Source organism: Oncorhynchus keta, chromosome 21 (assembly GCF_023373465.1).
Source record: "Oncorhynchus keta strain PuntledgeMale-10-30-2019 chromosome 21, Oket_V2, whole genome shotgun sequence".
NCBI classification, from domain to species: domain Eukaryota; kingdom Metazoa; phylum Chordata; class Actinopteri; order Salmoniformes; family Salmonidae; genus Oncorhynchus; species Oncorhynchus keta.
In genome coordinates, this window is record NC_068441.1 from 52,912,264 (window position 1) to 53,056,442 (window position 144,179).

The 144,179-nt window shown below is 45.3% G+C and overlaps 3 protein-coding genes across 15 annotated transcripts in view; 2 read left to right on the forward strand and 1 right to left on the reverse strand.

The window, feature by feature from the left end:
* Positions 1 to 3,457: 3,457 nt before the first annotated feature.
* On the reverse strand, positions 3,458 to 86,454 carry LOC118374421 (inositol hexakisphosphate kinase 1-like). 9 transcript variants are annotated; one of them, XR_008074833.1, is made up of 7 exons: positions 85,750 to 86,454; positions 42,642 to 43,102; positions 27,028 to 27,232; positions 23,674 to 23,855; positions 16,880 to 17,055; positions 4,943 to 14,628; positions 3,458 to 4,848 (listed from the first exon to the last, which is right to left on the reverse strand). XR_008074833.1 is itself a non-coding variant. In XM_052474217.1 (7 exons), the coding sequence occupies exons 2-7, from the start codon at positions 42,898 to 42,900 to the stop codon at positions 13,156 to 13,158; spliced, it is 2,172 nt and encodes a 723-aa protein (XP_052330177.1). In that variant the 5' UTR covers positions 42,901 to 43,102; positions 85,750 to 86,454; the 3' UTR covers positions 3,458 to 13,155. The 9 variants fall into 9 exon arrangements, 8 of the variants coding, with proteins under 8 accessions (XP_052330177.1, XP_052330176.1, XP_052330178.1 ...); XM_052474217.1 differs by having other exon boundaries at positions 3,458 to 14,039; positions 14,163 to 14,628; XM_052474216.1 differs by having other exon boundaries at positions 3,458 to 13,967; positions 14,040 to 14,628.
* Positions 86,455 to 109,895: 23,441 nt separating this feature from the next.
* On the forward strand, positions 109,896 to 114,546 carry LOC127910424 (RING finger protein 223-like). 2 transcript variants are annotated; one of them, XM_052474220.1, is made up of 3 exons: positions 109,896 to 110,279; positions 113,212 to 113,748; positions 114,092 to 114,546. In XM_052474220.1, exons 2-3 carry the CDS (start codon positions 113,330 to 113,332, stop codon positions 114,216 to 114,218), a joined length of 546 nt encoding a protein of 181 aa, XP_052330180.1. In that variant the 5' UTR covers positions 109,896 to 110,279; positions 113,212 to 113,329; the 3' UTR covers positions 114,219 to 114,546. The 2 variants fall into 2 exon arrangements, with proteins under 2 accessions (XP_052330180.1, XP_052330179.1); XM_052474219.1 differs by lacking the exon at positions 109,896 to 110,279 and adding an exon at positions 112,261 to 112,989.
* A 21,555-nt stretch (positions 114,547 to 136,101) lies between these two features.
* The window catches only part of LOC118380051 (homeodomain-interacting protein kinase 1-like), an 85,483-nt gene continuing 77,405 nt past the window's right edge, over positions 136,102 to 144,179 (forward strand). For all 4 annotated transcript variants that reach the window (XM_052474222.1, XM_052474221.1, XM_052474223.1 and 1 more), the window contains exon 1: positions 136,102 to 136,455. The gene's annotated coding sequence lies outside the window, so the exon portion shown is untranslated. The remainder of the gene's footprint in view (positions 136,456 to 144,179) is intronic.

Below are 144,179 nucleotides of genomic sequence, written 5' to 3' on the forward strand. Positions count from 1 at the left end.
CCATTCGTTTGTATATCCACTGCTAGCTAACATGAATACAACGTTGGTCACGTTTGGGTGGGTCAAACAAAAACAACCTAATAATTGGTTGACAATAGAACCTCCCACAATCCAGGCGATGGCTTCAGGATGAAGTTGGTGAAGAGCCACTGCAGAAACGTGCAGTCGACTTTTGTAAAATTCATGCAATCTACAATTTTTATCCTCATAAAGCAAAACACTTTGAAATCAAATAACATTTTATTTTTCACATATGCCGAATACAAAATGTTTAGACCTTACCGTGAAATGCTTACTTACAAGCCCTTAACCAACAATGCAGTTAAGAAAAATAAGTTTAAAAAATATTTACATTAAAAAAAAATCAAGTTTAAAAGGTAACACAAAATAATGAGGATATATATACAGGGGAAAGTAATCCGCTTGAACGTGATTTCCAAGTTGCCAGATGTTTTGAACTAGGTGGTGAGCCGTAGTAAGCAATCTGGTTTTGTTTTCGAGATGATCGATCTCTGTCGAGGGAGGAGCTGGTTTTTACAGTGTGAATGTATTTATTTTGAACACATTTCCATTTGTTGGCTATGTCAATTTTTCTCAAAATACTTACTTTTATGTTTTCTAGCTGGACAGGCTTAGCTCTAGCTCTGCTGATCACGTCTGCCAAATCACGCTATCCGTATCAAAGGTAGTAGACAGCTGTAGCAGACAGCTGGTGATACCCGACAAAGTCATGTTAGGATATACAAGTTACTTTTAGAGCTTTTGTGCCGAACCCGCTGCAGGGTTTCAGGTGCCACGTTTATGGTCATGTCACAGCAGTGTCGAGGAGGGAGATTCCGAGATGTGGGAAGAGTGCATGGGACAAAGGGATGTGTAGTTTCGGTGGAAAAAGTTATCCGTGTCAACTGTAGGGGTGCCTATGTTGCTGGGGATCAGAGGTGTCCGGTGCGAGAGAGGCAGGTTGAGGTGGCCAGGCTCAGAATAGCACAGAATGTGTCGTATGCTGAGACGCTGAAGAAAGCAGAGGATGGATCCCTGTGAGTAGTTGATCTGTGCCAGTGCAGTAGGATAGGCCAACCAGTGTCATAAAGACTCTACAAAACATGATAAACACCTGCTCTTATGATCCCTCACAAGTTAAATCCACTTCAATCAGTGTATATGAAGGGGAGGAGACAGGCTACAGAATGATTTTTAAGCCTTGAGACAATTCAGATATGCATTGTGTATGTGGTGCCATTCAGAGGGTGAATGGGCAAGGCAAAATAATGAAGTTCCTTTGAACAGGGTATGGTAGTAGGTGCCAGGCATACCGGTTTGCGATATAACAAAGTATTGAGATAAACTTTTGTTATTGACCAAATACTTATTTTCCACCATAATTTGCAAATATATTCATTAAAAATCCTACAATGTGATTCTCTGGATTTTTTCCCCTCATTTTATCTGTCATAGTTGAAGTGTACCTATGATGAAAATTACAGGCCTCTCTCATCTTTTTAAGTGGGAGAACTTGCACAAATTGGTGGCTGACTAAATACTTTTTTTTGCCCCACTGTATCTGATGTTAGCAAGTTATTGATTTCATGAACCTTATTTCTAAGGCTGCATATATTTAAATGAGCTATTTGCAACCCTCTCCTGGGTTATCAGAGATAGACATAAGATGGGAAAGAGCAGACAAAGCAAGAAAAAAAAAAAAGAAAAAAAACACATTCAGCAGTCCATTAATCAATTGGTGTGTGTGTAACTCTTGTCTTGCTGCAAAACATTTTTTTTTCAGGCCTTGTTTACAAAAGGCCACCAGTGAACCCAAGTGATTTTTACAGTCTCACTAGTGAACCACTTCCTGGGCTAATTGTACTGAGAGCAATTTATTGATCTGGACACGATTGCCATGTCTTTTACTGGCTTCTAGGGGGAGTAACTTTATATCCGATTGATCTTAAAATTGGTCAGTAATATTGAACACAATATAATGGGATAATGTATTCAATTATCCAGCTTTACATGACAGTAATCAACATGTATTGTTTTGTAGTGCAGAGAAGTGAGCTATCTAGCTACATGTTTTCACTTCAAAAGCTACATGTTTTGGAAAATAAATATTTTTATTATTATAAACAATGTAATATATATATATTTTTTTATTTTTTTAGAACAATACATAGTGTTGTATGAACTGAACATACACCAATAATTTCTCAATAAACATTTAAAATATAAAAACATATATATTTTTTTATAGAGTTTTATACAGTCCTCACTACAACAAATAAATACGTAAAATGTATTTTTGTTCTTGAAACATTACTTTGAAACACTGTAGATTCCCATTCATTCCTATGGAGGCTGTTCCTTATGAGTATCATAACGGCGGACGGAGGACTTCAGAACAGCGCCCGGTCAGTCATCTAGTGAATACACGTATATAATTCGTTGGGGAGTAGTGAAATAGCTGTAGGTAGATCAACTAGTAATTTAATTAGATTTTGCCGTAGCTTGGTGGTACTTGAACTAAATTCAAACGTTGGTAGTGTTTTAAGTAGTTCATTATTATTTTTATTTTTTTAACCTTGTAGTGGTGTAGCTAACTATCGGAACTACAACAAAACGGGTGAAAGTATGCAAACATTTCCTTTCTTGAACGGTAATCAGACCTGCCTGATTCTCACTTTGCGTTTAATAGGCTAAAATCACACACTGTTTACATCGGACTCCAGAGTGATCTGCAATTTGAAGTCCATGACTTTTCAGATTTAGGTATAATTTTTTCACGAAGTAGATTTGAAAAAAAAATAAAAGTTGTTAATTACATCCAAAGTAACTTTAGTTATTTTAACTGTGTTTCTTAACTTCTTTCAGTGTGAACTATATTTTCTTCCCCAACACTGGACACAGCCACACACACAAAAAAAGGGTAGGAGTCATTTTTCATAATACCAAATGTTGCATAAATGCATTCCTACAAAACTAAAACTAACAATAATACCCATGTAATGTTGACACTTTCAAATCACTTGATTAGGGTGGTTGAGTAAAATAGGGACAAGTACTAGTTATGAATGTCTCGAAGCCAGCAACTTTTGTCTGGTTCCTCTGAACGTTTCTTCAAGAAAGGAAATGTTTTTTTGTTTGTTGTAGTTCTGATAGTTAGCTACACCACTACAAGGTAAAAAAAAAAAAACGAATGAACTACTTAAAACACTACCAACGTTTGAATTTAGTTCAAGTCCAATGATCTAACCACTAGGCTACCCTGCCGCCCCTTGTCAGCTCGGGGATTCAATCCAGCAACCTTTCGGTTACTGGCCCAACACTCTAACCACTAGGCTATCTGGCAGCCAGGTTGCCTCCCACATGAACAATGTTCTAGCACACACACTAGTGCAGTTACCCTAGGTCTGCAATTTTCCCTGATACTAGATAATACAAATAAAATACAAATAAGCAAAAACAGACAACACAGAAACATTTATTTCTTAAATAAATGGTTTTATAGCTCACATTCAAAGTTGTCATAAAGATGTCATATTATAATTCGTAAAAAAATATCCATCCATGCAACAACAACAAAGGGAAAAAGAAACCTTTGGGGGTAATATATATATATATATATATATTTTCTTCTACAAGTCATTTTTCAGATCTATGTAAAGACAAATAACATCCACCACAGAGGAGGACACTTCTCATTCACAGATCCCTTTGTATAGACTCCTATGGATTCTTCTTCCCCTCTTGTATTACTTTGACATTATTATTCCTTTATTATCTTTGGGTGAGTTCAAAATGGCACCCTATATTCCCTTCATAGTGCCATACTTTTAACCCGAAGACCCATAGGGTTCAGGTTAAAAGTAGTGCACTACTATATAGCGGGAATAGGGTGGCATTTCGATTGGATATATTTGTCTCTGACACAGCACACGTTTTGCGGTTTGTATCGCTGCGATGTAGACTTATTAATTTAACACAAATGCCCACTTTTAAAAACAGGTTCTCAAACAAACTATTTCCCGTTTTTTGGAAGATAGTAAGCTGCTTTGAAAAAATATTTATTTTGGCATCTTGAAATAGTTTTTTCCCCCCTCCCATCTAAAAACTACTTTGTCCCTCCAAAGCATTTTTTTTTCTGGGTTAATCAACCTGAAAAATGTATTTTTGGACAATAACACATTACAAAGCCCTGCCAAGTAGACTGATAAAGAGGCCACCCTTCCCCACAGGTGGAAATTCCATTATCATATTTTTCCATATAAATTAGTTTGAAGAAAAGGTCTTTAATAAATAAGAATGAATTTGGAACTCTGGGGGTAAGAAAACAACCATTTTTAACAGTTGTGACGAGAAGTGTGACTTTTGCGGGAGACTACATTTTCTCCATAATGCCAAATAGAAACACACATTGAATTGGTTCTAGAATCAGAATGCATGTAGTAGATAGATAGAACTCTAAACCAATAGAAAACCTGTAATTCTACAGTGTCTGTTTTTCAACATTGGATTGGTTCTAGAATCAGAATGCATGTAGTAGATAGATAGAACTCTAAACCAATAGAAAACCTGTAATTCTACAGTGTCTGTTTTTCAACATTGGATTGGTTCTAGAATCAGAATGCATGTAGTAGATAGATAGAACTCTAAACCAATAGAAAACCTGTAATTCTACAGTGTCTGTTTTTCAACATTGGATTGGTTCTAGAATCAGAATGCATGTAGTAGATAGATAGAACTCTAAACCAATAGAAAACCTGTAATTCTACAGTGTCTGTTTTTCAACATTGGATTGGTTCTAGAATCAGAATGCATGTAGTAGATAGATAGAACTCTAAACCAATAGAAAACCTGTAATTCTACAGTGTCTGTTTTTCAACATTGAATTGGTTCTAGAATCAGAATGCATGTAGTAGATAGATAGAACTCTAAACCAATAGAAAACCTGTAATTCTACAGTGTCTGTTTTTCAACATTGGATTGCATGTGTTGAAATGGAGTTTTTTTACAGTTCTGGCCACATCCAAGTCAGTTCATGTACTTGTGTAGCAGTAGATAATATTAGTTATACGTAAAGATACAATATTATAGCATCCTAGTGCTTTGTAGTCAGAGTAGAGTAGCAAAGTGTTCCTGGTAACTTTCCCCATATCCCCAGAAGTCCTGATAAGCAGGAACCAGCCTATTTCATCCTCTGAGTCTGGGATTCTTCTAACTGGGATGTGGAAAACCTGGGAATTTTGAAACCCTGTCAAAGATATTAAACTAAGACAAGACCTGCAACCGTGCCAGGGCAGAGAAGAAAAAAAAAATCCACATAAAAAAAAATGTATCAAAGTGACTTAAAGCTACAGTGCACCATTGTTCAACCAATCTACAGAGAGAGAGAGAGAGAGAGAGAGAGACATCCTAACCAACTGGGTGACACTAGACTAACAGACTATGGTGAGTGGGCTGGGGAACAGAGGGAAGAGGACACAGGAGAAGAAGAGGGTGAGAGTGGTGAAGGAGGAGTCTCTCTACTATCATTCTGCTACATGTGCTAAGATGGAGGACAAGGGTTCACTGTGTATCGGTGGTGAGAGAGTAGCAGACCTGGGTTCAAATGCTTTTTCTTTAGCCTGCTTGCCTGGAGGGCCAGGTCATAGGCGGGATTTTCAGTTTTGAGACTATTCTATTGGTTACATTTTGCCAGGCAATAGGGTGCAATTTCAGACATACACTGGGTTTTTGTTAATTTTTCAATTACAACCCTGCTAAAAAGTATTTGAAATGATTTGAAACCTATTTGAAGCCAGGTCTCTAGTCTGCCCCTTGACGTGACTTAACCGCCCCCAAAAGAAAACGAGTACTATAAAAATAAGATCAGAATCAGGCTTTCAATACACCTTCTACAGCGCAAATTAAAAAAGATCCTAAAATGAGAGAAAGGCTTAGTTTGTAAAACAGAGAGGGGCATCAATGTGTCTGGACTAAAGGATGTGTGTGATACAGTGTCCCAATGGTATACCTGGACTGGGACGGGCCTAACTACCAGACTCTGGTATAGGGAGGAAAAAATAAACAATAATAATATTATATCCACCTCATTTTCAAACGCTTTTTAAACACGGAAGCCAAACGACAAAACTATGGATAACAACTTCTTCAACATTATCGTAATAAAAAACAATATACAAATATCCCTGCAATTCCATGTTCCTGATAGCTGATACAACCTTTTACTGTTCTGCTAATGTGCCTGGACTTTTCAGACTAAACTGCCGAGAAAAAACCCCCAAATGTTCCAAATGGTTTCCTAATCCGACAGGCCAGATGAGTTTATTTCCAAATCAATATGCATACAAATTTTTTTTTTTTTAAACGGCAAGCTTTTGAATTGTTATTCAAAATGACATAGGCTATTCAGTGCAGGTTCACAGCCAACACTAGTTTTCCCCACTCACTTGAAACTGGCTATTCACTGCAGTATTAAGCCTTACACTGAGTTTGTGTATTATTGGCTAATATGCATACGCTTCTAATTTAGGGTCCAGGCTACATCTGGAGCCTTGTCGGTCTTCATTGTTGTGGCGCAACGACGCGCCTGTCCTCTCCGCTGCCACCGCGATTCCTCGAAAAATCATTCGGAGTCCCGGGTAAAAGCATGACAACAAAAGCTTGTTGCTCACGTATTTCCTTTAGCGTACTACTGATAGCCTACTGGAGGAGAGATTGCACCCTTGCTTGCTGAATGTAAAACAGCATTAACGGGCGGAGTGTAGTGAAAACGTGGAAGATGCATACTTTCCTATAGTAGAATCTCAACACAGGGTTTCATCCAGACAAAATAGGTCTAACACCATACGAGTGGCCTGTTAATGTAACCTTTCTGGACCTTCTCAAATGTGAAGAATAGACCCGGACGGTTACGTAAAAATGACCTCGGCTGTTATTTCGGCAGGAAGCGTGAGCGGTTATTCAAACGAGCCTACATCACTACAGCCTATGGACAAAAAAATAAATAAAATAAAATGGTGTACTCACTAGATAACAATAATAGATTCCTCATTGCACTGTTGTTGTTGTAGCCCAGGGTAGAATAATGTTATTTTCTAACGATGTAGGACTGATCAATAGTGAAGCTTTACGAGTAGGGGACCACAGAGTAGCGCGCACCACCGCTAACTCGCGAGCCATTTCACATCCGTTACAAGAGCACAGCCTGGAGGAACGAACCGATGCATCTACCGTTTCATCATCTGTTAAGTTATTTTTCTTTGCACTTTGGCAGGTTAATATCTAGCTAACATGTTGCTTCTACCTTCAACTACAATTCACTAGCCTCTCTCTTCCAGAAGTACCTGTACGCAACAGGTTATAGGCTACGCAAGCCTCTCCGCAATACGCCATTGTCTCTTTTCGTGAAATGCCAGGAAAAGCTATAGGCTACAAAATTTATTTAAATCTGTTTTTATTCTATTTGGGGAAGGAAATAGCCTTTGATCTTGCTAATTGCTGAATGTAAAAACAGGCCTAGAGCATGTAAAATGATGGTGAGGAAAGTTGAAGAGAGATCGTGGCATTGATGGGATCAGTTTTGGCCACGTGATAATTTTCATGTCCTGATGCATTGCAAATACTTGCACAGGACAAACAGTGATGAGAACAGTGAAATAGAAACCACTTGAGCAATGAGGTAATGACATGCTGTAAAAGATGTGCAGGCTAAACCGCGTTTGTTGTTGAAATGCTACATTTAAATACGAGTTACTACATTGTTTTTTTCCATTTGGCCGACATGTACATTGAAGTCGTCTACTATATGCGGTTCCCACTATGACAAACACACCCTGAAAGCACTGAATGGTCTTGTGTCACCACTTTATTAATAGCGGCTTGCAGTAGGATACGTCGATCAGTTGATTGACAGGTGTAGGACTGTAAAATGATAAATTCCCTCTAGCGTGGATGCTCACCAACGTTGTATAGTTATGTAGCCTATAGGTTATCATTATAGTTATTGGCTTGGTGGATGGCCCGGGCCTTAACTCTACCACAACAGAACTAGCCTACCAGTAGACCCAGCTTGCGTTATCATCACAACAGAACTAGCCTACCGGTAGGTCAAGCTAACGTTATTTTCACAATAGAACTAGCCTACCGGCAGGTCAAGCTCAAGTTATCACAAGAGAACTAGGCTACCGGTAGGTCAAGCTAGCGTTATTATCACAACAGAACTAGCCTACCGGTAGGTCAAGCTAACGTTATTTTCACAACAGAACTAGCCTACCGGCAGGTCAAGCTCACGTTATCACAACAGAACTTGCCTACCGGTAGGTCAAGCTAGCGTTATTATCACAACAGAACTAGCCTACCGGTAGGTCAAGTTAACATATTATCACAGTAAAACTAGTCTACCGGTAGGTCAAGCTGACGTTATTACCACAACAGAACTAGCCTACCGGTAGGTCAAGTTAACGTTATTATCACAACAGAACTAGCCTACCGGTAGATCGAGCTAACGTTATTATCACAACAGAACCATGCTACCGGTAGGTCAAGCTAACGTCATTATCACAACAGAAATAACCCACCGGTAGGTCAAGCTAATGTTATTATCACAACAGAACTCGCCTACCAGTAGGTCGAGCTAACGTCATTATCACAACCGAACTAGCCTACCGGTAGGTAAAGTCAACGTTATTATCACAACAGAACTAGCCTACCGGTAGGTAAAGTCAATGTTATTATCACAACAGAACTAGCCTACCAGTAGGAAAAGTCAACGTTATTATCACAACAGAACTTGTCTACCAGTAGGTCTAGCTAACGTTATTATCACAACAGAACTCGTCTACCAGTAGGCCTAGCTAACGTTATTATCACAACAGAACTAGCCTACCAGTAGGTCTAGCTAACGTTAGAAAACTCAAATTCAATAATATAACATTACACTTGTTTACTTGACTTTTATTCTCTTTGACTCAAATAAATAACTCTGGCAAGTTTGCCACTGGCGCACAGCAGTAGGGAAATAAAGTGGAAGTCGAATGAATCACTTCTGTTGTTTGGCTGTGCCCATTGTAACGTTCGAAAATGAGTTGGATACCTTTAAATGAAACGGTCGGTGGCTCTATTTAGAACAGAATAAGCAAGATACTAACCATGGAAAGCAACATAATAAAACTGTGACCTGTTAATAAATTAGATAACCATTTGGGGAGACACAGAGCTGTGCTGTATTTCAATTGAAGCCTGAAGGCTGGGGCCTAGTCCCTATGTAATGCACTGGCTTTGACCAGGGATACATAACCCATAGGACTCTGGAGCCTTAAAAGTAGTGCACTTCATTAGGGAATAGGGTGCCAATTTCAGAGGTAGCCTGGGTTTTTATTTATTTTTCAACCTCTTTATCAAGGAGGGAAAATAATTTATTAACCCTTGCTTTCTTTACAGTAACGCTTTCATGACAAACATCAGCCTGTAAGCAAAGTTGCTCACCTATTAAACCCCTGATAGGACTACAGCTGTATGGAGACTAGGGGTTACGGCTGTATGGAGACTAGGGACTACAGCTGTATGGAGACTAGGGACTACAGCTGTATGGAGACTAGGGACTACGGCTGTATGGAGACTAGGGACTACAGCTGTATGGAGACTAGGGACTACAGCTGTATGGAGACTAGGGACTACGGCTGTATGGAGACTAGGGACTACAGCTGTATGGAGACTAGGAACTACAGCTGTATGGAGACTAGGGACTACGGCTGTATGGAGACTAGGGACTACGGCTGTATGGAGACTAGGGACTACGGCTGTATGGAGACTAGGGACTACGGCTGTATGGAGACTAGGGACTACGGCTGTATGGAGACTAGGGACTACGGCTGTATGGAGACTAGGGACTACAGCTGTATGGAGACTAGGGACTACAGCTGTATGGAGACTAGGGACTACAGCTGTATGGAGACTAGGGACTACAGCTGTATGGAGACTAGGGACTACAGCTGTATGGAGACTAGGGACTACAGCTGTATGGAGACTAGGGACTACAGCTGTATGGAGACTAGGGACTACAGCTGTATGGAGACTAGGGACTACGGCTGTATGGAGACTAGGGACTACGGCTGTATGGAGACTAGGGACTACGGCTGTATGGAGACTAGGGACTACGGCTGTATGGAGACTAGGGACTACGGCTGTATGGAGACTAGGGACTACGGCTGTATGGAGACTAGGGACTACAGCTGTATGGAGACTAGGGACTACAGCTGTATGGAGACTAGGGACTACGGCTGTATGGAGACTAGGGACTACGGCTGTATGGAGACTAGGGACTACAGCTGTATGGAGACTTCCCTTCCCCAAGACCCCCCCCCCCACAGTCCCTTAACACATATTGACGTATACACACTTCAGTCTCTGTACCAGTCCCACAGCAGAGACAGTCTCTGTACCAGTCCCACAGCAGAGACAGTCTCTGTACCAGTCCCACAGCAGAGACAGGGGCAATGTCCCAAATGGCACCCATCCACTTTGTAGTGCACTACTTTTGACCAGAGCCCTATGGGTTTCCCTGTGGGCCCAGATCAAAAGTAGTGCACGAGAAAATTGGAATAGGATGCCATTTGGGCCCCGAAACAGGACCTGGACTTGCCCTGAGCAGTGGCTTCACGACTTTCAAAACCAAATCCATCTTGTGCCTTTTCTTCAATGCAATACTTCAGTTAGCCACTCAGTGGCGACAAAACCCACAAGGCAGACATTGTCCTTTTTATGTTTCCCTCAGAGGAATGGCAGCCATTTCTGTCCAGGAGGATTGATAGGATACACACACGGCTGTAGACACTCCCTTTAAGTTTGTGTCTCTTATTCTAGGAGCACAACAGTCAGAAAGGAGTGACATTTACAGTCTAAGGTCACGGCCTTTCACCTTTACTGTCAGACAGTAGCATAGACATACCCCAGCCTTCCATCCATTCCATCACTGCTCCATCAGGTCCTCCTTACTACAGATCACTGCTCCATCAGGTCCTCATTACAGATCACTGCTCCATCAGGTCCTCATTACAGATCACTGCTCCATCAGGTCCTCCTTACTACAGATCACTGCTCCATCAGGTCCTCCTTATTACAGATCACTGCGCCATCAGGTCCTCCTTATTACAGATCACTGCGCCATCAGGTCCTCCTTATTACAGATCACTGCGCCATCAGGTCCTCCTTACTACAGATCACTGCTCCATCAGGTCCTCCTTACTACAGATCACTGCTCCATCAGGTCCTCCTTATTACAGATCACTGCTCCATCAGGTCCTCCTTATTACAGATCACTGCTCCATCAGGTCCTCCTTACTACAGATCACTGCTCCATCAGGTCCTCCTACTACAGATCACTGCTCCATCAGGTCCTCATTACAGATCACTGCGCCATCAAGTCCTCCTTATTACAGATCACTGCTCCATCAGGTCCTCCTTACTACAGATCATTGCATCCATCAGGTCCTCATTACAGATCACTGCGCCATCAGGTCCTTCTCATTACAGATCCTTGCTCCATGTCCTCATCTGATCACTGCTCCAACCAGGTCCTTACTACAGATCATTGCTCCATCAGGTCCTTATTACAGATAATTGCTCCACCAGATCCTTCTCATTACAGATCATTGCTCCATCAGATCCTTCTCATTACAGATCATTGCTCCACCAGGTCCTCATTACAGATCATTGCTCCACCAGGTCCTTACTACAGATCATTGTTCCACAGGTCCTTATTACAGATAATTGCTCCATCAGATCCTTATTACAGATCATTGCTCCATCAGGTCCTTATTACAGATCATTGCTTCATCAGATCCTTCATTACAGATAATTGCTCCATCAGGTCCTTATTACAGATCACTGCTCCATCAGGTCCTCATTACAGATCACTGCTCCACCAGGTCCTCATTACAGATAATTTCTCCAAGTCATCCTTAGTACAGATTACTGCTCCATCAGATCCTCATTACAGACCGTTGCTCCATCTTGTCCCCATTACATATCACTGCTCCATGAGGTCCTTATTATTACAGATCATTGCTCCACCAGGTCCTTATTACAGATCATTGCTCCATCAGATCCTTCTCATTACAGATCACTGCTCCATCAGGTCCTCGTTACAGATCACTGCTCCATCAGGTCCTCGTTACAGATTACTGCTCCATCAGATCCTCATTACAGACCGTTGCTCCATCTTGTCCCCATTACATATCACTGCTCCATGAGGTCCTTATTATTACAGATCATTGCTCCACCAGGTCCTTATTACAGATCATTGCTCCATCAGATCCTTCTCATTACAGATCACTGCTCCATCAGGTCCTCGTTACAGATCATTGCTCCATCAGGTCCTCATTACAGATCGCTGCTCCACCGGGTCCTTCTTATTACAGATCATTGCTCCATCAGGTCCTCATTACAGATCGCTGCTCCACTGGGTCCTTATTACAGATCATTGCTCCATCAGGTCCTCATTACAGATCGCTGCTCCATCGGGTCCTTCTTATTACAGATCATTGCTCCATCAGGTCCTCATTACAGATCGCTGCTCCACCGGGTCCTTATTACAGATCATTGCTCCATCAGGTCCTCATTACAGATCGCTGCTCCATCGGGTCCTTCTTATTACAGATCATTGCTCCATCAGGTCCTCATTACAGATCGCTGCTCCACCGGGTCCTTCTTATTACAGATCATTGCTCCATCAGGTCCTCATTACAGATCGCTGCTCCATCAGGTTTCTTATTACAGATAATGTGCTTTTCTTGCTCCAAAACAGAGTCATTGAGGACAGGGTAGCGGGTAGTAGCACTGAGGGAGAGGAGGACATCTGAAGATGTGTCAGTTAGTCTTCTCCTGAACCACCATCATCGGTACATCCCAAATGGCACCCTATTCCCTACATAGTACACTACTTTTGACCAGATCCTTATAGGAGTAAGGCTTCCTTTTTTTGGATGCACCCTGGGTTTTATTAAAAAAAATAAAATAATAATAATAATAATAATTATAATTAAAGAGAAAGAAGACGTGTTAATACCCTATGGGCCCTGTTCAAAAGTAGTGTACTACATAGTGAATAGGGGGTACCATCCATTTGAGACAAGACCAATTCGTCAGTCCCAGGTTAGGCTACTACAGGTTCTCCTCTCGGAGGCCCTCTAGGATCTTGATGAGGCTCTCTAATCCAAACACGTAGCCCCGATCCGGCCCGTCGTGCACCGTCTGGTCGTCGCGGAAACCTTTGAAGGTGCTGTGGGCAAAGTCTATCATGCGGACGTCCACACTGATGCTCGGGCTGGAGGGGAGTGGTAGTGGTGGAGGGGGGGTGTGGGGGTCTGAGGGCTGGGGTGGAAGGGGCTGGAGAGGCTCCTGGTGGAGCTGCTGTGGCTGTGGAGGGGTTGGGACGGGCATGGGGGGGTGGTTTGGTGGAGGTGGTATTGCCTGGGGCAGCTGGAGAGGGGCTTCTGTCAGTCCATGGGCCCCTTGGTGGACTCCGCCTTGGAGCCCCACTCCTATCCCCGGTCCTTGGAGCCCCATTCCTGACCCTGGTCCTTGGACACCTTGGTGGACTCCGCCTTGGAGCCCCACTCCTAACCCCGGTCCTTGAACACCTTGGAGCCCCACTCCTATCCCCGGTCCTTGGAGCCCCATTCCTGACCCTGGTCCTTGGACACCTTGGAGCCCCACTCCTATCCCCGGTCCTTGGAGCCCCATTCCTGACCCTGGTCCTTGGACACCTTGGAGCCCCACTCCTATCCCTGGTCCTTGGACACCTTGGAGCCCCACTCCTATCCCCGGTCCTTGGACATCTTGGAGCCCCACTCCTATCCCCGGTCCTTGGACACCTTGGAGCCCCACTCCTATCCCCGGTCCTTGGAGCCCCACTCCTATCCCCGGTCCTTGGACACCTTGGAGCCCCACTCCTAACCCCGGTCCTTGGACACCTTGGAGCCCCACTCCTATCCCCGGTCCTTGGACACCTTGGAGCCCCACTCCTATCCCTGGTTCTTGGACACCTTGGTGGACTCCACCTTGGAGTCCCACTCCTATCCCCGGTCCTTGGACACCTTGGAGCCCCACTCCTATCCCCGGTCCTTGGACACCTTGGAGCCCCACTCCTAACCCCGGTCCTTGGACACCTTGGTGGACTCCACCTTGGAGTCCCACTCCTATCCCTGGCCCTTGGACACCTTGGATTCCTAGCCCTGGGTTGACTGCCACCCCCTTCTCTGAGGGCAGCTCAGCTGCTGGTTGTGGTGCTGGTGTTTTTTGGTTTTCTAAGGGCTCTGCCGGGGCCTGTGGTGGTGATGCTGCTTTCTGCTGCCAGGTCTCCTGTGGTGCTTTCTGCCAGACGTAGGCCAGCTCAGGCTCCTTCCCCTCATAGATGATTAGCAGGGAGGATGAGTAGAAGCGGTAGGTGGTCTGTCTCTCCAGAATGGCCTTCAGGCTGCGTAACTTACACAGCATGGGCTCAAACAGGTCCTTCCTGAGCGACGCCCCGTTGTGCAGGTATTGGTGGAGGGCGTGGCGGAAGCCCTCGATGGACAGGCTGCGGCCATAGTACTTGTTCCTGCACAGATAGTGGCCCGTATCCATCTGGTACACCTGGACCATAGAACACAGAGATTAGAGGTTACACCTGGACCATAGAGAGAACAGAGGGTACACCTGGACCATAGAGACAACAGAGGTTACACCTGGACCATAGAGAGAACAGAGGTTACACCTGGACCATAGAGAGAACAGAGGGTACACCTGGACCATAGAGACAACAGAGGATTCACCTGGACCATAGAGAGAACAGAGGGTACACCTGGACCATAGAGACAACAGAGGTTACACCTGGACCATGAAGAGAACCAGAGGTTACACCTGGACCATAGAGACAACAGAGGTTAGACTATAGAGACAACAGAGGTTACACCTGGACCATAGAGACAACAGAGGTTACACCTGGACCATGAAGAGAACCAGAGGTTAAACATGGACCATGAAGAGAACCAGAGGTTACACCTGGACCATAGAGAGAACAGAGGTTACACCTGGACCATAGAGACAACAGAGGTTACACCTGGACCATAGAGAGAATAGAGGTTACACCTGGACCATAGAGAGAACCAGAGGTTACACCTGGACCATAGAGAGAACAGAGGTTATACCTGGACCATAGAGAGAACAGAGGTTATACCTGGACCATAGAGAGAACAGCGGTTACACCTGGACCATAGAGAGAATAGAGGTTACACCTGGACCATAGAGAGATTAAAGGTTACTCCTGGACAATAGAACCACAGCGAAAAGAGGCTACACCCAGTACTACACAACACACAGATGCTCCTTCCCAAATTAAAACCTATTCCCTACATCGTGCTCCGGCCAATAGTAGTAGTGCACAATGTAGGGACTAGGATGCCATTGTGATGCAGGCAGAGAGTGCAGAGGTTAGACCTGTAAACATTAAAACAGAACGTGGTGAGTCATTCCGATTTATGTCAGAGGGAGAACCAAACCCACACGTAATGGAGGAGGCCTTGTGAATCTGGACGTTGGGATCAATGCTGGGGCTCTTGTCCCTGCTCGTGTACCAGCGCTACATTGTAAAACAAGACAACCATGCCGTCGATCCCTCCTGTAATTCATGGTGTACCTCTCAACGTGTTGGGATCGACGAAACGGAAGGTGAATTTCAGCTCCAACCGAAACGGACAATAAAGTTACTAGTATTGTCCCAGTTATCTCTTTTACTTGTAACTTGATAAGATATTCAGTATCTCTTCTGTCCTGCTCAGCTCACCGCTGTGGGATCTCTGTGTCAGCACAGGTGTGTTAGTCGGATCAATATGAAGAGATACTGAGTACGGGATCTATGGTGCAGTAGCTAGTGTGTAAAGCCATCTACCTACCTACCTCATCCTCATATTGTTTTTATTTACTTTTCTGCTCTTTTACACACCAGTATCATTACTTACACATCATCATCTGCTCATTTATCACTCCAGTGGTAAATCGCTACACTCGCATTAACATCTGCTAACCATGTGTATGTGACAAATAAAATTTGATTTGGTTAATCTGCTAACCACTGCCGGGGCGGCAGGGTAGCCTAGTGGTTAGAGCGTTGGACTCGTGGCAAGTTCAAACCCCTGAGCTGACAAGGTACAAATCTGTCGTTCTGCCCCTGAACAGGCAGTTAACCCACTGTTCAGAGGCCGTCATTGAAAATAAGAATTTGTTCTTAACTGACTTGCCTGGTTAAATAAAGGTAAAATAAAATTGTAACTATTATTGTGTGTCAAACTGCTTTGCTTTATCTTGGTCCAGGTCGCAGTTGTAAATGAGAACTTGTTCTCAACTAGCCTACCTGGTTTAAATAAAGGTGTTCTCAACTAGCCTACCTGGTTAAATAAAGGTGTTCTCAACTAGCCTACCTGGTTAAATAAAGGTGTTCTCAACTAGCCTACCTGGTTAAATAAAGGTGTTCTCAACTAGCCTACCTGGTTAAATAAAGGTGTTCTCAACTAGCCTACCTGGTTAAATAAAGGTGTTCTCAACTAGCCTACCTGGTTAAATAAAGGTGTTCTCAACTAGCCTACCTGGTTAAATAAAGGTGTTCTCAACTAGCCTACCTGGTTAAATAAAGGTGAAATAAACAAATAAACTGAAACCCAAACGGAACATGTAAATGTAGAAGGAAGTAGTGTATTGGGCATGCATTCTAAGTGGTAGTCTACGCCAATTTATTTTCTGTTGTCTTGGCTAGATCTCCCGTTGCAAAAAAAAAAAAAGAGAGCTTTAAAAACTTTCAGGTGAAATAAAAGTTTGAAAAAAAAACAAAAAAAAAAAACTCTGGGCTCACCTGCATCCCACAGACACGAACCCCCAGGGTGGCGGAGGTGCTCTGCTCGCACTTCTGCATCTGCCTGGCTGCTTTCTCCTCCGAGGCATCGTCCCCGTGCTGCCGCGTGCCCATCTTCAGGTCCAGGATGCACGGGTAGCTGAAGAGGTGAACCACGTTCTCCAGGAGCAGAAACTCTGGGAGAGGTGATAGGTCAAGGAGACAACACTCTATTCCAAGGTTAATTATCTAAACGTTTAAAAAGTCACTCAAGGAATCCTCTCTCTCTCTCTCTCGCTCTCTCTTGGGACTCACACCGCGCCTGTGACTACAAATCAGTGGCATCCTCGGTCCAAGAGGACAATTCCTCTTCAAGGTCAAGACCTTGGATTATTGAGTGGGAGACCAGGGGTCACCAGGGGTCAGATCCAGATCCCAGCTGTTCTGGTCTAGAATTGTTCAGCATTCTTTAAACCCCAGGCACATGTGTCATCATTGTGATCATTCTATAGGTCTAGATTAAACTTCATTGGTGATTGGGCCAGAGGACCACAGCTGGATCATTCTATAGGTCTAAATTAAACTTCATTGGTGATTGGGCCAGAGGACCACAGCTGGATCATTCTATAGGTTGAAATTAAACTTCATTGGTGATTGGGCCAGAGGACCACAGCTGGAACATTCTATAGGTTGAAATTAAACTTCATTGGTGATTGGGCCAGAGGACCACAGCTGGATCATTCTATAGGTCTAAATTAAACTTAATTGGTGATTGGGCCAGAGGACCACAGCTGGATCATTCTATAGGTCTAAATTAAACTTCATTGGTGATTGGGCCAGAGGACCACAGCTGGATCATTCTATAGGTCTAAATTAAACTTCATTGGTGATTGGGCCAGAGGACCACAGCTGGATCATTCTATAGGTCTAAATTAAACTTCATTGGTGATTAGGCCAGAGGACTACAAACTGGATCATTCTATAGGTCTAGATTAAACTTCATTGGTGATTGGGCCAGAGGACCACAGCTGGATCATTCTATAGGTCTAAATTAAACTTCATTGGTGATTGGGCCAGAGGACCACAGCTGGATCATTCTATAGGTCTAAATTAAACTTCATTGGTGATTAGGCCAGAGGACTACAAACTGGATCATTCTATAGGTCTAGATTAAACTTCATTGGTGATTGGGCCAGAGGACTACATCTGGATCATTCTATAAATCTAGATTAAACTTCATTGGTGATTGGGCCAGAGGACCACAGCTGGATCATTCTATAGGTCTAAATTAAACTTCATTGGTGATTGGGCCAGAGGACTACAGCTGGATCATTCTATAGGTCTAAATTAAACTTCATTGGTGATTGGGCCAGAGGACCACAGCTGGATCATTCTATAGGTCTAAATTAAACTTAATTGGTGATTGGGCCAGAGGACTACATCTGGATCATTCTATAGGTCTAAATTAAACTTCATTGGTGATTGGGCCAGAGGACTACAGCTGGATCATTCTATAGGTCTAGTTTAAACTTCATTGGTGATTGGGCCAGAGGACTACATCTGGATCATTCTATAGGTCTAGATTAAACTTCATTGGTGATTGGGCCAGAGGACTACATCTGGATGATTCTATAGGTCTAGTTTAAACTTCATTGGTGATTGGGCCAGAGGACCACATCTGGATCGACAAAACAGATGGCCTGGTAAGACGTGGACATTCAACTAGACTTTCAACCACGTTTGAGGACTGAAAAAATATATATAAAAACAATTCAGACAGTCAATCCCTTTAGGTTTTCTTAACGTTTGAACCCAAATGAAACCGTTTAACGTGCAGGAGTCAAGTCTCAGTAAAATATAATTGTAATCTTTTTCCTCTCAGTGTGCAAAAAAAAACAACTAAAAGGAGCAAGAAGAATGTGTGAGCACAGTGGAAAGTTCAATCCCCCCCCGCCGTCTCTAGTTTCTGCTGCAGCTGAACATATGAGAGAGAGACGCAGGACAGTGTTCTCCTTTAACACGGGGGCTCACGTCAGCTAAGAATTTCAAACAAAAAAGGACCGACAGTCAGGTACACAGTGAACTTGAACAAAACGCCTTAAACAATCAACCGCTCGTTCACTCGCAGGCCATCGTAGATACAGGACAACTTCCAAAAATGGCACCCTATTCCCCTACATAGTGCACTACTTTTGACCAGGGCCCATAGAGCTCTGGTCAAAAGTAGTGCACTATGTAGGGGAATAGGGTGCCATTTTGAGACAAACACACAGTAGACTAAAGTTGAGGAATTCCCCAGATTGTTAAGTACAACATGATATTATCTTCTGATAATATTTGGTTCCTGTGGTGAGGTAGTCAGTGAAGAACCTGACACTACTTTGACAGTTGGGAAAGAAGGGTGCAGCTCTCGAGGAGTGACCTTGGTGTGATTTGTACATTTCGGGAAGCACCTCAAACTCCAGGCTTGTGTCCCAAATGGAAACCTATTTAAAAAAAATAAAAATATAACCTTTATTTAACTAGGCAAGTCAGTGAAGAACAAATTCTTATTTTCAATGATGGCCTAGGTACAGTGGGTTAACTGCCTGTTCAGGGGCAGAACGACAGATTTGTACCTTGTCAGCTCGGGGGTTTGAACTTGCAACCTTCCGGTTACTTGTCCAACGCTCTAACCACTAGGCTACCCTGCCGCCCCTACACTCTAACCACTAGGCTACCCTGCCGCCCCTACACTCTAACCACTAGGCTACCCTGCCGCCCCTACACTCTAACCACTAGGCTACCCTGCCGCCCCTACACTCTAACCACTAGGCTACCCTGCCGCCCCTACACTCTAACCACTAGGCTACCCTGCCGCCCCTACACTCTAACCACTAGGCTACCCTGCCGCCCCTACACTCTAACCACTAGGCTACCCTGCCGCCCCTACACTCTAACCACTAGGCTACCCTGCCGCCCCTACACTCTAACCACTAGGCTACCCTGCCGCCCCTACACTCTAACCACTAGGCTACCCTGCCGCCTCTACACTCTAACCACTAGGCTACCCTGCCGCCTCTACACTCTAACCACTAGGCTACCCTGCCGCCCCCTACACTCTAACCACTAGGCTACCCTGCCGCCCCTACACTCTAACCACTAGGCTACCCTGCCGCCCCCTACACTCTAACCACTAGGCTACCCTGCCGCCCCTACACTCTAACCACTAGGCTACCCTACCGCCCCCTACACTCTAACCACTAGGCCACCCTGCCGCCCCTACACTCTAACCACTAGGCTACCCTGCCGCCCCCTACACTCTAACCACTAGGCTACCCTGCCGCCCCTACACTCTAACCACTAGGCTACCCTGCCGCCCCTACACTCTAACCACTAGGCTACCCTGCCGCCCCTACACTCTAACCACTAGGCTACCCTGCCGCCCCCTACACTCTAACCACTAGGCCACCCTGCCGCCCCTACACTCTAACCACTAGGCTACCCTGCCGCCCCCTACACTCTAACCACTAGGCTACCCTGCCGCCCCTACACTCTAACCACTAGGCTACCCTGCCGCCCCCTACACTCTAACCACTAGGCTACCCTGCCGCCCCTACACTCTAACCACTAGGCTACCCTGCCGCCCCTACACTCTAACCACTAGGCTACCCTGCCGCCCGCTATATATTGACTATATAGAGACCAGCGTTCCATTTGGGACAGAGGTTGGTGTGAGCCCCGTCTTTTCCCACGGCCTACTTTGACAGGTTAGATCACCAGAGAACTCCCAGGGTCCGTTAAGGACAGGAGGGTTGTAACACTACTCCTGACCAACGCCTCGTTCAGGTAATGGAGTCAGATAGATCGTGTTTGTTCAACTTGACCAGGTCATTGGTCAACTCCCCTGTCAGCGCTTTCCCTCTGTGTGTCCTTTTCTTTTCTCCTCATCCTGTCTGGTTAAGGTAAGTATCCTCATCCTGTCTGGTTAAGGTAAGTATCCTGATCCTGTCTAGTTAAGGTAAGTATCCTCATCCTGTCTGGTTAAGGTAAGTATCCTCATCCTGTCTGGTTAAGGTAAGTATCCTCATCCTGTCTGGTTAAGGTAAGTATCCTCATCCTGTCTGGTTAAGGTAAGTATCCTCATCCTGTCTGGTTAAGGTAAGTATCCTGATCCTGTCTGGTTAAGGTAAGTATCCTCATCCTGTCTGGTTAAGGTAAGTATCCTCATCCTGTCTCGTTAAGGTAAGTATCCTCATCCTGTCTAGTTAAGGTAAGTATCCTCATCCTGTCTGGTTAAGGTAAGTATCCTGATCCTGTCTGGTTAAGGTAAGTATCCTCATCCTGTCTGGTTAAGGTAAGTATCCTCATCCTGTCTGGTTAAGGTAAGTATCCTGATCTTTTCCCCTCATCCTGTCTGGTTAAGGTAAGTATCCTCATCCTGTCTGGTTAAGGTAAGTATCCTCATCCTGTCTGGTTAAGGTAAGTATCCTCATCCTGTCTGGTTAAGGTAAGTATCCTCATCCTGTCTGGTTAAGGTAAGTATCCTCATCCTGTCTGGTTAAGGTAAGTATCCTGATCCTGTCTGGTTTAGGTAAGTATCCTGATCCTGTCTGGTTTAGGTAAGTATCCTGATCCTGTCTGGTTTAGGTAAGTATCCTGATCCTGTCTGGTTTAGGTAAGTATCCTGATCCTGTCTGGTTAAGGTAAGTATCCTGATCTTTTCCCCTCATCCTGTCTAGTTAAGGTAAGTATCCTCATCCTGTCTGGTTAAGGTAAGTATCCTCATCCTGTCTGGTTATGGTAAGTATCCTAATCCTGTCTGGTTAAGGTAAGTATCCTCATCCTGTCTCGTTAAGGTAAGTATCCTGATCTTTTCCCCTCATCCTGTCTGGTTACGGAAAGTATCCTCATCCTGTCTCGTTAAGGTAAGTATCCTGATCTTTTCCCCTCATCCTGTCTGGTTACGGAAAGTATCCTCATCCTGTCTCGTTAAGGTAAGTATCCTGATCTTTTCCCCTCATCCTGTCTGGTTACGGTAAGTATCCTCATCCTGTCTGGTTAAGGTAAGTATCCTAATCCTGTCTGGTTAAGGTAAGTATCCTCATCCTGTCTCGTTAAGGTAAGTATCCTGATCTTTTCCCCTCATCCTGTCTGGTTACGGAAAGTATCCTCATCCTGTCTCGTTAAGGTAAGTATCTTGATCTTTTCCCCTCATCCTGTCTAGTTAAGGTAAGCGTGAATATATAACTAATCAATGAGGGAAATGATCAGTCTCAGTTCCAGGTACCTAATCAAGGAAAGTTGAACTTACACATCACAGACAAACTGAATTGGTCCACCCACACAGACAGCATCGTGAAGAAGGCGCAGCAGCGCCTCTTCAACCTCAGGAGGCTGAAGAAATCCGGCTTGTCACCAAAAACCCTCACAAACTTCTACAGATGCACAATTGAGAGCATCCTGTCGGGTTGTATCACCGCCTGGTACGGCAACTGCTCCGCCCACAACCGCAAGGCTCTCCAGAGGGTAGTGAGGTCTGCACAACGCATCACCGGGGGCAAACTACCTGCCCTCCAGGACACCTACACCACCCGATGTTACAGGAAGGCCATAAAGATCATCAAGGACAACAACCACCCGAGCCACTGCCGGTTCACCCCGCTATCATCCAGAAGGCGAGGTCAGTACAGGTGCATCAAAGCTGGGACCGAGAGACTGAAAAACAGCTTCTATCTCAAGGCCATCAGACTGTTAAACAGACATCACTAACATTGAGTGGCTGCTGCCAACACACTGACTCAACTCCAGCCACTTTAATAATGGGAATTGATGGGAAATGATGTAAAATATATCACTAGCCACTTTAAACAATGCTACCTAATATAATGTTTACATACCCTACATTATTAATTTCATATGTATACGTATATACTGTACTCTATATCATCTACTGCATCCTTATGTAATACATGTATCACTAGCCACTAACTATGCCACTTTGTTTACATACTCATCTCTTATGTATATACTGCACTAAATACCATCTACTGTATCTTGCCTATGCCGCTCTGTACCATCACTCATTCATATATCTTTATGTAGTAGTACGGTAGTAGTTTTGGAATTGTTAGCTAGATTACTTGTTGGTTATTACTGCATTGTCGGAACTAGAAGCACAAGCATTTCGCTACACTCGCATTAACATCTGCTAACCATGTGTATGTGACAAATAACATTTGATTTGATTTAATTTGATTTAACCCAGTTAGCATTTACCCTCTGTTTATCTACCATCTAACCCAGTCTATCTATCTGGTTAGGCAACAACATGGAAACAGGAGACTGATGGATCCTCATTGATTGGTTGAGTCAGTCCCAGACACCTCAACATGAGGACCGTAACGATCAATAAGGAAAACATCACCTCATTATAGCAGGAGCATTGAGCCATTGAGCACCCTGTTCCTGAATAAGTAGAAACATCTTTCTGGTGCGTGATTCTGCTGAGCTTCCAAACGGCTGTCTGATTTGTGTTACTATACTAACTAAAGAACCCAGCAGATATAACAAGGCATGGATAGATCAATAGATGGCTAAATAGGTTTTGATGCCGAGCGGCGTAGCGTTCTACGGCACTGCATCTCAGTGCAAGAGGCGCCACTACAGTCCCTGGTCCGAATCCAGGCTGTATCACAACCGGCCGTGATTGGGAGTCCCGTAGGGCGGCGCACAATTGACCCAGTATCGTCCGGGTTTGGCCCGGGGGTTAGGCCGTCCATTGTAAAATAAGAATGTGTTCTTAACTGACTTGTCTAGTAAAATAAAAGGGATACTGTAGAGCTTCCTGTCCTTGGACTCTGATCTCATGCGGCTGAGCTGCTGCCTGTGACAGCGGAGGCTCCAGGGGTTGTGGCTGATCTTCTCTGAGCCCAGGCCGCTGTTGTTATCCAGCATCTGGAAGGGAATATCACTGTAGATCTGGAGCTCTAGACGAGGACTCTTCAGCTCCTGGAGACTGGAGGGAGAGGACACAGGGACAACAGGGTTATTACAGGAGAGACCGCTGGTTAAACTAAAGCATGTCACTGTAGATCTGGAGCTCTAGACGAGGACTCTTCAGCTCCTGGAGACTGGAGGGAGAGGACACAGGGACAACAGGGTTAACAGTGGAGAGACCGCTGGTTAAACTAAAGCATGTCACTGTAGATCTGGAGCTCTAGACGAGGACTCTTCAGCTCCTGGAGACTGGAGGGAGAGGACACAGGGACAACAGGGTTAATACAGGAGACCGCTGGTTAAACTAAAGCATGTCAGTGTGGATCTGGAGCCGCAGGTCAACTAACAGGTCAACTAACAGGTCAACTAACAGGTCAACTAACAGGTCAACTACAGCACCACAACATGTCAGTGTGGATCTGGAGCCGCAGGTCAACTAACAGGTCAACTAACAGGTCAACTAACAGGTCAACTAACAGGTCAACTAACAGGTCAACTACAGCACCACAACATGTCAGTGTGGATCTGGAGCCGCAGGTCAACTAACAGGTCAACTAACAGGTCAACTAACAGGTCAACTAACAGGTCAACTACAGCACCACAACATGTCAGTGTGGATCTGGAGCCGCAGGTCAACTAACAGGTCAACTAACAGGTCAACTACAGCACCACAACATGTCAGTGTGGATCTGGAGCCGCAGGTCAACTAACAGGTCAACTAACAGGTCAACTAACAGGTCAACTACAGCACCACAACATGTCAGTGTGGATCTGGAGCCGCAGGTCAACTAACAGGTCAACTAACAGGTCAACTAACAGGTCAACTAACAGCACCACAACATGTCCAGTGTGGATCAGGAGCTCCAGGGGCCTCGTGTAGAAACAATACGCATCTACAAAAATAGACCCCCCAAAAGATGCGTGTGCCAGTTTTCACTCAAAAGTTGTAATTTCTAAAAACTAAATAGATGTGAGAATGTGCTTGACTTCCTGGTAACGTTAAACCATGTGTACGCTCGGTTTCTAGTGGTTGAAGCATTCCATTGCAAACAGGCAGATTAGATTAGTATTTTGTGCAGACGGGGGACATATGATGGCATGCCTATTCATAACAACAACAAAAACAACAGGTAAATATAATAACTAGATGTAATTATTGCAACAACAAAAAAAAGTTAGATTCCTATTTAATTTCCATGATCATTTCAGAATAAATTGCTCACTTTTTCCTGACTCGTGGATCATGCTGGTGAAGTTGGCTACAGGCAGACCTACAACATCCACATTTCATTGGACCCATTTTACAGTAGTAAATAGATCCCGTAAACTCAACGTGTAAATGTCGGACCCGTGTTTCATGAGCTGAAATAATAGATCCCAGAAATGTTCAACACTCAAAAAAAAAAAGCTAATTTCTCTCAAATGTTCAGTACGAATGTGTTTCCATCCCTGTTAGCGACCATTTTATCCTTTGCCAAGATAATCCATCCACCTGACAAGTGTGGCATATCAAGAAGCTGATTAAAACTGCATGATCATTACACAGGTGCACCTTGTGCTGGGGACTATAAAAGGGCACTAAAATGCCACAGATGTCTCAAGTTTTGAGGGAGTGGGAAATTGGCATGCTGACTGCAGGAATGTCCACCTTAGCTGTTGCCAGATAATTTAATGTTAATTTCTCTCCGCAGGCCTGTCCTACGCGACGTCTCCGCATGCCTGTCCTACGCGACGTCTCCGCAGGCCTGTCCTACGCGACGTCTCCGCAGGCCTGTCCTACGCGACGTCTCCGCAGGCCTGTCCTACGCGACGTCTCAGCAGGCCTGTCCTACGCGACGTCTCCGCAGGCCTGTCCTACGCGACGTCTCCGCAGGCCTGTCCTACGCGACGTCTCCGCAGGCCTGTCCTACGCGACGTCTCCGCAGGCCTGTCCTACGCGACGTCTCCGCAGGCCTGTCCTACGCGACGTCTCCGCAGGCCTGTCCTACGCGACGTCTCCGCAGGCCTGTCCTACGCGACGTCTCCGCAGGCCTGTCCTACGCGACGTCTCCGCAGGCCTGTCCTACGCGACGTCTCCGCAGGCCTGTCCTACGCGACGTCTCCGCAGGCCTGTCCTACGCGACGTCTCCGCAGGCCTGTCCTACGCGACGTCTCCGCAGGCCTGTCCTACGCGACGTCTCCGCAGGCCTGTCCTACGCGACGTCTCCGCAGGCCTGTCCTACGCGACGTCTCCGCAGGCCTGTCCTACGCGACGTCTCCGCAGGCCTGTCCTACGCGACGTCTCAGCAGGCCTGTCCTACACGACGTCTCAGCAGGCCTGTCCTACACGACGTCTCAGCAGGCCTGTCCTACACGACGTCTCAGCAGGCCTGTCCTACACGACGTCTCAGCAGGCCTACAGTAGGTCTGTCGTACAACACAAGGGAACACAGGTTAACAACTAACGCAGGCCACCGAAACACAAACCCAGGGACATCATAACAAATTCAACTAAGTTATAGCCAACCTACATTATTTTAGTCTATCATATGAACAAATCAGGCAACTGGGTCCTACTCACTTCTCAGTGCTGTCGCTCTCGTGTGGTAGCCTCTCCTCCTTGATCTCGGAGGTGGACACACACCATCACCTATCCCCACTACTCTACTCACTTCTCAGTGCTGTCACTCTCGTGTGGTAGCCTCTCCTCCTTGATCTCGGAGGTGGACACACACCATCACCTATCCCCACTACTCTACTCACTTCTCAGTGCTGTCACTCTCGTGTGGTAGCCTCTCCTCCTTGATCTCGGAGGTGGACACACACCATCACCTATCCCCACTACTCTACTCACTTCTCAGTGCTGTCACTCTCGTGTGGTAGCCTCTCCTCCTTGATCTCGGAGGTGGACACACACCATTCCCTATCCCCACAGCTCTACTCACTTCTCAGTGCTGTCACTCTCGTGTGGTAGCCTCTCCTCCTTGATCTCGGACGTAGACACACCATTCCCTATCCCCACAGCTCTACTCACTTCTCAGTGCTGTCACTCTCTTGTGGTAGCCTCTCCTCTTTGATCTCGGAGGTAGACACACCATCACCTATCCCCACTTCTCTACTCACTTCTCAGTGCTGTCACTCTCGTGTGGTAGCCTCTCCTCCTTGATCTCAGAGGTAGACACACCATCACCTATCCCCACAGCTCTACTCACTTCTCAGTGCTGTCACTCTCGTGTGGTAGCCTCTCCTCCTTGATCTCGGAGGTGGAGCGGAGGAGGCTGCGCCGGGAGTGTTTCCTCCGGGGTTGGTCCCTCTCCGGTAGGTCCTCGTGGTCCAGGATCTCGTTCTCCACGTACGGGTACGCTACCAAGTTGATGTATCCGTCAATATCCCCCTCAAAACATACCAACACCATGCCTAGAGGAGAGGGCAGAAGATGCACTTGGGTGGGTGATTTACCCAATTACATTTGAAATATTTCTGGATACATTAATGTTTACATTTTTACAAATTTAATTGGATTATAGAGTATGGAAAATTCTTCTGAAAATATTAAATGTGTACGGGATAAAAACAAGCCTGCGTTAAATATTTTGATGATGATAAGGGTCTTCCACGGGAGAAAGACTGAGACAGAAACCTGCTGTCAGAAACCTGGAACTACAGGAAAATACCACCAGTGTGTAAGATAAGCAGGGAAAGGGAAACGATATGGGTTCAGGTTTATAGGAGATAGAGGTGAATGTCATCTCATCTGGCCAGGCAGTCTGTCACAACATCAGGGTTAGGGAGAGGTTGAGAGGGAACAGGAGAGCGAGAGAGACAGAAATAGGACTCATCTATCTCCTCTTTGAATCATTCTAGAGTGGTAGAGAATGTGTAGGTGAAAGATTACAGAGAGAGACCGGCAGGGTGGGGCCAGAGTGGATAAATGATGCTAGCCACTCAGAGAGAGACGGAGGCGGATGAGGTAGGGAAAGGTAGAGTAAGGGCATTTCCTGAAACTTTCTGAAGAGACAATGAGAATGCCCTGTGTGTGTGTGAGGTACGAGCGTCGACCACTTTGTGTAGCCGTTAGCAATGATGCTAATGAAAACAGTCTTCTGGTTGATGGAAAGGCTTTCCCAAAAACCTTCTCTATTAAATGGCAACTACAATGTAGCCTTGTCAGTTTTACAAACTCTCCCAATACGTGGGCTACAAAAAAAAAACACAGCCAGGGCAGGGAAGGATGGGGTACGACAGGGTGGGGGGCGGCAGGGCGGGGGGCGGCAGGGCGGGGACGGCAGGGCGGGGGCGGCAGGGCGGCGGCAGGGCGGGGGGCGGCAGGGCGGGGGCGGCAGGGGGGGGGCGGCAGGGCGGGGGCGGCAGGGCGGGGGCGGCAGGCGGGGGCGGCAGGGCGGGGGCGGCAGGGCGGCAGGGCGGGGGCGGCAGGGCGGGGGACGGCAGGGCGGCGGCAGGGCGGGGACGGCAGGGCGGGGGACGGCAGGGCGGCGGCAGGGCGGGGACGGCAGGGCGGGGACGGCAGGGGGCGGCGGCAGGGCGGGGGCGGCAGGGCGGGGGGGCGGCAGGGCGGGGGGGCGGCGGGGCGGCGGCGGGGGGCGGGGCGGCGGCAGGGCGGGGGCGGCAGGGCGGGGGCGGCAGGGCGGGGGCGGCAGGGCGGGCGGCAGGGCGGGGGCGGCAGGGCGGGGGCGGCAGGGCGGCGGCAGGGCGGGGGCGGCAGGGCGGCGGCAGGGCGGGGGGCGGCAGGGCGGGGCGGCAGGGCGGGGGACGGCAGGGCGGGGACGGCAGGGCGGGGACGGCAGGGCGGGGACGGCAGGGCGGGGACAGCAGGGCGGCGGCAGGGGGCGGCAGGGCGGGGGACGGCAGGGCGGGGGCGGGGGGGCGGCAGGGCGGGGCGGCGGGGCGGGGACGGCAGGGCGGGGACGGCAGGGCGGCGGCAGGGCGGGGGCGGCAGGGCGGGGGCGGCAGGGCGGCGGCAGGGCGGGGGCGGCAGGGCGGGGGCGGCAGGGCGGGGGCGGCAGGGCGGCGGCAGGGCGGGGGACGGCAGGGCGGGGGGCGGCAGGGCGGGGGACGGCAGGGCGGGGGGGCGGCAGGGCGGGGACGGCAGGGCGGGGACGGCAGGGCGGCGGCAGGGCGGGGGACGGCAGGGCGGGGGCGGCAGGGCGGGGGACGGCAGGGCGGGGGACGGCAGGGGGGGGACGGCAGGGCGGGGACGGCAGGGCGGGGACGGCAGGGCGGGGGCGGCAGGGCGGCGGCAGGGCGGGGGACGGCAGGGCGGGGGACGGCAGGGCGGCGGCAGGGCGGGGACGGCAGGGCGGCGGCAGGGCGGGGGCGGCAGGGCGGCAGGGCGGGGACGGCAGGGCGGGGACGGCAGGGCGGGGGACGGCAGGGCGGCGGCAGGGCGGGGACGGCAGGGCGGCAGGGCAGGGCGGGGCGGCAGGGCGGGGGCGGCAGGGCGGGGACGGCAGGGCGGGGACGGCAGGGGGGGGCGGCAGGGCGGGGGACGGCAGGGCGGGGGGGCGGCAGGGCGGGGGACGGCAGGGCGGGGGACGGCAGGGCGGGGGGCGGCAGGGCGGGGACGGCAGGGCGGGGGCGGCAGGGCGGCGGCAGGGCGGGGGGACGGCAGGGGGGGGCGGCAGGGCGGGGGACGGCAGGGCGGGGGACGGCAGGGCGGGGGCGGCAGGGCGGGGACGGCAGGGCGGGGACGGCAGGGCGGCAGGGCGGGACGGCAGGGCGGGGGACGGCAGGGCGGGGGGGACGGCAGGGCGGGGACGGCAGGGCGGCGGCAGGGCGGGGACGGCAGGGCGGCAGGGCGGGGGCGGCAGGGCGGGGACGGCAGGGCGGGGACGGCAGGGCGGGGAGGGCAGGGCGGCGGCAGGGCGGGGGGGACGGCAGGGGCGGGGGCGGCAGGGCGGGGGGCGGCAGGGCGGGGGCGGCAGGGCGGGGGCGGCAGGGCGGGGACGGCAGGGCGGCGGCAGGGCGGGGGACGGCAGGGCGGGGGGCGGCAGGGCGGGGGACGGCAGGGCGGGGGACGGCAGGGCGGGGACGGCAGGGCGGGGACGGCAGGGCGGGGCGGCAGGGCGGGGGGACGGCAGGGCGGGGGACGGCAGGGCGGGGGACGGCAGGGCGGCGGCAGGGCGGGGACGGCAGGGCGGCGGCAGGGCGGGGGCGGCAGGGCGGCAGGGCGGGGACGGCAGGGCGGGGACGGCAGGGCGGGGGACGGCAGGGCGGCGGCAGGGCGGGGACGGCAGGGCGGCAGGGCGGGGACGGCAGGGCGGGGACGGCAGGGCGGGGACGGCAGGGCGGCGGCAGGGCGGGGGACGGCAGGGCGGGGGCGGCAGGGCGGGGGGACGGCAGGGCGGGGGGCGGCAGGGGGGGGGCGGCAGGGCGGGGGGCGGCAGGGCGGGGGGCGGCAGGGCGGGGGGACGGCAGGGCGGGGGGGCGGCAGGGCGGGGACGGCAGGGGCGGGGGACGGCAGGGCGGGGGACGGCAGGGCGGGGCGGCAGGGCGGGGGACGGCAGGGCGGGGGGCGGCAGGGCGGGGGACGGCAGGGCGGGGGCGGCAGGGGGGGACGGCAGGCCGGGGGCGGCAGGGCGGGGGCGGCAGGGCGGGGGCGGCAGGGCGGCGGCAGGGCGGGGACGGCAGGGCGGGGGGGCGGCAGGGGCGGGGGACGGCAGGGCGGGGGACGGCAGGGCGGGGGCGGCAGGGCGGGGGACGGCAGGGCGGGGGGGCGGCAGGGGGCGGGCGGCAGGGCGGGGGGGCGGCAGGGCGGGGGCGGCAGGGCGGGGGCGGCAGGGAGGGGTACGACATGGAGGGGGACGGCATGGAGGGGGACGGCATGGAGGGGGACGGCATGGAGGGGGACGGCATGGAGGGGGACGGCTTGGAGGGGGACGGCATGGAGGGGGACGGCATGAGGGGGACGGCATGGAGGGGGACGGCATGAGGGGGACGGCATGGAGGGGGACGGCATGGAGGGGGAGGGCATGGGGGGGGACGGCATGAGGGGGACGGCATGGAGGGGGACGGCATGGAGGGGGACGGCATGAGGGGGACGGCATGGAGGGGGACGGCATGAGGGTGACGGCATGGAGGGGGACGGCATGGAGGGGGACGGCATGGAGGGGGACGGCATGGAGGGGGACGGCATGGAGGGGGACGGCATGGAGGGGGACGGCATGGAGGGGGACGGCATGAGGGGGACGGCATGGAGGGGGACGGCATGAGGGGGACGGCATGGAGGGGACGGCATGGAGGGGGACGGCATGAGGGGGACGGCATGAGGGGGACGGCATGAGGGGGACGGCATGAGGGGGACGGCAGAGGGGGCGGCATGGAGGGGGACGGCATGGAGGGGGACGGCATGAGGGGGACGGCATGAGGGGGACGGCATGGAGGCGGCATGGAGGGGGACGGCATGGAGGGGGACGGCATGAGGGGGACGGCATGAGGGGGACGGCATGGAGGGGGACGGCTGGAGGGGTACGACATGGAGGGGTAAGGCATGATGGGGTACGGCATGGAGGGGGACGGCATGGAGGGGGGCGGCATGGAGGGGGACGGCATGGAGGGGGACGGCATGGAGGGGGACGGCATGGAGGGGGCGGCATGGAGGGGGACGGCATGGAGGGGGACGGCATGGAGGGGGACGGCATGGAGGGGGACGGCATGGAGGGGGACGGCATGGAGGGGGACGGCATGGAGGGGGACGGCATGGAGGGGGACGGCATGGAGGGGGACGGCATGGAGGGGGACGGCATGGAGGGGGACGGCATGTAGGGGTACGACATGGAGGGGTACGACATGGAGGGGTACGACATGGAGGGGTACGACATGGAGGGGTACGACATGGAGGGGTACGACATGGAGGGGTACGACATGGAGGGGTACGACAGGGAGGGGGACGGCATGGAGGGGTACGACAGGGCAGGGTACGACATGGAGGGGTACGACATGGAGGGGTACGACATGGAGGGGTACGACATGGAGGGGTACGACATGGAGGGGTACGACATGGAGGGGTACGACAGGGCGGGGGACGGCATGGAGGGGGGCGGCATGGAGGGGGACGACATGGAGGGGGACGGCATGGAGGGGGACGACATGGAGGGGGACGACATGGAGGGGGACGACAGGGCGGGGGACGGCATGGAGGGGGGCGGCATGGAGGGGGAGGACATGGAGGGGGACGACATGGAGGGGGACGACATGGAGGGGGACGACATGGAGGGGGACGACATGGAGGGGGACGACATGGAGGGGGACGACATGGAGGGGGACGACATGGAGGGGGACGACATGGAGGGGGACGACAGGGCGGGGGAAGTATCAGGTTGGATGGGGAAGGGCAGCAGTGGGTAAATGCTCTTAGCCTCTCCTCTCCTGCTGACTCTTGAAAGATAGATGGATAGATGATGGATGGATAATGGATAGATAGATGATGAATGATGGATAGAGATGGATGGATGGATGGTTAGACAGCAGTTAAGGTTTTAGACTCTCATATAAGGCCTAGATGATGTCACCAGCCGACCAGGATTCAACACCGCTGAGCCAATGGAGACAGGGCTGATGTCAGGGGAGGACCATGTGTGCTTCCGTGTGTAAGTGAGAGACAGTAAGAGGAGAAAACGTGATTATGTGAGAAACAGCAGTGTAACTGTACTCCTGAAACAGACAGCTAATTCTGTGAGGGATCAGTTTAATGACCATTAAATATTCAGCCTGTGTGTGTGTGTGTGTTCAGAGCTCAGACTGGTTACACACAGACTGGTTCAATCCCAGGTGAGCCCCTGGCATGAGCACATATTCAAAAATCTTCACCTTTTACAACATAACAAAGAAGAAGACATGGACCGATGGGACCTTATCCCAGATCAGCACTACAACATAACAAACGAGAAGACATGGACCGATGGGACCTGATCCCAGATCAGCACTACAACATAACAAACAAGAAGACATGGACCGATGGGACCTTATCCCAGATCAGCACTACAACATAACAAACGAGAAGACATGGACCGATGGGACCTGATCCCCAGATCAGCACTACAACATAACAAACGAGAAGACATGGACCGATGGGACCTGATCCCCAGATCAGCACTACAACATAACAAACAAGAAGACATGGACCGATGGGACCTGATCCCCAGATCAGCACTACAACATAACAAACAAGAACACATGGACCGATGGGACCTGATCCCAGATCAGCACTACAACATAACAAACAAGAAGACATGGACCGATGGGACCTTATCCCCAGATCAGCACTACAACATAACAAACAAGAACACATGGACCGATGGGACCTGATCCCCAGATCAGCACTACAACATAACAAACAAGAACACATGGACCGATGGGACCTGATCCCAGATCAGCACTACAACATAACAAACGAGAAGACATGGACCGATGGGACCTGATCCCCAGATCAGCACTACAACATAACAAACAAGAAGACATGGACCGATGGGACCTGATCCCAGATCAGCACTACAACATAACAAACGAGAAGACATGGACCGATGGGACCTGATCCCAGATCAGCACTACAACATAACAAACGAGAAGACATGGACCGATGGGACCTGATCCCAGATCAGCACTACAACATGACAAGACGACATGGACCGATGGGACCTGATCCCAGATCAGCACTACAACATAACAAGAAGACATGGACCGATGGGACGTGATCCCCAGATCAGCACTACAACATAACAAACGAGAAGACAAACCATCATTCTTAAATGGAATAAGTTTGGAGCCATCAAGACTCTTTCTAGAGCTGGCCGCCTGGCCAAACTGAGCAATTGGGGGAGAAGGGACTTGGTCAGGGAGGTGACTAAGAACCCGATGGTCACTCTGACAGAGCACCAGAGTTCCTCTGTGGAGTTGGGAGAACTTTCCAGAAGGACAACCATCTCTGCAGCATTCAATCAAATCAGGCCTTTAGAGTGGCCAAATAGAAGCCACTCCTCAGTAAAAGGCACATGACAGCCCGCTTGGAGTTTGCCACAAGGCACCTAGACTCTCAGACCATAAAAAAGAAGATTCTATGGTCTGATGAAACCAAGATTGAATTCTTTGGCCTGAATGCCAAGCGTCACATCTGGAGGAAACACCTACAGGTGTGCCAAGCTTGTAGCCTCATACCCAAGAAGACTCTAGGCTGTAATCACTGCAAAAGGTGCTTCAACAAAGTACAGAGTAAAGGTTCTGAATCCTTGTGTGATATTTCAGTTGATTTAAAAAAAAAAATAATAATAATAATTGCAAACATTTCTAAAAACCTGCTTTTGCTTTGTCATTATGGGGTATCGTGTGTAGATAGAGGCTGGAATGTTTCCAAATGCACTGTAGTTAATGGACAATGTTTACCTTTTTAATGTGGGGCTTTGGCAGTCAATTCTAAAACAGTCTAACAGTATTTCTGATTGTCTTCTCAACTCACCATCACATACGTTTAATGTGGGGCTTTGGCAGTCAATTCTAAAACAGTCTAACAGTATTTCTGATTGTCTTCTCAACTCACCATCACATACGTTTAATGTGGGGCTTTGGCAGTCAATTGAAAATGAGTCTGACACATCTTATCTCACCTCCACTAATGAGATGGGTGTGTTTGACGCATGTCAGGGGGCGTGGTTGATAGCGCACACCTCATCTCCACTGTCAACTCCAACCTGGGTGGATATTTGGTTTTAATGCAGACGAGAGCACTGAATCCAGCTTCACACAGATATGAGCTGGAGAAGGGTACTATAATGAGTTTTGTGGTGGTTTCAAGACAACTAGGCAAGTCGGGGAAAAACTAGGTCAAATCATGATGTCATTAACCTTCAAGTCGGAACTCTAGAAAGAGCCCAGAGTTCCTGAGTTGGATGACCATTCAAAATGATTTCCCCCAGTCGGAGGTCCGTCCGTCCGTCCCCCGTCACCCCCAAAGTTCCTAGTTGTCTTGAACACACTGAAGCAGGAAGTCGGAGTTATCCGAGTTCCAAGTTGTTTTGAAAGCGGCATTAATGCTCAGAGAGAAAAAGCAGGGTATTTATTCCCTTTGAGTCAGAAACCAAAGCTCCTCCCGTAGTGACCTGTGAATGCAGTTCCATCAGCTGTTCGATTTCACTTACTGGCATATCAACTGAGCCAGGATCACAGTCAAACGGATTGGGAAGTAGGTCCCCAAAGTGCTCATCCAAGCATTGGACAGTGAGCAGTCGTCACTCAAGTGGGGACACTTGCCGTTGCCGTTTTGTGTTAGAAACATGCACAGCCTGAGGGAAGGGGGCATGGTTCTCTTTTGAAAGACTCTCCAATAAGAATTAATTCCCCTGGATCCACTGATTCACTTGTTCCCACCATATCGATTGCGTTCGGTAATATCAAGGTCTCTGCAGTAGAGACACCCTAACGACGCTGGGACAATTGCGCTACCGCCCTATGGGACTCCCAAACCCTGGCCGGTTGTGATACAGCCTGGAATCGAACCAGGGTCTGTAGTGACGCCTCTAGCACTGAGATGCAGTGCTTTAGACTACTGCATTTAGCCTACAGTCCTATCCAGAGCCACTTACAGGAACAATTAGGGTTAAGTGCCTTGCTCAAGGGCACATACAGATTTTTCACTTATTTGGCCCGGGGATTCGAACCAAAAACCCATCGCTCTTAACTGCTAGGCTACCTACCAAACTCAATAGGACCACGTTGACAGTGTTTTCTATTAGCACCGGCAGTTACCTCAGCCGGTTACTCATTTTCAGCCAGCTACTTTTCCACTTCATATTAACTAGGTCACTTTTCATTTAAAAGTTTAAAATTCGCTAGTCCGATTGCCCGGGGGAAGTTGAAAAAAAACAGACAAGATGAATATAGTTAAGTAAAAATACAAATATATTAAAAAATATATACAAAAACTATATCAAACAATTAGGCCAGTCCCATCAGAACTGGATCAGTGGCCTCCAGATGTAATGTTTTACACACTGTCCTCCCAATCTCAGAGTATAATTATTGTAGACCTGCATTGACAGGCACAAGCAGTTTTTAAAATCATGCCGTTTTTTTTAAATCATGCCGTTTTTAAAATCATGCAGGGGTTTTTTTTGTTGATCATTTTAGAAATTCATTGCTAGTTAGTGAGTTATTTGTCCAGTTGTAGCTCATTTTTGGTCAGCAATGAAAATCCTGGGAAAGTGATGTGTGCATCACCTGTGTGTGCCTGTGGCCCATAGCCAGAGGAGAGAGACATTACACAGCAGGTAAAATAATGAAAACACAACAGACTAACAAGATAACCAATTCCAAACATATTGTGTCATTTGGCTGGTTCTCGCTAGTTAACTATTAGTGTGTATTAAGGTCAATGTCATGTGCCATGTCCTAAAGTAACTCCTATAAGGTCAAGGTCTCCCCTGAACATGAAATATTTTTTACCTTACAAATAGATAAATATCTTAGTTCGCTACCTCGCCCGTCTTAGCCATTTGATCCCTGGTTCATTGAATGAGGGAATCATTTTATAGAAGACAAAAACTATTTGGTTGTAATTGCATTGTTGCAGGGTGGCCAACCATCCTCCTGGAGAGATACTGGGTGTGCAAGATGGCCAACCATCCTTCAGGAGAGATACTGGGTGTTCAGGACGGCCAACCATCCTCCTGGAGAGATACTGGGTGTGCAGGACGGCCAACCATCCTCCTGGAGAGATGCTGGGTGTGCAGGACGGCCAACCATCCTCCTGGAGAGATGCTGGGTGTGCAGGATGGCCAACCATCCTCCTGGAGAGATGCTGGGTGTGCAGGATGGCCAACCATCCTCCTGGAGAGATACTGGGTGTGCAGGACGGCCAACCATCCTCCTGGAGAGATACTGGGTGTGCAGGACGGCCAACCATCCTCCTGGAGAGATACTGGGTGTGCAGGACGGCCAACCATCCTCCTGGAGAGATGCTGGGTGTGCAGGATGGCCAACCATCCTCCTGGAGAGATACTGGGTGTGCAGGATGGCCAACCATCCTCCTGGAGAGATGCTGGGTGTGCAGGATGGCCAACCATCCTCCTGGAGAGATGCTGGGTGTGCAGGATGGCCAACCATCCTCCTGGAGAGATGCTGGGTGTGCAGGACGGCCAACCATCCTCCTGGAGAGATACTGGGTGTGCAGGACGGCCAACCATCCTCCTGGAGAGATACTGGGTGTGCAGGACGGCCAACCATCCTCCTGGAGAGATGCTGGGTGTGCAGGATGGCCAACCATCCTCCTGGAGAGATACTGGGTGTGCAGGATGGCCAACCACGTTAGATAAAATACCGAACGATGTTTTAGATAAAATACCGAACGGTTCCGGATTCGACCATATTAATGACCAAAAGCTCGTATTTCTGTGTGTTATTATGTTATAATTAAGTCTGATTTGATAGAGCAGTCTGACTGAGCAGCAGCAGGCCCGTAATCATTCATTCAAACAGCACTTTCGTGCGTTTTGCCAGCAGCTCTTCGCAAGCACAGCTCTGTTTATGACTTCAAGCCTATCAGCCTAATGGCTGGTGTAACCAATGGCTAGCTAGTTAGCTGGGTGTCCACTAATACCGTTTCAAACGTCACTCGTTTTTAGATTTGCGGCTTTTGTGGAGCGATGGGTAACGCTGCTTCGAGTGTGGCTGTTGTCGATGTGTTCCTGGTTCGAGCCCAGGTAGGGGCGAGGAGGGGGACGGAAGCTATACTGTTACACTGGCAATACTAAAGTGCCTATAAGAACATCCAATAGTCAAAGGTATATGAAATACAAATGGTATAGAGAGAAATAGTCCTATAAATACTATATTAATAACTACAACCTAAAACCTCTTACCTTGGAATATTGAAGTCTCATGTTAAAAGGAACCACCAACTTTCATATGTTCTCATGTTCTGAGCAAGGAACTCAAACGTTCGCTTTATTACATGGCACATATTTTACATGGCACACATGACTTTCTTCTCCAACACTTTGTTTTTGCATTATTTAAACCAAATTGAACATGTTTCATTTATTTGAGGCTAAATTGATTTTATTGATGTATTATATTAAGATAAAAATAAGTGTTTATTCAGTAATGTTGTAAATGTCATTATTACAAAAACTTTTTTTTTAAATAATACATTTTTTTTACATTATTTTTATTTTTTATAATTAAAAAATATATATAATAATAATAATAATAATAATAGGCCGAATAATCGGTATCGGCTTTTTTGGTCCTCCAATAGTCGGTATCGATAGCGGTGTTGAAAAATCATAATCTCTGGTATATATATATATATATATATATATATATATATATATATATATATATATATATATATATATATATATTGGATTTCAATGTATGTCAGTATAATAAGCAAGACAACAACAAAAACACATCTCTCTCAATGGAAATATTTTTACAAGGGGGAAAAAAAAATAGTTGGACCTAATTCAACTTCTATCCACCTAGAGCAACAATAAAGTCTGTGAATAAAGCCTCCTACGAGGACATCATGTACCCTTTCTCCTCCTGATGGATACCAGGTATCCATATGTATGTTAGAGTGTGACCTCAAGTCGTCTGTCAGGAAATACAACAGTACATTCTCCTAAAATTAACCGCTGAGAGACACAGTACAGATCTCTCACTGCCTCCTCCTACAGGAACCACAGACCTGAACCAGCACCACAGAACACAGGCAGACCAGAACCAGCACCACAGAACACAGGCAGACCAGAACCAGCACCACAGACCACAGGCAGACCAGAACCAACACCACAGACCACAGCCAGACCAGAACCAGCACCACAGAACACAGCCAGACCAGAACCAGCACTACAGACCACAGCCAGACAAGAGCCAACACCACAGACCACAGCCAGACCAGAACCAGCACCACAGAACACAGCCAGACCAGAACCAGCACTACAGACCACAGCCAGACAAGAGCCAACACCACAGACCACAGTCAGACCAGAACCAGCACCACAGACCACAGCCAGACGAGAGCCAACACCACAGACCACAGCCAGACCAGAACCAACACCACAGCCAACACCTCAGACCACAGCCAGACCAGACCACAGCCAGACGAGAGCCAACACCACAGACCACAGCCAGAGCCAACACCACAGACCACAGCCAGACCAGAACCAGCACCACAGAACACAGGCAGACCAGAACCAGCACCACAGAACACAGGCAGACCAGAACCAGCACCACAGACCACAGGCAGACCAGAACCAACACCACAGACCACAGCCAGACCAGAACCAACACCACAGCCAGACCAGAACCAGCACCACAGAACACAGCCAGACCAGAACCAGCACTACAGACCACAGCCAGACAAGAGCCAACACCACAGACCACAGCCAGACCAGAACCAGCACCACAGAACACAGCCAGACCAGAACCAGCACTACAGACCACAGCCAGACAAGAGCCAACACCACAGACCACAGCCAGACCAGAACCAGCACCACAGACCACAGCTAGACGAGAGCCAACACCACAGACCACAGCCAGACCAGAACCAACACCACAGCCAACACCTCAGACCACAGCCAGACCAGACCACAGCCAGACGAGAGCCAACACCACAGACCACAGCCAGAGCCAACACCACAGACCACAGCCAGACCAGAACCAGCACCACATACCATAGCCAGACCAGAGCAAACACCACAGCCAGAGGCAGAACCACCGACCACAGTCAGACGAGAGCCAACACCACAGCTATTTCCACTGCAGTGCTTTTAATAGCTGTCTAACTCAAAATGATTGATTAGACCAAATGATGCCATCCCAAACACAGATGGCTGGCTGGGGAGGCAGGCGTGCTGCTCTACGTGCGTTATAACACTGTGATTTACTCAGGATTTAGAACCACGGACACACTGTAAATGAAGAAAAATATCCTCATCAGTTAGTCACACCATGCACGTAGAGTAGATTACGTTCAACAATATACTGAAAGATTAGCCAAATCAAAGATATTTTCAATATAAAAAATGTAAAAATAAATGTAAGAAAAGTGTTATTGAAATCAAAATACTACTCATTATTAAGAACAAAACGGTAAAGCTTTTTATGACACAAATGTCTGCTTTGTAGCATCTACAGATTAAACATCATGGAGTCTTAAAAGGATGCCTGGGTAAATGCATTATGCAAACTTTGATCAATTATGCTTCAACAAACAAAATGTAGAATATATATATATATATATATATATATATATATATATATATATATATATATATATATATATATATATATATATGTCAACAATCCCTGCTCCAAGTCTATGGATTCATTTTGTGAATATCCCAAAGAATCATGGTCCTGTTTTGTTCTAGTTAGCTCTGTCCTCTCGTAGATGCATAGACAACGTGGCTAATGTTAACGTCTGCCTGATATTATAGTTATAACATCCGGTCTCCTCTCTCAGATAGAGAACTCTGTGTCCTGTCAGACCTGCCAAGAAAAGGCCACACCCAAACAGTGACAACAGGAGAATCAGATCAAAGCCTATGAGAACTCCTGGTCTGTCCTACTTTTGGCAGGGTGTGACATTGTTTTTCCCAGGAGACTTAGTGACAGTGTGCATCAAGGTCCACAGGGTCTGTCTCTCTCTCTGAAGGCTGCAGGGGAAAGCCTCTGAGTGGGTGACGAGGACTGAATCCTACAGGAAACTAGGCTGTCTGTGTGACACGTCAAGAGAACACACTCGGGAAACTAGGCTGTCTGTGTGACACGTCAAGAGAACACACTCGGGAAACTAGGCTGTCTGTGTGACACGTCAAGAGAACACACTCGGGAAACTAGGCTGTCTGTGTGACACGTCAAGAGAACACACTCGGGAAACTAGGCTGTCTGTGTGACACGTCAAGAGAACACACTCGGGAAACTAGGCTGTCTGTGTGACACGCCAAGAGAACACACTCGGGAAACTAGGCTGTCTGTGTGACACGTCAAGAGAACACACTCGGGAAACTAGGCTGTCTGTGTGACACGTCAAGAGAACACACTCGGGAAACTAGGCTGTCTGTGTGACACGTCAAGAGAACACACTCGGGAAACTAGGCTGTCTGTGTGACACGTCAAGAGAACACACTCGGGAAACTAGGCTGTCTGTGTGACACGTCAAGAGAACACACTCGGGAAACTAGGCTGTCTGTGTGACACGTCAAGAGAACACACTCAGGAAACTAGGCTGTCTGTGTGACACGTCAAGAGAACACACTCAGGAAACTAGGCTGTCTGTGTGACACGTCAAGAGAACACACTCAGGAAACTAGGCTGTCTGTGTGACACGTCAAGAGAACACACTCAGGAAACTAGGCTGTCTGTGTGACACGTCAAGAGAACACACTCGGGAAACTAGGCTGTCTGTGTGACACGTCAAGAGAACACACTCGGGAAACTAGGCTGTCTGTGTGACACGTCAAGAGAACACACTCGGGAACTAGGCTGTCTGTGTGACACGTCAAGAGAACACACTCGGGGAACTAGGCTGTCTGTGTGACACGTGAAACTAGGCTGTCTGTGTGACACGTCAAGAGAACACACTCAGCAAACTAGGCTGTCTGTGTGACACGTCAAGAGAACACACTCAGGAAACTAGGCTGTCTGTGTGACACGTCAAGAGAACACACTCAGGAAACTAGGCTGTCTGTGTGACACGTCAAGAGAATACACTCAGGAACAATGTTGGTTGAGAATCAGACCTCATTGTCTTCTGTCTGCAACGTTTAGGAGTGGAGAGACCCTAGGAGTGGAGGGACCCTAGGAGGGGTAGGAGTGGAGAGACCCTAGGAGGGGTAGGAGTGGAGAGACCCTAGGAGGGGTAGGAGTGGAGAGACCCTAGGAGGGGTAGGAGTGGAGAGACCCTAGGAGGGGTAGGAGTGGAGAGACCCTAGGAGGGGTAGGAGTGGAGAGACCCTAGGAGGGGTAGGAATGGAGGGACCCGAGGAGGGGTAGGAGTGGAGAGACCCTAGGAGGGGTAGGAATGGAGGGACCCGAGGAGGGGTAGGAGTGGAGGGACCCGAGGAGGGGTAGGAGTGGAGGGACCCGTGGAGGGGTAGGAGTGGAGGGACCCTAGGAGGGATAGGAGAGGAGGGGTAGGAGTGGAGGGACCCTAGCGCTCCAGTTCTTTCTCTCTCAACTCACTTTCATCATCCGAACAGAGGGACATTCATTTAACATTGGAACATTCCTCCCACCTCTGTACTGGGTCAGAATGAATGAATGGATGGACGGATGAATAGATGGGATGAACAGATGAATGAATGGATGAACAAATGAATGAATGAATGAATGAAATGAATGAACGAATGAACAGATGGACGGACGGATGAACAGATGAATGAATGGATGGACGGATGAACAGATGAATGAATGGATGGATGAACAGATGGACGGACGAACAGATGAATGAATGGATGAACAGATGGACGGACGAACAGATGGATGAATGGATGGATGGACGGACGAACAGATGAATGAATGGATGAACAGATGGACGGACGAACAGATGAATGAATGGATGGATGGACGGACGAACAGATGAATGAATGGATGGACGGACGGACGAACAGATGAATGAATGGATGGATGGACGGACGAACAGATGAATGAATGGATGGACGGACGAACAGATGAATGAATGGCTGGACGGACGAACAGATGAATGAATGGATGGATGACGTGTGTTTAACTAAGAGCATGTCAGGTAACATTACACTACCAGTGCTTGGTTCTGACGTGTGTGTGTGTGTGTGTGTGGTCCTCCTCTTACCTTTGTACTCTGCTGTAAATTCCTTCATCTCCGGAGGCAGCGACTCGTAGAAGCGTTGCTCCCGGGTGATGAGTGGTTTACACACCGTGTGGTCGTCGTAACGCATCATACTGGTGTGCCCTCCCACCTGGTGTACGAAGGGCTCTAGTGGTACCCCTCCACACCGCCGCCCCCCCTGGCCCAGCCCCCCGAGGCCTAACCCTGCCTGACTCGCTCCGTGCTTCCCTGTTGCTGCTTCCATGGTGTGGGGAAGGCACATGGCGTTGGAGGGCCTGGTGGGGGTGGCGGGGGCATGGGCGAGCAGGCCGGGCGAGCGTGGAGTGCAGGGAGGCAGCTGGGAACGCACGCTGCCGCCGGGAGGGGGAGGAGCCAGCCCGCCAGCCGCAACCCAAACGGACCAATCAGATCCCGACTCCTCGTTGAAGAGCACCGGGCGATGACGTCACACCTCCGACAGCCACCTGAGAGATGTGAGGCAGGGTGGGGAAAGAAAGACGGAGAGAGAGAAGAGAACAACGTCAGTCAGAATTGTTCCTTATTCAGGCCTTATTAGGGGTGTGACGTTTAAACACATTTGGGATCGTTGACATTTGTCACTCAGGAGAGTGAGTGAGCGAGAGCGAGAGAGAGGGAGAGCGCGAGAGAGAGGGAGAGCGCGAGAGAGAGGGAGAGAGCGAGAGAGAGGGAGAGCGAGAGAAAGCGAGAGGGTTAATTGAGTGAGTGAACTAGCCGTAAGCAGAACAGCATTTGAAGTATTTCCCATCCCAGGGCTCCGACAGCATCCAAACTGATTCACTATATAGTGCACTACTTTGACAAGAGCCCATAAGACACTATATAGGGAATAGGGTGCCATTTGGGAACGCGGCCATACACCCCCCCAACAACAACAACACAAGAACAGCACACACGTCAAGGCCACATGACCTGGAAAATATAATTCCTCATGAAGTCCAACTACCTCGTAAAATATAATTCTAATAATGCTGGGGTGCTTAAATGTGTCCTGTTACACACTTGTACAAGTGTTTTGAATGAAAATGTCTTTCTTGCGTATCGTAACTCTCCCTGAGACAAGCGCAGGGAGTGGGGTCACGGCCAGGGTCACCAATGTCCAGTGCCCCCAATTATGGTTTCAGTTCCTTGCTCAAGGGCACAGCGACATACATATATATTTTTTTCAGGTCTTCGGCCCCGGGATTCAAACCCACGACCTTTTGGTTACTGGCCCCCTATTAATATGTATATGTCTCAGTGTAGGCCCAGGCTTAGCTACTCTCTGTAAGTAGGGGGATGTTTGAGTTACAGATACACATTAAAACAACGTTAGGACATAGGAGTCTGCAGTGTCTCAGTGTAGGCCCAGGCTTAGCTACTCTCTGTAAGTAGGGGGATGTTTGAGTTACAGATACACATTAAAACAACGTTAGGACATAGGAGTCTGCAGTGTCTCAGTGGAGGCCCAGGCTTAGGAGAGAGACACCTGAAATCTTCCAGTGGAAAAATTAATATATGGATCTGTAGGTTAATCTGCAGAGAGCCAATCGGGACTCCTTATCCACGTAACAGAACAAACAGATAGCTCACCTGACTCACCGGCCTACCGGATTATTCATCTGACAGGTGATGTCTTTTCCATTCAACAATAGAAGCTTTCCCAAATATAGGTTAATCAATTGTTAAAACGACACAGGGGTCTGTTTTCCAGAGAGCATGTTGACTGGCTGCATCACCGCTTGGTGCGACAAATGCTCGGCATCCGACTGCAAGGCGCTACAGAGGGTAGTACATACGACCTACGACCCAGTACATAGCTGGGGCCAAGCTTCCTGCCACCCAGCACCTCTATACCAGGCGGTTTCAGAGGAAGTCACAAAACATGTCAAAGACTCCAGCCACCCAAGTCATATACTGTTTACCCTGCTACTTAACAGCAAGCAGTACCAGTGCACCAAGTCTGGAACCAACAGGAACCTGAACAAGCCTTAAGACTGCTAAACAATTAGCTAAACAGCTAGCTAAACAGCAAGCTAAACAGCAAGCTAAACAGCAAGCTAAACAGCGAGCTAAACATTTAGCTAAACAGCGAGCTAAACAGCGAGCTAAACAGTTAGCTAAACAGTTAGCTAAACAGTTAGCTAAACAGCGAGCTAAACAGCGAGCTAAACAGTTAGCTAAACAGCTCACCAGCTACCCGGAATATCGGCATTGACCCTTTTTGCCCAAACTTTTTTTGACTCATCACATACGCTGCTATTGTTTATTATTATGTGTTTAATCTTTTTATTATTTCTCTTTTCTGTCTCTCTGCATTGTTGGGAAGAACCCGTAAGTAACAATGTCACTGTTAGTCTACACCTGTTGTTCACCAACGATGTTACAAATACAATGATTTGGTACAGGAGTAGGCGAGGAGGCGTAATCTGGGAAAACTGGCCCATATTAGTGAGAACTGGCCCATAGTAGTGACAACTGGGTGGGTGGGGGGGTACAGCGTGGGTGGGGGGGTACAGGGTGGGTAGTGTGGGTAAAGGGTGTGGCTGGGTGGGTAGTGTGGGTACAGTGTGGCTGGGTGGATAGTGTGGGTACAGGGTGGGTGGGTTTACAGTGTGGTTGGGTAGTGTGGGTGGGGGTGGGTAGTGTGGTACAGGGTGGCTGGGTGGGTGGGTAGTGTGGGTACAGGGTGGGTGGGTTTACAGTGTGGTTACAGGGTGTGTACAGTGTGGTTACAGGGTGGGTGGGTACAGTATGGGTAGGTAGCTGGCTGATAGACTAACTTACCAACCTAAACACAGGGTTAATTTAGTGACTGTTACTGGCTGACATAAGAGGAAACCCTGCTGACACACAACCACGTTTAGAAATGGCACCTTGTGTATTCTACTGTTCTATCTGTCAACAGATGTTGAAATCAAGTGGCCGACCTGAAAAATACAATTATTTTTCCCCCCGAATGAGAACGATTTCCCAATTCCTTATACAAATGCATATTTTTATGCTCCTTGCACATTTATAAAAACACAGACTAGACAGCTAGCACATCATTTTTTTAAATTTGACTAGGCAAGTCAGTTAAGAACAAATTCTTATTTTCAATGACGGCCTAGGAACAGGGGCAGAACGACAGATTTGTACCTTGTCAGCTCAGGGATTCGAACTTGCAACCTTCCGGTTACTAGTCCAATGCTCTAACCACTAGGCTACCCTGCCGCCCCAAGTCTGTGGCTAAAATGATGCTAGCAGACAGAACGTGGTACCGCGACAAACTGAACATACATTTTCCACAATCATGTTGATTGATACTCCCGTCTAAGTACGGTCTGCTCTGTTACACATTTTGAGAGTTAAGACATAAAAGGGTACAAAAAGGTTTAAATGGATACTTGGGGATTGAGGCAATGAAGCCCTTTACTTCCCCAGAGTCGGATTAACTTGCGGATAAACATTTTTAACGTCTCTGCGTGCAGTTTCTATATATATTTATATATTTTTCTGCTTATCTAAGCATAGGCTTCCTCTCGAGCTGTCTGTATCCTCCTGACTGGCGGTTCTAAAATAATTAACACAAAATGCTTTTCAGCAGTATTCAGTAGATTTAGTTATTGCTTTGCTCTTCTAAAGTCTACCAACCTAAAGTCTATCAATGGCTCTGGCCGGTCAACAACAGTGACATAATTTTGTCCGGTTTGACCTCGGCCCTTTCGGCTTAATTTGCATCACCTTGGAGGCATGTGAGCCTTTGGCGGTCGGCGACAGCAATGCGGAAAGTCTGGACTAAATTTACAACATTAAAAGGACTAATGTCAGAGTGCGAAGGATTTAACACGGACCACAAATAGACACTGACAGCTTCTGTCAGTTTACATTAGACTACTACTATAGATATATACATTCTACTTATAGAACTGTATCCTGCCTACATACATATTTTATTGATTTATTTAACCTTTATTTAACTAGGTGAGTCGGTTAACAACACATTTTTATTCTCCGTGTATGCAGACAATGCAGGAAAAAAAAGAGAAAAAGAAGAAGAAAAATTGATCTTGACAGAGTCTGTCAGTTTACAAAGACCCATCCAGTTTAGGACTCATAGAACTGTACAGGCTACATGGTCCAGGGTCCATTCATAAAGCACTATGCATTTCTCCATGCAGACACCTCTCAGTCAATTCACATTGTACTTATAAACAACCATCGCTATGGCTACATGTATAACACAGTATGTATTTGTTTGTGCATGCAAAACACTGGGACGAAATAGAAGTGTTTTAAAAAAAAGGCAGGGTGGAATAATTCCTATTTTATGCTAGGGCCACCCTGGTAGATCGGAGATGACAGCAAATCTAGAGATACTAAAGGAAAAGTGGTAAGTGACCACGTGACAGTCTTGTTGTAGACCACTGGGTGCATTCCAAATGGCACCCTATTCCCTTTTCTAGTACACTACTTTTGAACAGGGCAATCTGGTTAAAGTAGGGAACAGGATGCCATTTGTGACAGAGCCACAAACAGGTGAGGAAGGAGATAACCCTTCTGAAGCAGACAGCCAGTGTTTAACAGAGACTGTGCATCACAGTGACTCCATTACACCCTGGGTTGGAAAGTAGGTCCCGAATGCTCACCAGGCATGAAAGCAGAAGACATATTTTAAAATGACTGTTGTTATTGGACAAGTTTATAATAATAATAATAATAATAATAATAATAATAATAATAATAGTTTAGGCAGTAGGGGCCCTACAGACACAGTTTAGGCAGCAGTGGCCCTACAGACACACTTCAGGCAGTAGGGGCCCTACAGACACACTTCAGGCAGTAGGGGCCCTACAGACAGTTTAGGCAGCAGGGGCCCGACAGACATAATTCAGGCAGTAGGGGCCCGACAGACATAATTCAGGCAGTAGGGGCCCGACAGACATAGTTCAGGCAGTAGGGGCCCGACAGACATAGTTCAGGCAGTAGGGGCCTGACAGACAGTTTAGGCAGCAGGGGCCCTACAGACAGTTTAGGCAGCAGGGGCCCGACAGACATAGTTCAGGCAGTAGGGGCCCGACAGACATAGTTCAGGCAGTAGGGGCCCTACAGACAGTTTAGGCAGCAGGGGCCCGACAGACATAGTTTAGGCAGTAGGGGCCCGACAGACATAGTTTAGGCAGTAGGGGCCCGACAGACACACTTCAGGCAGCAGGGGCCCTACAGACAGTTTAGGTAGTAGGGGCCCTACAGACATAGTTTAGGCAGTAGGGGCCCGACAGACATAGTTCAGGTAGTAGGGGCCCGACAGACATAGTTTAGGCAGTAGGGGCCCGACAGACATAGTTTAGGCAGTAGGGGCCCGACAGACATAGTTTAGGCAGTAGGGGCCCGACAGACATAGTTCAGGTAGTAGGGGCCCTACAGACACACTTCAGGCAGCAGGGGCCCTACAGACAGTTTAGGTAGTAGGGGCCCTACAGACAGTTTAGGTAGTAGGGGCCCTACAGACATAGTTTAGGCAGTAGGGGCACGACAGACATAGTTTAGGCAGTAGGGGCCCTACAGATATACTGTTGAAGTCAGAAGTTTACATACACTTAGGTTGGAGTCATTAAAACTAGTTTTTCAACCACTCCACAAATTTGTTGTTAACAAACTATAGTTTTGGCAAGTCGGTTCGGACATCTACTTTGTACATGACACAACAATTGTTTTTCTACAGATTACTTCACTTATAATTTACTGTATCACAATTCCAGTGGGTCAGAAGTTTACATACACTAAGTTGACTGTGCCTTTAAACAGCTTGGAAAATTCCAGAAAATTATGTCATGGCTTTAGAAGCTTCTGATAGGCTAATTGACATCATTTGAGTCAATTGGAGGTTTACCTGTGGATGAATTTCACGGGCTACCTTCAAACTCAGTGCATCTTTGCTTGACATCATTGGAAAATCAAAAGAAATCAGCCAAGACATCAGAAAAAAATTGTAGACCTCCACAAGTCTGTTCGTCCATGGGAGCAATTTCCAAACGCCTGAAGGTACCACGTTCATCTATAGGACCTTGTGAAGATGCTGGAGGAAACAGGTACAAAAGTATCAAATTCCACAGTAAAACGAGTCCTACATCGACATAACCTGAAAGGCCGCTCATCAACGAAGAAGCCACTGCTCCAAAACTGCCATAAAAAAGCCAGACTACGGTTTGCAACTGCACATGGGGACGAAGATCGTACTTTTGGAGAAATGTCCTCTGGTCTGATGAAACAAAAATGGAACCATAATGGCCATACTGACCATTGTTATGTTCGGAGGAAAAAGGGGGATGCTTGCAAGTTGAAGAACACCATCCCAACCGTGAAGCACGGGGATGGCAGCATCATGTTGTAGGGGTGCTTTGCTGCAGGAGGGACTGGTGCACTTCACAAAATAGATGGCATCATGATGTAGGAAAATTATGTGGATATATTGAAGCAACATCTCAAGACATCAGTCAGGAAGTTAAAGCTTTCTTGCAAATGAACAATGACCCCAAGCATACTTCCAAAGTTGTGGCAAAATGGCTTAAGGACAACAAAGTCAAGGTATTGGAGTGGCCATCACAAAACCCTGACCTCAATCCTATAGAACATTTGTGAGCAGAACTGAAAAGGCGTGTGAGCAAGGAGGCCTACAAACCTGACTCAGTTACACCAGCTCTGTCAGGAGGAATGGGCCAAAATTCACCCAACTTATTGTGGGAAGCTAGTGGACGGCTACCCAAAACATTTGACCCAAGTGAAACAATTTGAAGTCAATGCTACCGAATACTAATTGAGTGTACGTAAACTTCTGACCCACTGGGAATGTGATGAAAGAAAAAGCTGAAATCATCCTCAACTATTATTCTGACATTTCACATTCTTAAAATAAAGCGGTGATCCTAACTGACCTAAGACAGGGAATTTTTTACTAGGATTAAATGTCAGGAATTGTGAAAAACTGAGTTTATTTGTATTTGTATTTGGCTAAGGTGTATGTAAACTTCTGACTTCAACTGTAGTTCATATAGTAGGGGCCTACCTACAACTGTAGTTCCAGTTCAGATATTCCCAAACTCCGTCGGGGGTATGCCAAGTAAACTCGGGGACGAGCAACACCGTCGGGGGTATGCCAAGTAAACTCGGGGATGAGCAACACCGTCGGGGGTTTGTCAAGTAAATGTGATTCACATTTTTTTTTGTATTCACATTTTCAAACAGTACATTTATATTTTCTAATGGGGCTATACATTTTGGTGAGTTTTTTTCCCCCCCTCACCTGAGTAGCCTCGTTTCACTGCCGAATATGAAATTAAACCATCTAGTGTTTAATAACGAAATAACAACACAATGTCAAATACAGGTAGCCTAGTCAAATAGTTAACATCCAATCACATTGACCGTTACTCATCCAATCACATGAACCGTTACTCATCCAATCACATTAACCGTTAATCTCTCGTGGGAAACCTTCACTCTTGCACAGACATTTAGAAACGAAACATGACCATTTGAAAAATAAGCCAAGGGAGTTTTTTGAGAGAGAATAAAGACAACTTTCGAGTAGTAAGACCTGTATAAAAGCAACAGATACCATTGATAATAAGGGGCTAGAAGCGTCTTATATGGTGAGCTATCGAGTGGCTAGGACAGGCAAGCCCCATACTATTGTGGAGGACTTCATTCTTCCTGCTTCCGCGGATATGGCTGGGACAATGCTGAGGGAAAAGGCCAAAAAAACTACACAGACAACGCCTTCATCAAACACTGTTTCACGACACATCATTGACCTGGCAAGAAACAATTACTGCTTCGCATACAAGCCAGTGAATTATATGCGTTACAGCTGGATGAGTCAACAGACGAGGCGGGCCTGGCACAACTCCTGGTATATGACCGTTACGTTTATGGGGGGGGGGTCAATTAAGGAAAACATCCTCTTCTGCAAACCAGGACAACATGAGAGGATATTTGTTTAAGTACTGGACATCTTTGTGACATCAAATGGACTTTGGTGGTCAAGATGCGTTGGTATCTGTACTGATGGAGCAAAAGTCATGAACATAGTGGAGTAGTAAGGGGAGTACATGCAGTTGCTCCCCAACGCCAGTTGGGTACACTGCAGCATCCACCTCGAGGCTCTTGCTGCCAAGGGAATGCCTGACAGCTTGAAAGACATTTTGGACACTACAGTGAAAATGGTTAAGTTGTTTAAAGCAAGGCCCCTGAACTCTTGTGTATATTCTGCTTTATGTAATGATATGGGCAGCGACCATGTAACGCTTTCACAACGTACAGAAGTGCGCTGGTCATCAAGGAGCGAAGTATTAACCCGTTTTATTTTTTGAGAGACAAGTTTAACGTTCTTTACTGACCATCATTTTCACTTGTCTGGGCGCTTGCAAGATGACGAGTTCCTCACACGACTGGCCTATCTGGGTGATGTTTTTCACTTGTCTGAATAATCTGAATCTAGGATTAGAGGGACTCTTCTCAACTATATTCAATGTGCAGGACAAAATTGAGGCTTTGATTAAGAAGTTGGAGCTGTTTTTCTGTCTGCATTAACAAGGACAACACACAGGTCTTTCCATCATTGTACGATTTTTTTGTGTGCAAATGAACTGAAGCTTACGGACAATGTCAAATGTGATATAGCGAAGCGCATGAGTGAGCTGGGTGCGCAATTACACAGGTACTTTCCTGAAACGGATGCCTCCAGTCCACTTACTGATATCTGAACAAGAGAGCCTCATTGAGATTGCAACTAGCAGTTCTGTGAAAATGTAATTTAAATCAGAAGCCACTGCCAGATTTCTGGATTGGGCTGCGCTCAGAGTATCCTGCCTTGGAAAATTGCACTGTTAAGACACAGATGCCCTTTGCAACCATGTACCTATGAAGAGAGTGGATTCTCAGCCCTCACTAGCATGAAAACTAAATACAGGCACAGACTGTGTGTGGAAATGTATAAGACTGAGACTCTCTCCAATACAACATGTCAGAGTTATGTGCATCCTTCCAAGCACACCCTTCTCATTAACCTGTGGTGAGTTATTCACAATTTTTCGATTAACAAATAAGGTTTTATATGTAAGATGGTTAAATAAAGAGCAAAATTATTGATTATTATTATTTGTGCCCTGGTCCTATAAGAGGTCTTTGTCACTTCCCCCCGATCCGGGTTGTGACAAAACCCTCACTCATTCTTATGTTTAATAAATGTATCGTATTGTGTGTGTGTGGCAGGCTTACAATGATGGCAAAAAAAAACATATTTGAGAGTGCGCTGACCCTGGTGCTAGAGGGGGTACAGCTGACCCTGGTGCTAGAGGGGGTACAGCTAGAGGTTGAATGTTTGAAGGGGGTACGGGACTATAAAAAGTTTGGGAACCACTGGTCTACAGCTTATCATGAGGTTTACTAACTCAGGCGTACAAAAATGTCAGACTTCCTTAACAGACCGCTCACCCCTTCTCCCTTTTGTCTTACCGGAGTCTGCCGTCCGGTCTTAACAACGCAAAGAAAACCCAGCGAGATTCACTGTATATTATCAAATGTCCTCATTCAGCCACGACTGAGAAACATAGGCTATTACAGTTTTTCAGGTCCCGTTGATAGAATACTCTAGATTGAGGTTCATCCAGGTTGTTCTGAATGCACGTTCACCAATAAAAAAAATAATTTTAAAAAGGGCAATGGCGGTCTATTTGCTCGCCGACAGTCTCGTCAGGATTCCGCCTCACGGGCCTCTTTTACCTCCGCGTCCCCTTCCCGATTCCCGGGGATTACGGCCTGGTCCGCAGAACGTCCAGAGCTCCGTTGATTCATTGAAATAGGAATGTTGATCCAAATCGAGGTTATTGATTGTTGTTCTAGAATGTCCGGAAGCTGTTTGTTTTTCTTCTAATAGCTGGATTGGTCAGGAGCTGGTAAAACCGTTGCTATGGCGCTGCGTCTTCTTCAGCTGACAGTGACATCATAAAAATTCACCCACAAAAATCATATCAGCAAATGTAGATTCCAGAGATATCACTGTGATGCCGTCCAACCAGCAGTGGAGGTCTATGAGGTCTGTGTGTCGCTGACGTCTTTTGCACCAGGTTTCCATGTGAGACAACAGATTGTCGACTCAACACGAGCAGCTTGGCCCCAGTGCCAGTCTTCCCACCGTAATCACTCTCTTCCCTACACACTGCCAAATATGTATCCTAAACGGCACCCTTTTCCCTTATAAAAAAAAGGGCCTTTGGACCAGAGCCCTATTCCCGATACAGAGCCCTGGTCAAAAGTAGTGCACTGTAAAAAGGGAATAGGGAACCATTATAAAGGTGCAACCAAAGAGTAGTAATTAGTTGCCAAGAGCACTCTGTGTTAATATCAACAGGAAATAGAGCTTATCAAAAAGGTGAAAATGTAAATCCGTAACACAACAACTCGGTTTACATGTGTTTAATTACATATTTTTGCTTTAAAATATTCTAAATGTTTTGACAGGAATCGGCTGTAGAGAGAGAGACTTGAGTTGATTACACTAATAACACCACATAACAACCCCCTGTCCCCCTCCTCACCCCATGACACAAGAGACACCCTACAGCCCCCCACCCACCCACCCTCGTCTCACCCCTTGACACAAGAGACACCCTACAGCCCCCCACCCTCGTCTCACCCCTTGACACAAGAGACACCCTACAGGTCACCCCCTCGTCTCACCCCTTGACACAAGAGACACCCTACAGGCCCCCTTGACTCAACAGTTCTTATGTCTGAGAGGCAGAGGGAACTCTGGAGCTCTGTCAGAGTGACCATCAAGTTCTTGGTCACCTCCCAGACCAAGGCCTTTCTCCCCCGATTGCGCAGTTTGGCCGGGTGGTCAGCTTGAGGAAGAGTCTTGGTATTTCCAAAATTCTTCCATTTAAGAATGATGGAGGCCACTGTATTCTTGAGGACCTTCAATTCTGCAGAAATATTTTGTAACCCTTCCCCAGATCTGTGCCTCGACACAATCCTGTCTCGGAGCTCTACGGAAAAACTCCTTCGACCTCATGGCTTGGTTTTGCTCTGACATGCACTGTCAACTGTGGGACCTTATATCGACAGGTGTTTGCTTTCCAAATCATGTCCAATCAATTTAATTTACCACCGATGGACTCCAATGGTCAGTATTGTTTTTCCACCAGAGATGATGTCTTTTCCTCTGGTCAGTATTGTGTTTCCACCAGAGATGTCTTCTTCTCCTCTGGTCAGTATTGTGTTTCCACCAGAGATATCTTCTCCTCTGGTCAGTATTGTTTTTCCACCAGAGATGTCTTCTTCTCCTCTGGTCAGTATTGTGTTTCCACCAGAGATGTCTTCTCCTCTGGTCAGTATTGTTTTTCCACCAGAGATGTCTTCTTCTCCTCTGGTCAGTATTGTGTTTCCACCAGAGATGTCTTCTTCTCCTCTGGTCAGTATTGTTTTTCCACCAGAGATGTCTTCTTCTCCTCTGGTCAGTATTGTTTTTCCACCAGAGATGTCTTCTTCTCCTCTGGTCAGTATTGTTTTTCCACCAGAGATGTCTTCTTCTCCTCTGGTCAGTATTGTGTTTCCACCAGAGATGTCTTCTTTTCCTCTGGTCAGTATTGTGTTTCCACCAGAGATGTCTTCTTTTCCTCTGGTCAGTATTGTGTTTCCACCAGAGATGTCTTCTTCTCCTCTGGTCAGTATTGTGTTTCCACCAGAGATGTCTTCTCCTCCTCTGGTCAGTATTGTGTTTCCACCAGAGATGTCTTCTCCTCCTCTGGTCAGTATTGTGTTTCCACCAGAGATGTCTTCTCCTCCTCTGGTCAGTATTGTTTTTCCACCAGAGATGTCTTCTCCTCTGGTCAGTATTGTGTTTCCACCAGAGATGTCTTCTTCTCCTCTGGTCAGTATTGTTTTTCCACCAGAGATGTCTTCTTCTCCTCTGGTCAGTATTGTGTTTCCACCAGAAATGTATTCTTCTCTGGTCAGTATTGTGTTTCCACCAGAGATGTCTTCTTCTCCTCTGGTCAGTATTGTTTTTCCACCAGAGATGTCTTCTTCTCCTCTGGTCAGTATTGTGTTTCCACCAGAGATGTCTTCTTCTCCTCTGGTCAGTATTGTGTTTCCACCAGAGATGTCTTCTTCTCCTCTGGTCAGTATTGTGTTTCCACCAGAGATGTCTTCTTCTCCTCTGGTCAGTATTGTTTTTCCACCAGAGATGTCTTCTTCTCCTCTGGTCAGTATTGTGTTTCCACCAGAGATGTCTTCTCTGGTCAGTATTGTTTTTCCACCAGAGATGTCTTTTCCTCTGGTCAGTATTGTGTTTCCACCAGAGATGTCTTCTTCTCCTCTGGTCAGTATTGTTTTTCCACCAGAGATGTCTTCTTCTCCTCTGGTCAGTATTGTTTTTCCACCAGAGATGTCTTCTTCTCCTCTGGTCAGTATTGTGTTTCCACCAGAGATGTCTTCTCCTCTGGTCAGTATTGTGTTTCCACCAGAGATGTCTTCTCCTCTGGTCAGTATTGTGTTTCCACCAGAGATGTCTTCTTCTCCTCTGGTCAGTATTGTTTTTCCACCAGAGATGTCTTCTTCTCCTATAATAATAATATAATAATAATAAAATATAATAATAATAATAATATTCTCCTCTGGTCAGTATTGTGTTTCCACCAGAGATGTCTTCTTCTCCTCTGGTCAGTATTGTTTTTCCACCAGAGATGTCTTCTTCTCCTCTGGTCAGTATTGTGTTTCCACCAGAGATGTCTTCTCCTCTGGTCAGTATTGTTTTTCCACCAGAGATGTCTTCTTCTCCTCTGGTCAGTATTGTTTTTCCACCAGAGATGTCTTCTTCTCCTCTGGTCAGTATTGTTTTTCCACCAGAGATGTCTTCTCTGGTCAGTATTGTGTTTCCACCAGAGATGTCTTCTCCTCTGGTCAGTATTGTTTTTCCACCAGAGATGTCTTCTTCTCCTCTGGTCAGTATTGTTTTTCCACCAGAGATGTCTTCTCCTCTGGTCAGTATTGTTTTTCCACCAGAGATGTCTTCTCTGGTCAGTATTGTGTTTCCACCAGAGATGTCTTCTCCTCTGGTCAGTATTGTGTTTCCACCAGAGATGTCTTCTTCTCCTCTGGTCAGTATTGTTTTTCCACCAGAGATGTCTTCTTCTCCTCTGGTCAGTATTGTTTTTCCACCAGAGATGTCTTCTTCTCCTCTGGTCAGTATTGTGTTTCCACCAGAGATGTCTTCTCCTCTGGTCAGTATTGTGTTTCCACCAGAGATGTCTTCTTCTCCTCTGGTCAGTATTGTGTTTCCACCAGAGATGTCTTCTTCTCCTCTGGTCAGTATTGTGTTTCCACCAGAGATGTCTTCTTCTCCTCTGGTCAGTATTGTTTTTCCACCAGAGATGTCTTCTTCTCCTCTGGTCAGTATTGTTTTTCCACCAGAGATGTCTTCTTCTCCTATAATAATAATATAATAATAATAAAATATAATAATAATAATAATATTCTCCTCTGGTCAGTATTGTGTTTCCACCAGAGATGTCTTCTTCTCCTCTGGTCAGTATTGTTTTTCCACCAGAGATGTCTTCTTCTCCTCTGGTCAGTATTGTGTTTCCACCAGAGATGTCTTCTCCTCTGGTCAGTATTGTTTTTCCACCAGAGATGTCTTCTTCTCCTCTGGTCAGTATTGTGTTTCCACCAGAGATGTCTTCTTCTCCTCTGGTCAGTATTGTTTTTCCACCAGAGATGTCTTCTTCTCCTCTGGTCAGTATTGTGTTTCCACCAGAGATGTCTTCTCCTCTGGTCAGTATTGTTTTTCCACCAGAGATGTCTTCTTCTCCTCTGGTCAGTATTGTTTTTCCACCAGAGATGTCTTCTCCTCTGGTCAGTATTGTTTTTCCACCAGAGATGTCTTCTCTGGTCAGTATTGTGTTTCCACCAGAGATGTCTTCTCCTCTGGTCAGTATTGTGTTTCCACCAGAGATGTCTTCTCCTCTGGTCAGTATTGTTTTTCCACCAGAGATGTCTTCTCTGGTCAGTATTGTGTTTCCACCAGAGATGTCTTCTTCTCCTCTGGTCAGTATTGTGTTTCCACCAGAGATGTCTTCTTCTCCTCTGGTCAGTATTGTTTTTCCACCAGAGATGTCTTCTTCTCCTCTGGTCAGTATTGTGTTTCCACCAGAGATGTCTTCTTCTCCTCTGGTCAGTATTGTGTTTCCACCAGAGATGTCTTCTTCTCCTCTGGTCAGTATTGTTTTTCCACCAGAGATGTCTTCTTCTCCTCTGGTCAGTATTGTGTTTCCACCAGAGATGTCTTCTTCTCCTCTGGTCAGTATTGTGTTTCCACCAGAGATGTCTTCTTCTCCTCTGGTCAGTATTGTTTTTCCACCAGAGATGTCTTCTTCTCCTCTGGTCAGTATTGTGTTTCCACCAGAGATGTCTTCTTCTCCTCTGGTCAGTATTGTGTTTCCACCAGAGATGTCTTCTTCTCCTCTGGTCAGTATTGTTTTTCCACCAGAGATGTCTTCTTCACCTGTAGACTGTAAAGGTTGTCGCCAGGGTCACAGGGGTAGACACCGACAGAGCATGTGTCCAAAATGGCACCCTATTCCCTATAGGTCCTTGTCGAAATGAGTGCACTATAATAGGGAATAGGGTGCTATTTGGCACGTATCCAGAGACTGGCCACTTAAAGGTTTATAGAGGAAGCTCATTAGTTAGAGCTATGGTCAATACTGTTTACTGAGCATGGTACTGGCAATCCTAACACACTGCTCTGAGGAGGGAATCAAAGAAACCAGAGTATGGGCACTACACTATGAGCACATGATCAGGGGGTAATAGAGAAAGCAGAGGGGAATGAGTGAGACAGACTTATGAGAAGGAGGAGAAGTGAGGAGGAATAAAAGAGAGAGCAAGCGGGAGAGAAGGAATTGAGTCTGTTTATGTTAGGAGAAGAGGAATAGAGAAGCAGAGAAATACTGTTTATATTAGGAGAAGGGAATGGGGAGGACTGCTGTAGCAGGATTACCACAAGGCTCTCAGAGAGAGCAGAGATGAGTCATCAGACAGACAGTCGAGCAGAAGAACATGGAGGAGAGAAGGTTGGGAGAAAAATAAGAGGAGAGGAGAGTGTACCCACTGTACACTGTATTGCCATGCAGTTGAGACATAAGATACCTTTGAATGGAAATAGCCCCTTTTTCCAGCCTATATGATTAGCTAGCGTTTTGAATTGAGTCCTACGTCCACGCAGCTCTGGTGAACAGGCTAGCTTGCATTTTATTAGCTAGCGTTTTGAATTGCGTTCTACGTCCACGCAGCTCTGGTGAACAGGTTAGCTAGCATTTGATTAGCTAGCATTTTGAATTGAGTTCTACGTCCACGCAGCTCTGGTGAACAGGCTAGCTTGCATTTGATTAGCTAGCGTTTTGAATTGCGTTCTACGTCCACGCAGCTCTGGTGAACAGGTTAGCTAGCATTTGATTAGCTAGCATTTTGAATTGAGTTCTACGTCCACGCAGCTCTGGTGAACAGGCTAGCTAGCATTTGATTAGCTAGCGTTTTGAATTGAGTTCTACGTCCACGCAGCTCTGGTGTACAGGTTAGCTAGCGTTTGATTAGCTAGCGTTTTGAATTGAGTTCTATGTCCACGCAGCTCTGGTGAACAGTGCTGAGCTTCATAATGAGAGATTAGGTAACATTACAGACACAAGCAATATCAACGTTGAATACATTTCCGGTGACCATCAGCTAGTACCCCCCTCTGAGTATGGTGAAGTTATTAATTACACTTTGGATAGTTTATGAATACACCCATTCACTACAAACATACAGAAGTCCTTCCAAACTCAGTTCCTGGGGAGGAAGGAAACTTAAGATGGATCAACAACAGTGTAGTTACTCCACAATACTAACCTACACTGAACCAAAATATAAATGAAACATGCAATAATTTCACAGATTTTATTAAGTTACAATTCATATAAAGAACTCAGTCAATTTAAATAAATTCATTAGGCCCTAATCTATGGATTTCACATGACTGGGAATACAGATATGCATCTATTGGTCACAGCTACCTTTAAAAAAAGGTAGGGTCAGAAAACCAGCCTATTTAGGTGACCACCATTTGCCTCATGAATTAAGCGCAGACAAAATCCTAGAGGAAAACCTAGTTCAGTCTGCTTTCCACCAGACACGGGGAGATGAATTCACCTTTCAGCAGGACAATACCCTAAAACACAAGGTCAAATCTACACTGGAGTTCATTACCATGACGACAGTGAACGTTCCATAATTAACCCTTCTGCCTTGGGCTGTTATTTCTGATTTTAAAACATAAATATGTCCAGTGAAAGCAGATATGCAATTAATTCACACCAAAAAGATGTGGATACACATTGTCCTGAACGCTAATCGATATAAAAGATTTTAAATTCTCTGCTCCGATTTGCTTGTTTACAGCAGGTCATTTCATAGAGAACTATCAGAGATGATACATTCTCTGCTCCGATTTGCTTGTTTACAGCAGGTCATTTCATAGAGAACTATCAGAGATGATACATTCTCTGCTCCGATTTGCTTGTTTACAGCAGGTCATTTCATAGAGAACTATCAGAGATGATACATTCTCTGCTCCGATTTGCTTGTTGACAGCAGGTCATTTCATAGAGAACTATCAGAGATGATACATTCTCTGCTCCGATTTGCTTGTTTACAGCAGGTCATTTCATAGAGAACTATCAGAGATGATACATTCTCTGCTCCGATTTGCTTGTTTACAGCAGGTCATTTCATAGAGAACTATCAGAGATGATAAATTCTCTGCTCCGATTTGCTTGTTTACAGCAGGTCATTTCATAGAGAACTATCAGAGATGATACATTCTCTGCTCCGTTTTGCTTGTTGACAGCAGGTCATTTCATAGAGAACTATCAGAGACATCAAAATTAGGAGAATGAAAGCGCTAACGCCGGCGCCCGTTCTAACACCTGGCTGTGGACTGTGGTATTGTCAGCAACCAATCGTCGTGTCGGAGATATAAAATAAATGGATATTCCTTTCGCACACACAGGAATGGAGCATTTAAATACAGCCTGTAGTGTACTGATCATTACATTTAAATACAGCCTGTAGTGTACTGATCATTACATTTAAATACAGCCTGTAGTGTACTGATCATTACATTTAAATACAGCCTGTAGTGTACTGATCATTACATTTAAATACAGCCTGTAGTGTACTGATCATTACATTTAAATACAGCCTGTAGTGTACTGATCATTACATTTAATACAGCCTGTAGTGCACAGATCATTACATTTAATACAGCCTGTAGTGCACAGATCATTACATTTAATACAGCCTGTAGTGTACTGATCATTACATTTAAATACAGCCTGTAGTGTACTGATCATTACATTTAATACAGCCTGTAGTGCACAGATCATTACATTTAATACAGCCTGTAGTGCACAGATCATTACATTTAATACAGCCTGTAGTGTACTGATCATTACATTTAAATACAGCCTGTAGTGTACTGATCATTACATTTAAATACAGCCTGTAGTGTACTGATCATTACATTTAAATACAGCCTGTAGTGTACTGATCATTACATTTAATACAGCCTGTAGTGTACTGATCATTACATTTAATACAGCCTGTACAGATCATTACATTTAATACAGCCTGTAGTGTACAGATCATTACATTTAATACAGCCTGTAGTGTACTGATCATTACATTTAAGAGCTTGAGCAATGATATTAGTTTTTAATGGAAAACACAATTACAATGAAGGCTTGTTGTGTAACTAAAAGATGACCGAGATTGATAACAGCTGCGTGTAGCCTAGCCCTATTTGCATTGGTGTGTGTGTGTGATATCTTGTCTGCATGAGTGGTTGACAGAGGAATGTGGACAATGTGTTCCTGCATTAGGCACGGGTCGGAAGCAGCTGGGTCAGTGAAAAAGCTAAACTACTGGAGGTTCATGGAAAAGACATCACCCAGTTTGTCCACGACAGTACCATGCGCTGATTGGGCCTTCTCTCAATGAATCTTTCCTTGATTCCTCACATCTGCTCTCCTCATCATCACCTCCTCTTCAAAAAGAGGGAGAAATTCCTCTCCTCCAATAGGTTTTAAAGAAGGAGGTGGCGAGAAGAGAGGACCCGAGGAAAGAGTCATTGAAACAGATCCATGAACGTGATCAGACAGGGACCACAGAGGCGTCACTACAGTCCCTGGTTTGAATCCGGGCTGTATCACAACCGGCCGCGATCGGGTGTCCCATAGGGCGGCGCACAATTGTCTCAGCATCGTCCAGTTAAAAGGGATGGTTTGGCCAGCTTAGGTCGTCATTGTAAAATAAGAATTAGTTCTTAACTGACTTGCCTAGTTAAATAAAAAAATAAAAATATGCATCTCTCCCTCCCACAGTCCACAGAGTAAACAACGCTAGTCTCAAGAGTTTGTCACAGTACACACGCTTCAGGGGTCAACACAGTACTCACGCTTCAGGGGTCAACACAGTACACGCGCTTCAAGGGTCAACACAGTACACGCACTTCAGGGGTCAACACAGTACACACACACACGTCTCAGGGGTCAACACAGTACACACACACACACACACACACACACACACACACACACACACCTCAGGGGTGTTGGTCAGTAAACGGTGTTCTCAGGGTGTTTAAAGACTAAAACAGACATATGTGTGTGGCTGTGGCCACATCTGACTCTGGATGGAATCACTTTGTCAAGAGACAAATATTTGCCCAAAACCAGTTGTTGTTGTCGTCGTCTCCCCCAGCAGAATAGCTTGACCTTACAGGACAGGAAAAAGAAGAATGAATTCCTCCACTGTATTTCTGTTCATAGGACTGCAGTATTCAAAGTATTCACACTGATACGCGGTAAAGTGATCAATGGAATTAGACCAAAACAATGGAAAATGAGTCTCCCTGTTCAATGTGTCACGCACGTGTTCAACTAGCGCCACCGATTTCTATAAGGGCTCGCTACGCCACCAGTTTAACACGAATGAGAGTTAGCATTTTTTTTCCCCTTCTGTCCTAAACCCCTCCAAAAAACAGGACCACTTCTAAAATGTTACGCAGCGGAATCTGATTGTAGTAATAACCACATCGTGGGCCTGTTAGAACACAAAAAAACATTATATTTTTTTACAAATATCCACTTGGTTCGACTTCATGGCCGCGTCCATGCGCTATCCACCACTGTGTGTTCCATAGAGCTCTTTACAACAGGTATATACTAACACTGAATGAGAAACACTGACCTCAGACCACTAGGTCAGGCCCGATGGTAGGGTCAGGCCCGGCGGTAGGGTCAGGCCTAGCGGTGGGGTCAGGCCTAGCGGTGGGGTCAGGCCTAGCATTAGGGTCAGGCCCGATGGTAGGGTCAGGCCCGGCGGTAGGGTCAGGCCTAGCGGTGGGGTCAGGCCTAGCGGTGGGGTCAGGCCTAGCATTAGGGTCAGGCCCGGCGGTAGGGTCAGGCCCGGCGGTAGGGTCAGGCCTAGCGGTGGGGTCAGGCCTAGCGGTGGGGTCAGGCCTAGCGGTGGGGTCAGGCCTAGCATTAGGGTCAGGCCCAGAGGTAGGGTCAGGCCTAGCATTAGGGTCAGGCCCAGAGGTAGGGTCAGGCCCGGCGGTAGGGTCAGGCCTGGCGGTGGGGTCAGGCCTAGCATTAGGGTCGGGCACGGCGGTAGGGTCAGGCCCGGCGGTAGGGTCAGGCCCGGCGGTAGGGTCAGTAGGGTTTTGGGTTTTGTTAAGTAGGTAGAGTTTTGTTAAGTCATCCATAGCATCATGGTATAAACAGACATGTGGTGAGTCAAGTCAAGTGGGGTTTTGGAATGAATTATTACAGACCACTAGGCCTCAACAACAACAACAACAACATGAAAGGGAGAAGAGCAAAGGCTTTGTTTCGTTCACGCAAACAAAAGCATTAATGTGTGCCTCTTAAGATTTTCCGTCCGATGTGGTTGGATCCTCGTGTGGCTGCTAAGCTCCATCTAAGCACTTACATCATCGCGGGTCAGGACGGATGACAGAGGAAGCCTCCATGTCATTAGACTGCAACATAGAGATGAAATGATACCACACCTCCTAACCTTGCAATAGCATCTTCTTTGACAGCATTGGGCAGCGCAATTGACCTCCAACTTTAAAATAGTCAATTTCGTAGGGCAACGCAGCCCCCCTAAGTGACTCCTATTGTCTTCTCGGGAATTTTGTCACACTTCTGTGTAGCAGAGGTTCTGTTGTGATAGCATCCTGTAGGTCTGATATCTGATTGGATGTTGACCAAAAGCATAGCGGTTGAGTTAACAACTCATATTTTGAATCTAACGAGTCAGATGTTGTGGTGAGAGACTGTCATTCTCCCCATCTCCCCCAAGAGCTATGGACCATGTCTCTCTCTCCCCCCTCTCTGATCATGCCTAGATACTTCACTTAAAACCACCCACACCAGTAGAATGCTGACCCATGATGTTGCACGACGATTTAAGTCAATAAGTCATTGTTTTAGTTAAAGTATGATATCTTTGGTCTTGATGTGACAAACCCGAAGCACCTGCTTTGTGCAAATTCAATGACGTGTCATTTCCTATTAAATTACCTGCCACTGATATTTTTAGACTACGGGCTGGGTTTCACAGGCTGGGTTTCAGGGCTGGGTTTCACAGGCTGGGTTTCACAGGCTGGGTTTCAGGGCTGGGTTTCACAGGCTGGGTTTCACAGGCTGGGTTTCAGGGCTGGGTTTCACAGGCTGGGTTTCACAGGCTGGGTTTCAGGGCTGGGTTTCAAGGCTGGGTTTCACAGGCTGGGTTTCACAGGCTGGGTTTCACAGGCTGGGTTTCAGGGCTGGGTTTCACAGGCTGGGTTTCACAGGCTGGGTTTCACAGGCTGGGTTTCACAGGCTGGGTTTCACAGGCTGGGTTTCACAGGCTGGGTTTCACAGGCTGGGTTTCACAGGCTGGGTTTCAGGGCTGGGTTTCACAGGCTGGGTTTCACAGGCTGGGTTTCAGGGCTGGGTTTCACAGGCTGGGTTTCAGGGCTGGGTTTCAGGGCTGGGTTTCAGGGCTGGGTTTCACAGGCTGGGTTTCACAGGCTGGGTTTCAGGGCTGGGTTTCACAGGCTGGGTTTCACAGGCTGGGTTTCACAGGCTGGGTTTCACAGGCTGGGTTTCACAGGCTGGGTTTCACAGGCTGGGTTTCAGGGCTGGGTTTCACAGGCTGGGTTTCAGGGCTGGGTTTCAGGGCTGGGTTTCACAGGCTGGGTTTCACAGGCTGGGTTTCACAGGCTGGGTTTCACAGGCTGGGTTTCACAGGCTGGGTTTCAGGGCTGGGTTTCAGGGCTGGGTTTCACAGGCTGGGTTTCACAGGCTGGGTTTCACAGGCTGGGTTTCAGGGCTGGGTTTCACAGGCTGGGTTTCACAGGCTGGGTTTCACAGGCTGGGTTTCAGGGCTGGGTTTCAGGGCTGGGTTTCACAGGCTGGGTTTCAGGGCCGGGTTTCACAGGCTGGGTTTCACAGGCTGGGTTTCACAGGCTGGGTTTCACAGGCTGGGTTTCACAGGCTGGGTTTCAGGGCTGGGTTTCACAGGCTGGGTTTCACAGGCTGGGTTTCACAGGCTGGGTTTCACAGGCTGGGTTTCACAGGCTGGGTTTCAGGGCTGGGTTTCACAGGCTGGGTTTCACAGGCTGGGTTTCACAGGCTGGGTTTCACAGGCTGGGTTTCACAGGCTGGGTTTCAGGGCTGGGTTTCAGGGCTGGGTTTCAGGGCTGGGTTTCACAGGCTGGGTTTCACAGGCTGGGTTTCAGGGCTGGGTTTCAGGGCTGGGTTTCACAGGCTGGGTTTCACAGGCTGGGTTTCACAGGCTGGGTTTCAGGGCTGGGTTTCAGGGCTGGGTTTCACAGGCTGGGTTTCAGGGCTGGGTTTCAGGGCTGGGTTTCAGGGCTGGGTTTCAGGGCTGGGTTTCACAGGCTGGGTTTCACAGGCTGGGTTTCAGGGCTGGGTTTCACGGGCTGGGTTTCACGGGCTGGGTTTCACGGGCTGGGTTTCACGGGCTGGGTTTCACGGGCTGGGTTTCACGGGCTGGGTTTCACGGGCTGGGTTTCACGGGCTGGGTTTCACGGGCTGGGTTTCACGGGCTGGGTTTCACGGGCTGGGTTTCACGGGCTGGGTTTCACGGGCTGGGTTTCACAGGCTGGGTTTCACAGGCTGGGTTTCACAGGCTGGGTTTCACAGGCTGGGTTTCACAGGCTGGGTTTCACGGGCTGGGTTTCACGGGCTGGGTTTCAGGGCTGGGTTTCACAGGCTGGGTTTCACAGGCTGGGTTTCACAGGCTGGGTTTCACAGGCTGGGTTTCACAGGCTGGGTTTCACAGGCTGGGTTTCACAGGCTGGGTTTCACAGGCTGGGTTTCAGGGCTGGGTTTCACAGGCTGGGTTTCAGGGCTGGGTTTCACAGGCTGGGTTTCACAGGCTGGGTTTCAGGGCTGGGTTTCAGGGCTGGGTTTCACAGGCTGGGTTTCAGGGCTGGGTTTCACAGGCTGGGTTTCACAGGCTGGGTTTCACAGGCTGGGTTTCAGGGCTGGGTTTCAGGGCTGGGTTTCACAGGCTGGGTTTCAGGGCCGGGTTTCACAGGCTGGGTTTCACAGGCTGGGTTTCACAGGCTGGGTTTCACAGGCTGGGTTTCAGGGCTGGGTTTCACAGGCTGGGTTTCACAGGCTGGGTTTCACAGGCTGGGTTTCACAGGCTGGGTTTCACAGGCTGGGTTTCAGGGCTGGGTTTCACAGGCTGGGTTTCACAGGCTGGGTTTCAGGGCTGGGTTTCACAGGCTGGGTTTCACAGGCTGGGTTTCACAGGCTGGGTTTCACAGGCTGGGTTTCACAGGCTGGGTTTCAGGGCTGGGTTTCAGGGCTGGGTTTCAGGGCTGGGTTTCACAGGCTGGGTTTCACAGGCTGGGTTTCAGGGCTGGGTTTCAGGGCTGGGTTTCACAGGCTGGGTTTCACAGGCTGGGTTTCACAGGCTGGGTTTCAGGGCTGGGTTTCAGGGCTGGGTTTCACAGGCTGGGTTTCACGGGCTGGGTTTCAGGGCTGGGTTTCAGGGCTGGGTTTCACAGGCTGGGTTTCACAGGCTGGGTTTCAGGGCTGGGTTTCAGGGCTGGGTTTCACAGGCTGGGTTTCACAGGCTGGGTTTCACGGGCTGGGTTTCACGGGCTGGGTTTCACGGGCTGGGTTTCACGGGCTGGGTTTCACGGGCTGGGTTTCACGGGCTGGGTTTCACGGGCTGGGTTTCACGGGCTGGGTTTCACGGGCTGGGTTTCACGGGCTGGGTTTCACGGGCTGGGTTTGGGTTTCACGGGCTGGGTTTCACGGGCTGGGTTTCACGGGCTGGGTTTCACGGGCTGGGTTTCACGGGCTGGGTTTCACGGGCTGGGTTTCACGGGCTGGGTTTCAGGGCTGGGTTTCACAGGCTGGGTTTCACAGGCTGGGTTTCACAGGCTGGGTTTCACAGGCTGGGTTTCACAGGCTGGGTTTCACAGGCTGGGTTTCACAGGCTGGGTTTCACAGGCTGGGTTTCACAGGCTGGGTTTCACAGGCTGGGTTTCACAGGCTGGGTTTCACAGGCTGGGTTTCACAGGCTGGGTTTCACAGGCTGGGTTTCAGGCTGGGTTTCAGGGCTGGGTTTCACAGGCTGGGTTTCAGGGCTGGGTTTCACAGGCTGGGTTTCACAGGCTGGGTTTCAGGGCTGGGTTTCACAGGCTGGGTTTCAGGGCTGGGTTTCACAGGCTGGGTTTCACAGGCTGGGTTTCACAGGCTGGGTTTCACAGGCTGGGTTTCAGGGCTGGGTTTCAGGGCTGGGTTTCACAGGCTGGGATTCATTTAAAATGGTACCATCCAACAGAGTGGCATTGTTTATTCATCAGAAACACCTGCAAAGTTCACGAGTCATAGCTGAGCTATATAATAGATCATCTTTGGCTACAGCAAAGGTGGTGTATAAATGAAGATGGTGTACTCAGGACGTTCACCATTGAAAAGAAAATCCGTTCCAGTCTACTTAAGGGGGCGTGTCTCCCATACACTCCAATGCATTAGCAGCTGGATCTGGTCTACTTTGTCATTGAACCAGAACAACAACAAAAAAGTGATTGGGGTGTCGCGCTTCTTCTTCAGTCTCTGGCAGCCTGCGTCATTCTTCGGAGGTGGAAACTAAACAACAATTTCCCTTATAGAACAGGAATTGACGCTCCCAAGTGGCGCAGCTACAGTAACTACAGTCCATGGTTCGAATCCAGGCTGTACCACAGCCGTGATTGGGAGTCCCTTAGGGCAGTGCACAATTGGCAAAAACGTCGTCAGGGTTTGGCCGGGGTAGGCCGTTAATTGTTACTAAGAATTTGTTCTTAACTGACTTGCCTAGTTAAATAAAGTTTAAATTAAAAATAATAATAATAATAATAATAATAATAACAACTACGTTGAAATAGGGGTGATATTTCTCTCTGCTGAGGACCTTTAATGTTTTGTTAATGTCAGTATTGTCTTGTAACTGAATATTTATGCCGTATGTGAATCCATTCATTTTACAATGACATGAAATATAAATGCCTTGAGAATTCAAATGTTCAAATCTTTATTGAGAGCCAATTCCTGTCACTATAGTCTCTTGCATTGCTTTATTTTTTTTATTTCACCTTTATTTAACCAGGTAGGTCAGTTGAGAACACCTTTATTTAACCAGGTAGGTCAGTTGAGAACAAGTTCTCATTTACAACTGCGACCTGGACAAGATCAAGCAATGCAGTGCAACAAAAACAACAACACAGAGTTACACATGGAATAAACAAACATACAGTCAGTAACACAATAAACAAGTCAATGATACAGTAGAAAACAAATTACGTCTATATACAGTGTGTGCAAATGGCATGAGGAGGGAAGGCAATAAAAAGGCCATAGGAGCGGCACAATTACAATTCAGCAGATTAATAAATGATTGATAAATGAGCAGATGATGATGTGCAAGTAGAGATACTGGTGTGCAAAAGAGCAGAAAAGTAAATAAAAACAGTATGGGGATGAGGTAGGTAGATTGGGTGGGCTATTTACCGATAGACTATGTACAGCTGCAGCGATCAGTTAGCTGCTCAGATAGTTGATGTTTAAAGTTGGCGAGGGAAATAAAAAAAGTCTCAGACTTCAGCGATTTTTGCAATTCGTTCCAGTCGCTGGCAGCAGAGAACTGAAAGGAAAGGCGGCCAAATGAGGTGTTGGCTTTAGGGATGATCAGTGAGATATACCTGCTGGAACGTGTGCTACGGGTGGGTGTTGTTATCGTGACCAGTAAACTGAGATAAGGCAGAGCTTTATGGAGTCAGATAAACATTTTTGATAAGACTTTGTTTACTGTTAATTGCATTATGGGTAGTACATGAGTATTACCCCACAACAAATCATACATTTTTTTCTTTAGTTCTTCTTCTATGAGTGTATTGGAATTCATAAATAGTCCCATCGAAATAACTACTTCAAAATGGTTAAAGTACTCAGTGGCAAAACAAAAACAGGCTTTGGTCCAAGTGTGCCCTCTATCCAACTCTATGGGCTACAGTAACATCCAGGTCAAGATTATCAGCTATTTCTATCAGTAGTCCGTTAGAGACGCAGGCACGCCATGCAAAAGGCCACAGTGAGCCTCAGACCAGCCAAGGACTTCCAGGAAAACCATGTCTGAAAGATAAGGGTTGTACCGTTCCACAAATTTCTTAGGATTTCCTATACATTTTGCAACCCTACTCCAGTTGCCTGAGTATCCTAGCATAGATAGACATCACATAGGGTATAGTATATAGACGACGATATATCAATGATTGATTCTACCACGTAACAGTTCACACGTAACAGTTTGCCTTTCCACCATAGAAATGGAATAAAAGGGATTATCTCCTACTGGCCATCGGGGAGGATATCTCCTACTGGCCATCGGGGAGGATATCTCCTACTGGCCATCGGGGCGGATATCTCCTACTGGCCATCGGGGCGGATATCTCCTACTGGCCATCGGGGCGGATATCTCCTACTGGCCATCGGGGCGGATATCTCCTACTGGCCATCGGGGCGGATATCTCCTACTGGCCATCGGGGCGGATATCTCCTACTGGCCATCGGGGCGGATATCTCCTACTGGCCATCGGGGCGGATATCTCCTACTGGCCATCGGGGAGGATATCTCCTACTGGCCATCGGGGAGGATATCTCCTACTGGCCATCGGGGAGGATATCTCCTACTGGCCATCGGGGAGGATATCTCCTACTGGCCATCGGGGAGGATATCTCCTACTGGCCATCGGGGAAATCCAACATTTCCCCTGTGAGAGATTTTGGCTAACCTAAACCCTCGATTCAAGCTACAGCATGCAGAAGGTAACAGGCATGGGAGGAAATGAATGTAGATCTTATTTGAATGTGTGAAGCTCGGAGTAGCTGTTATGTATTGTAGCAGAGATATTTCTCTATTTCATTTTCAATACATTTGCAAAACTCTCTAGAAACATGTTTTTAGTTTTGGCATTATGGGTGGGGTATTGTGTGTGTAGATGGGTGAAAGAAAACAATTCTATTGAATCATTTTTGAATTCAGACGAACAAAACGTGGAATAGGTCAAGGAGTATGAATACTTTCCAGAGACAGAGAGACATACATACAATGAGTGTACAAAACATTAGGAACACCTTCCTAATATTGAGTGCCCCGCCCCCTCTTTTGTCCTCAGAACAGCCTCAATTTGTTGCAGCATGGACTCTACAAGGTGTTGAAGGCGTTCCACAAAGATGCTGGTCCCATGTTGACTCCAATGCTTCCCCATAGTTGTGTCTAGTTAGCTGGATGTCCTTTGGGTGGTGGACCATTCTTGATACACACAGGAAACTGTTGAGCGTGAAAACCCCAGCAGCGTTACAGTTCTTGACACACTCAAACCGGTGCACCTGGCACCTACTACCATACCCTGTTCAAAGACACCTACTACCATACCCTGTTCAAAGGCACCTACTACCATACCCTGTTCAAAGGCACCTACTACCATACCCTGTTCAAAGGCACCTACTACCATACCCTGTTCAAAGGCACCTACTACCATACCCTGTTCAAAGACACCTACTACCATACCCTGTTCAAAGGCACCTACTACCATACCCTGTTCAAAGGCACCTACTACCATACCCTGTTCAAAGGCACCTACTACCATACCCTGTTCAAAGGCACCTACTACCATACCCTGTTCAAAGACACCTACTACCATACCCTGTTCAAAGGCACCTACTACCATACCCTGTTCAAAGGCACCTACTACCATACCCTGTTCAAAGGCACCTACTACCATACCCTGTTCAAAGACACCTACTACCATACCCTGTTCAAAGGCACCTACTACCATACCCTGTTCAAAGGCACCTACTACCATACCCTGTTCAAAGGCACCTACTACCATACCCTGTTCAAAGGCACCTACTACCACACCCTGTTCAAAGGCACCTACTACCATACCCTGTTCAAAGGCACCTACTACCATACCCTGTTCAAAGGCACCTACTACCATACCCTGTTCAAAGGCACCTACTACCACACCCTGTTCAAAGACACCTACTACCATACCCTGTTCAAAGGCACCTACTACCATACCCTGTTCAAAGGCACCTACTACCATACCCTGTTCAAAGGCACCTACTACCACACCCTGTTCAAAGACACCTACTACCATACCCTGTTCAAAGGCACCTACTACCATACCCTGTTCAAAGGCACCTACTACCATACCCTGTTCAAAGGCACCTACTACCATACCCTGTTCAAAGGCACCTACTACCACACCCTGTTCAAAGACACCTACTACCACACCCTGTTCAAAGGCACCTACTACCATACCCTGTTCAAAGGCACCTACTACCATACCCTGTTCAAAGGCACCTACTACCATACCCTGTTCAAAGGCACCTACTACCATACCCTGTTCAAAGGCACCTACTACCATACCCTGTTCAAAGGCACCTACTACCATACCCTGTTCAAAGGCACCTACTACCATACCCTGTTAAAAGGTACCTACTACCATACCCTGTTCAAAGGCACCTACTACCATACCCTGTTCAAAGACACCTACCACCATACCCTGTTCAAAGGCACCTACTACCATACCCTGTTCAAAGGCACCTACTACCATACCCTGTTCAAAGGCACCTACTACCATACCCTGTTCAAAGACACCTACTACCATACCCTGTTCAAAGACACCTACTACCATACCCTGTTCAAAGACACCTACTACCATACCATGTTCAAAGACACCTACTACCATACCCTGTTCAAAGGCACCTACTACCATACCCTGTTCAAACCGGTGCACCTGGCACCTACTACCATAACCTGTTCAAAGGCACCTACTACCATACCCTGTTCAAAGGCACCTACTACCATACCCTGTTCAAACCGGTGCACCTGGCACCTACTACCATACCCTGTTCAAAGGCACCTACTACCATACCCTGTTCAAAGACACCTACTACCATACCCTGTTCAAAGACACCTACTACCATACCCTGTTCAAAGACACCTACCACCATACCCTGTTCAAAGGCACCTACTACCATACCCTGTTCAAAGGCACCTACTACCATACCCTGTTCAAAGGCACCTACTACCATACCCTGTTCAAAGACACCTACTACCATACCCTGTTCAAAGACACCTACTACCATACCCTGTTCAAAGACACCTACTACCATACCCTGTGCAAAGACACCTACTACCATACCCTGTGCAAAGACACCTACTACCATACCCTGTTCAAAGGCACCTACTACCATACCCTGTTCAAACCGGTGCACCTGGCACCTACTACCATACCCTGTTCAAAGGCACCAACTACCATACCCTGTTCAAAGGCACCTACTACCATACCCTGTTCAAAAGCACCTACTACCATACCCTGTTCAAAGACACCTACTACCATACCCTGTTCAAAGACACCTACTACCATACCCTGTTCAAAGGCACCTACTACCATACCCTGTTCAAAGACACCTACTACCATACCCTGTTCAAAGGCACCTACTACCATACCCTGTTCAAAGGCACCTACTACCATACCCTGTTCAAACCGGTGCACCTGGCACCTACTACCATACCCCTGTTCAAAGGCACCTACTACCATACCCTGTTCAAAGGCACTTCAATCTTTCGTCTTGCCCATTCACCCTCTGAATGGCACACATACACAATCCATGTCTCAACTGTCTCAAGGCTTAAAAATCCTTCTTTAACCTGTCTCATCCCCTTTCATCTTCACTGATTGAAGTGGCCACCAGCTGGGCGACCCTGGTTTAAAGAGTTTAAAACCTACTTTTCCACGCTGTTTAGGCTTCATAGTAACAAGGTCTACCAACGTAATTATATCAAGAAGTATATCATCAACACAGATATAGCCTACAGCTACACTGTGAGACATTGAAAATTACTTTTAATTTGCTTGATTCCCCAAATGGCACCCAATTCCCTATGGGCCCTGGTCTAAAGTAGTGCACCCTATACCCTATGGGGTCTAAAGTAATGCACCCTATACCCTATGGGCCCTGGTCTAAAGTAGTGCACCTTATACCCTATGGGGCCTGGTCTAAAGTAGTGCACCCTATACCCTATGGGTCCTGGTCTAAAGTAGTGCACCCTATACCCTATGGGTCCTGGTCTAAAGTAATGCACCCTATACCCTACGGGGCCTGGTCTAAAGTAATGCACCCTACGGGGCCTGGTCTAAAGTAATGCACCCTATGGGTCCTGGTCTAAAGTAGTGCACCCTATACCCTATGGGTCCTGGTCTAAAGTAGTGCACCCTATACCCTATGGGTCCTGGTCTAAAGTAATGCACCCTATACCCTACGGGGCCTGGTCTAAAGTAATGCACCCTACGGGGCCTGGTCTAAAGTAATGCACCCTATGGGTCCTGGTCTAAAGTAGTGCACCCTATACCCTATGGGTCCTGGTCTAAAGTAGTGCACCCTATACCCTATGGGTCCTGGTCTAAAGTAATGCACCCTATACCCTACGGGGCCTGGTCTAAAGTAATGCACCCTACGGGGCCTGGTCTAAAGTAATGCACCCTATGGGTCCTGGTCTAAAGTAATGCACCCTACGGGGCCTGGTCTAAAGTAATGCACTGTATAGGGAATAAGCCAAAAAGACATGAGCTCCAACCTCAGCTGGGAACTGGGGTGAGTGGGTGGGTGGGAGTTGCAAAGTGCAAGGATGAGACTAAAAACAGATACATAGATGTAAATTGTAAATAACATGGTAAAACATGGTTTAAATTACATCTTTCTAACTGCAAGCAAATCATCATAGCATGTTCCACCAAAAAGAGCAGGACCCAATACGTACCAACCATATCAGAGTAGGAATGCTGATCTAGGATCAGGATCTATACAACAACAACAAAAATAAGTCTGAACTGATCCTAGATCAGAACTCCTACTCAGACAATGAATACAAACCAATAACTATGCTGATCCTAGATCAGAACCCCTACTCAGACAATGAATACAAGCCCATAACTATACTAAACTGATCCTAGATCAGAACTCCTACTCAAGACAATGAATACAAGCCCATAACTATACTAAACTGATCCTAGATCAGAACTCCTACTCAAGACAATGAATACAAGCCCATAACTATACTAAACTGATCCTAGATCAGAACTCCTACTCAAGACAATGAATACAAGCCCATAACTATACTATACGCTCAGCCAGTTTAATCAACCTAAGAAATACTTACCCTTTCAAGTACATTAGTATTCTATATAGCCTCTAGGAGCAACAGAGTCCCCAAATCCAGTATAAAATCAAGAAAGAGTACAAGTATTACATAGAGCCATTATTGGATGGAACTCCATTCCATCTCCTATTGTTCAAGTGAACAGCAAACCTGTTTTTAAAAAATGTAAAAAACAGATGAAGCAACACTTCACCACACTCACAACGCCTCACCCCTAATTGACCTAGATAAGATTGTGTGTATTGATATGTAGGCTACGTGTGCCTCTAAAAAAAAAAAAAAAAAAAAGTGGATGTAGCTCTGTCCTTGAGCTACTCTGGTCTATTAAAATGTTCTATATTATGTCATGATTCATGTGGAGCCCAGGAAGAGTAGCTGTTGCTTTAGGAAGAGCTATTCTAATCAAATATCACAATACCAAAGACTGTGTAATATACAAAGAGACTTATGAAGACACACAACCTCAGACACAGACAGACCGAACTTAGCTTCTCTAAATCAAAGACTACAAAAGAGAAATAAGTTCAAATGTCAAGATTTCACAGAAACAAAAAACACACAAGCAACTACAAACAGACCCCCACACACACACAGCAACTACAAAACACACACACACTAGGCAACTACAACACACACACACAGCAACTACAACACACACACAATATTAGGCAACTACAAAATACACACAATATTAGGCAACTACAAAATACACACAATATTAGGCAACTACAAAATACACACAATATTAGGCAACTACACACACACACACACACAATATTAGGCAACTACACACACACACACAATTAGGCAACTACACACACACACACAATTAGGCAACTACACACACAAACAATTAGGCAACTACACACACACACACAATTAGGCAACTACACACACACACACAATTAGGCAATTACACACACTTAGGCAACTACACACACACACTTAGGCAACTACACACACACACTTAGGCAACTACACACACACACTTAGGCAACTACACACACACAATTAGGCAACTACACACACACACACACAATTAGGCAACTACACACACACACACACACACACACACACACACACGGCAACCGTGCAATTAATAACTTCACTCTGCTCAAAAGGATATTCAATTGTTGCTTTTTTTCTTCAATAGGGGCCCTTCTTTGCTAGGCATTGGAAAAGCTTCCTGGTCTTTGTGGTTGAATCTGTGTTTGAAATTCACTGCTCGACTGAGGGACCTTACAGATAAATTGTACGTGTGGGGTACAGAGATGAGGTAGTCATTCAAAAATCATGTTAAACACTATTATTGAATACAGAGTGAGTATGTAATTTCTTAAGCACATTTTTACTCTTTAAATTATTTAGGCTTGCATTACCAAAGGGGTTGAATACTTATTGACTAAAGACATTTCAGCTTTTCATTTTTAATTAAGTTGTACAAAAAAATTAAAAAACAACGTACAGAAAACATAATTCCACTGACATTATGGGGTAATGTGTGTAGTTGGTCAGTGACAAAACAATCTCAATGTAGTCCATTTTCAATTCAGGCTGTAGCAACAAACATGTGGGAAAAGTCAAGGGGTGTGAATACGGTCGGTAGTCAAAATGTTGTTGATTTTAATTAACAGAATACTCCATGACATGAATAGTAGATGGTAGTATTGTCAAACGTGTCGACAAGGGTGATGCAACTTATCAGTGAAAATAACCCCGGGGTGGGTAGGAGGAGGCACAAGGCAGAACTAGACAGCTGTTGATCCCCAATGCCCTTCCTTATGAACTGTTCTCACTGAACAAAAAAAGACTGCACTTTTATACAGGCATTTTCTTTTATGGGCTTAGGTGGTGGGCGTAGCAGGGGGCGTGACAGAGATTACATTTACATGACATTTTAGAGGACCTAGGATCAATGGAGACACTCAAGTTTTTTTTTTAAATCATGCATCTTTTGAAACATTCACAAATAGTAATGGCCTCTAAACCTTCCAGCTGCCTACTGAACCATATTCCAACTAAACTACTGAAAGAGCTACTTCCTGTGCTTGCAGAGCATAATAAATGCCTCCCTATCTACCACATATGTACCAAATGTATGAAAAGTGGCAGCAACAAAGCCTCTCCTGAAATAATATTTAGTGAAAAAAAAAAGTAAATGGCCTTTGTCGAATTTCTCATTCCTCTCAAAAATGTAAGAAAGTTGTTGCTAAGCAACTCACTGCCTTTCTGAAGACAGATAATGTCTACTAAACGCTCCAGTCATCATAGCACTGAGATCGCACTCGTAAAGGTGGTAAATTACCTTTTAATGACCTCAGACCAAGGCTTTGTGTTTGTCCTCCTGCTCCTAGACCTTAGTGCCGCTTTCTACACCATCGATCACCACATTCTTTTGGAGAGATTGGAAACCCTAATTGGTCGACATGGACATGTTCTTGCCTGGTCGAGATCATATCGTTCAGAAAGATGTCAGTTCATCTCTGTGGATGGTTTGTGCTCTGACAAATCAATGGTAAGGTTCGGTGTTCCTCAAGGTTCCGTTCTAGGACCACTATTATTTTCACTATATACGCTACCTCTTAGTGGTCATTTGGAAATACAAATGTCAACTTTCACTGCCATGCAGACGAAACACAGCTGTACATTTCAATGAAACATAGTGAAGCACCTAAATTGCCTACCCTGGAAGCCTGTGTTTCAGACATAAGGAAGTGGATGGTTGCAAATGTTTTTAAGTTTAAACTTGGACAAAACAGAGATGCTATTTCCAGGTCTCAAGAAACAAAAAGATCTTCTGTATGACAATGATAGTTGTACAGTCGGCTCAAATAAAACTGAAGGATCTCTGCTGACAAACATCAAAAATATTTAAAGAGCAGCATTTTTCCAGCTTTGTAACATTGCAAAAATCAGACACTTTTTGGCTAACATTTTCTGGCAGAAAAACTAATCCATGCATTCGTCACTTCTAGGTTAGACTACTGTAATGCTTTACTCTCAGGCTACCCGGATAAAGCACTAAATAATCTTCAGTTAGTGCTAAACAAGGCTGCTAGAATCTAGACTAGAACCAAAACATTTGATCATGTTACTCCAGTGCTAGCCTCTCTACAGTGGCTTCCTGTTAATCAAGGCCAGTGCTGATTTCAAGGTGTTACTGCTACCCTACAAATCATTACATGGACTTGCTCCTACCAGACGATTTGGTTCTGCCGTACATACCTACACGTACGCTACGGTCACGAGATGCAGGCCTCCTTACTGTTCCTAGAATTTCTGAGCAAACACCTGGAGGCAGGGCTTTCTCCTATAGAAATACATTTTTATGGAATGGTCTGCCTATCCATATGAGAGACGCAGACTCGGTTTCAAGTCTTTACTGAAGACTCATCTCTTCGGTAGGTCCTATGATTGAGCGTGGTCCTGCCCAGGGGACCGAAAGTGAACGACAAGGCAATGGAGTGACCAACCACCCTTGCCGTCTCTGCCTGGCCGGTTCCCTTATGTCCACTGGGATTCTTTATCTCTGACCATATTACGGGGACCGAGTCACTAGAATGCTCACGCTCTCCAATGCCCGTCCCCTGGGAGGGGTTAATCACGTCGTACCAGGCTTTCTCAACCTAAGTGAATTGAGTCACTGGCGTGATCTTCATTCCTGTCCACTGACTTGGCTGTCCCCATCCCCAGTCCACCTGGTCGTGCTGCTGATCCAGTTTCTGTTGTTAGGCTGCAGCTATGGAATCCTAACCACCTTGTCCCAGACCTGCTTTTACGACCCCCCCCCCCCGGCACCTGCTGTCTCGACCTCTGAATGCCCGGCTATGAAAAGCCATCTGACATTAACTCTGCCCTCTTGCACCCTCTACAACCACTGTGATTATTACTTCACCCTGCTGGTCTTCTTTGAACATCTTGAAAAACAATCTGGCCTTAGTGGCCACGTACTCTTATGATCTCCACCTGGCACACAGAACCTGGTTCCTCTCTAGGTTTCTTTCTAGGTTCCAGGCATTCAAGGAAGTTTTTTTTCCCTAGCCACTGTGCTTCGACATCTGCATTGCTTGCTCTCTGGTGTTTTAGGCTGGGTTTCTGTATAAGTACTTTGTGACATCTGCTGATGTAAAAAGGGCTTAATAAATAAAATGTGATGGTTTACGGCCTCCATAAAAAAATTAAAATAAAAAGCAAGCATATTTCCTGCAATTACACACATTTTACCATGCAGCTGAGAGAAAATGTGGCAGTTTGTTTCCTGCGATTCTATGCATTTTGCCAAGGCTAATTCTGTTTTATTGTGCTCAAACAATAACAAAATTAGTACTGCTAAATAAATTATTTTGGGAAATTTCAATTCTCCCTGTCTAGTTTTTATTTATTTTGGTGACTGTTAGTTCTCAAAGATACTATAATTAAAAAATATATATTAGATCCATTATCTTTTCTACATAGTTTATATCTGGTTTAGTTGGGGTTTTTTTTGGTTGGTATTTTTACACTTGGACGATCCGAGAAAATGCTTAGGCGGCCAACCCAAGGATTACAATGGCAGAAAAATCCCTGTTAAAGGAGACAGCACTTCGTCTCTAGTCGCAATAAACTAGGCTACTGCAAGAACATCAGCCAATCATTCACACAACAACAACAACACACTTTCTTCATATATAGATGTATCTTTACTACGTCACATTATTTCCCCATGACAACCACGATAATCTGACACTGTTTTTGCTTGACCACATTACCATAACAATAAAAGGCATGCTCCAACGGCCGGTGTCAGTGTAACGGATATGAAACATACCCTAGCCTACAATGAATAGGATTCCAAGCTACGACCTCAGTCTATCCCAAACACCACGGAATTATAACGGAGCTTCAAAAAATAAAAAAGAATGTTTAAGAGAAGATTCACACCACTGTGGCTCAAACTAGGGATGAAGAAACTATCAACTACTATCAACTTGAAAAGACAAGGCTGAAGAAAAGTAGGTACATAAGTCTACTCTTTACCTGCTCATTCTGACATCTTCCTTGTGATGAGAGAAGTACAGTAGTATCCAGCCTTAGTGTTTTCCTTCTCTTCCTGTTGTCTCAGTCAGAGCTTGCTAGCCATGTTGTGCTGTGCTAGTCCTATACGAGAGACTGACTGGCTGGCACTCAGCTCAAAGATACCTAGGGCTCAAAGAGGGAGGGATTAAAGCCTTTAAGTGTTTGGCATAAACTTCCTTCCTGTTCAGTTTGTTTTTTTTTGCCACTATTTTCCAGGGAATCATAGAAGTACAGTCATACTTCACCCTCTGGTTCAATCCCCACTCCAAATCAGTTCAAAACTCAAAACTCTGCTTTGTAGCGACAGTTCCCTCTAAAATTGAGGGCATGCTTCAGGACCCAACAGAACAGAAAGGCGACAGCTGAGAGAGAGAATGAGCGGGAGAGAGAAAGAAAAGGAGCGAGAGAGGGAGAGAAGAGGAGCGGGAGAGAGAAAGAGAGAGAGCGAGAGAGAGAGGGGGGAGGAGCAGGAGAGAGAGCGAGAGGAGGAGCAGGAGAGAGAGAGAGAGAGAGAGAGAGAGAGAGGAGCGGGAGAGAGAGAGGAGAGAGAGAGAAAGAGAGAGAGAGGGGGGAGGAGCAGGAGAGAGAGCGAGAGGAGGAGTCGGAGAGAGAGAGAGGAGGAGCGGGAGAGAGAGAGCAAGAGGTGACCCTAATAAGCCTCTTTAGTGTGGTGACAGAACAGGTCCAGGACAGGATTCCTTCTTTTCACTCTGTCAATTAGGTTCATATTGTGGAGTAACGACAATGTTGGACCTGGACCTAACCAACTGGCAAGTGTCTTCACTGGCATCTCAACATGTCCCTGTCTGAGTCTGTAACACCAACATGTTTCAAGCAGACCACCATAGTCCCTGTGCCCAAGAACACTAAGGTAACCTGCCTAAATGACTACTGACCCGTAGCACTCACGTCTGTAGCCATGAAGGGCTTTTAAAGGCTGGTTATGGCTCACATCAACACCATAATCCCACTGACCTTAGACCCACACCGATTTGCATACCACCCCAAACAGATCCAGATGATGCAATCTCTATTGCACTCCACACTGCCCTTTCCCACCTGAACAAAAGGAACACCTACGTGAGAATGTTCATTGACTACAGCTCAGCGTTGAACACCATAACGCTCTCAAAGCTCATCACTCAGCTGAGAACCCTGGGACTAAAACACCTCCCTCTGCAACTGGATCCTGGACTTCCTGATGGGCCGCCCCCAGGTGGTAAGAGTAGGTAACAACACACCCGCCACGCTGATCCTCAACACAAGGGCCCTTCAGGTCGGGCTGGGCGATATGGCCAAAACATCATATCACGGTATTGAATTTAAAATCACAGTATGACGGTATTTTATGTTTTTAAATTAGAAGATTTCAAAATGTGCTTTATAAGTAGTGCATGACCTTAGGGTGGCAACACATACATTAAGTAATTTCAAAATGGGTCTTTCTCCATTCTGATTGTTTTATACTGTTCAATTCAACTTCAACCCAAAATATTTTGGGGGGTATTTTCATACATTTTCTGCATTTGTTGCACTCATTTCAGATAATTGTCACACTGCCATGTAGGGCTGCATGAATAAACCTTATTTTGAACCAAACGTTGCAATAGCGCTTTGACTTGTGATTTTGAGCAAAACACTTGGGTGAAATGTTGGAATCAGGGAAATAGAATGATTATTCTAATTCTATAGTTAGAATATGATAGTGGGCACTTTGAATAGTGTTGTTTAACATGAAAATGAATGAAAATGCCAGGGAGGAGTTAGTGGGGTTTTTTTTAGGAACCAAACACTTAGGGTAGGAACTAAAGTGTTGATAATTGTTTCCTGGGGGACCCTATAATCTTTGGCTACATTGTCTGTTTTCTCTTAGCTACCTCATGTAGCTAACATATTAATGCTTCTGGTATTCCTCTTTGATTTAGAAGATACTGTTGCACAAACAACATGCTGATTTTAGTCTATACCATCACTGGTAGTATCAGGCTGTATAACTAATTATGTTTGCTCTGACTCCATACATTAGCTAGCTACCTATCGATTAGCATTAGCAGCTAACAAAATTTAGGCCCCAACTTGCTAAGAAAAAGACAAACTAGCTGTGTGCTGATGTAAGAAACACAAACTAATGGTGTAATTATAGAACACTATTGGATTTATATGAAGAAACAAAGTGAAAACAGCAATGTTGCCATCAACATTGACCATGCAGACTGAAAGCAGCATGGAGACTGAAAGCAGCATGCAGACTGAAAGCAGCATGGAGAGAGAGCGAGAGATGACTCATGTAGCGAACTATAAAAACGGATGTTACACACAACGTATTACATTTTTTAAATCACATTCGAATACCGTTATAGAAGGTAAGTAAAAACCCAAACTGGTCCATGCATTAATACCGGTATATCGTAAAATACGGTATACCGCCCAGCCCTACCCTCAGGGGGGCGTGCTCAGTCCCCCCCCTGTACTCCCTATTCACTCATGACTGCTCGGCCGGCACGACTCCAACACCATCATCAAGGTTTGCCGATGACAACAGTGGTAAGCCTAATCACCGACAACGATGAGACAGCCTATAGGGAGGTCAGAGACCTCCGCACATAGACTCTGTACTGGTACCCCCTGTATATAGCCTCGCTATTGTTATTATACTGCTGCTGTTAAACTATTTGTTACTTTTATTTACTTAACACTTTTCTTCAAGCATTGTTGAATAAGGGCTTGTAAGCAAGCATTTCACTATAAGGCCTGTTGTATTCGGCGCATGTGACTAATAGGCTTTTAGGTTGTTGATCCATCCTCAGTTCTCTCCTATCACAGCTATTAAACTCTGTTTTAAAGTCACCAGTGGCCTCATGGTGAAATTCCTGAGCGGTTTCCTTCCTCTCTGGCAACTGAGTTAGGAAGGACGCCTGTGCTTGTAGTGACTGGGTGGATTGACACATCTTCCAAAGTGTAATTAATATCTTCACCATGCTCAAAAGGGATATTCAATGGCTGTTGTTGTTTTTTTACACATCTGCCAATAGGTGCCTTTCTTTGCGAGACATTGGAAAAGCTCCCTGGTCTTTGTGGTTGAATCTGTGTTTGAAATTCACTGCTCAACTTAGGGACCTTAAAGGTCAATTGTTTGTGTGGGGTACAGAGATGAGGTAGTCATTCAAAAATCATGTTAAACACTATTATTGCACACAGAGTGAGTCCATACAACTTATTATGTGACTTGTTAAGCAAATGTTTACTCCTGAACATATTCAGGCTTACCATAACAGAGAGGGTTGAATACTTATTGACTGAAGACATTTCAGCTTTTCATTCTGTATTAATAGGTAAAAATGTCAAAATACATCATTCCACTTCAACATTATGGGCTTTTGTGCGCAGTAGGCCATTGACCAAAACATTTTTTTTTTAATCAATTTGAAATTCAAGCAACAAAATGTGGAAAAAGTCAAGGGATGTGAAGGTACTGTATGTAAAAGAGAAATGGGAAAGGGAGGAGAACATGGTCATTTCTGTGTAGGAGTGGGAAATCAGTTTTTATTTCAGTAGGCAAGTCAACTAAGAACAAATTCTTATTTAGAATGACGGCCCACCCCGGCCAAACCTGAACGACGCTGGGCCACCCTATGGGACTCCCGATCACGGCCGGATGTGATACAGCCCGGATTCCAAACCAGGGACTGTAGTGACATCTCTTGCACTGAGATGCAGTGCCTTAGACCGCTGTGCCACTCGGGAGACCTTATTCCAATCACTATGGAAATTAAGAAGATCATTGACTTGGAGGGAATTTAGATAGAAAAATATGATGCGCTTCTTTATCACTCATCTGCAAAAAGACAAGAATAGTGGAATGGGGTGTTGGACATCATGTGGGTACAATTTATTTTATTTTTATTTATTTTTTACCTTTATTTAACCAAGTAGGCTAGTTGAGAACAAAATTCTCATTTACAACTGCGACCTGGCCAAGATAAAGTGTAGCAGTGTGAACAGACAACACAGAGTTACACATGGAGTAAACCATTAACAAGTCAATAACACAGTAGGAAAAAAAGTCTATATACACATTGTGTGCAAAAGGCATGAGGTGGTAGGCGAATAATTACAATTTTGCAGATTAACACTGGAGTGATAAATGATCAGATGGTCATGTACAGGTAGAGATACTGGTGTGCAAAAGAGTAGAAAAGTAAATAAATATAAACAGTATGGGGATGAGGTAGGTAAAATTGGGTGGGCTATTTACCGATAGACTATGTACAGCTGCAGCGATCGGTTAGCTGCTCAGATAATGAGCTGCTAACCATGAGGCAAATAAGGCAAACCATTACCACATATTTAGTGAATGCTTGTTTCATACTGGCAGGATGTGCAAAGATGCATGGAAGGCATATTTAGGGTTGATGTCTCATGCAGAGGTGAGGTTCTGTATTCAGGGGCCTACTGGTTAGAGACTTGGGCCACTAACTGAAAGGTTGCTGGTTCAAATCCCCGAGCTGACAAGGTAAAAAAATCTGTCATTCTGCCCTTTAACAAAGCAGTTAAACCCACTGTTTCCCTGTAGGCTGTCATTGTAAATAATCATTTGTTCTTTAACCGACTTGCCTAGTTAAATAAAAGAAGGTTACATTTTTTATTTTCTTATTCAGGGAACAAGCTTGATTGGTAATACTCCCAATCACAAGTAAGAAAGCCCTTATAACGGTTAGAATCAAAGGCGTCCGTGGTAGATGAGTGGATAACATGTGATCTATGTGATGGAGAGGCTGACCTTTTCTCTGAGACTACAGGGGAAAAAATGGATTCATAGTGACTGTCAAACTGGATTGAGTAATATAGCATCGTTAAGGTCTGATTTTGTTTAATGGTCAAAGTGGAAAAATCTGGCTCTGTAATACAATCCATCTGTTCACCTGTTAATAGTTACTGTATTTCTTTTTAAACTGGAGAGAAAAATATTGGAAAATTGAGAACAAAGACCTTTGATCTATGACACTTCATTCCTGAGACTCACTGAATGTCTTAATGTTTTTGTTTTTATGCTTTTTAATTGTTGTGCTCTCTCTGTCTTGATGCTTTTCGTTGTAGACATCTTGCATATTCACACGTAAAAATGGAGGCAACTATATGTACATTCTATATTTGGACTCGGTGATGTGCAGTGGCCCCGAGGGGCTGTGTTGCATGAGTGGACTTTCTCATGGACAACTGAACTATGGCTTGGTGTGAGAGAAGTCTCAATGAAATGTAACTTGTGTCTGAATCTTATTTTTGCCCCGCTCCCCAAATAAAAACAGAATTTCAACAACAACAAATATTTAGACTAGAGGTGGAGGATTTGAATGAACATGTGTAATAGCTAGGTGGAGGTAGGCCTATTGAATGGGCATGTAGATTAACTGCTGGGGAAGCTTGATAGAATAGCTTTATAAAAAAAATATATAAAAATTTTTAAAAAATGCTTAATCAACATCTTCTCACACTCACAGACATGTCATGACTTACAACATGCAAGTCTTCAAATGTATATTGCTTTTGCTGACCGAATGTTTACTATGCGGTTGTTGTTGTCTTTCTACCAGCATAAAATGTTGTTTCGTCAGTGGCGTCTGATTTCTCTACATGGGATTATGCTTTTGAAGAAAGAGAGCTGTGCAGAGTGACAGGCACCAATACTGTTAAAACAACAATGTCCCTCCCCAAGACACCAACCATAATGGGTTAGGCCCCAAGCCTTCAGCGATATCCTTCAACAACCGATATGTCTAATAACATGGCTACGCAATGCCACTCAAACACCCCCCCATCTCAACACCACAGTCAACTCCAGGGAGGTCAGCCAGCACACAGGAGCCAGAGAAACGGGCTAGGTGGGTGACCTCTAGAGGGGAACGTATAGGGGCGCTGCATGTGGAAAGAATAACATTTGTCACAGAGACACATTCAACAGGTGACCCATGCTAACTGATGGGACACAGTGGGTCAGGCAGCAACTCTAGGATGTCCCGGTAGGACAGGCCACAGAATGACACGGGACCAACTGGATTTTCAAAAGCCACAGCTGGATTGGCTCCTAATATGTGATCACATAAATCATTCAACTGATATCCCCCTACCACATTCATAGATGCTAACTGCTTTAGCGCCTACTGATGATGGTGTCTTCTGACCGGGCACTTACTCTAAACATTAACATGCATCGCTTGTTGTACGTTTTTGGAAACATAAGGAATGTATCTTTAAAAAAACAAAAAGGTTCAATTACTACACACCTTTATTGTGTTCCCACAAAGCCATATCTCCATGTTACTATGGAAGACAGACAGAAGACATATGCTTTTCATAGTGATCTCGCGTGCTCTGAACACCTGAGTAAACGCAACTCGGGAGTTAGTGTAGTTTGTCAACTGGAGGCACATACTGCTTGTGGAAATGTGCAAAACTGCTCTAAAAACACCACGTCGGAATTGTAGTTGACATGGAGCCAAATGTGGGTGAACGTAACCGCTGTAAATACTACACATATGGAGTAGGGTTTTCGATAACTAATATCCCTTTACCACATCCTCAGAGGCACTAAATACATGGGTAGAAAATGGGAAGGATAAGCACACGAATGAACATATGATAGGCCCATATGTAGACAAATATCTGTGAGTATGTACAGGCTGAGCGTTATTTTGACAATACAATCCTTCATATTTAAATATACGAGTCACACTTGCTCCTCCAGTGTTACATATGACCGACCATAGGTTGTCACAGCTGAATACCGACGTAACATGTTTTCATTGCACGATGGAGGCTTTGAGTGTGAGCAGTTGTTTACTGCCCTAACACTAAAAGCGGTATGGATAGCTACAGCAAACATTATTCACATTCACGTTTATATCAGTCATTGCAGTATCAACAACCAACCCTGGCAAAGATCCAGATTGTTAACTGATTACATTGTGCGATGAGTATGACGTTAGCTTGCCAGTTAGCCCACCAAAACATGTACGTTAGGTATGCTTAATCCAATGAAGACTTTAGCTCAGCTAGATAAACATATCTGGCTATATTAGGTAGCTAAAAAACGCTTTTTGGCAATGCTCGCCAACTAGTTTTACAACCACGCTAACATTACACATTATACCAAGGTTAGCTAACGTTGTTTACTTACCGGGTTTGTGAATCCTCAGTTTGACAGATGAAAGAAAACCCCAAATCGGAGGGCAAGCAGGACAGACCCCTGCCTACTGTGCCCGAACCGAAATAAACCTTAGCTAGCTAACGCGTTAGCAGATAACTTGTAGCCTGTGTGACTGCATTTTAGCTAGTTACTGTTGACTTAAATCGATGTAGTTAATGTTCGCTACAAGTCAACATGGCTAACTAGCTAGGACGTGCTTGCAACCTGAGAAAGGGTATTCAGGTGGTAGGTACTCTGTAAACCTTAGCTAACGCTAGCTAAATGACTGACTAAAACACACGATAACAAGCTAGCTAGCAGCGACTCGGTTTAGCACAATAGCTAATTCGGGTCCCTCAGTTCAGGCAACAATATATATATATATATATATATGTGTGTGTCACTCTCCCGTCTAATAACGGCATGCTTCGCATCCAAAACAGTTCGGTACGGCATATATTATGACGACATTTTGTGACGGTTTTGGTCTTCGGTAACGGTTTTGGTCTTCGGTAACGGTTTTCGGTAACGGTTTTTGTCGGATGTTCGTGCACACGACATTATTTTCTTATTTTTCTTCTTCTTCTTCTTCTGTAGTCAAGCCGAAGTTCGATAGCCTTTAGTCAACGCCCCTTCGTCGGTGATTGGTTCAATTGTAAGGCTGACGCTAGCAAAGACATTTGAACTAATCCAAGCTTGTTCATATGTGTCGTTTAGAGCGGTAGCTAATGAAGCATAATAGTGGGCGGAACAAGTAAGGAGGTGGTGCAAAGCCAAGCACGAGATCCTATTGGCGCGTTGTATCATCTATTTGCATATTTCGTTAGGGAACGCCTCCTCTGTATAGTAAGCGTGTGCACAAACTCTATTTGACCTTGCACTCCTAAACATCGCAATTTTTTTTTACTTTGGGAAAACGTTAATTCTATAAAACTTAATGGATTGTGTTTGTAGTTTTGGGAACAGAACAATGTTTTGGGAACATAAAAATATAAGGAGATCTGGGCCCAGATTCACAAAACCTTTTTAAGAAGAAATAACTTTTTAACTATAGATTTAAGAATGAAATTAAGCAAAATTGCTATTCCTCAAAAAGGTTATTGGAAAATGTATTGAGCTATTTCTCATGTTTCTCCTTAAGCAAAAAGTTAAGAAAAAAAATAATTATTGAAAATAAAGTTAATGGAAATGTTCTTAAATCCAAGATAGATAACCAACACCTTGTCCTAAACTCTGGGCAATGAGAGAATAAGATCATGAAAGCAACAGTACATGTTTAATTCACTCACAAACTTAATCTGAAAGTTTCGGTATTGATGACTTTAAACCCAAACTGGAATCCATTCAGCCCTAAACTCAGTGTTTGGCGGAAGTGGATGCGGAGTTCGAATTAAGTAGCGCGTCGAGTAAATTTGCTGAAGACGAATGTTCTGAATGGACAACAGTAATATCGAAAACTGGAACAAAAAATAAATTGTCTAAAATTGGAGTGGTATGACACGTGTGTAAATGACAATGAATCGTTTCCTGTTGGGATGCGTTTGTTGAGTAAAGATGCATATGTTTGAAACCCATTTGAGGTGTCGAAAATGGTGACGTCTGGGCTTGGAAATGTCTGTCAGAGTGATCAGAGTGACCAGGAGTGGTCTTGTTTTGATTAGTTGTATTTCTGAAGAACAGAGGAATATTGCAGTCGGTTTCAAAAGAATCCGGACAACAAAGGTTTTGTGTTTTGAACTTCGGAGTAGAACGCCCGTCAAAGGAGTCATCTCAGGGATGTTCAGGTTGAATCCCTGATGAGAATTCCTCGTGTGGTTGGTGCCCGGCCTCTGACCGGCTGGGAGAATGGAGGAAATTAAGAAAGTCTGTTGGTCTTGGATATGCCATAAAATCTTTGTCCCCAAACCACTGCTTGTGTAAGGATTGGGCCATGTTTCAAGTGTGTGCAGATGTTTTATTTAAATTGAACCTTTATTTAAGTAGGAAGCCAGTTAAGAACAAATTCTTATTTACAATGACGGCCTTTCCCGGCCAAACCAGGATGCCAAACCCGCTGCCCTATGGGACTCCCAATCACAGCTGGATGCGATACAGCCTGGATTTATTTATTATTATATTATTATTATTATTATTATTATTTGATCCAGGGACTGTAGTGACACCTCTTGAACTGAGATGCAGTATCTTAGACCGCTGTGCCACTTGGGAGCACAATGAATAAAGTATACTGAAGAACGGTGTGTCGAAGGACGACAGTGTTGTGGTGGGGATCATGATCCTGAGTTCCTGGAGTGCCCTGTAAGGGGGAAGGAAATTGAGTTGGCAAAAGTTAGAGCGGTCAATCAAATCTCCTCGGGCGATCAAAATAATTGACTAAACAAGTGATGCTAGTGAAGAGATGGTAGTGGTTTTTGTTGCGTTCATTGCCACAGTCTTTACAAATATTTTGTCACAGAAAGATAATCATGAGCTTCCCGAAATTGGTTTACGCTGAAGTCAAAGTTCAGTAGGAAGATCCAGCTAGCTAAAATGAGGAAAACGTTTGAGCAGAGTTGAAGTAGCTATGCCAGGCCTACTCAACTCTGCTCAAACACTTGCAGCATTATAGCTTGCTCGTCTATGGTAGTCTCGGGTTAATGATATTAGATATGTTTTTCTTTGATCTTGTGTTTGGTTTGGATATGTGTACTAAATAGCCCTCTACTTTTTATTTTATTTTACAAAACACCATCGAACGGGGACTCCAGTTGTTTTTTCTGTCACCCAGCACTGCCTGTTCACCAGCCCACAGCACTTACTGGTCCTCGTCCATCTCCTGCACTGAGCTGCAGTGCAGTTGTAAATGAGAACTAGTTCTCAACTAGACTACCTGGTTAAATAAATGTGAAATAAAAAATAAAATGGAAAACCATTTCCCTTCAGGCCCCTGTCCTGGGCCCCATCTCAGAGACCTACTGGCTTGCTCCTCACTCCACAGAGCAGCAGTAGCAGCAGGGCTGTGAGCTCCTCACTCCACAGAGCAGCAGTAGCAGCAGGGCTGTGAGCTCCTCACCCACTCCACAGAGCAGCAGTAGCAGCAGGGCTGTGAGCTCCTCACCCACTCCACAGAGCAGCAGTAGCAGCAGGGCTGTGAGCTCCTCACCCACTCCACACAGCAGCAGTAGCAGCAGGGCTGTGAGCTCCTCACCCACTCCACAGAGCAGCAGTAGCAGCAGGGCTGTGAGCTCCTCACCCACTCCACAGAGCAGCAGTAGCAGCAGGGCTGTGAGCTCCTCACCCACTCCACAGAGCAGCAGTAGCAGCAGGGCTGTGAGCTCCTCACCCACTCCACAGAGCAGCAGTAGCAGCAGGGCTGTGAGCTCCTCAGCGATGCCACAGAGCAGCAGCAGTAGTAGCATGGGTGTGAGAAGAGGAGGAAAGAGCTGCAGGCTCAGCCCTTGACACATCACTGGCAAAGACATCGCAAACGATTGAAGACAGATCTCAAAAATCTGGAGAACGTCACGCACCGGAGCCAGCAGCTTGTCCCGGAGGAAAATCATTTGAAACTCTCCTCATTTACTCTGATCTCATTCCCCCTCTTCTGTTGACCTCTTTCCTCCTCCCCATGCATACTGCTCTCATCAGACACTCTTTTAACCCCCCTGCCCTCTTCTCTAACCCCCCCTGCAGCATCTGTAGCTGATTTCATACATACACTATCGCCAAAACTCTGGGAGGAATTTGATCACCAGTTGCACGAGTTCATTCATGACTTCAAGAACAGGACAGGGACCAAACGACTGAGACTATAGTGAAATGAACAACTTGTTCTGTTGTTCAGACATCTCAGGAGTCAGACTAGACTTAAATAAAATAAAAAATCAATTAATTAAAAAAACGTTCAATGTGTTTCAATCGTATTTTCAACTGTACCAATAGTTTTGTCAAAAACTGCTGCGTTTAATGGCAAATATGCCTACTCCGGTATACCTACACTGTCAGATACAGTGTGGTTAGGCTAGTCTACATGAGATTATTAAGGGTACAACTAAAGAGTGAGAATATTTGTATTTGTCAAATGGCAGTCAAGCATCGATCATTTATTGGAAAGAAGCATCAACTTGATTATCTGGTACGATTCAGTGAAGTTCATCACCATTGATTTCCTCTGTCGACTAATAAACTGCATTGTTTCCCCTGAGTCATAGCAGGACGACCACACGCCATATAGTGTGCCTCCCAAGTTGAATTTGTCACGCCCTGGCCTTAGTATTCTGTGTTTTCGGTATTATTTTGGTTAGGCCAGGGTGTGACATGGGGATTTATGTGGTTTGTTTGTGGTTAGAGTAGTACTCTAGGTAAGTCTATGGTTGCCTGGAATGGTTCTCAATCAGAGGCAGGTGTTTATCATTGTCTCTGATTGGGAACCATATTTAGGCAGCCATATTCTTTAGGTCTCTTGTGGGTGATTGTTCCTGTCTTTGTGTTTGGTGGACTCACTAAACAGAGAACATCCCTGGTCATCCCTACTGCCTCTGATCTGGAGGACTCACTAAACAGAGAACATCCCTGGTCCATCCCTACTGCCTCTGATCTGGAGGACTCACTAAACAGAGAACATCCCTGGTCATCCCTACTGCCTCTGATCTGGAGGACTCACTAAACAGAGAACATCCCTGGTCATCCCTACTGCCTCTGATCTGGAGGACTCACTAAACAGAGAACATCCCTGGTCATCCCTACTGCCTCTGATCTGGTGGACTCACTAAACACTGATTGTAAATGATGTGTTGGAATGTGCTCCTGGTCATCCTTCAATTAAAAATTCATAAAGATTGTGCTGTCGGGTTTTGTTATTTTAACAGTTATGTTGACTGAGAACACGTTCTTATTTACAGCAACGACCTGGGGAATAGTTACAGGGGAGAGGAGGGGGATGAATGAGCCAATTGTAAACTGGGGGTTATTAGGTGACGGTGATGGTTTGAGGGCCAGATTGGGAATTTAGCCAGGACACCGGGGTTAACACCCCTACTCTTACAATAAGTGCCATGGGATCTTTAATGACCTCAGAGAGTCAGGACACCTGTTAAACGTCCCATCCGAAAGAAAGCACCCTACACAGGACAGTGTCCCCAATCACTGCCCTGGGGTATTTGGATATTTTTTAGATCAGAGGAAAGAGTGCCTCCTACTGGCCCTCCAACACCACTTCCAGCAGCATCTGGTCTCCCATCCAGGAACTAACCAGGACCAACCCTTCAGAAGCAAGCCAGCAGTGACATGCTTTTTAATTTTTTAAAAATATTTTATTATGAAAAAAACACACAATATTTACAACATTCAGTCAATAATAATTAAGGATGAACAATTCACCCTTTTATAAAATGAAAAAAATAATAGAATAAAAACAATTTAAAACACAATCATTCACTAATACCAGTTAGTAATTAAATACAAGTTTTCCATTTGACAGAATTTCAATAAAAGTATCAGCAGTGGCATGCATGGGGGTATGCTGCTGGTTTATACTTCTACTTTTGATACTTAAGTACATTTGAGCAATTCCATTTACTTTTGATACTTAAGTCAATTTAAATCCAAATATTTTTTAGACTTACTCAAGTAGTATTTTACTTTTACTTGAGTCATTTTCAATGAAGGTATCTTTACTTTTACTCAAATATAAAAATTGAGTACTTTTTCCACCATTGCCCGTTGCTGACAGGTCCCGTCAATATCCAGCAACTTCTCACAGCCATTGAAGAGGAGTGGGAGAACATTCCACAGGCCACAGTCAACAGCCTGATCAACTCTATTAGTGAATTTGATTTGAGCCACACCCGTTACTGACAGGTGTATAACATCGAGCACGCAGCCATGCAATCTCCATAGACAAACATTAGCAGTAAAAATGGCCTAACTAAAGAGCTCAGTGACTGTCAAGGTGGCACAGTCATAGGATATCACCTTTCCAACAACCCAGTTCATCATGTTTCTGCCCTGCTAAAGCTGCCCCGGTCGACTGTCAGCGATGTTATTGGCCACACAAGCTCACAGAACGGGACCGCCTAGTGCTATAGCGCCTAAAAATCGTCTGTCCTCGGTTGCAATAAAGGTAAAAAATAAAATAATAGTCACTACAGAGTTCCAAAATGCCTCAGGAAGCAACATCAGCACAATAACTGTTTGTCGGGAGCTTCATGAAATGGGTTTCCATTGCCGAGCAGCCTGTGTGCAAGCCTAAGATCACCATGTGCCGCAATTGGACTCTGGAGCAGTGGAAACGCTTCAATATCTGGCAGTCCGACAGACACATCTGGGTTTGGGGCATGCCAGGAGAACACTACCTGCCCCAATGTATAGTGCCAACTGTAAAGTTTGGTGAAGGAGGAATAATAGCCCGGGGCTGATTTTCATAATATCTATGTAGTTAATATCTATGTAGAGTTAATATCCATGTAGTTAATATCTATGTAGTTAATATCTATGTAGTTAATATCTATGTAGAGTTCATATCCATGTAGTTAATATCTATGTAGTCAATATCCATGTAGTTAATATCTATGTAGAGTTAATATCCATGTAGTTAATATCTATGTAGTTAATATCTATGTAGTTAATATCTATGTAGTTAATATCTATGTAGAGTTATTATCTATGTAGTTAATATCTATGTAGTTAATATCTATGTAGAGTTATTATCTATGTAGTTAATATCTATGTAGTTAATATCTATGTAGAGTTATTATCTATGTAGTTAATATCTATGTAGTTAATATCTATGTAGAGTTATTATCTATGTAGTTCATATCTATGTAGTTAATATCTATGTAGAGTTATTATCTATGTAGTTAATATCTATGTAGTTAATATCTATGTAGAGTTATTATCTATGTAGTTAATATCTATGTAGAGTTAATATCCATGTAGTTAATATCTATGTAGTTAATATCTACACTGAACAAAAATATGAACGCAACATGCAAAGTCAGCTGAAATAAAAGATCCTAGAAATGTTCCAGCATATTACGTTATTTGTTAGTGAGCCAAGATAATCCATCCACCTAACAGGTGTGGCATATCAAGTAGCTGATTAAACAGCATGATCGTTACATAGGTGCACCTTGTGCCGGGGTCAATAAAAGGCCAGTTTAAAATGTACAGTTTTGTCACACAACACAATGCCACAGATGTCTCAAGTTTTAAAGCAGCGTGCAATTGACATGTAGACCTCAGGAATGTCCACCAGAGCTGTTGTCAGAGAATTGTATGTTCATTTCTCTACCATAAGCCGCCTCTAACGTTGTTTTAGAGAATTAGGCAGTACGTCCAAAAAACCACAGACCACATTTATGGCATTGTGTAGGTGAGCGTTTTGCTTTTATTTAACTAGGCAAGTCAGTTAAGAACAATGACAGCCTAGGAACAGTGGGTTAACTGTCTTGTTCAGAGGCAGTACAACAGATTTGTACCTTGTCAGCTCGGGGGTTTAAACTTGCAACCTTCCGGTTACTAATCCAACGCTCTAACCACTAGGCTACCCTGCCGCCCGAGTTATAAATTCATTAGACCCTAATCTCTGGATTTCACATGACTGGGAACACAGATAAGCATCTGTGGATCACAGATACCTTTAATAAACTAAGTAGGGGCATGGATCAGAAAACCAGTCAGTATCTGGTGTGACCACCATTTGCCTCATGCAGCGTGACACATCTCCTTCACATAGAGTTGATCAGGCTGTTGATTGTGGCCTGTGGAATGTTGTCCCACTCCTCTTCAATGGCTATGCAAAGTTGCTGGATCTTGACAGGAACTGGAACATGCTGTCGTACACTTAGATCCAGAGCATCCCAAACATGCTCAATGGGTGACAGGTCTGGTGAGTATGCAGGCCATGGAAGAACAGGGACATTTTCAGCTTCAATGAATTGTGTACAGATCCTTACGACATGAGGTTGTGCATTATCATGCTGAAATGACACGACATTGGGCCTCAAGATCTCGTCACGGTATCTCTGTGCATTCAAATTGTCATCGATAAAATGCAATTGTGTTTGTTGTACGTAGCTTGTGCTTGCCCATACAATTACCATCGCCACCGAATGTCAGTGCAGCTTACAAAAAAAGCTGTACTTTGACATCCCCATAGATTTATATAGGGTGCAGGGGGTTATTCTGCTCTAAAAATGGCCACCGTCGCCCCCTGGCGACAACGCTTATCTCCTGCACAAATCGACAGATAGCAGACATAAATGTTTTGCTAAAAAATGTTAACAAAAAAGTTAATTAAGCTAGAAAGTCACAATTTCCTAGTCCGTGTACCAGTCTTTTTTTTTAAAAAGCTATAATTCCACAACTTCACTCCTAAACTAGATGGCATTTGTGATGTAGGTGAAATGAAATGTTTATTTGTCGCATACTGCTAAATATTTAGCTGACAACCCTCTCCCACACGTTAGGGCTGCTGGATATGGTCCAAACATCGAATAGCGTTAACGTTTTTAACCAAATATTGCGATCTTTTAAATGCTACGTGTGTAAAGTAAAACAGGTGCGGGCGCTAAATTCAACATGTGCTAAACAAACGCCTGCAAAGCGGTCCATGTCAAGATAACGCCTACAGCCGCTAAATATACACCTACACACGCTAACTTAACGCGGTCCTTAAATATACTCATTTTACTAGCCAATTTCCCTCCTTTCAACCAGATTTCACCGTTTGAAGGGACTTCCTTTTCCACTGCAAGCAGAGTTTGAACCTTTACAAGGTGACTGTTTTGTCTTAGACATGTGTTGTTACCGAATCGTAAAGTTTATCAGCTCGTTTACAGTGGAAGGGTCTGTTTCTCATCACTGGCTATAGAAATTCAGCCGACATGAATCTGACACCAGGATCAGCAGTGTTTAGCATAAACTTCATCAGATATTTTGTTAGCTAATTTAGCAAATGTCGGACCCCGGCCATATTATATCATATAGTTAGTCTGAAACTTTGCCTGGTCACACTGCTAGACGCAGTGAACCGCACCGTCTTGTGTTTTATTAAAAGCCCTGCTGGGAGAAAAAACAAACATGTAAACTATAACAGTCACGGAAACACATTGGACTGTGTTAACATACTATCAAGGTAAATTAATTTACATACTAACAATATTGTTGCTTGCATACAGGACCAGGCATACATAGATAACGGAGACGCTCAACATCCTGGTAGTAATCCGTTTTTTAAATTTTTTAATATTGTATTTTTATTTTGCTTTATCATTGACAAGCTACCTAAATGTGACTTATCGGCTAGTACTGAAGCAGGACATGTTTTTTTTTTTGTTACGTTTTTAGCCCAAAGCCTTGTATTCAAGCAAAAACAATTTAAGGTAGGCAACTTCTTCAGCCTGACTGGCTTTCATTTCAACGCCAGCGCGGAATGGTTAATTATCACTTATCCACCGCTATGGAACGTTCACTGTCGTCATGGTAATGAACTCCAGTGTAGATTTGACCTTGTGTTTTAGGGTATTGTCCTGCTGAAAGGTGAATTCATCTCCCCCGTGTCTGGTGGAAAGCAGACTGAACTAGGTTTTCCTCTAGGATTTTGTCTTCGCTTAATTCATGAGGCAAAAATGGTGGTCACCTAAATAGGCTGGTTTTCTGACCCTACCTTTTTTTCTCATTTACAACTGCGACCTGGCCAAGATAAAGCAAAGCAGTGCGACAAAAACAACAACACAGAGTTACACATAACAAACGAACAGTCAATAACACAATAGAAAAATATGTATACAGTGTGTGCAAATGAGGTAAGGAGATAAATAGGCCAATAGTGGCGAAATAATTACAATTAAGCAATTAACACTGGAGTGATAGATGTGCAGATGAGGACATGCAAGTAGAAATGCTGGTGTGCAAGAGGGCAGAAAAACAAAAACAAGTATGGGGTTGAGGTAGGTAGTTGGATGAGCGATCTACAGCGCTTTCTCAGTAGAAATGTTCCTGGTTACAGTTCATATGAATTCATTAGGTCCTAATCTATGGATTTCACATGACTGGGAATACAGATATGCATCTGTTGGTCACAGATACCTTTAAAAAATGTAGGGGTGTGGATCAGAAAACCAGTATCAGAATCTGGTGTGACCACCATTTGCCTCGTGCAGCGTGACACATCTCCTTCACATAGAGTTGATCAGGCTGTTGACTGTGGCCTGTGGAATGTTCTCCCCACTCCTCTTCAATGGCTGTGAGAAGTTGCTGGATGTTGACGGGACCTGTCAGCAATGGGTAGTGGTGGAAAAAGTACTCCATTTTTATATTTGAGTAAAAGTAAAGATACCTACATTGAAAATGACTCAAGTAAAAATGAAAATCATCCAGTAAAATACTAATTGAGTAATAGTCTATAAGTAAATTGCTCAAATGTGCTTAAGTATCAAAAGTAAAAGTATAAACCATTTCAAATTCCTTATATTAAGCAAACCAGACGGCATTTAATCTTTATTTTTTATATTTTTTATTTAACGATAGCCAGGGGCACACTCCATCACTCAGACATCATTTACAAACAAAGTATTTGTGTTTAGTGAGTTCTCCAGATCAGAGGCAGTAGGGATGGACCAGGGATGTTCTCTGTTTAGTGAGTTCTCCAGATCAGAGGCAGTAGGGATGACCAGGGATGTTCTCTGTTTAGTGAGTCCACCAGATCAGAGGCAGTAGGGATGGACCAGGGATGTTCTCTGTTTAGTGAGTCCTCCAGATCAGAGCCAGTAGGGATGACCAGGGATGTTCTCTGTTTAGTGAGTCCACCAGATTAGAGGCAGTAGGGATGACCAGGGATGTTCTCTGTTTAGTGAGTCCACCAGATCAGAGGCAGTAGGGATGGACCAGGGATGTTCTCTGTTTAGTGAGTCCACCAGATCAGAGGCAGTAGGGATGACCAGGGATGTTCTCTGTTTAGTGAGTCCTCCAGATCAGAGGCAGTGGGGATGACCAGGGATGTTCTCTGTTTAGTGAGTCCTCCAGATCAGAGCCAGTAGGGATGACCAGGGATGTTCTCTGTTTAGTGAGTCCTCCAGATCAGAGGCAGTAGGGATGACCAGGGATGTTCTCTGTTTAGTGAGTCCTCCAGATCAGAGGCAGTGGGGATGACCAGGGATGTTCTCTGTTTAGTGAGTCCACCAGATCAGAGGCAGTAGGGATGACCAGGGATGTTCTCTGTTTAGTGAGTCCTCCAGATCAGAGGCAGTAGGGATGACCAGGGATGTTCTCTGTTTAGTGAGTCCTCCAGATCAGAGGCAGTGGGGATGACCAGGGATGTTCTCTGTTTAGTGAGTCCTCCAGATCAGAGCCAGTAGGGATGACCAGGGATGTTCTCTGTTTAGTGAGTCCTCCAGATCAGAGGCAGTGGGGATGACCAGGGATGTTCTCTGTTTAGTGAGTCCACCAGATCAGAGGCAGTAGGGATGACCAGGGATGTTCTCTGTTTAGTAAGTCCACCAGATCAGAGGCAGTAGGGATAACCAGGGATGTTCTCTGTTTAGTGAGTCCTCCAGATCAGAGGCAGTAGTGATGACCAGAGATGTTCTCTTGATAAGTGTGTGAATTTGACCATTTTCCTGTCAAATTTTAACAAGTACTTTTGGGTGTCAAGGGAAATGTATGGAGTAAAAATTACCTTATCTTCTTTAGGAATGTAGTGAAGCAAAAGTCAAAGCTGGCAAAAATATAAATAGTAAAGTACAGATACCCCCAAAAAACTACTTAAGTTGTACTTGAAAGTATTTTTACTGAAGTAGTTTACACCACTGGCAACGGGGGGTGGAGCTGAAATAACTGAATTCACTCATTTGAAGAAGTGTTGTCGTGGAAATATTTGGTCAATCACATTTCACAAATACCAGAGCTTGTGAGTTCAATTAGACTTTTAATTACTTCATAATAAAAGCCCAGCTGGATCATGAATACAACTGTCTTCCAGTCATTTTATAAATGTATCCTCCTCACGTCCTGCTCATAGCAACTCCTCTTAATGGCTCATCACCTCTGACATTTAGCCTCCGTTATCATCATTAGGACATGGAAATGGTTTCATGCATGTAGGAGCATAGCAACAGACTTTTTTTAAACTATTATTATTATTTTTGAAATGTTATTTACTTGTCCACATGATTAAGCATATATTTAATATCGCAAAAATAACATTTATATTTACATTTACATTTAAGTCATTTAGCAGACGCTCTTATCCAGAGCGACTTACAAATTGGTGCATTCACCTTATGACATCCAGTGGAACAGCCACTTTACAATAGTGCATCTAAATCTTTTAGGGGGTGAGAAGGATGACTTATCCTATCCTAGGTATTCCTTAAAGAGGTGGGGTTTCAGGTGTCTCCGGAAGGTGGTGATTGACTCCGCTGTCCTTGCGTCGTGAGGGAGTTTGTTCCACCATTGGGGGGCCAGAGCAGCGAACAGTTTTGACTGAGCTGAGCGGGAACTGTACTTCTTCAGTGGTAGGGAGGCGAGCAGGCCAGAGGTGGATGAACGCAGTGCCCTTGTTTGGGTGTAGAGCCTGATCAGAGCCTGCAGGTACTGAGGTGCCGTTCCCCTCACAGCTCCGTAGGCAAGCACCATGGTCTTGTAGCGGATGCGAGCTTCAACTGGAAGCCAGTGGAGAGAGCGGAGGAGCGGGGTGACGTGAGAGAACTTGGGAAGGTTGAACACCAGACGGGCTGCGGCGTTCTGGATGAGTTGTAGGGGTTTAATGGCACAGGCAGGGAGCCCAGCCAACAGCGAGTTGCAGTAATCCAGACGGGAGATGACAAGTGCCTGGATTAGGACCTGCGCCGCTTCCTGTGTGAGGCAGGGTCGTACTCTGCGGATGTTGTAGAGCATGAACCTACAGGAACGGGCCACCGCCTTGATGTTAGTTGAGAACGACAGGGTGTTGTCCAGGATCACGCCAAGGTTCTTAGCGCTCTGGGAGGAGGACACAATGGAGTTGTCAACCGTGATGGCGAGATCATGGAACAGGCAGTCCTTCCCGGGAGGAAGAGCAGCTCCGTCTTGCCGAGGTTCAGCTTGAGGTGGTGATCCGTCATCCACACTGATATGTCTGCCAGACATGCAGAGATGCGATTCGCCACCTGGTCATCAGAAGGGGGAAAGGAGAAGATTAATTGTGTGTCGTCTGCATAGCAATGATAGGAGAGACCATGTGAGGTTATGACAGAGCCAAGTGACTTGGTGTATAGCGAGAATAGGAGAGGGCCTAGAACAGAGCCCTGGGGACACCAGTGGTGAGAGCGCGTGGTGAGGAGACAGATTCTCGCCACGCCACCTGGTAGGAGCGACCTGTCAGGTAGGACGCAATCCAAGCGTGGGCCGCGCCGGAGATGCCCAGCTCGGAGAGGGTGGAGAGGAGGATCTGATGGTTCACAGTATCGAAGGCAGCCGATAGGTCTAGAAGGATGAGAGCAGAGGAGAGAGAGTTAGCTTTAGCAGTGCGGAGCGCCTCCGTGATGCAGAGAAGAGCAGTCTCAGTTGAATGACTAGTCTAGAAACCTGACTGATTTGGATCAAGAAGGTCATTCTGAGAGAGATAGCGGTAGAGCTGGCCAAGGACGGCACGTTCAAGAGTTTTGGAGAGAAAAGAAAGAAGGGATACTGGTCTGTAGTTGTTGACATCGGAGGGATCGAGTGTAGGTTTTTTCAGAAGGGGTGCAACTCTCACTCTCTTGAAGACGGAAGGGACGTAGCCAGCGGTCAGGGATGAGTTGATGAGCGAGGTGAGGTAAGGGAGAAGGTCTCCGGAAATGGTCTGGAGAAGAGAGGAGGGGATAGGGTCAAGCGGGCAGGTTGTTGGGCGGCCGGCCGTCACAAGACGTGAGATTTCATCTGGAGAGAGAGGGGAGAAAGAGGTCAGAGCACAGGGTAGGGCAGTGTGAGCAGAACCAGCGGTGTCGTTTGACTTAGCAAACGAGGATCGGATGTCGTCGACCTTCTTTTCAAAATGGTTGACGAAGTCATCTGCAGAGAGGGAGGAGGGGGGGGGAGGATTCAGGAGGGAGGAGAAGGTGGCAAAGAGCTTCCTAGGGTTAGAGGCAGATGCTTTGAATTTAGAGTGGTAGAAAGTGGCTTTAACAGCAGAGACAGAGGAGGAAAATGTAGAGAGGAGGGAGTGAAAGGATGCCAGGTCCGCAGGGAGGCGACTTTTCCTCCATTTCCGCTCGGCTGCCCGGAGCCCTGTAACATGTAACATGTAACATGTAGAGAGAGACTATATGTAACATGTAGGGAGAGACTATATAACATGTAGAGAGAGACTATATAACATGTAGAGAGAGACTATATAACATGCAGAGAGAGACTATATAACATGTAGAGAGAGACAATATATAACATGTAGATAGAGACTATATAACATGTAGGGAGAGACTATATAACATGTAGGGAGAGACTATATAACATGCAGAGAGAGACTATATAACATGTAGAGAGAGACTATATAACATGTAGAGAGAGACTAGATAACATGCAGAGAGAGACAATATATAACATGTAGAGAGAGACTATATAACATGCAGAGAGAGACTATATAACATGTAGAGAGAGACTATATAACATGTAGAGAGAGACTATATAACATGCAGAGAGAGACTATATAACATGTAGAGAGAGACAATATATAACATGTAGATAGAGACTATATTACATGTAGAGAGAGACTATATAACATGTAGAGAGAGACTATATAACATGCAGAGAGAGACTATATAACATGTAGAGAAAGACTATATAACATGTAGATAGAGACTATATAACATGCAGAGAGAGACTATATAACATGTAGACTATATAACATGTAGAGAGAGACTAGATAACATGCAGAGAGAGACAATATATAACATGTAGAGAGAGACAATATATAACATGTAGAGAGAGACTATATAACATGCAGAGAGAGACTATATAACATGTAGAGAGACTATATAACATGTAGAGAGAGACTATATAACATGCAGAGAGAGACTATATAACATGTAGAGAGAGACTATATAACATGTAGAGAGAGACTAGATAACATGCAGAGAGAGACAATATATAACATGTAGAGAGAGACTATATAACATGCAGAGAGAGACTATATAACATGTAGAGAGAGACTATAACATGTAGATAGAGACTATATAACATGTAGGGAGAGACTATATAACATGTAGAGAAAGACTATATAACATGTAGATAGAGACTATATAACATGTAGATAGAGACTATATAACATGTAGATAGAGACTAGATAACATGCAGAGAGACTATATAACATGTAGAGAGAGACAATATATAACATGTAGAGAGAGACTATATAACATGCAGAGAGAGACTATATAACATGTAGAGAGAGACAATATATAACATGTAGAGAGAGACAATATAACATGTAGGGAGAGACTATATAACATGTAGAGAGAGACTATATAACATGTAGAGAGAGACAATATAACATGTAGGGAGAGACTATATAACATGTAGGGAGAGACTATATAACATGTAGAGAGACTATATAACATGCAGAGAGAGACTATATAACATGTAGAGAGAGACAATATAACATGTAGATAGAGACTATATAACATGTAGAGAGAGACTATATAACATGTAGAGAGAGACTATATAACATGTAGATAGAGACTATATAACATGTAGATAGAGACTATATAACATGTAGGGAGAGACTATATAACATGTAGAGAGACTATATAACATGTAGAGAGACTATATAACATGTAGAGAGATACTATATAACATGTAGAGAGAGACTATATAACATGTAGAGAGAGACTATATAACATGTAGAGAGAGACTATATAACATGTAGAGAGACTATATAGCATGCAGAGAGAGACTATATAACATGTAGAGAGAGACAATATAACATGTAGATAGAGACTATATAACATGTAGAGAGAGACTATATAACATGTAGAGAGACTATATAACATGCAGAGAGAGACTATATAACATGTAGAGAGAGACCATATAACATGTAGAGAGAGACTATATAACATGTAGAGAGAGACTATAACATGTAGATAGAGACTATATAACATGTAGAGAGAGACTATATATAACATGTAGGGAGAGACTATATAACATGTAGAGAGAGACTATATAACATGTAGAGAGAGACTATATAACATGTAGGGAGAGACTATATAACATGTAGATAGAGACTATATAACATGTAGAGAGAGACTATATAACATGTAGGGAGAGACTATATAACATGCAGAGAGAGACTATATAACATGTAGGGAGAGACTATATAACATGTAGATAGAGACTATATAACATGTAGGGAGAGACTATATAACATGTAGAGAGAGACTATATAACATGTAGAGAGAGACTATATAACATGTAGGGAGAGACTATATAACATGCAGAGAGAGACTATATAACATGTAGAGAGACTATATAACATGCAGAGAGAGACTATATAACATGTAGAGAGACTATATAACATGCAGAGAGAGACTATATAACATGTAGGGAGAGACTATATAACATGTAGAGAGAGACTATATAACATGTAGGGAGAGACAATATAACATGTAGGGAGAGACTATATAACATGCAGAGAGAGACTATATAACATGTAGAGAGAGACTATATAACATGTAGGGAGAGACTATATAACATGTAGAGAGAGACTATATAACATGTAGAGAGAGACTATATAACATGTAGAGAGAGACTATATAACATGTAGAGAGAGACAATATAACATGTAGAGAGAGACTATATAACATGTAGAGAGAGACTATATAACATGTAGAGAGACTATATAACATGTAGAGAGAGACTATATAACATGTAGAGAGACTATATAACATGTAGAGAGAGACTATATAACATGTAGAGAGACTATATAACATGTAGAGAGAGACTATATAACATGTAGAGAGAGACAATATAACATGTAGGGAGAGACTATATAACATGTAGAGAGAGACTATATAACATGTAGAGAGAGACAATATAACATGTAGGGAGAGACTATATAACATGTAGGGAGAGACTATATAACATGTAGAGAGACTATATAACATGCAGAGAGAGACTATATAACATGTAGAGAGAGACAATATAACATGTAGATAGAGACTATATAACATGTAGAGAGAGACTATATAACATGTAGAGAGAGACTATATAACATGTAGATAGAGACTATATAACATGTAGATAGAGACTATATAACATGTAGGGAGAGACTATATAACATGTAGAGAGACTATATAACATGTAGAGAGACTATATAACATGTAGAGAGAGACTATATAACATGTAGAGAGAGACTATATAACATGTAGAGAGAGACTATATAACATGTAGAGAGACTATATAGCATGCAGAGAGAGACTATATAACATGTAGAGAGAGACAATATAACATGTAGATAGAGACTATATAACATGTAGAGAGAGACTATATAACATGTAGAGAGACTATATAACATGCAGAGAGAGACTATATAACATGTAGAGAGAGACCATATAACATGTAGAGAGAGACTATATAACATGTAGAGAGAGACTATAACATGTAGATAGAGACTATATAACATGTAGAGAGAGACTATATATAACATGTAGGGAGAGACTATATAACATGTAGAGAGAGACTATATAACATGTAGAGAGAGACTATATAACATGTAGGGAGAGACTATATAACATGTAGATAGAGACTATATAACATGTAGAGAGAGACTATATAACATGTAGGGAGAGACTATATAACATGCAGAGAGAGACTATATAACATGTAGGGAGAGACTATATAACATGTAGATAGAGACTATATAACATGTAGGGAGAGACTATATAACATGTAGAGAGAGACTATATAACATGTAGAGAGAGACTATATAACATGTAGGGAGAGACTATATAACATGCAGAGAGAGACTATATAACATGTAGAGAGACTATATAACATGCAGAGAGAGACTATATAACATGTAGAGAGACTATATAACATGCAGAGAGAGACTATATAACATGTAGGGAGAGACTATATAACATGTAGAGAGAGACTATATAACATGTAGGGAGAGACAATATAACATGTAGGGAGAGACTATATAACATGCAGAGAGAGACTATATAACATGTAGAGAGAGACTATATAACATGTAGGGAGAGACTATATAACATGTAGAGAGAGACTATATAACATGTAGAGAGAGACTATATAACATGTAGAGAGAGACTATATAACATGTAGAGAGAGACAATATAACATGTAGAGAGAGACTATATAACATGTAGAGAGAGACTATATAACATGTAGAGAGACTATATAACATGTAGAGAGAGACTATATAACATGTAGAGAGACTATATAACATGTAGAGAGAGACTATATAACATGTAGAGAGACTATATAACATGTAGAGAGAGACTATATAACATGTAGAGAGAGACTATATAACATGCAGAGAGAGACTATATAACATGTAGAGAGACTATATAACATGTAGAGAGAGACAATATAACATGCAGAGAGAGACTATATAACATGTAGAGAGAGACTATATAACATGTAGAGAGACTATATAACATGTAGAGAGAGACTATATAACATGTAGGGAGAGACTATATAACATGTAGAGAGAGACAATATAACATGTAGAGAGAGACAATATAACATGTAGAGAGACTATATAACATGCAGAGAGAGACTATATAACATGTAGGGAGAGACTATATAACATGCAGAGAGAGACTATATAACATGTAGAGAGAGACTATATAACATGCAGAGAGAGACTATATAACATGTAGAGAGAGACTATATAACATGTAGAGAGAGACTATATAACATGCAGAGAGAGACTATATAACATGTAGAGAGAGACTATATAACATGCAGAGAGAGACAATATAACATGTAGGGAGAGACTATATAACATGTAGAGAGAGACTATATAACATGCAGAGAGAGACAATATAACATGTAGAGAGAGACAATATAACATGTAGAGAGACTATATAACATGTAGAGAGAGACTATATAACATGCAGAGAGAGACAATATAACATGTAGGGAGAGACTATATAACATGTAGAGAGAGACTATATAACATGTAGGGAGAGACTATATAACATGCAGAGAGAGACAATATAACATGTAGGGAGAGACAATATAACATGTAGAGAGAGACTATATAACATGCAGAGAGAGACTATATAACATGTCGAGAGACTATATAACATGTAGAGAGAGACTATATAACATGTCGAGAGAGACTATATAACATGTAGGGAGAGACTATATAACATGTCGAGAGACTATATAACATGTAGAGAGAGACTATATAACATGTCGAGAGAGACTATATAACATGTAGGGAGAGACAATATAACATGTAGAGAGAGACTATATAACATGTAGAGAGACTATATAACATGTCGAGAGACTATATAACATGTAGAGAGAGACTATATAACATGTCGAGAGAGACTATATAACATGTCGAGAGAGACTATATAACATGTAGAGAGAGACTATATAACATGCAGAGAGAGACAATATAACATGTAGAGAGAGACAATATAACATGTAGAGAGAGACTATATAACATGTAGAGAGAGACTATAACATGTAGAGAGAGACTATATAACATGTAGAGAGAGACTATATAACATGTAGAGAGAGACTATATAACATGCAGAGAGAGACAATATAACATGTAGAGAGAGACTATATAACATGTAGAGAGAGACTATAACATGTAGAGAGACTATATAACATGTAGAGAGACTATATAACATGTAGAGAGACTATATAACATGTAGAGAGAGACTATAACATGTAGAGAGAGACTATATAACATGTAGAGAGAGACTATATAACATGTAGAGAGAGACTATATAACATGCAGAGAGAGACAATATAACATGTAGAGAGAGACAATATAACATGTAGAGAGAGACTATATAACATGTAGAGAGAGACTATAACATGTAGAGAGAGACTATATAACATGTAGAGAGAGACTATATAACATGTAGAGAGAGACTATATAACATGCAGAGAGAGACAATATAACATGTAGAGAGAGACTATATAACATGTAGAGACTATATAACATGTAGAGACTATATAACATGTAGAGAGACTATATAATATACATGTATATGTATATATTTTTGATATTTCCAGGGGTCTTACAATTCAAATTCAACTTGCTAAATGATCCCTAGATGTGGATTTAGACGGTTTATTTCCAAAAAACAAGGGGCCTTTGTAGTTCAGCTGTATTGAAATGTAACTGTTCCACAAACAATGCGTGATGGAGGAGAAATATTTACACGTTATGAGAATAAAGAATTATGTATAAATAATGGCCTTAAGTGTTCAAACAAAAGTCCATATTAAACTATCGAAATGTCTGATGAGTGTCTGATGAATGTCTGATGAATGTCTAAATGTCTGATGAGTGTCTGATGAATGTCTGATGAATGTCTAAATGTCTGATGAGTGTCTGATGAATGTCTGATGAATGTCTAAATGTCTGATGAGTGTCTGATGAATGTCTGATGAATGTCTAAATGTCTGATGAGTGTCTGATGAATGTCTGATGAATGTCTAAATGTTTAAAGGTCTGATGAATGTCTGATGAATGTCTGATGAATGTCTAAATGTCTGATGAATGTCTGATGAATGTCTGATGAATGTCTAAATGTTTAAATGTCTGATGAATGTCTGATGAATGTCTGATGAATGTCTAAATGTTTAAAGGTCTGATGAATGTCTGATGAATGTCTGATGAATGTCTAAATGTCTGATGAATGTCTGATGCATGTCTAAATGTCTAAATGTCTGATGAATGTCTGATGAATGTCTGATGAATGTCTAAATGTCTGATGAATGTCTGATGAATGTCTGATGAATGTCTAAATGTCTGATGAATGTCTGATGAATGTCTAAATGTTTAAATGTCTGATGAATGTCTGATGAATGTCTGATGAATGTCTGATGAATGTCTGAATGTCTGATGAATGTTGGATGAATGTCTGATGAATGTCTAAATGTCTGATGAATGTCTGATGAATGTCTGATGAATGTCTGAATGTCTAAATGTCTGATGAATGTCTGATGAATGTCTGAATGTCTAAATGTCTGATGAATGTCTGATGAGTGTCTGATGAATGTCTGATGAGTGTCTGATGAATGTCTGATGAATGTCTGATGAATGTCTGATGAATGTCTGAATGTTTAAATGTCTGATGAGTGTCTGATGAATGTCTGAATGTCTAAATGTCTAATGAGTGTCTGATGAATGTCTAAATGTTTAAATGTCTGATGAGTGTCTGATGAATGTCTGAATGTCTGAATGTCTGATGAATGTCTGAATGTCTAAATGTTTAAATGTCTGATGAAAGTCTAAATGTTTAAATGTCTGATGCATGTCTGATGAATGTCTGAATGTTTAAATGTCTGATGAGTGTCTGATCAATGTCTGAATGTCTAAATGTCTGATGAGTGTCTGATGAATGTCTGAATGGCTGAATGTCTAAATGTCTGATGAATGTCGGATGAATGTCTGATGAATGTCTGATGTATGTCTGAATGTCTAATGAATGTCTGATGAATGTCTGAATGTCTAAATGTCTGATGAATGTCTGAATGTTTAAATGTCTGATGAATGTCTGATGAATGTCTGATGAATGTCTGATGAATGTCTGAATGTCTAAATGTCTGATGAATGTCTAAATGTCTAAATGTCTGATGAATGTCTGAATGTTTAAATGTCTGATGAGTGTCTGATGAGTGTCTGATGAATGTCTGAATGTCTAAATGTCTGATGAATGTCTAAATGTCTAAATGTCTGATGAATGTCTGATGAATGTCTGAATGTTTAAATGTCTGATGAGTGTCTGATGAGTGTCTGATGAATGTCTAAATGTCTAAATGTCTGATGAATGTGTGATGAATGTCTGAATGTTTAAATGTCTGATGAATGTCTGATGAGTGTCTGATGAATGTCTGAATGTCTAAATGTCTGATGACTGTCTGAATGTCTAAATGTCTGATGAATGTCTGGTGAATGTCTGAATGTCTGATGAATGTCTGATGAATGTCTGAATGTCTGATGAATGTCTGAATGTCTGTTGAATGTCTGTTGAATGTCTGATGAATGTCTAAATGTCTAAATGTCTGATGAATGTCTGATGTATGTCTGAATGTCTGATGTATGTCTGAATGTCTGATGAATGTCTGATGAATGTCTGAATGTCTGATGAATGTCTAAATGTCTGATGAATGTCTGATGAATGTCTGATGAGTGTCTGAATGTCTAAATGTCTGATGAATGTCTGAATGTTTAAATGTCTGATGAATGTCTGATGAATGTCTGAATGTCTGATGAATGTCTGATGAGTGTCTGAATGTCTGATGAATGTCTGATGTATGTCTGAATGTCTAATGAATGTCTGATGAATGTCTGAATGTCTGATGAATGTCTAAATGTCTGATGAATGTCTGATGAATGTCTGATGAGTGTCTGAATGTCTAAATGTCTGATGAATGTCTGAATGTTTAAATGTCTGATGAATGTCTGATGAATGTCTGAATGTCTGATGAATGTCTGATGAGTGTCTGAATGTCTAAATGTCTGATGAATGTCTGATGAATGTCTGAATGTCTGATGAATGTCTGATGAATGTCTGAATGTCTGATGAATGTCTGATGAATGTCTGAATGTCTAAATGTCTGATGAATGTCTGATGAATGTCTGAATGTCTGATGAATGTCTGATGAATGTCTGAATGTCTGATGAATGTCTGAATGTTTAAATGTCTGATGAATGTCTGATGAATGTCTGAATGTCTGATGAATGCATTCTTTCTTCATAAATCCAAGGCATCAAAGGAACGTTGTCCGTGAATCAAAACCAACATTTAGGAAGCTTTATGAAACTAAATATACATACTAAAGCCACTAAAAACAGGCTATGAAGTCACAACAAGCCCGATTTGAAATATCGACAAGAAAAATAAAATAACCTACCCATTAAACTGCTGAACACAAATGTGAAAACGTTGATAAATCCCCCCCAAAATAATGCATTGAAATAAACGGCACGCAATCAAAATGAATGACAGGCTCATTTAGTTCTCTCTGGGAACAAAGAGCTGAACAGAAATCAAAGCTTTTGCTGTTTTGAAGCAGAACTGTCTTCCTCTGCGTTCAAGGCAATCGGCTGACATGGGTCTTTCTCCACCAGTCTTGTGGACATGTGCTTGACCTGAAGGTGCGTCTTGATATTTGAAGTTGAGTTTTTCGCATTTTATTTATTTATCTTTATTTAACTAGGCAAGTCAGTTAAGAACATATTCTTATTTTCAATGACGGCCTGGGAACAGTGGGTTAACTGCCTTGTTCAGGGGCAGAACGACAGATTTGTACCTTGTCAGCTTGGGGGTTTGAACTCGCAACCTTCCGGTTACTAGTCCAAAGCTCTAACCACTAGGCTACGCTGCCGCCCCCAGCAGTTGAAATGCACTTATCAACGAGGCCCAGTTTGCATTTTATGATTATTATTTTGTAATTAAACATTTTTAAAAAGTAAATATATTGCTTATTTGAAAAACGAACGTGTTATTTGAGTACTCTAAACTGTTACTTTGTAAATGTAAATGTAAATGCCTTACCCCCAACTGATTGTGAGAGTCTCATCTTTCCATAGAAGGGTTAGGTAATCATTTCTATACCAAACCGTTCAGATTTTTTTTGTGAGACTATATCGATTTTTCGGGATACTTCCTGGTCTGACTCACACCTCTGTTGCTCTCCCAGATACGGAATGCTGACATCATCAGATACAGTAGATTGACACCCAGCCCATGCAACAAAACAAAACAGCAGCTCTCTTCAGCTTAAACAGACAGATTTTTTTTTAAAATGTGGAATTGTTTTATTATGCTAATTGGATTGGCGTAATGAGCAGACATCGACTCTAGTTAAAACCACTACAGTGACAAGGCACGTTCTCAGATAGGGGTCTAGAAGTGCTTACCCTCCTCCAGTGAAAATACCCCAACAAAATAAGATCAATCTATTTTAGATATCGGTGACCAAAAACTGGACATGTGTGTCATTTTTAGACGTGAATACCTGTTCCCTAAATATCTCTGCAAGGTCCTGACAAAGAGGATTCCATCAAAGCAAAGCATTTACTGGAAGAAAGAAAACATGGCTTTAATTCTCCACAAGTGTTGACAATTCTGTATAAGAGGGCTAAAAGTGTTTTTGGGCTTCCATGGAACTAACCTGCGTCACCTGAGAGCGGAGGAAGTGAGAGACCGCCCCTTATGAAACAATGTTTATTCTTCACCACCCCAGTGGCTTAAAAGGAGAGCACATACAGGCAGACAATATTACAATACTTTTATTCTCTCTCACACACATTCACAGATAAAGTTTAGGCATCGAATAGTTGGTTCCTGGGCTGTAAATCCTCCCAAGTAAGTCAAATCTTTTCTCTTATTGATAATGATGAACGGAAAACATATTGTCTAAATGTGATAACTATGGATGTTATTAAGAGTTGTGTGATGTTAAAAAAAAAAAAAATTCTTCACGTCTTCTCAGAAAAACCTGCCAGCATGTTGATTTGAGAGAAATCATTAGATATGTTTCTATAGTGTCAATGATTGAAGTAATTTAAACATCCTGTCTATTGCAGCTTCCTGATCCATGCTCCAAAGGACAGATCTAGGATCAGCTCACCCTCGTCAAATCCAAACCAGGACCTTAATAATCCACAAAGGGGAAAACTGACCTGAGACCAGCATTTAAACCCCATGTCTTCCTGCCCAGACACTGCTCTCCATCCAGAGTTCCTCCTGTGCTCCAGCTGTCCATCCGTCTATCCACACCCCAGCCAACCAGCCATGGGTCTGATGAGTGAAGACATGAATTGTTGCGTCTGCTTCCAACCCTATTCTCGCAGGGAGAAAATCCCCCGGGTGCTCCACTGCGAACACACCTTCTGTGGGCCGTGCTTGGAGACAATCTCCAGGCTCCAGAGTGGTCTCCGGACCGCGTGCTGCCCTCTGTGTCGCTGGATCACCTGTAGCCAGGTCAGCCTACCCTTTTCTGGTTCTCTGGTTGTCAACACTGAGATCTGGGACCAGATAGCAGACAGACAGGAGGAAGAGGAGGAGATGGAGGCGTGGATACCAAATAACAGACAGACACAGACCTCCACATAGTACAAATGGTGAGTACTTCAGGCTAAGATGGATGGATAGCTGCTATGTAGATGGATTTAGAAACTTCTTGAAACCTTCCTCTGGTCTCTGTTAATGGATGTCGGTTGATGTCTGATCTTCCTCCAGTCTCTCTCTCTGTCTAACTCAATCTTCTCTCTCTCTCTCTCGCTCTCTCTCTCTGAATCTTGTTGTTTTGTCATACTGTGATAGTTTTACTTTTGGTGTCACTTATGATGATCGTATCAGTTTTGTTAATGGGTTGATGCTCAGGATAGGAGGTATTTCAAGAGTCTGTTAAACATCACTAGATTGTAATTCTCTCCCTCTTTCTGCTCTGGTCCTCTCTTCTAGCTCTTCATTGGGGCATTTTGGTGTGAGGATCAAGCTACAGAGTTTCTGGAGGAGAATGAGGGCCAATGGTCAGAGAGCACTAAAAGAAGGGAAGAAATTAAGGTCTTGGTTGTGTTTTGATAGATGATGTCACCGTAGTAGTCTAGGACAGGAAGCAGCAGTTGGGAGACCAAGGTCTTTCTTATTCAGTATTTATTTTTATATTTTATACAATATACTGTCTACAATCTTTATAATTAAAACAAATATGTTTTAACATGTGGTTATTTTGAGACCTAGTTTCTCTTTTTCAAATGAACCCTGTAATATGATTGTCTCTTTATGTCTGAAGTGCATATTTTTTGTACTCAAGTGATATTTATTGCTATCATTGTAAAATAAATTAATCTGCTTTAAAATAACTGTCTTCTAGTTGTGAAATCACTCTCTGGTGCAATCAATTATCTCTCTCTCCCTCTCCCTCTGGTTTGAGGAACTATTATTGTAGTAACAGCAAAATAAGCAAATGTTATTGTACCCGTAAGTGTGTTGTAATTCGCAACAATATCATATAATTACGTTACATTCGCTGCCATGTCGTTGTTATGCCACTGGGGTTAGAAAACTTGTATCCATGGTGCAACAGCTCTTAGTGTAATTACGGTATAGGTGTGACAGCTCTCACTGTTATAACGGTATAGAGAATTCAGAGTTAAGGGTTTATAAAGGACGTCGTTTGTTCGGTTAAAAAAAACAGTCAGGATCCTTCTGAGATAATTGTGCACATTTTCATAATTTTCGCCCTAATTATTAATTTACAAAGTATACGGGACGGGACTTTTATTCTGAAGGATTCCATAAATTCGTGACCCAGGACCGGAGATGCAGGAGAAACAGCTGATTCTTGAGAAGTGAAAGTGAAAGGGGGAAACCTAAAGGTTGGTGCACAGACAGAACAATGAGCTATATATTTCACCGGATGAATAAATATGAAACATCTGATTGACGTTTCTGCTCACTGTTTCCAAAATCAGAATATCTCTCTAGTTTAAACAGACTGATTTTTATGTGGATTTTTTTCATAATGCCAATTAGATTTCTAACTGGGCGCGGACATCGACTCAAGTTAAAACCACTACAATGACAAGGCACGTTCTCAGATAGGGGTCTAGAAGTGCTTACCCTCCTCCAGTGAAAATACCCCTATAAAATAAGATCGATCTATTTTAGATATCGGTGACCAAAAACTGGACATGTGTGTCATTTTTAGACGTGAATACCTGTTCCCTAAATATCTCTGCAAGGTCCTGACAAAGAGGATTCCATCAAAGCAAAGCATTTACTGGAAGAAAGAAAACATGGCTTTAATTCTCCACAAGTGTTGACAATTCTGTATAAGAGGGCTAAAAGTGTTTTTGGGCTTCCATGGAACTAACCTGCGTCACCTGAGAGCGGAGGAAGTGAGAGACCGCCCCTTATGAAACAATGTTTATTCTTCACCACCCCAGTGGCTTAAAAGGAGAGCACATACAGGCAGACAATATTACAATACTTTTATTCTCTCTCACACACATTCACAGATAAAGTTTAGGCATCGAATAGTTGGTTCCTGGGCTGTAAATCCTCCCAAGTAAGTCAAATCTTTTCTCTTATTGATAATGATGAACGGAAAACATATTGTCTAAATGTGATAACTATGGATGTTATTAAGAGTTGTGTGATGTTAAAAAAAAAAAAAAATTCTTCACGTCTTCTCAGAAAAACCTGCCAGCATGTTGATTTGAGAGAAATCATTAGATATGTTTCTATAGTGTCAATGATTGAAGTAATTTAAACATCCTGTCTATTGCAGCTTCCTGATCCATGCTCCAAAGGACAGATCTAGGATCAGCTCACCCTCGTCAAATCCAAACCAGGACCTTAATAATCCACAAAGGGGAAAACTGACCTGAGACCAGCATTTAAACCCCATGTCTTCCTGCCCAGACACTGCTCTCCATCCAGAGTTCCTCCTGTGCTCCAGCTGTCCATCCGTCTATCCACACCCCAGCCAACCAGCCATGAGTCTGATGAGTGAAGACATGAATTGTTGCGTCTGCTTCCAACCCTATTCTCGCAGGGAGAAAATCCCCCGGGTGCTCCACTGCGAACACACCTTCTGTGGGCCGTGCTTGGAGACAATCTCCAGGCTCCAGAGTGGCCTCCGGACCGCGTGCTGCCCTCTGTGTCGCTGGATCACCTGTAGCCAGGTCAGCCTACCCTTTTCTGGTTCTCTGGTTGTCAACACTGAGATCTGGGACCAGATAGCAGACAGACAGGAGGAAGAGGAGGAGATGGAGGCGTGGATACCAAATAACAGACAGACACAGACCTCCACACAGTACAAATGGTGAGTACTTCAGGCTAAGATGGATGGATAGCTGCTATGTAGATGGATTTAGAAACTTCTTGAAACCTTCCTCTGGTCTCTGTTAATGGATGTCGGTTGATGTCTGATCTTCCTCCAGTCTCTCTCTCTGTCTAACTCAATCTTCTCTCTCTCTCTCTCTCGCTCTCTCTCTCTGAATCTTGTTTTTTTGTCATACTGTGATAGTTTTACTTTTGGTGTCACTTATGATGATCGTATCAGTTTTGTTAATGGGTTGATGCTCAGGATAGGAGGTATTTCAAGAGTCTGTTAAACATCACTAGATTGTAATTCTCTCCCTCTTTCTGCTCTGGTCCTCTCCTAGCTCTTCATTGGGGCATTTTGGTGTAAGGATCAAGCTACAGAGTTTCTGGAGGAGAATGAGGGCCAATGGTCAGAGAGCACTAAAAGAAGGGAAGAAATTAAGGTCTTGGTTGTGTTTTGATAGATGATGTCACCGTAGTAGTCTAGGACAGGAAGCAGCAGTTGGGAGACCAAGGTCTTTCTTATTCAGTATTTATTTTTATATTTTATACAATATACTGTCTACAATCTTTATAATTAAAACAAATATGTTTTAACATGTGGTTATTTTGAGACCTAGTTTCTCTTTTTCAAATGAACCCTAATATGATTGTCTCTTTATGTCTGAAGTGCATATTTTTTGTACTCAAGTGATATTTATTGCTATCATTGTAAAATAAATTAATCTGCTTTAAAATAACTGTCTTCTAGTTGTGAAATCACTCTCTGGTGCAATCAATTATCTCTCTCTCCCTCTCCCTCTGGTTTGAGGAACTATTATTGTAGTAACAGCAAAATAAGCAAATGTTATTGTACCCGTAAGTGTGTTGTAATTCGCAACAATATCATATAATTACGTTACATTCGCTGCCATGTCGTTGTTATGCCACTGGGGTTAGAAAACTTGTATCCATGGTGCAACAGCTCTTAGTGTAATTACGGTATAGGTGTGACAGCTCTCACTGTTATAACGGTATAGAGAATTCAGAGTTAAGGGTTTATAAAGGACGTCGTTTGTTCGGTTAAAAAAAAAAACAGTCAGGATCCTTCTGAGATAATTGTGCACATTTTCATAATTTTCGCCCTAATTATTAATTTACAAAGTATACGGGACGGGACTTTTATTCTGAAGGATTCCATAAATTCGTGACCCCGGACCGGAGATGCAGGAGAAACAGCTGATTCTTGAGAAGTGAAAGTGAAAGGGGGAAACCTAAAGGTTGGTGCACAGACAGAACAATGAGCTATATATTTCACCGGATGAATAAATATGAAACATCTGATTGACGTTTCTGCTCACTGTTTCCAAAATCAGAATATCTCTCTAGTTTAAACAGACTGATTTTTATGTGGATTTTTTTCATAATGCCAATTAGATTTCTAACTGGGCGCGGACATCGACTCAAGTTAAAACCACTACAATGACAAGGCACGTTCTCAGATAGGGGTCTAGAAGTGCTACCCTCCTCCAGTGAAAATACCCCTATTAAATAAGATTGATCTATTTTAGATATCGGTGACCAAAAACTGGACATGTGTGTCATTTTTAGACGTGAATACCTGTTCCCTAAATATCTCTGCAAGGTCCTGACAAAGAGGATTCCATCAAAGCAAAGCATTTACTGGAAGAAAGAAAACATGGCTTTAATTCTCCACAAGTGTTGACAATTCTGTATAAGAGGGCTAAAAGTGTTTTTGGGGCTTCCATGGAACTAACCTGCGTCACCTGAGAGCGGAGGAAGTGAGAGACCGCCCCTTATGAAACAAGAAAATAAAAATAATCTCACCTTCGCAGTGGCTTAAACGCACAGGTAGACAATGTTGCAAGGGTTCCCAAACTTTTTTGCCCTACGACCCCATTTTGATATCTGAAAATTCTCGTAACCTCAACCATGTGAAAAAGTGGGAGAGGGGGGGGGGGGCTATGGCAGTCACTTGTAAAACATTCTAGCAGGATTTCTGATTGTCTTCTCAACTCACCATCACATACTTCTTATCAAATCAAATCCTATTTGTCACATGCGCCGAATACAACAGGTGTAGTAGACCTTCCGGTGAAATGCTTACTTACAAGCCCCTTAACAAACAATGTAGTTCAATAAATACAGTTAAGAAAATATTTAATATTTAAATAAATAAACTAAATGTGGGGCTATGCCAGTCAATTGTAAAACATTCTAACAGTATTTCTGATTTGTCTTCTCAACTCACCATCACATACTTTAAAATGTCCGGCTGTGACAGTCAATTGCAAATAAGTCTGACACAATGTGTCTTATCTCACCATCTCGTTTTCATTATGGGGTATTGTGATGTCATGATGGGTTATTATGATGTCATGATGGGGTATTGTGATGTCATGATGGGGTATTGTGATGTTATTATGGGGTATTGTGATGTCATTATGGGGTATTGTGTGTAGATTGATTTGTTTTTATTTAATCAATTTTATAATAAAGCTGTAATGTAACAAAATGTGGAAAAATGGAAGGGGTCTGAATACTTTCTGAATGCACTGTAGCTAACTAAACTACTATCTATGACTGAAAATAGAAGAGGTTTTACAATTCTGAGATCTGTTTTTTTTTATCTTGATTGATTGATCATCCTTGATGCTCAAGTTACAGACTTTCATAAAAGGACAATGGGGCACAATGGATAAGTTCTGAAAATCTTTGGTTGGAGGGAGAAAATGGTGAAAGCGGATGACAGGAATTTGCAAATGAGTCTGGCATCCGCCAAACCCAGTTTCATCCGTCAGACTACCAGATGGTGAAGCGTGATTCATCACTCCAAAGAACGCATTTCCACTGCTACAGACTCCATTGGCGGCGAGCTTTACACCCCTCCAGCCGACGCGCGGCTGCTCGGCCATGGAAACCCATTTTATGAAGCTCCCAACCAACAGTTATTGTGTTGACGTTGCTTCCAGAGGCAGTTTGGAACTCAGTAGTGAGTGTTGTAACTGAGGAAAGACGATTTTTACGCGCTGCAGCACTCGGCGGTCCTGTTCTGTAAGCTTGTATAGCCTACCACTTCGCGGCTGAGACATTTTTGCTCCTAAACGTTTCCACTTCAGAACAGCAGCACGTACAGTTGACTGGGCCAGCTCTAGCAGGGCAGATGTAGCAGGGCAGCTCTAGCAGGGCAGCTCTAGCAGGGCAGCTCTAGCAGGGCAGCTCCAGCAGGGCAGCTCTAGCAGGGCAGCTCTAGCAGGGCAGCTCTAGCAGACCAGCTCTAGCAGGGCAGCTCCAGCAGGGCAGCTCTAGCAGGGCAGCTCTAGCAGGGCAGTTCTAGCAGGGCAGCTCTAGCAGGGCAGCTCTAGCAGGGCAGTTCTAGCAGGGCAGCTCTAGCAGGGCAGCTCCAGCAGGGCAGCTCTAGCAGGGCAGATGTAGCAGGGCAGCTCTAGCAGGCCAGCTCTAGCAGGGCAGCTCTAGCAGGGCAGCTCCAGCAGGGCAGCTCTAGCAGGGCAGCTCTAGCAGGGCAGTTCTAGCAGGGCAGCTCTAGCAGGGCAGCTCCAGCAGGGCAGACATTTGACTGACTGACTTGTTGGAAAGGTGGCATCCTATGACGGGTGCCACGCTGAAAATCACTGAGCTCTTCAGAACGGGCCTATTCTACTGCCAATGTTTGTCTATGGAGACTGCATGGCTGTGTGCTGGATTTTATACACCTGTCATCAACGGGTGTGGCTGAAATAGTCGAATCCACGTACTTTTCGGGTGTATTTCTTTTGCTTTTACTCCTGGCGTCACCCCAGATATAACACCCTTGACAGGGCATGAACGTGTGAAGTGTTGAATTGCAGTCCAGTCTAGATATATAGGAAGTGGGCTCTCCACCAGCCACAGCTAACTGAACCAAGGCGTGTGTTGACTTTCATCCAGTGAGCCGTTTAAGAAGTTATGGCTCTTGGTTGAACCTCTAGAGGAATGTCTGAGTCACACTTGGCTGAGAATGTACAAAGGTGATACTGGTACTGAGTCAAAGCCGGGCCTGTCTGGTGTAAAGGACCAGAATGCTGCCTTCTCTAACTCTGGCTGCTGGGGGGCATACCATCTTGTCCAAGTGGGGGTGTTCAGGACAGAACACCAACACCACACATTCCAATTCGATATCCTCGAGGCGCAGGAAGCCCCCTCCATCCATTCTATAGGTTTTTTATTTATTTAGAATCTCTTTTTTTTATTTAGAATCTCTTTATTTATTTAGAATCTGTTTATTTATATAGAATCTCTTTTTTTATTTAGATCTCTTTATTTATTTAGAATCTCTTTATTTATTTTGAATCTCTTTATTTATTTAGAATCTGTTTATTTATATAGAATCTCTTTTTTTATTTAGATCTCTTTATTTATTTAGAATCTCTTTATTTATTTTGAATCTTTTTATTTATTTAGAATCTCTTTAGTTATTTAGAATCTCTTTATTTATTTAGAATCTCTTTTTTTATTTAGAATCTCTTTTTTTATTTAGAATCTCTTTATTTATTTAGAATCTCTTTATTTATTTAGAATCTCTTTATTTATTTTGAATCTTTTTATTTATTTAGAATCTCTTTAGTTATTTAGAATCTCTTTATTTATTTAGAATCTCTTTTTTTATTTAGAATCTCTTTATTTATTTAGAATCTCTTTATTTATTTAGAATCTATTTAAAAAAAATGTAGAATCACGTCAGTCTGATTCAGTATAAACAGGTCCTGGTGAGGAGAACTATCCCTCAGTCTGATTCAGTATAAACAGGTCCTGGTGAGGAGAACTATCCCTCAGTCTGATTCAGTATAAACAGGCCCTGGTGAGGAAAACTATCCCTCAGTCTGATTCAGTATTGTGGAAGGACCACTAGAGGGCAGGCTAGGCTCATGGATAGTAGCCCAACAAAGCATGGGAGACAAGGTAACCAGAGTCAATTAAGCACAGCTGACGGTATTAATGAGATACTCTCCTTCCCCTATAAAAGAGAGAATGGAACCAGCAGAGAGGGAGAACTATCTCTGGAAGATGGCCACCGAGAGAGAGAAGCTGTGCTGAAAGAACCACGAAGATGGTGACAAACCCGTGATTTATGTTTGTTGTAGTTTAAAGATTATCCTATTGTGTTCTTGTTTCATCTGGAGAAGAAGATGTGTGTTTTTCCTTGGAAGATTTTTCATTGATTATGTTAGAATGTTTTTGGTTGACAAAATACCCTCAATAGAGAACCGTGTTCAATCAGAAAAACCTACTCCTGACTCGTTTATTCCACCTTCCCGCTTTAGAGTGACGCCTAATTACTTGGTACGCTCACATTGGTGGAGGATGCGGGCATTCGGTGGACGAGTGCCACAAGGATAAGTGAGTAAATTAATATTCTTCCAGAAGACCCGGAGGAACCATTCAAGAACGATGGATAACGCCCTACTACAACAATTGATCACGGCACAGCAGACAACCATAGAACTCCTGCAACAACAGCTGAGTCGACGAGAAGAACCTACAGTTAGGCCAAGAGCGGCTGCTCACGCCATCTTACCTCGTCTCTCCAAGGAGGATGATATTGAGGCCTTTCTCATGACCTTCGAAAGGACGGCCACCTTGGAAGAGTGGCCGCCCACAGAATGGGCTAGCGCATTAGCTCCTCTTTTGACCGGGGTGGCTCAGGAAGCCTATTTTGACCTGGATTCCCGCGGCGGCGGACTATGGGCGACTAAAAACCGAGATCCTGTCCCGGTACCAGCTGACTGCCAGAGATAGGGCTGTAAAGTTCCATCAATGGACCTATACAGCTGATCAACCCGTCCGTGCTCAGATCTTCGCCTTAATACGACTGACGAAACAGTGGCTAGAACCTGGAAAGGGAGTAGGACATGTGATAGAGACTCTCGTAGTGGACAAGATATTGAGAGAATTACCCAGTGACTTAAAAAGGGTTGTGGGGCAAGCCAACCCGTTGTCAGCCGACGACATAGCCCAGGCGGTGGAAACATATCGGTCTACAGGGGAGTTGTTAAAAAGTGACAAGGAGGAACGGAAGGAGTCTTCCAATCCCGTACCACGACTCACCCCGGCGCGCCCGCCACCGAAACGTCCAAGCCCCCCCCGGAGGTGGGAGAAGTCAGCCACCACACAGCCGGGTCGGTGTTATAAGTGTCAGTCTCCCAACCATTATGCCCCACAATGTCCTAGCAAGGATGAGCCCATGGTCACGGAGTCGTCACTGCCTACCCCCACACATCCCGTTTTGAGGGGGCAGGATCAACACTGTTGGTTAGCAGAGATAGCCCCAGCCTCAGAGATTCCGGTGCGAGTTGAAGGACAAGATGTGGTAGCTATTCTCGACTCGGGAAGTATGGTTACGTTAGTAGAGGAGCGGATGGTGACCTCCGCCACACTGCTACCAGACAAAGTAGCCATATCCTGTATCCATGGAGACACCCACTATTACCCCACTGTGAATCTGCCTATTCTCACTCCAAAAGGAAGGTGTACAGTCAGGGCAGGGAAAGTGCCCCAGCTGAAGGTGCCATTATTGATCGGGAGAGACTGTCCCCTATATAAGGAGCTTCGGCAGATGACGTTATGCACGGGAAGAAGGGGGACAGGAAAGAAGAGAATCTCCAAGCCCGAGGTAGTAGTACTACAAGGAGACGTAGCCACGTCCTCGTCCTCTACAGCAGAGGAAGAAATAGCGACCCAACGTTTACGACAGATATTCCAGGAAACCACCGATGAAGACACCTGTGAAGGGTTATACACAACGCAGGAAGGAACGAGCAACCAGGCACTAAGGGATATATTTGAAGCTCCATCCGAGGAGGGAACCTGGAAGGGATTCTCCTCGGTCTCCCTGATGGGGATGTGGAACAACCTCCACATCCCTCTACTGAGGTTGACCTGCCCCAGGAATTAAAGGGACAGTTCGGCACCTCGCAGCATAGAGACCCAGACCTAAGGGAGGCCATGAGGAAGGTGAAGGTGATCGACGGAAGGAACGTCGACGGATCAGGTGAGCCCCCTCTTCCTTACTATGCAATCAGGCGGGGTCTCTTATACTGGGTCGTACGACGAAGGGGGGAAAACCAGGAATTACTAATGGTGCCTAGACCATACAGGGATACAGTTTTACAGTTAGCCCATTCCCACGTCCTAGGAGGACACCTGGCACGAGACAAGACGATTGACAGAATCATGCAGAGATTCTATTGGCCCCGTGTCACCCAAGATGTGGCCAGGTATTGTAAGACGTGTGATCAATGTCAACGTACAGCCCCACGGCCACACCTACGTAACCCTTTGATTCCTCTCCCCATCATAGAGACTCCCTTTGAACGCATAGCTATGGACCTCGTAGGACCCCTCCCAAAATCCGCCAGAGGACACGAGTACATCCTAGTGGTTATAGATTATGCTACCAAGTTCCCGGAGGCCATACCCCTACGTAACATGTCGTCAAAGGGAATTGCCAAGGAGTTATTCCTGATGTTCTCTCGTGTGGGCCTTCCCAAGACTATCTTAACCGATCAAGGAACCCCGTTCATGTCCCGGTTGATGAAGGACTTGTGTCGGTTATATCAGGTTCAACAGATACGTACAAGCATATTCCACCCTCAAACAGATGGGTTGTGTGAACGCTTGAACAAAACAATTAAAAGCATGTTGAGAAGAGTGGTGTCCCGAGACGGGAAAAACTGGGACATGCTTCTCCCACACTTAATGTTTGCCCTGCGAGAAGTACCCCAGGCATCCACTGGATTCTCTCCGTTTGAATTGCTCTATGGCAGACCCTGTCGAGGAATCCTCGACTTAGCCAAGGAGACCTGGGAGACCCAACCATGCCCCTTTCGATCTACAATAGAACACGTTACCCTGATGAGAGACCGCCTGTCAGCAGTGTGGCCCATAGTCAAGGAGCATATGGAGAAGGCCCAAAGGACCCAAGGCCGGGCCTATGATAAATCTGCGACCCCCCGTGAGTTCACCGTGGGAGAGAAAGTGATGGTGCTTGTGCCCACGGCCGAACATCGCTTGCTGGCGCAGTGGAGGGGGCCCTACGAGGTAATGAAAAGGGTCTCACCGGTCAATTACCTCATCAAGCAACCTGACAGGAGGAAGAAGGTCCAACTCTATCACATAAACCTGCTGAAGACTTACCATGGACGAGAGGAGGAGGTGGCTATGATGGCCCTGGAGGGCAAAAAAAAAAAGAGGCTCTACCACAGGTGCGCCGTGGCCAAACTCTCCTACCGGAGCAGTCAAGACAGCTAGACAAGCTGATTATGAACTTTGGTCGAATATTCTCTCCATTCCCAGGACAAACAGATGTCCTGTTCCACCATATCCACACTGAACCCGGCAAGAAAGTGCATATCCGCCCTTACAGGATTCCTGAGGCTCGCCGAGTCATCGATAAGAAAGAGGTGAGGGAGATGTTGAGGATGGGCGTGATCGAGCCCTCGACGAGCGAGTGGTCCAGTCCCATAGTCCTGGTCCCCAAAGCCGATGGTAGTATGAGACTCTGCAACGACTTTAGGGGCGTGAATGCCATCTCTACATTCGATGCGTACCCCATGCCCCGCGTGGATGAACTCTTGGAGCGCTTAGGAAAGGCCAAGTTCATCACTACCCTGGATTTGACGAAGGGATATTGGCAAGTGCCGGTGGCTCCGGATGATCGCCCAAAGACTGCCTTCGCCACCCCAGAGGGGCTTTTCCAGTATGTGAGGATGCCCTTCGGACTGCACGGAGCTGCTGCAACTTTCCAACGCCTCATGGATGCCATTCTACGGCCCCATCAAGAGTATGCAGCGGCGTACATAGACGATGTGGTCATCCACAGCGAGGACTGGGATAGTCACCTCCTGCGATTACGGGCGGTGCTCGTGAGTTTGGAAGCCACAGGGTTGACAGCCAATCCAAATAAATGCTGCCTGGGCCTGTCCGAAGCGGAATACCTGGGGTATACCGTGGGGAATGGGAAAATGCGCCCGCAGGCAGAGAAGACCAGGGCAATTCGTGACTGGCCTCGACCCCGGACCAAGCGAGACGTTCGGGCCTTCTTAGGGATAACAGGATATTATCGCCGTTTTATCCCGGGATATGCAACCATTGCCAACCCCTCACAAACCTCATCAGGAAAAACCTGCCAAACCAGGTAGAGTGGAAAGACGAGACGGAAGAGGCCTTTCAATTGTTAAAAGATGGCCTGTGTTCCGATCCCGTTCTACAGGCTCCGGACTTCTCACAAGAGTTCATTGTGCAGGTCGACGCCTCGGATACAGGGCTCGGGGCCGTACTAGCTCAGGGTGAAGGTGAAGCAGAGAAGCCGATTCTCTTCATTAGTAGGAAACTCAGCGATCGGGAACAGAGGTATGCGACCGTAGAGAAAGAGGCCTTAGCCATCAAGTGGGCCCTCGATTATCTCCGGTACTACCTACTGGGTCGGAGGTTTGCATTAGTTACTGACCATGCGCCCCTCACGTGGATGGCTGGTAAGAGAAACAATAACAACAGAATAGCCAGATGGTTTTTGTCTTTACAACCGTTCTCTTTCCATGTCATCCACAGGGCCGGATCGAGGAACGGGAATGCAGACGCGCTGTCCCGACGCGACCAAGACGGTGCGTCTGGCGCCCGACCCTCCGGTTCGGTCCTGGGGGGGAAGGTATGTGGAAGGACCACTAGAGGGCAGGCTAGGCTCATGGATAGTAGCCCAACAAAGCATGGGAGACAAGGTAACCAGAGTCAATTAAGCACAGCTGACGGTACTAATGAGATACTCTCCTTCCCCTATAAAAGAGAGAATGGAACCAGCAGAGAGGGAGAACTATCTCTGGAAGATGGCCACCGAGAGAGAGAAGCTGTGCTGAAAGAACCACGAAAATGGTGACAAACCCGTGATTTATGTTTGTTGTAGTTTAAAGATTATCCTATTGTGTTCTTGTTTCATCTGGAGAAGAAGATGTGTGTTTTTCCTTGGAAGATTTTTCATTGATTATGTTAGAATGTTTTTGGTTGACAAAATACCCTCAATAGAGAACCGTGTTCAATCAGAAAAACCTACTCCTGACTCGTTTATTCCACCTTCCGGCTTTAGAGTGACGCCTAATTACTTGGTACGCTCACAGTATAAACAGGTCCTGGTGAGGAGAACTATCCCTCAGTCTGATTCAGTATAAACAGGCCCTGGTGAGGAGAACTTTCCCTCAGTCTGATTCAGTATAAACAGGTCCTGGTGAGGAGAACTTTCCCTCAGTCTGATTCAGTATAAACAGGTCCTGGTGAGGAGAACTATCCCTCAGTCTGATTCAGTATAAACAGGTCCTGGTGAGGAGAACTTTCCCTCAGTCTGATTCAGTATAAACAGGTCCTGGTGAGGAGAACTTTCCCTCAGTCTGATTCAGTATAAACAGGTCCTGGTGAGGAGAACTATCCCTCAGTCTGATTCAGTATAAACAGGCCCTGGTGAGGAGGACTATCCCTCAGTCTGATTCAGTATAAACAGGTCCTGGTGAGGAGAACTTTCCCTCAGTCTGATTCAGTATAAACAGGTCCTGGTGAGGAGAACTTTCCCTCAGTCTGATTCAGTATAAACAGGTCCTGGTGAGGAGAACTATCCCTCAGTCTGATTCAGTATAAACAGGCCCTGGTGAGGAGAACGTTCCCTCAGTCTGATTCAGTATAAACAGGTCCTGGTGAGGAGGACTATCCCTCAGTCTGATTCAGTATAAACAGGCCCTGGTGAGGAGAACGTTCCCTCAGTCTGATTCAGTATAAACAGGTCCTGGTGAGGAGAACTATCCCTCAGGCAAAGAGCTCATGTTGGCGTCGATTCTGTGACACCATTGGAAGGGCGACACCAGGATGATTAAGAGGATGTGTGGGGTCAGAAGGGAGTGAGATTATCCGCTTCCGGTTCCGGTTGGAGCGAGCGGTCGCATTCGCACTTCGCTCTGCAGGTTGTATAACTTTTTATAACTTTTTCATTACATTTCATTATAGTACAACGGTTGATTTGTCTAATCTTAGCAATTCTTCTTAGCTAGCTACATAGCCGTCCTTGTATCAGAGATAATTGCATAATTATCGTATTTCGTCGCCCTAACGTAGCCTTCACTGCTATTCGCCCAGGAGCTAGCTAACGCACACAGATTAGCATCACTGTAGTGCTATTCACTCAACTGTACGACTTGATTAGTTCAGTGTTAACTAGCTACATAGCTGTCTTTGTTTCCAAGATAATTGTGTAGTTTAGTGTGTGTAGCCTTGGAGTGATTATCTTAATTCACTGAGGTTCGCTAGCCAGCTATTTGTCGTCCTTAACGTAGGAGACTCTGCTAGCTAGCCAACAGCTAACTGCTAACAGCTAGCCAACGTCTGCTGTTTTGAATTCAACAACCCGGTCAGGTGGTTTCACATTTTCGTTTCATTGCAGTGCAGCGGTTTGATTTGTTTGATCGTGGCTAGCTGCATAGCCGTCTTTGTTTCAAAGATAATTGTGTAGTCTAGACCGATTCCCTAGGTTAGCTAGCCAGCTATTGTCGTTCTTTTAACTCAACGTAACGTAAACAACACTGCTAGCTAGCCAGCTAGCCCCGAATAGCAGCACTGTAGAATTATTACATTCAACGGAACGACTTGATTAGTGTAGTGTCAACAACGCAGCTACTGCCAGCTAGCCTACTTTAGCAGTACTGTATCATTTTAATCATTTTAGTCAATAAGATTCTTGCTACGTAAGCTTAACTTTCTGAACATTCGAGACGTGTAGTCCGCTTGTCATTCAATTTCCTTGCATTAGCGTAGCCTTTTCTGTAGCCTGTCAACTATGTGTCTGTCTATCCCTGTTCTCTCCTCTCTGCACAGACCATACAAACGCTCCACACCGCGTGGCCGCGACCACCCTAACCTGGTGGTCCCAGCGCGTACGACCCACGTGGAGTTCCAGGTCTCTGGTAGCCTCTGGAACTGCCAATCTGCGGCCAACAAGGCAGAGTTCATCTCAGCCTATGCCTCCCTCCAGTCCCTTGACTTCTTGGCACTGACGGAAACATGGATCACCACAGATAACACTGCTACTCCTACTGCTCTCTCCTCGTCCGCCCACGTGTTCTCGCACACCCGAGAGCTTCTGGTCAGCGGGGTGGTGGCACCGGGATCCTCATCTCTCCCAAGTGGTCTTTCTCTCTTTCTCCCCTTACCCATCTGTCTATTGCCTCCTTTGAATTCCATGCTGTCACAGTTACCAGCCCTTTCAAGCTTAACATCCTTATCATTTATCGCCCTCCAGGTTCCCTCGGAGAGTTCATCAATGAGCTTGATGCCTTGATAAGCTCCTTTCCTGAGGACGGCTCACCTCTCACAGTTCTGGGCGACTTTAACCTCCCCACGTCTACCTTTGACTCATTCCTCTCTGCCTCCTTCTTTCCACTCCTCTCCTCTTTTGACCTCACCCTCTCACCCTCCCCCTACTCACAAGGCAGGCAATACGCTTGACCTCATCTTTACTAGATGCTGTTCTTCCACTAACCTCATTGCAACTCCCCTCCAAGTCTCCGACCACTACCTTGTATCCTTTTCCCTCTCGCTCTCATCCAACACTTCCCACACTGCCCCTACTCGGATGGTATCGCGCCGTCCCAATCTTCGCTCTCTCTCCCCCGCTACTCTCTCCTCTTCCATCCTATCTTCTCTTCCCTCTGCTCAAACTTTCTCCAACCTATCTCCTGATTCTGCCTCCTCAACCCTCCTCTCCTCCCTTACTGCATCCTTTGACTCCCTATGTCCCCTATCCTCCAGGCCGGCTCGGTCCTCCCCTCCCGCTCCGTGGCTCGACGACTCATTGCGAGCTCACAGAACAGGGCTCCGGGCAGCCGAGCGGAAATGGAGGAAAACTCGCCTCCCTGCGGACCTGGCATCCTTTCACTCCCTCCTCTCTACATTTTCCTCCTCTGTCTCTGCTGCTAAAGCCACTTTCTACCATTCTAAATTCCAAGCATCTGCCTCTAACCCTAGGAAGCTCTTTGCCACCTTCTCCTCCCTCCTGAATCCTCCCCCTCCCTCCTCCCTCTCTGCAGATGACTTCGTCAACCATTTTGAAAAGAAGGTCGATGACATCCGATCCTCGTTTGCTAAGTCAAACGACACCGCTGGTTCTGCTCACACTGCCCTACCCTATGCTCTGACCTCTTTCTCCCCTCTCTCTCCAGATGAAATCTCGCGTCTTGTGACGGCCGGCCGCCCAACAACCTGCCCGCTTGACCCTATCCCCTCCTCTCTTCTCCAGACCATTTCCGGAGACCTTCTCCCTTACCTTACCTCGCTCATCAACTCATCCCTGACCGCTGGCTACGTCCCTCCCGTCTTCAAGAGAGCGAGAGTTGCACCCCTTCTGAAAAAACCTACACTCGATCCCTCCGATGTCAACAACTACAGACCAGTATCCCTTCTCTCTTTTCTCTCCAAAACTCTTGAGCGTGCCGTCCTTGGCCAGCTCTACCGCTATCTCTCTCAGAATGACCTTCTTGATCCAAATCAGTCAGGTTTCAAGACTAGTCATTCAACTGAGACTGCTCTTCTCTGTATCACGGAGGCGCTCCGCACTGCTAAAGCTAACTCTCTCTCCTCTGCTCTCATCCTTCTAGACCTATCGGCTGCCTTCGATACTGTGAACCATCAGATCCTCCTCTCCACCCTCTCCGAGTTGGGCATCTCCGGCGCGGCCCACGCTTGGATTGCGTCCTACCTGACAGGTCGCTCCTACCAGGTGGCGTGGCGAGAATCTGTCTCCTCACCACGCGCTCTCACCACTGGTGTCCCCCAGGGCTCTGTTCTAGGCCCTCTCTTATTCTCGCTATACACCAAGTCACTTGGCTCTGTCATAACCTCACATGGTCTCTCCTATCATTGCTATGCAGACGACACACAATTAATCTTCTCCTTTCCCCCTTCTGATGACCAGGTGGCGAATCGCATCTCTGCATGTCTGGCAGACATATCAGTGTGGATGACGGATCACCACCTCAAGCTGAACCTCAGCAAGACGGAGCTCCTCTTCCTCCCGGGGAAGGACTGCCCGTTCCATGATCTCGCCATCACGGTTGACAACTCCATTGTGTCCTCCTCCCAGAGCGCTAAGAACCTTGGCGTGATCCTGGACAACACCCTGACGTTCTCAACTAACATCAAGGCGGTGTCCCGTTCCTGTAGGTTCATGCTCTACAACATCCGCAGAGTACGACCCTGCCTCACACAGGAAGCGGCGCAGGTCCTAATCCAGGCACTTGTCATCTCCCGTCTTGATTACTGCAACTCGCTGTTGGCTGGGCTCCCTGCCTGTGCCATTAAACCCCTACAACTCATCCAGAACGCCGCAGCCCGTCTGGTGTTCAACCTTCCCAAGTTCTCTCCACGTCACCCCGCTCCTCCGCTCTCTCCACTGGCTTCCAGTTGAAGCTCGCATCCGCTACAAGACCATGGTGCTCGCCTACGGAGCTGTGAGGGGAACGGCACCTCAGTACCTCCAGGCTCTGATCAGGCCCTACACCCAAACAAGGGCACTGCGTTCATCCACCTCTGGCCTGCTCGCCTCCCTACCACTGAGGAAGTACAGTTCCCGCTCAGCCCAGTCAAAACTGTTCGCTGCTCTGGCCCCCAATGGTGGAAAAAACTCCCTCACGACGCCAGGACAGCGGAGTCAATCACCACCTTCCGGAGACACCTGAAACCCCACCTCTTCAAGGAATACCTAGGATAGGGTAAGTAAGGGTAAGTAATCCTTCTCACCCCCCTTTCTCCCCCAACAAGATTTAGATGCAAGTGGCTGTTCCACTGGTTGTCATAAGGTGTATGCACCAATTTGTAAGTCGCTCTGGATAAGAGCGTCTGCTAAATGACTTAAATGTAAATGTAAATTATCCAGTGTTGACGAGGTGGAAGGATGTGGCAGTAGCAGATGAAGAGAAGGCAGAGATGATGGCCAAAGCGTTTGTTGAAGTGCATAGATCGGCAAATTTGTCAGAGGAGGGGCGGAGGGGGAGAGAGGGAACGAGAGAGGAGCATCCTGGAGTGCTGGATGGGAGGGAGGGAACGAGAGAGGAACATCCTGGAGTGCTGGATGGGAGGGAGGGAACGAGAGAGGAACATCCTGAAGTGCTTGATGTGAGAGAGGGAACGAGAGAGGAACATCCTGAAGTGCTGGATGGGAGGGAGGGAACGAGAGAGGAACATCCTGGAGTGATGGATGGGAGGGAGGGAACGAGAGAGGAACATCCTGGAGTGATAGATGGGAGGGAGGGAACGAGAGAGGAACATCCTGGAGTGCTTGATGGGAGGGAGGGAACGAGAGAGGGGAATCCTGGAGTGCTGGATGGGAGAGAGGGAACGAGAGAGGAACATCCTGGAGTGGTGGATGGGAGAGAGGGAACGAGAGAGGAACATCCTGAAGTGATGGATGGGAGAGAGGGAACGAGAGAGGAACATCCTGAAGTGATGGATGGGAGAGAGGGAACGAGAGAGGAGCATCCTGGAGTTATGGATGGGAGAGAGGGAACGAGAGAGGAACATCCTGAAGTGATGGATGGGAGAGAGGGAACGAGAGAGGAACATCCTGGAGAGAGGGAACGAGAGAGGAACATCCTGAAGTGATGGATGGGAGAGAGGGAACGAGAGAGGAACATCCTGGAGAGAGGGAACGAGAGAGGAACATCCTGAAGTGATGGATGGGAGAGAGGGAACGAGAGAGGAACATCCTGGAGAGAGGGAACGAGAGAGGAACATCCTGAAGTGATAGATGGGAGAGAGGGAACGAGAGAGGAACATCCTGGAGTGATGGATGGGAGGGAGGGAACGAGAGAGGAACATCCTGGAGTGATGGATGGGAGAGAGGGAACGAGAGAGGAACATCCTGGAGTGATGGATGGGAGAGAGGGAACGAGAGAGGAACATCCTGAAGTGATGGATGGGAGAGAGGGAACGAGAGAGGTACATCCTGAAGTGATGGATGGGAGAGAGGGAACGAGAGAGGAACATCCTGGAGTGGTGGATGGGAGAGAGGGAACGAGAGAGGAACATCCTGAAGTGATGGATGGGAGAGAGGGAACGAGAGAGGAACATCCTGGAGTGATGGATGGGAGAGAGGGAACGAGAGAGGAACATCCTGGAGTGATGGATGGGAGAGAGGGAACGAGAGAGGAACATCCTGGAGTGATGGATGGGAGAGAGGATGTAAATGATGTGTTGAATGCACCATGACAGAGGTGAAAAGGGCAATAGGTACGGCCGTGTTAACTTCACCTGGGAAAGATGAGGTGTGCTATGTTATGTTATGTTGGCCCATCTTAGTCATGGTTTGGGTATTGTAAAACAGAGTGTGAGAGGAGGGGAAACTACCAGACAGCTGGAAAGAGACAGTAGTGGGACCAATCAACTACCAGACAGCTGGATGGAGACAGTAATGGAACCAATCAACTACCAGACAGCTGGAAAGAGACAGCAGTGGGACCAATCAACTACCAGACAGCCGGAAGGAGACAGTAGTGGAACCAATCAACTACCGGACAGCTGGAAGGAGACAGTAGTGGAACCAATCAACTACCAGACAGCTGGAAGGAGACAGTAGTGGAACCAATCAACTACCGGACAGCTGGAAGGAGACAGTAGTGGAACCAATCAACTACCAGACAGCTGGAAGGAGACAGTAGTGGAACCAATCAACTACCGGACAGCTGGAAGGAGACAGTAGTGGAACCAATCAACTACCAGACAGCTGGAAGGAGACAGTAGTGGAACCAATCAACTACCAGACAGCTGGAAGGAGACAGTAGTGGAACCAATCAACTACCAGACAGCTGGAAGGAGACAGTAGTGGGACCAATCAACTACCAGACAGCTGGAAGGAGACAGTAGTGGAACCAATCAACTACCGGACAGCTGGAAGGAGACAGTAGTGGAACCAATCAACTACCAGACAGCTGGAAGGAGACAGTAGTGGAACCAATCAACTACCAGACAGCTGGAAGGAGACAGTAGTGGAACCAATCAACTACCGGACAGCTGGAAGGAGACAGTAGTGGAACCAATCAACTACCAGACAGCTGGAAGGAGACAGTAGTGGAACCAATCAACTACCAGACAGCTGGAAAGAGACAGTAGTGGGACCAATCAACTACCGGACAGCTGGAAGGAGACAGTAGTGGAACCAATCAACTACCAGACAGCTGGAAGGAGACAGTAGTGGGACCAATCAACTACCAGACAGCTGGAACGAGACAGTAGTGGGACCAATCAACTACCAGACAGCTGGAAGGAGACAGTAGTGGAACCAATCAACTACCAGACAGCCGGAAGGAGACAGTAGTGGAACAAATCAACTACCAGACAGCCGGAAGGAGACAGTAGTGGAACCAATCAACTACCGGACAGCTGGAAGGAGACAGTAGTGGAACCAATCAACTACCAGACAGCTGGAAGGAGACAGTAGTGGAACCAATCAACTACCGGACAGCTGGAAGGAGACAGTAGTGGAACCAATCAACTACCAGACAGCTGGAAGGAGACAGTAGTGGAACCAATCAACTACCGGACAGCTGGAAGGAGACAGTAGTGGAACCAATCAACTACCAGACAGCTGGAAAGAGACAGTAGTGGAACCAATCAACTACCTGACAGCTGGAAGGAGACAGTAGTGGAACCAATCAACTACCAGACAGCTGGAAAGAGACAGTAGTGGGACCAATCAACTACCAGACAGCTGGAAGGAGACAGTAGTGGGACCAATCAACTACCGGACAGCTGGAAGGAGACAGTAGTGGAACCAATCAACTACCAGACAGCTGGAAGGAGACAGTAGTGGGACCAATCCGGAAGCCAGGGAAGGACCCAATGAGGCCAACAAGATATCGGTCAACAGCTTTAACATCACATGTATGTAAGATCACGGAACGTATGATTACGGAGAGGCTAACTTACTTCCTGGAGAGCAGGGGGTTAGTATCGCTACATCAGAGTGGGTTCAGGAAGGGAAGGGGAACTATGGACCCAGTGCTCTGCTTAGAAGCAGAGGTCAGGAAGGCTCAGCGGAACAAGGAGTCTTGTAGCTGTATTTTTCCTCATTGAGGAAGGGGGGGGGGGGCTGGGCGTTCCTCATTGAGAACCATGTATGTTGCATTGATCTGGTCTGTAATAGACTATGGCAGTATAGCGTATGGTTCGGCAGCCCGGACATCATTGGAAAGGCTAGATGTTATACAGGGAGTGGTGCGTTTCAGACCTCCCCATTGGCTGAACTACAGGTGGAGATGGGGGATATATGCCATTGCAGATTAGGAGACAGCAGCTGGCAATGAATTATTGGGTCAACCTACAGGGACATGGGGTGTCTCCTCCTGCGAAAGAGATTTTCCAGGCATGCTGGGGACATGAGCGAAGACAGAACACAAGCTTTGGGTGGCTGGGGTAATACCCAGGTCGAAGGAGATGGGACTGTACGGAAGGAAGGGAGTTGAGTCCAACGCTAGATATTCCTATAAATCCACCATGGCTCCTCCCACCTCCAGTAGTAGATCTAGAACTATTGGAGAGACTACAGAAAGATAGGGAGGGTGTTGATCCATCTGATTGGTTTAAGAGACGTCTGGATACTGTTTATCATAATTTTGTGGCCATTTACACAGATGGTTCAAAAGATCCAAGGACAGGACGTTCTGGGTCAGCATCTGTAGAGCAGGAATGTGGGGTGTCAGTCAGGAAACGTATTACAGATCATCTGGCTGTATATGTGGCGGAGCTGATGGCCGTACTGTTGGCCTTACAGTGGGTGGAGGAAGTCAAGCCAGACAGAGCAGTTATTTGCTCTGATTCATGTGCAGTGTTAATGAGTCTCCAGTCCTTTAGGTCATGTAACAGACAAGATCTGCTTTAACGAGGTGCTACAAACCCATGGCAGGATTAGACAGATGAGATTGACTTGGGTCCCAGCTCATGTGGGGGTGGAAGGGAAGGAGGTAGTTGATGTACTGGCTAAACAAGCACTTAGTAGTGGGGATGTTGATGGACAGTGATGGTGTAGAGATGGCAGGAGCAGTGGAATAGAGATACTAAAGGCAGGCGTTTATTTCAAGTACAGAGGAAAGTCTGGAAAGGGAGGACGGCAGGAAGGGACAGGAGAGAGGAGGCTATTTTTTACAAGATTAAGGGTGGGACACAGCCAGTAGATTAAGGGTGGGAGGGACACAGCCAGTAGATTAAGGATGGGAGGGACACAGCCAGTAGATTAAGGGTGGGACACAGCCAGTAGATTAAGGGTGGGACACAGCCAGTAGATTAAGGGAGGGACACAGACAGTAGATTAAGGATGGGACACAGACAGTAGATTAAGGGTGGGGCACAGCCAGTAGATTACGGGTGGGACACAGCCAGTAGAGTAAGGGTGGGACACAGCCAGTAGATTAAGGGTGGGAGGGACACAGCCAGTAGATTAAGGGAGGGACACAGCCAGTAGATTAAGGATGGGAGGGACACAGACAGTAGATTAAGGGTGGGGCACAGCCAGTAGATTAAGGGTGGGACACAGCCAGTAGATTAAGGGTGGGACACAGCCAGTAGATTAAGGGTGGAAGGGACACAGCCAATAGATTAAGGGTGGGACACAGCCAGTAGATGAAGGGTGGGACACAGCCAGTAGATTAAGGGTGGGACACAGACAGTAGATTAAGGGTGGGACACAGACAGTAGATTAAGGGTGGGACACAGACAGTAGATTAAGGGTGGGACACAGCCAGTAGATTAAGGGTGGGAGACAGACAGTAGATTAAGGGTGGGACACAGCCAGTAGATTAAGGGTGGGACACAGACAGTAGATTAAGGGTGGGACACAGACAGTAGATTAAGGGAGGGACACAGCCAGTAGATTAAGGGTGGGACACATACAGTAGATTAAGGGTGGGACACAGACAGTAGATTAAGGGTGGGACACAGACAGTAGATTAAGGGTGGGACACAGCCAGTAGATTAAGGGAGGGACAGAGCCAGTAGATTAAGGGTGGGACACAGACAGTAGATTAAGGGTGGGACACAGCTAGTAGATGAAGGGTGGGACACAGCCAGTAGATTAAGGGTGGGACACAGACAGTAGATTAAGGGTGGGACACAGACAGTAGATTAAGGGTGGGACACAGCCAGTAGATTAAGGGTGGGACACAGACAGTAGATTAAGGGTGGGACACAGACAGTAGATTAAGGGTGGGACACAGCTAGTAGATGAAGGCTGGGACACAGACAGTAGATTAAGGGTGGGACACTGACAGTAGATTAAGGGTGGGACACAGCCAGTAGATTAAGGGTGGGACACAGCCAGTAGATTAAGGGTGGGACACAGACAGTAGATTAAGGGTGGGACACAGCTAGTAGATTAAGGGTGGGAGGGACACAGCCAGTAGATTAAGGATGGGAGGGACACAGCCAGTAGATTAAGGGTGGGACACAGCCAGTAGATTAAGGGTGGGACACAGCCAGTAGATTAAGGGAGGGACACAGCCAGTAGATTAAGGATGGGACACAGACAGTAGATTAAGGGTGGGGCACAGCCAGTAGATTACGGGTGGGACACAGCCAGTAGAGTAAGGGTGGGACACAGCCAGTAGATTAAGGGTGGGAGGGACACAGCCAGTAGATTAAGGATGGGAGGGACACAGACAGTAGATTAAGGGTGGGGCACAGCCAGTAGATTAAGGGTGGGACACAGCCAGTAGATTAAGGGTGGGACACAGCCAGTAGATTAAGGGTGGGAGGGACACAGCCAATAGATTAAGGGTGGGACACAGCCAGTAGATGAAGGGTGGGACACAGCCAGTAGATTAAGGGTGGGACACAGACAGTAGATTAAGGGTGGGACACAGACAGTAGATTAAGGGTGGGACACAGACAGTAGATTAAGGGTGGGACACAGCCAGTAGATTAAGGGTGGGACACAGACAGTAGATTAAGGGTGGGACACAGACAGTAGATTAAGGGTGGGACACAGCTAGTAGATGAAGGCTGGGACACAGCCAGTAGATGAAGGGTGGGACACAGACAGTAGATTAAGGGTGGGACACAGCCAGTAGATTAAGGGTGGGACACAGACAGTAGATTAAGGGTGGGACACAGCCAGTAGATTAAGGGTGGGACACAGACAGTAGATTAAGGGTGGGGCACAGCCAGTAGATTAAGGGAGGGACACAGCCAGTAGATTAAGGGTGGGACACAGCTAGTAGATGAAGGCTGGGACACAGACAGTAGATTAAGGGTGGGACACAGCCAGTAGATTAAGGGTGGGACACAGACAGTAGATTAAGGGTGGGACACAGACAGTAGATTAAGGGTGGGACACAGCTAGTAGATGAAGGGTGGGACACAGCCAGTAGATTAAGGGTGGGACACAGCCAGTAGATTAAGGTGGGACACAGCCAGTAGATTAAGGGTGGGACACAGCCAGTAGATTAAGGATGGGAGGGACACAGCCAGTAGATTCAGGGAGGGACACAGCCAGTAGATTAAGGGTGGGACACAGCCAGTAGATTAAGGATGGGAGGGACACAGCCAGTAGATTAAGGGAGGGACACAGCCAGTAGATTAAGGGTGGGACACAGCCAGTAGATTAAGGATGAGAGGGACACAGCCAGTAGATTACGGGTGGGACACAGCCAGTAGATTAAGGGTGGGACACAGCCAGTAGATTAAGGGTGGGAGGGACACAGCCAGTAGATTAAGGGTGGGACACAGCCAGTAGATTAAGGATGGGAGGGACACAGCCAGTAGATTACGGGTGGGACACAGCCAGTAGATTAAGGGTGGGACACAGCCAGTAGATTAAGGGTGGGAGGGACACAGCCAGTAGATTAAGGGTGGGACACAGCCAGTAGATTAAGGATGGGAGGGACACAGCCAGTAGATTAAGGGAGGGACACAGACGGTTGAATAAGACCTTAAATGTGATGGGAAAGCATCTCCAACAGGAAAGTGTGATTATTACCAGGAAACAGAGACCGTGGAGCAGGTACTGCTACAGTGTGGGCAGTAATCAGAGGGAAAGAGAGAGGCTGACATCTCGTATGAGGGAGAAGGGCATACAGGAAATTATTTTAAAGAGTATATTGAGTAGAACGTCATTAAATATAGTCTGACATATTTTTTCTTTTTTGAGAGCAACGGGGCTGGCAGGTAGGATTTAGTTTGTACCGGTCTCTGGCCCACACTCCAGTACAGTAGGTGGCGGTAAATGCACCATAACGCTACATACCAACCGCCGATAAACCCTACCGCAGAAGAAGAATCCGTGACCCGGAAGTACTTGGTATTTCTGGCTGCTTCACAGCGGTCTGCTGTTAGGTGGTCTTATGATCGGGTTTTAGCTTGTAAAATAAGCGTTTTTTTAATTTACCGAAATACGTGTTTATTATTTTATTGCTTTTTATTTCATTTTATTTCAGCTGAGTTCGACTGTTTCCGACCAAAACCCCCACGCGAATTGTGTGTTTCTTCTTATCTACTTCTCTGTCGTTGGAAAACAATGAAATGAAGGCCTAGCGTTACTAGTTAATCGGCAAAATAGCGAACGTCAGCTAACTAAATCAGATAATCTGCAAGCCTGTGTGGGATTTCAATTGATGACTGTATTAATCATCGACATTACACTGTGAAATCAAATCAGGTATGTAGATGGTTTATGTCTCAAACACGATGTTTTCGTTCGGGTTTATACAACCCGAGGGTGATATTGACGTTTCTAACTACGTTAGTTAGCTCGGCTTGAAATGGGACAAGTAGCTAAAGTTAGCCAGCTAGATACTGTAGTTGTCTATGTCTTCAGTAATGACAATGTCGGATAGCTCTGTTTATTTTTCTGCGTTTGATCGATTGTAGTGTTTGAGAAATGGGTAACCTACAATAAAACGTCCTATTGAATAGATCAGGGCTTCCTAAAACTGTTTGGCTTCGTGACCCACCGATTGAGTTGTATTTTGAGTTGCGACCCACCATAAGGGTTGAGTGGTGCAAAAACAAGTAGACCAAGCAATACATCAACAACATTATCTTGGCAGCAGATTGAAACTGTAGCATTTTCAAAGTTAATCTCATGCAAATCCAGACACCCTGCCATGAAACTGAGAGTAAAACGTTACCGTTTTTAAGCTAATTTCAGTACAATTTGACATGGCCAATGCTGTGTTCTTATGCTCAAACATATCAAAATCAACGGGGCCCTGATTGTCGAGCTTGTATTTAGTTGATTGTAAATGATGAAAGATTATAGGCTATTGTAAAATGTACAAGGCCTTTTTTACGGTTTTAGATGTTTAAGTTTACACTGGATTTTTTTTTTGATACTGACACATTATTTATATATACATATACACACACTCTTAACAAAAATATAAATGCAACACTTTCAAAGATTATACTGAGTTACAGTTCATATAAGGAAATGAGTCAATTGAAATATATTCATTTGTCCCTGATCTATCTATGGATTTCACATGATTTGGAGGGCAATAGGCCCACCCCCTGGGGAGCCAGGCACAGCCAATCAGAATGACCCCCCCACAAAAGTGCTTTATTACAGACATAAATACTCCTCCGTATCCCGCAGGCGATGAAGCTGGGTGTGGATGCCCTGGGCTCGCATGGCTACATGTGGTCTGCGGTTGTGAGGCCGGTTGGACGTACTGCCAAATTCTCTAAAATAAAGTTGGAGGCGGCTTATGGTAGAGAAATGAGCATTCAATTATCTGGCAACAGCTCTGGTGGACATTCCTGCACTCAGCATGCCAATTGCGCGCTCCCTCAACTTGAGACATCTGTGGCGTTGTGTTGTGACACAACTGCACATTTTAAAGTGGACTTTTATTGTCCCCAGCACAAGGTGCACCTGTGTAATCATGCTGTTGAATCCACCTCTTGATATGACACAACTGTCAGGGGGATGGATTATTTTAGTAAAGGAGAAATGCACACGAACAGGAATGTAAACACATTTGTGCACAACATTTGAGAGAAATAATTTTTTTGTGATTATGGAACATTTTATTGGATTTTGTTATTCAGCTCATGAAACATGTTGTGTTTTATATTTTTGTTCTCTGTGTGTATATATATATTATTTTGTCAATGTCAACCCACCGCTTGGGAACCACTGCAATCGATTACGCCTGGAGGTGAAATGTGGATGTTCACCAGAGTGGCACAACATTTTGACAGTTATCTAGCTAGGCCTTTGTCTCAGGAGAGTCCACTGTCTTGGCCTTAACATTGCAATGGTCAACCTAGATGGAAAACAGTTCAGATAGAGAAGCTCCTTCTCTTTTTTTTTTGGTATCATAAATGGCTAATATAACATGTATAATGTTGATAAGTGCAGTTGCCTTGAGCACACTAGCTAGATGGCTGTTTGTGAACAACGTTGTCAACAACTTGACAGTCAGACACTAGATAAGGGCTGTGGCCTGTATTTTTATTTTGCAAGTCAGTTAAGAACAAATTGTTATTTACAATGACGGCCTGGCAAAAGGCCTCCTGCGGGGACGGGTGCTGGGATTAAACATGTAAAACAAATTAAGGACTAAACACACATCACGACAAGAGAGACAACACTACATAAAGAGACAACACTACATATAGAGACAACACTACATAAAGAGACAACACTACATAAAGAGACAACACTACATAAAGAGACAACACTACATATAGAGACAACACTACATATAGAGACAACACTACATAAAGAGACAACACTACATAAAGAGACAACACTACATAAAGAGACAACACTACATAAAGAGACAACACTACATAGAGAGACAACACTACATAAAGAGACAACACTACATAGAGAGACAACACTACACTACATAAAGAGACAACACTACATAAAGAGACAACACAACACTACATAAAGAGACAACACAACACTACATAAAGAGACAACACAACATAAAGAGACTACACTACATAGAGAGACAACACTACATAGAGAGACAACACTACATAAAGAGACAACACTACATAAAGAGACAACACTACATAAAGAGACAACACTACATAGAGAGACAACACTACATAGAGAGACAACACTACATAGAGAGACAACACTACATAGAGAGACAACACTACATAGAAAGACAACACTACATAAAGAGACAACACTACATAAAGAGACAACACTACACAGAGAGACAACACTACATAGAGAGACAACACTACATAAAGAGACAACACTACATAAAGAGACAACACTACATAAAGAGACAACACTACATAAAGAGACAACACTACATAAAGAGACAACACTACATAGAGAGACAACACTACATAGAGAGACAACACTACATAGAGAGACAACACTACATAGAGAGACAACACTACATAGAGAGACAACACTACATAAAGAGACAACACTACATAAAGAGACAACACTACATAAAGAGACAACACTACACAGAGAGACAACACTACATAGAGAGACAACACTACATAAAGAGACAACACTACATAAAGAGACAACACTACATAAAGAGACAACACTACATAAAGAGACAACACTACATAAAGAGACAACACTACATAAAGAGACAACACTACATAGAGAGACACTACATAGAGAGACACTACATAGAGAGACACTACATAAAGAGACAACACTACATAGAGAGACAACACTACATAGAGAGACAACACTACATAGAGAGACAACACTACATAAAGAGACAACACTACATAAAGAGACAACACTACATAAAGAGACAACACTACATAAAGAGACAACACTACATAGAGAGACAACACTACATAGAGAGACAACACTACATAAAGAGACAACACTACATAAAGAGACAACACTACATAAAGAGACAACACTACATAAAGAGACAACACTACATAAAGAGACAACACTACATAAAGAGACAACACTACATAAAGAGACAACACTACATAAAGAGACAACACTACATAAAGAGACAACACTACATAAAGAGACAACACTACATAAAGAGACAACACTACATAAAGAGACAACACTACATAAAGAGACAACACTACATAAAGAGACACCACTACATAGAGAGACACCACTACATAGAGAGACACCACTACATAGAGAGACACCACTACATAGAGAGACACCACTACATAGAGAGACAACACTACATAGAGACAACACTACATAGAGACAACACTACATAGAGACAACACTACATAGAGAGACAACACTACATAGAGAGACAACACTACATAGAGAGACAACACTACATAGAGACAACACTACATAGAGACAACACTACATAGAGAGACTACACTACATAGAGAGACTACACTACATAGAGAGACTACACTACATAGAGAGACTACACTACATAGAGAAACAACACTACATAAAGAGACAACACTACATAGAGAGACAACACTACATAGAGAGACAACACTACATAGAGACAACACTACATAGAGACAACACTACATAGAGAGACAACACTACATAGAGAGACAACACTACATAGAGAGACAACACTACATAGAGAGACAACACTACATAGAGAGACAACACAACATAAAGAGACAACACTACATAAAGAGACGAGACAACACTACACAGAGAGACGAGACAACACTACATAGAGAGACAACACTATATAAAGAGACAACACTACACTACATAGAGACTACACTACATAAAGAGACAACACTACATAGAGAGACAACACAACACTACATAGAGAGACAACACTACACTACATAAAGAGACAACACTACATAAAGAGACAACACTACATAAAGAGACGAGACAACACTACACAGAGAGACAACACAACACTACATAGAGAGACAACACTATATAAAGAGACAACACTACACTACATAGAGAGACTACACTACATAAAGAGACAACACAACACTATATAGAGAGACTACACTACACTATATAGAGAGACAACACTACATAAAGAGACAACACAACACTATATAGAGAGACTACACTACATAAAGAGACAACACAACACTACATAAAGAGACAACACTACATAAAGAGACAACACTACATAAAGAGACAACACAACACTATATAGAGAGACTACACTACACTATATAGAGAGACAACACTACATAAAGAGACAACACAACACTACATAGAGAGACAACACTACATAGAGAGACAACACTACATAGAGAGACAACACTACATAGAGAGACTACACTACATAAAGAGACAACACTACATAAAGAGACAACACTACATAAAGAGACAACACTACATAAAGAGACAACACTACATAAAGAGACAACACTACATAAAGAGACAACACAACATAGAGACAACACTACATGAAGAGACAACACTACATGAAGAGACAACACTACACTATATAGAGAGACTACACTACACTATATAGAGAGACAACACTACATAAAGAGACAACACAACACTACATAGAGAGACTACACTACATAAAGAGACAACACAACACTACATAAAGAGACAACACAACACTACATAGAGAGACTACACTACATAAAGAGACAACACAACACTACATAAAGAGACAACACTACACTACATAAAGAGACAACACAAAACTACATAAAGAGACAACACTACATAAAGAGACAACACTACATAGAGAGACAACACTACATAGAGAGACAACACTACATAGAGAGACAACACTACATAGAGAGACATAAAGAGACAACACTACATAAAGAGACAACACTACATAGAGAGACAACACTACATAGAGAGACAACACTACACTACATAGAGAGACATAAAGAGACAACACTACATAAAGAGACAACACTACATAAAGAGACAACACTACATAAAGAGACAACACTACATAAAGAGACAACACTACATAAAGAGACAACACTACATAAAGAGACAACACTACATAAAGAGACAACACTACATAGAGAGACAACACTACATAAAGAGACAACACTACATAGAGAGACAACACTACATAGAGAGACAACACTACATAGAGAGACAACACTACATAAAGAGACAACACTACATAAAGAGACAACACTACATAGAGAGACAACACTACACTACATAGAGACAACACTACATAAAGAGACTACACTACATAGAGAGACAACACTACACTACATAGAGACAACACTACATAAAGAGACTACACTACATAGAGAGACAACACTACATAAAGAGACAACACTACATAAAGAGACAACACTACATAGAGAGACAACACTACACTACATAGAGAGACAACACTACACTACATAAAGAGACAACACTACATAAAGAGACAACACTACATAAAGAGACAACACTACATAAAGAGACAACACAACACTACATAGAGAGACAACACTACATAGAGAGACAACACTACATAGAGAGACAACACTACATAAAGAGACAACACTACATAAAGAGACAACACTACATAAAGAGACAACACTACATAGAGAGACAACACTACATAAAGAGACAACACTACATAAAGAGAGAGACTTAAGACAACAACATAGCATGGTAGCAACACATGACAACACAGCATGGTAGTAACACATGACAACACAGCATGATAGCAACACATGACAACACAGTGTGGTAGCAACACATGGCAACACAGCATGGCAACACAGCATGGTAGCAACACAACATGGTACAAACATTATTGGGCACAGACAACAGCAAGAAGGTAGAGACAACAATACATCACGCAAAGCAGCCACAACTGCCAGTAAGAGTGTCCATGATGGAGTCTTTGAATGAAGAGATTCAGATAAAACGGTCCAGTTTTGTGCTCCAGGAGAGCTAGCTAACTTCCCGACAGGGTTTTGTTACAGCCCATTTAGTGCACTACATTCGATCATTTGGCAACGTGGGTTTCTCCTCGACACAGTTCAAGTCTAATTTTATTTGTCACATGTGCCGAATACAACAACCTTACCGTGAAATGCTTACTTACAAGCCCTTAACCCACAATGCAGTTAGAATCATCATGACTAGCTTTAACCAACTCTCCAAAGACAACACTACACTGCACTATAGTGCAGTCAGGCAATGGAAGAAGAGATGCATGCTAGCAGCCTAGGTGAGATGAGGGATGCATGCTAGCAGCCTAGGTGAGATGAGATGCATGCTAGCAGCCTAGGTGAGAGGAGATGAGATGAGATGCATGCTAGCAGCCTAGGTGAGATGAGATGAGATGCATGCTAGCAGCCTAGGTGAGATGAGATGGGATGCATGCTAGCAGCCTAGGTGAGAGGAGATGAGATGCATGCTAGCAGCCTAGGTGAGATGAGATGCATGCTAGCAGCCTAGGTGAGAGGAGATGGGATGCATGCTAGCAGCCTAGGTGAGAGGAGATGAGATGCATGTTAGCAGCCTAGGTGAGAGGAGATGAGATGCATGCTAGCAGCCTAGGTGAGAGGAGATGAGATGCATGCTAGCAGCCTAGGTGAGAGGAGATGAGATGCATGCTAGCAGCCTAGGTGAGATGAGATGTATGCTAGCAGCCTAGGTGAGATGAGATGTATGCTAGCAGCCTAGGTGAGATGAGATGCATGCTAGCAGCCTAGGTGAGAGGAGATGAGATGCATGTTAGCAGCCTAGGTGAGAGGAGATGAGATGCATGTTAGCAGCCTAGGTGAGAGGAGATGAGATGCATGCTAGCAGCCTAGGTGAGAGGAGATGAGATGCATGCTAGCAGCCTAGGTGAGATGAGATGCATGTTAGCAGCCTAGGTGAGATGAGATGTATGATAGCAGCCTAGGTGAGAGGAGATGAGATGCATGCTAGCAGCCTAGGTGAGAGGAGATGAGATGCATGCTAGCAGCCTAGGTGAGAGGAGATGAGATGCATGCTAGCAGCCTAGGTGAGAGGAGATGAGATGCATGCTAGCAGCCTAGGTGAGAGGAGATGAGATGCATGCTAGCAGCCTAGGTGAGAGGAGATGAGATGCATGTTAGCAGCCTAGGTGAGAGGAGATGAGATGCATGCTAGCAGCCTAGGTGAGAGGAGATGAGATGCATGCTAGCAGCCTAGGTGAGAGGAGATGAGATGCATGTTAGCAGCCTAGGTGAGAGGAGATGAGATGCATGTTAGCAGCCTAGGTGAGAGGAGATGCATGTTAGCAGCCTAGGTGAGAGGAGATGTATGCTAGCAGCCTAGGTGAGAGGAGATGAGATGTATGCTAGCAGCCTAGGTGAGATGAGATGAGATGCTAGCAGCCTCGGTGAGAGGAGATGAGATGCTAGCAGCCTAGGTGAGAGGAGATGAGATGTATGCTAGCAGCCTAGGTGAGAGGAGATGAGATGCATGCTAGCAGCCTAGGTGAGAGGAGATGAGATGTATGCTAGCAGCCTAGGTGAGAGGAGATGAGATGTATGCTAGCAGCC

Excerpts from the sequence above, each read along its gene's own strand:
- LOC118374421 (XM_052474211.1), bottom strand. The coding sequence starts at position 42,900 with ATGTGCCTTCCCCACACCATGGAAGCAGCAACAGGGAAGCACGGAGCG. Across the intron at positions 27,233-42,641 it reads ATTTACAGCAGAGTACAAAG|GCATGGTGTTGGTATGTTTT; the intron begins GTAAGAGGAGGA and ends CCTCTCCTCTAG. Across the intron at positions 17,056-23,673 it reads CAAGGACAGGAAGCTCTACA|AGTTTCTGCTCCTGGAGAAC; the intron begins GTATCCCTTTTA and ends CACCTCTCCCAG.
- LOC127910424 (XM_052474220.1), top strand. The coding sequence starts at position 113,330 with ATGTCTTCCTGCCCAGACACTGCTCTCCATCCAGAGTTCCTCCTGTGC. Across the intron at positions 113,749-114,091 it reads ACCTCCACACAGTACAAATG|CTCTTCATTGGGGCATTTTG; the intron begins GTGAGTACTTCA and ends GTCCTCTCCTAG.